The sequence below is a fragment of the Eupeodes corollae genome, chromosome 2 (assembly GCF_945859685.1).
Source record: "Eupeodes corollae chromosome 2, idEupCoro1.1, whole genome shotgun sequence".
Lineage (NCBI taxonomy): Eukaryota > Metazoa > Arthropoda > Insecta > Diptera > Syrphidae > Eupeodes > Eupeodes corollae.
The window spans coordinates 97,926,072-98,043,082 of NC_079148.1; the positions used below are offsets into that span (position 1 = coordinate 97,926,072).

Here is a 117,011-nt window from a genome sequence, read left to right on the forward strand (position 1 = left end):
GTCTTGGTGGAAAAGAACTTTTTTCTTGGCCAAATGAGGTTGGTTTTTTTTCAAATCACTGAGCCATGTGAGATTTTTACGGCTTCCACAATCTCTCGCACTTTTAATCTTCGGTCGGCCAATACCATATCGTGAATTGTTTCGATTGTTTCGGGTGTAGAGACCTCAATTGGTCGTCCAGGACGTTTGGCATCTAGAGTGCTTGTACGGCCACAACGAAATTCAGTAAACCACTTTTTTACCATTGTAATCGATGGTGCAGAGTCCACATGGTATTTATCAAGCTTATCCTTGGTCTCGGTAATGGTTTTTTTCTCAAGAAATAATGCTTAATAAGCACACGAAATTCACTTTTTACATTTTCTCCTCAAATAGATGTCAAACACAAACTAACTCACGCAGCAAGTTTAAGTGTTGCTGTTTCAGTTAAGAGGTCAGAAATTCAAAAAGTCACGGACTTATTGAAACACCCTCATACACCTAGTATGTCCCAAGCAGAGTTTGATCAGAGCTATCCGAATTATTTATAAAATACACTGAAGAAATAAAATGTCACTAGCTTAAAGCCTAGTACATACTTCCACGTGAAGTGAACGTTCGCCAGTGGAGAAAGTGAACTTTTGACATTGCTCACTGGTACACACTTGTGAGTACACGTTGTGAACATGCGGAAACCAAAAAACTCTCCACTTTGTTCTCCACTCAGCTTCACGAGCAAGTTCACGGGTGAACCAAAAACTGAAATTTGTATGGGTTCACGAGATGGTTCACAAGTATGTACTAGGCTTAACAATTTTCCATCTCTATCTTTCATACCACATGAAACAAACACGAAGATAGCCACTCTCAGCCTTTTACTCCAATTGCTCGTTCATTTTATTCATAGATCATAGAGCGTGCTCCAATTTAGCTTTGATTGAAAAAAGAAACAGAGATAGAGCGGTCTGATTTGCTTATTTGTTTATTTCAGTAACCAATCTACGAATTTACATTTAAAGCCTAGTACATACTTGTGAAACATCTCGTGAACCCATACAAATTTCAGTTTTTGGTTCACCCGTGAACTTGCTCGTGAAGCTGAGTGGAGAACAAAGTGGAGAGTTTTCGTTCACGGGCAATTCACGTGCAAAATGTACGGGAACTGTTGGTGAAGCTTTGACATTTGGTTTCCGCATGTTCACAACGTGTACTCACAAGTGTGTACCAGTGAGCAATGTCAAAAGTTCACTTTCTCCACTGGCGAACGTTCACTTCACGTGGAAGTATGTACTAGGCTTAAAAGATTTCAAATTAAGTACTTATAGCATACAATTTAATTTATAAATACATATAAAGCCTAGTACATACTTGTGAACCATCTCGTGAACCCATACAAATTTCAGTTTTTGGTTCACTCGTGAACTTGCTTGTGAAGCTGAGTGGAGAACAAAGTGGAGAGTTTTCGTTCACGGGCAATTCACGTGCAAAATGTACGGGAACTGTTGGTGAAGCTTTGACATTTGGTTTGTTCATGTTCACAACGTGTACTCACAAGTGTGTACCAGTGAGCAATATCAAAAGTTCACTTTCTCCACTGGCGAACGTTCACTTCACGAGGAAGTATGTACTAGGCTTAATATATAAAATTAAAAATTGAAAAAAATAATTAATTAAAGTGAATAATCGACTTTTTCAAGCTCTGAGCTTAAAAAGAAAACCGACTTTTATTAAACACGCATGTTCTCTGGATAGATAACCGAACGCCGTAAATGTTGCCGACTCACTCTATGTTTATACCTTTTCTTCGACCAATTAATCACAGCTGTTTTTGACAAGCTTCTCCGAGAAGCGTTCTTGTTCTTGTTTTTGTTAATTCTGTTCTTTTCTTATCACTTTTGTGTAGTGTAACTAATAATGCAACTTTTATAATTCCTACATTATTTTGTATTTCGCAAAAACATAATCAAAATAATAATTGTATTTTAATAGCATGATTCCAAGGAACAGTAATATTCTAGAATCATGAAAATCTATAAACTCTACACTCATCAGAAGTCATTCAACAGTGAGTACAATTAAATGAAAATGAAAACATAAAATATAAAAAAAAATATTTTTTTAAGAAACATAAATAAATCAAAAAATTTTGTGTTTATACAGCTGCCGATTTAGTGTTGAATCCGAAGGAACATCCCGATGCCAAACTAGGAGATGTGGTTGAAATATTTCATTCGGAAGATGAAGACTGCAAATTGCTTCTTCAGATTACCGAATTTAATGACCTCAAAGGACGAGACGTAATAAGTATCGAATCGAGCATTGCCTCGACATTCAATTTGAAAGCATACTCTGTTGTTGTTATGCGATTGGTAAATGCTGCTGATGTGGCCTTGGATTCAATTGAAATAACATTCAAAGACCAGTACATGGGTCGGTCGGAAATGTGGCGTTTAAAGACATATTTGGTGAGTTCTACAAAAAAACAATTGTTGATAAGAAACATTTACTGATTCTAATAGAAATTAGTAATTGAATGTCGTAACTATCTATGAAAAAATGTTATGTTGGAGAAGGTAAAGGTAAAACAACAGCCTATATCTCTATATCCGCCGGGATATACAGTGGCTCGCATATCGAACAATAGTTTCATTTATATAAAATGGGCTGTAACTTAAATTATATATATATTTTTTTGGTCTTATTTAAAGTAGTTCATTTACTTATCTGTTACATATTGACCATTTATTTACCTTCTTTATTTATTAAATTATTAAATTCTCAAAAGACTACGACAACAACGACAACGACGATGACGACCGACGATATAAACAAAAAAAAAATGATCGTAATTCTTGACTTGTCAAACTGACATAAATGACATCAAGGGTTACGATATTAGGAGTCGGTAATGCAGGTCAGATTTAGAGCTAAGGATAGGTTCAGAGAGTGAGAACGGGGACAATGAAATCAATGAGAAATCTCAGTGAGATATCTGAGTGATAAATATTCTTTTGGGAGAATGGGGGATGATAGGGCATCAAATGTATCCAGAGAACTGGTTGGCTGAATGGTATTTGCTAATTTAGCACAAAATGTTGACGGTTAAAGTGTCGGCCGAAAGAAAAAGAAAATTTCAAATCTCTTTCTTTTGAAATCGACCAGCCACAAAACAAGGCCTTTTGCTTTGAAATAAGCTGTTGATACGGGTGTCTATCGACCAATTTTAAATTTTTTTACCACACAAAAAAAAAAATAAAAAAAAAAAGGAAACTACATAACTTAGAAAAGCAATTCCACTGTAGAGACAAAAGAGGTAAAGAAAACAAAGAATATATATACGAACAATTTTTCAATTTACTTATGTATACAAATATATATATTATGTGTGTACATAGATATAGATAATTAAAAATTTTTTTTTTGTCGCAAAAAATCTAGGAGCTTGAGTTTGAGGAGTTCATAGACAGGAGGATTGATTTAAGTTCCCTGTCTGGAAAAAAAAAATCCAGTTAAGATAAAAACCAAAAAAAGAAACTAGCCGCATATCCAAGAGCGTTGCAGAAAGCGGAATTGGAGCGAACCGGTAGCCGTGGGTGATAAGGCTCCGGTAAACTTAACAGTTTGAAAAATCGAGTTCGGTTCAAATCGAGTTAGATATGCAAAAATTTTTTTTTATTTCATTTTTCGTTTTTTTTTGTTTTTACAATCTATAATTAATTAATTCAATAATTCAAATTTTTCTCGAAGTGGTCATAGTAAAAATTCAAATTCAAAAATCTAATCAAAAATTTTAATTGCGCGAACCGTGTGTTAGTTTTCAATCCGCGATTAACTTATTTGTACTTATATATATATATATCGTGTGTATAACAAAGGCACAGAAAAACGTGCACAAAAAAAAAAGAAGAAAAAAGTGATACCTCCTTATTCTCCTGCAGCAGTGGCCACTACGAACAGAAGGACAAGGGTGAGTTTATTTTTAATTTTTATAATTGTATGCACAAATATACCTACAGATATATATACGCACAAAATTTCTTTCGCGAGGGCGGTACAAGTGGGGATTAAAGTTTTATTCTTGATTGTGACAAAAGAGGATTGTATATCCCAAATTTGCGAATAAATCGAAGACGGGTTAAGATTTTTTTTGATTAAACTTCGAATTGAAAACCGGCCATTAGAGATTTCAAATTTTTTTTATTATTGTACTTCTAAATGTAAATTCAATTATAATAAATCTGAGATTTTAATAACCTGAGTAAATGAAGAAATACAACTTAAATGTATATTTAATTCATGTTTGAAATAAAGTTGAAATGATAATGGTGAACTAATTTTTTTTTGTAAGAGGATGAGAAGATGAAGCAAGAATGATAAAGAGATGAAGACATGAAGAAGCCTAGTCAAGGGGTTGTCCTGGCGAGGGAGGCAACCGTGGTAGGGTGGGTAGAGGCGACATACTCGCGCGTAAATCGACAACTTTAACGCTCAGGCCGGAAGTTAAATTTTTTTTTGTAATCGTCTTAGGTTCAAGAACCCATGGCAGAGCTAGCTAATGGGGCATATTTCCGGCAAGCTGAACCAAACGGCAAATTAGACGGCAACAAAATGGCGCCCGCAACGTGGAGCCCTCTATCTGTTTAGATAGAGTGGCTAATTGATATCATTTTTTGAGCCAATTCATTTTTTCTTTTTTCAATTAATAGACTTTTTTTTACAATTATTTCAACTTAATTTTATTATTTTAATTTTCAACATTTTACAACTTTTTTTTCCATTTTTCAATTTCATTTTAAAGTAATTTCAGTAGTGGTGGCATTTTTTTTGCGAGTCCCGATGACTGGGAAGTTAATTCCTCGGTAACGCGTTGCCGCAAGAAAGATGCAGCCACCACATGACGCAAAATAATTTTTTTGTGAAAGATTGTCTGAGTCTTTGGGTATCTTCACTAAAGGTATCCAGGAGTCCAGACAGTCTTGCACAATGTAAATAATGCTGAAAGAGACCCGTAGATGTAAAGGCGTCTTCGGTGGTCCTTTCAGCAAGTCACTAAAAATTCTCCAAGGGTTCCAGATGTCTTCAAGGGTGAAGGATTCGTCCTTTGAAGTCCTGAAACCTGAGGAGAATAACATTTTTTTTAAAAAGTCCTTTACAGTTTCTAGTTTGTTTAAAATTTTTTTTTCTCGGCTCGCAGAACTTCGGCTTCTTCATCATCTTCGTCATCTTTGGTTATCATTCTTCTTGTGTCAGAATTCTCATCCTCTTTTTTAAATTTTATGAATAAATTTTACATATTTTTTTTTGAGAAAATAAATCATTTTGTTTTTTTTACAAAATCATTTTTTTATCTTTTCAAAGTAACTTTTATAGAAATCATTAAAAGAACATAAACACAAAAATACAATCTTTTAGTTTCCGTAAAGTTTTATTATTATTTTTGTTATACAATTTAAAATTTTCTAACCTTATTAAGCTCCAACTGGATTCTTCGATACCTGCATCTGCAATTTTTTTGGATTACCTGCGAAGCTCAGTTTAGTTTTGAAAATTGGTTTTTTCAAAAATTATAGTACAAACTTTTAAGTTGCTTAAAATTTTTGAGTTTGACATTTTTATTTTTTTAATATTTTCTTTTCAATTTAAATAATTTTAATTTTTTTTATTACTTTAAAAATAACATTTAATACTTGAATTTATAATTTTTTTATCACTTTTTCTACTTAAACATTTTTGAATTATTTGTTTTTGAATTGAATTGAATTGAATATTCAAAAACTTATTTTTTTTTATTTTTTATTGATCTCTGGTGAATTTGAATTCCATTCTTTAGTTTTTTTATTTTTCGGCGAGTTCTTAAGTGTTTTAACTATTCTGCCCTTATCCAAAAAAAAAAAAAAAAACTTATTTTTGGATAACTCACCTTAATAGATTTTTTTTGTAAGTGCGTTTGCTGAGGCATGAGCACTAACAGACGAACTTCACTACACGATAGTTTAGACACTATTTACGCTCGTTCTGAGGCACGATTTGAAGCCTTCTTTCAAAGGTTCAGAAACAGAATTGATCGATTCGATCTTAATAATTCTTTCAGTTATTCTGAAAACTTGAACTCTGTAGTTTCCGAACTGACAGACAGCATGCCAAATGAATTGGATAGGTCGACCAATGAGGTCGAAAATGAAAATGTAGATGTTCCACCATCTACTGGTGTAGCTAATGCTTCACCAATTGACCAAACCGCTGAATTAGCAGCGCGGATAGAGAGAACCATGATGACGAACCAAATAAAGTTGTTCGAAACATTCGACGTCTTCATGGGGAACGTTATCCAGAAGCTTGAGTCGCTAGGGATACAACAACAATCCCAACCTGGTGGATCGAATAGAAATCCGTTCAATAACGGTACCCATCAACGACAGGGTGAGGTACATCAGTCAACACCAGATGTTAGGCTTTCTACAGCCCCTTCATTGGCTTCCAGCAGTTCCACCGTCTGCCGATTAGATCGCTGGGACATTTCATACAATGGCAACGAAAATGTAAGCGATTTTCTCTTTAAGGTCGATCGGAAGAGAGCATCCTCGCCTTATACGGATGAACAAATTGTAGACAATTTTCATGTTTTGTTAAAGGATAGGCCGTGCAAATGGTATTGGGCCTTTTTACGTAAGAATCCTAATGTTTCGTTTTCGGATCTTAAAACTGCCATGAAGAAAGAATTTGGCAGGTTAGAGAGCGATGTAGAGATTTACATGAGGGTACTCACTAGAAAGCAAGGTGTCAAGGAGTCGTTCGACGACTATTATAATGCTATCGCGAGCATGAACGATCGACTGAAAGAGCCTTTCGAAGATCGTAAGATGATTGATATCATCCGAAATAACGCCAAGGACAAAATAGGTGAAATTTTGTTAGCGGCTGACTTAAAGAGCCTCGAACAAGCTCGAAATAAGGCTCGAGAAGCCGAACGATTTTTGGCTAAGCGCACTTCTGCTCCAAAAACTGTCCATGAGATCGCAGCCGGTGAAGATCAAAGTGCGATTTTCCCGGATGGAGAAGAAGTTTCCGCTTTAGCCTACAATCGAAAACCGACTTCTACGGCCAATTATGTCTGCTGGAATTGTGGCCAAAAAGGTCATGCTTACCATTTTTGTCCGTCCAATATACGGACATTATTTTGTTTCCTTTGCGGGGAAAAAGGGGTCAACACTGTTGAATGTGGCAAGCACTCGGGAAACCAACCAGGGAACGAACGGAAGAGTGGCGAAATTCGTTCCACCAGGGATGCTCTGAACCACTCCCAAAAGTAAGCGACGATTCCAATATCTCCACCAAAACTACTGACGCGGATGTTCCAACCAAGATTTTGGAACGAACCACCCATGTGAGTCCGGTAGATGTTGAGGCTCATCCTGCTGAAACTCATTCACTGAAATCGCTTCACGAAAGGAAAGTTCGTTACTACAAAACTCGTCAACGAATTTTCGGAACTAGCCATACGAACAATGTAGCCAGCTTGCATATCCAGAAGTGTCGAAGTCGTTTTCGAAAACGAAGAAAATTTCGAAAACAAATTTTAGAATCCATCATTTCTTCAAATACAGATGGAAGAATGTACGCTTGCGTCCAATTAAATGGTGAATCTGTTTTTGGGTTGCTAGATAGTGGAGCTTCGATATCGGTATTAGGCAACGACTGTTGGGAATTGGTCAGGAAGATTGGTTCGGAAGTAAGGCCATATAAAAATGTTGTGCGAACAGCTGATGGCAAATCGCACAATATAGTCGGCTACTGCGAAATTGAAATTTCATATAATGGTCTTACCAAACAACTTTCTTTCTACCTAATTCCCAATCTTACCCAGAAGCTTTATTTGGGAATGAATTTTTGGAGAGAATTCCGACTTATGCCTCAAATATCGGAAATTCAAACTGATCTCACATTTGATGAAGATGAGGTGAACATTAAAGACGAGGCTGAGCTGATAGATCTCTCTCCAGAACAAAATCTAGAACTAGAAAGAGTCAAAAACTTATTTCCTAACTTCGTAGTGCTAGGATTAGGAAAAACGAACCTTGGATGTCATGTTGTTGACACCGAGAATGCCGCTCCTATAAAGTCTCGACACTACCCGTTGTCTCCAGTTCGTCAAGAGGAAGTTTATAAAGAATTAGACCGCATGCTGGAGCTTGATGTTATCGAAGTTAGTAATTCCCCATGGAGTAGTCCGGTGGTATTAGTGAGGAAGCCAGGCAAGGTTCGTTTATGCTTGGATTTTCGTAAAGTCAATGCAGTTACCGTTAAGGATGCGTATCCATTACCACATGTGGAGGGGTTACTCAGCCGGATCAAAGACACAAGATTTATAACTGGTATAGATCTGAAAGATGCTTACTGGCAAATTCCTCTCGATGAGAAATCTCGCGAGAAAACCGCATTCACAGTTCCGGGTAGGCCTCTTTATCACTTCAAAGTGATGCCTTTTGGGTTGAGCAATGCGGGCCAAACGATGTGTCGGGTGATTGATCAAGTAATACCTGGTTCTCTTCGCGAAAATGTTTTCGTCTATCTGGACGATCTTCTGATTTGCACTTCCGATTTTGAGTCCCACATGCGCATCCTAAGCGAAGTAGCTGCTTGTCTACGTCGAGCGAATCTCACTATCAACCTCGATAAAAGCAAGTTCTGCATGCGAGAAATTAAATTTTTAGGATTCATAGTTGGTCAGGGTACATTGCAAACGAATCCTGACAAAATCGAAGCGATGATTAATTTTCCAGTACCTACTAGTGTCCGACAAGTTAGAAGATTTTTGGGAATGACCGGATGGTACAGGCGGTTCATAAGAAATTATGCCGACTTGGCAGCACCACTAACAGACTGCTTAAAAAAGAAAACGAAATTTGAATTGACACCTGAAGCCTTAGAGGCATTTCACAAGTTGAAAACAGCACTTTCATCTGCACCAGTGTTAGCGCAACCCGATTTCAATAAACCATTTACTATTCAGTGTGATGCTTCTTCAGAGGGCGTGGGTGGTGTTCTCTTTCAATTGGATGAGGACGACAACGAAAAACCGATAGCTTACATGTCAAAGAAGCTAAACAAATCACAGAAAAATTATACGGTCACTGAGCAAGAATGTCTTGCAGCCGTCCTGAGCATACGCAAATTTAGGCCCTACGTTGACGGATTACCTTTCACCGTAATAACAGACCATTCTAGTCTAAAATGGCTAATGTCAATGAAAGAACTCAGCGGCAGACTAGCCAGATGGAGCTTGGAACTTCAAGGTTACAATTTTAAAATTGAACACCGAAAGGGATCCCTCAATATAGTGCCTGACTCGCTGTCCAGGATGGATATGGAAGAGATTGCTGCAAAAGTAACCGCAGAAGATGAAACCTTGATGTGTGGTGAAATTGACCTTAATTCGGTTGAGTTTGATTCGACACAATATTCCCTGCTGAGAGAGAACATCAACTCTAATCAGTCTGAACTTCCTGATCTAGTAGTATCAGGAAAATTTATTTATAAAAGGGTTAGGTTTAGGACAGGTGAAGTAGACGAGGAGGACTCGTTATGGCGACTTTGGGTACCCGAATCACTAACGCAACAATGCATGGAACTGGCACACGATACTAAGTTGAGTTGCCATAGCGGTTTTGCAAAAACCTATGCTCGCATCAAATCTAAATTCTATTGGCCTAAAATGCTCAAAGATGTGAAAACTTTTGTGAAAGAGTGCGATATTTGCAAAATGGTGAAAGCCCCAAACAGAACTCTTCGCCCACCTATCACGACACAAACAATTACTGAAAGACCCATGCAACGCTTATATATAGATTTTTTAGGTCCATATCCTCGTACGAAACGAGGTAATGTTTATGTCTTTATTGTTGTAGATCATTTCACGAAATTTACTTTTCTAAAGGCGATGTCAAAAGCAACATCTTCTAGAATCATCCAATTTTTAGAAGTTGATATATTTCATACTTTCGGCACCCCTGAAAAGATTCACTCTGACAACGGACGTCAGTTCGTATCCAAAGAATTCAAAAAATTCTTGGCGAACTACGGCATACAACATGTGCGAACGGCTTTGTATTCTCCGCAGGCTAACATTTCCGAGCGGGTCAACCGCAGTGTACTAAGCAAGCTCAGAGTCCTGATATCGAAAGAGCAAAACGACTGGGACACACATCTATCCAGTATAGCTTGTGCTCTCAGATCCGATATCCATGATTCCTTAGGTTGCCAGCCATACTTCGCCCTTTTTGGTCAGACTATGGTGAATCACGGCTCATCCTACCAAATTTTGCGCGAATTGAAAGCTTTAGGAGACCCAGAGATGTTAGTCCTGCCGAATGCACTGAAAACCGCGCTTGCCAGACAGACGATGTCAGAGAATCTTTTCAAGGCACACGTTAAGTCCAAAAATACTTATAACTCTAGAGCAAAGCATGTAACTTACCGCGAAGGACAAGAAGTTTTTCACAGGAATTTTGCTCAAAGCAAGTTTTCATCAGGAATCAATGCCAAACTTCTTCCCAAATTTGTAAAATGCCGAGTCCGGAAAGTTGTTGGCAACTGCATGTACGAGTTGGAAAGTAGAACGGGAAAAGCTATCGGTATCTTCCATGCGAAAGACATTCGCCAGTAAAATCCTAGAATTAAAATAAAACATACCACAAAGTATCTTGTCGTGTCATATATTGTTTAAAAAGTACTTATCTGACTAATTCGCATGTTTTTGGGCCCGGCTAGATGATCCTTAAGTGGGTTCGCGTCCCACGTTGGTTTAATGTTGACGAAGACAAAGATCAATTTTCTAACTATGTTTACATTCTTAGAATATACATTTTTCACTAAACGCATATCATATTCACAAACACATAATTTGACTTATTTGCTATTTATTTATTTCAACACTTAACGATTTTATACTGACACAACACCATTATGCTAACAAATGACTACATATTTAATTATTTATTTATTTACTATAATTGACGATAGACTCAATTGAATCAATTTTTTTATTTTTTTTATTTTAATGACTAATTCATCGGAAAATGTGTCTTCTTAATGCTTGCAATAACTTTATTTGACCGTTTTGAATTTTAACATTTTTTTATTTAATATCCCGTGTAATACATTACTTTAATTTATTTATTTACTTTATCTTGCCCTTTCCATTCTTATTCGTGCAATAATAAACCGAGAAGTAAGCAATATTACACAAAACGATTTTTTTATAACACTCGACTTGCAATGACAATATCCCGACGGCAAAACGCATTTTTTTTATTTTTTTTGATTTTAAGGTTATTGAACTCTGTAAATTTCACGATTTGTAAACAGAAGATCGAACGGATTTTTTATTATTATATTCCTGTTGTATGGCTATTATGTAGGTCAAATTAACGGAGCAACCATATGATTGTCTCCCTCACACTTCCGTTATCCCGTTTTGATGTACTATAATTGCTTTGTTTACATTTGGAATTGAATTTTTTTTGTCACATTTTGTTGCAATTAATTGCAAAATAATTAAATAATTTCGAAGATAGTTTCACACATATCAAACTTTAACTCGTATAAAATGATGAACGACACACAATCCGATTTAATATAGACAATCTACTCGGTGATTCGCATCTATATAGCACAACGACGCGCCGCGCAGCTCCGCCGCCGCCGGAAAGACTTAGCCAAATCACGACTGTAGGTACGTACGTGGGTTCGTTTGCATATTTCTGGCAATATCCTCGCCAGAAAAAAGCAAAGCCCTGTTACATATTGACCATTTATTTACCTTCTTTATTTATTAAATTATTAAATTCTCAAAAGACTACGACAACAACGACAACGACGATGACGACCGACGATATAAACAAAAAAAAAATGATCGTAATTCTTGACTTGTCAAACTGACATAAATGACATCAAGGGTTACGATATTAGGAGTCGGTAATGCAGGTCAGATTTAGAGCTAAGGATAGGTTCAGAGAGTGAGAACGGGGACAATGAAATCAATGAGAAATCTCAGTGAGATATCTGAGTGATAAATATTCTTTTGGGAGAATGGGGGATGATAGGGCATCAAATGTATCCAGAGAACTGGTTGGCTGAATGGTATTTGCTAATTTAGCACAAAATGTTGACGGTTAAAGTGTCGGCCGAAAGAAAAAGAAAATTTCAAATCTCTTTCTTTTGAAATCGACCAGCCACAAAACAAGGCCTTTTGCTTTGAAATAAGCTGTTGATACGGGTGTCTATCGACCAATTTTAAATTTTTTTACCACACAAAAAAAAAAATAAAAAAAAAAAAAGGAAACTACATAACTTAGAAAAGCAATTCCACTGTAGAGACAAAAGAGGTAAAGAAAACAAAGAATATATATACGAACAATTTTTCAATTTACTTATGTATACAAATATATATATTATGTGTGTACATAGATATAGATAATTAAAAATTTTTTTTTTGTCGCAAAAAATCTAGGAGCTTGAGTTTGAGGAGTTCATAGACAGGAGGATTGATTTAAGTTCCCTGTCTGGAAAAAAAAAAATCCAGTTAAGATAAAAACCAAAAAAGAAACTAGCCGCATATCCAAGAGCGTTGCAGAAAGCGGAATTGGAGCGAACCGGTAGCCGTGGGTGATAAGGCTCCGGTAAACTTAACAGTTTGAAAAATCGAGTTCGGTTCAAATCGAGTTAGATATGCAAAAATTTTTTTTTATTTCATTTTTCGTTTTTTTTTTTGTTTTTACAATCTATAATTAATTAATTCAATAATTCAAATTTTTCTCGAAGTGGTCATAGTAAAAATTCAAATTCAAAAATCTAATCAAAAATTTTAATTGCGCGAACCGTGTGTTAGTTTTCAATCCGCGATTAACTTATTTGTACTTATATATATATATATCGTGTGTATAACAAAGGCACAGAAAAACGTGCACAAAAAAAAAAGAAGAAAAAAGTGATACCTCCTTATTCTCCTGCAGCAGTGGCCACTACGAACAGAAGGACAAGGGTGAGTTTATTTTTAATTTTTATAATTGTATGCACAAATATACCTACAGATATATATACGCACAAAATTTCTTTCGCGAGGGCGGTACAAGTGGGGATTAAAGTTTTATTCTTGATTGTGACAAAAGAGGATTGTATATCCCAAATTTGCGAATAAATCGAAGACGGGTTAAGATTTTTTTTGATTAAACTTCGAATTGAAAACCGGCCATTAGAGATTTCAAATTTTTTTTATTATTGTACTTCTAAATGTAAATTCAATTATAATAAATCTGAGATTTTAATAACCTGAGTAAATGAAGAAATACAACTTAAATGTATATTTAATTCATGTTTGAAATAAAGTTGAAATGATAATGGTGAACTAATTTTTTTTTGTAAGAGGATGAGAAGATGAAGCAAGAATGATAAAGAGATGAAGACATGAAGAAGCCTAGTCAAGGGGTTGTCCTGGCGAGGGAGGCAACCGTGGTAGGGTGGGTAGAGGCGACATACTCGCGCGTAAATCGACAACTTTAACGCTCAGGCCGGAAGTTAAATTTTTTTTTGTAATCGTCTTAGGTTCAAGAACCCATGGCAGAGCTAGCTAATGGGGCATATTTCCGGCAAGCTGAACCAAACGGCAAATTAGACGGTAACATATCGAAAAACAACAACAAAACAAAACATTTTCAAATTTTAACGGTAAAATCAAAGAAAAAACAAAATAAAACCAGTTTTTTAAACTTCAACAAATAATCGGAAAAAGTAATGATCTTCTTTAAAACAGTAAAAATCTATTAATTAGTATTTGGTTGCAAAGCCTTTACTATCTAGAACGGCTTGAAGGCGATTTGGCATGGTTTAACCAAATTTTGGCACACCTCAGACTCAATAGAGTTCCAAGCTTCCATAAAAGCCTCCTTAAGCTGATTTAGGGAGCTACATTTTTGTTTGTATACTCTCCTGGCCAATTCCTCCCACAGATGTTCAATCACATTGAGGTCTGGGCTCTGTGCTGGTGTGTCAATGAGTTTGGAGCAATTATGGATTAACCACATCTTTGCAACACCGGATGTGTGCTTGGGATCATTGTCCTGATAGAATGCAAATTTATTCGCGATTCCCAATTTTTCCGCACTCTGCTTCACATTTTGCTTCAAAATGTTGAGGTAGGCAAATTTGTCCATTTTATCTTCTATAAAATGCAAATTGCCTACCCCAGCACTTGACATGCAGCCCCAAACTATGACAGAGCCCCCTCCGTGTTTTATTGTGGCTTTGTTGCTGGAACTCAGTATTTGGCTTACGCCACACATACATCTTTTCATCCGAGCCATGCAAATCAAATTTGCTCTCATCAGTGAACAAGACCTTAAAGCATCGAAAACTGCAAATTATAATATATTTTTTTTTTTAGAAATATGAACACATTACCGTATTCCAAAAATCTTGTTTCAATAAATATTCTTTTGCAAAATTTAACCTTTTATTTTTGTTTTTTAGGCTAATAAATGGTTTTTTTCTGGCAACTCTTCCATAGTATTCGTATCTATGGAGTGTATTACGGACAGTGTTGAGGCAAACTTCCTTTCCAACACGATTTTTTAGGGAAACTTGAAGATCTTTTGCTGTTTTGAAAGGATTTTTTTTTATTTATTTTAATATTTACCGCTCTTCTCTTTCACTTAAAAGTTTGCCTTGACCTTCTCGGCTTTTGTTGGCCAATCTAAATTCATCTCTATACCTCTTGATGATATCTTGGACTGTAGATTTGCCTCGTCCAACCAACTCAGCAATTTCTCTTACCGTTTTGCCTTCGAAATTTAATTTTATAATTAATTGCCTTGCTTCGACACTTGTTTGTTTTCCACTTGGAGCCATTTTTGCACTACTTGGTTGAAGATTTATTGAAAGATTGATCAGAACGAAAAAAAAGCTGCTTGGAGTGAACATTTTTAAGTAACGGTATTTTTCATTTACTCTCTTTGCTTTGTCCGATTATTTGTTGAACTTTAAAAACTGTTTTTTTTTTTTTTGTTTTACTCTGAATTAACCGTTAATATTTGAAAGGTTTACTTTTTAGGATAAGTAAGAGTACAACTTTAAACAAGAGCGAAACAAATATACAAATAGTGGTTTTTTCTAAGTTTATTGCACATTTTATAGAAATGAAACCACTGTCCGATTATACGTTGGAGCAACTGTAATTAATCAAGAAAAAATAAATTTGATAAAGTTTATTTTGTAGAATTAAGCTGTTTTTACAATCTTTATAGGTACCTGTTTATATTTTATAAATAAAATGCCTATTTTTTTAAATATGTAATATTTATTTCAGTTTTAAAATGTTTTGAGGTTCATTCAAAAATTGTGCTCTTTTATAAAATAATTTGTTTTGATTTTTTAAATTTCTAAAACAATGCACATTTAAGTAATAATTTGTTCTTATTTTATAAAGTTATGCACTGTCTCTAATTGAAAAAAAAAATTATTCAGGTATCTAGGTAATATTCCGTTTTAATTTTAAATATACAAAATACAAAATATTAGAATTGAACCAATATTAAAAGTAAAAACAAATAGTACCATGTATATTATTATTATTAAATTAATAATTCGATGTTAGTTGCAAAAATAACTTCGTTATAAGAATAATCCTACCTACCTTAAATATGATCTATGAATTGTAACAAACTTGAACAAAATACTTACCTACTATAATTCTATTCTCTCTGTCTCTGTAACTCAAGGCATATATTGTATATGCTTTTTGTGGTCTTATTTCGCTTAAAGCTTAAAAAAGTATTATTATTATTATTTTAACAAACATTTTTAACAAAAGAAAAAAAACAAACAAATTTATTTAACTTCTGATTATAAGACTAACGAGTATATCTAACCGATTAAGAGATGCGATCTGATGTTTTTTAAAGCTTCTAGAGTTTAAAGTTAAATTAGAAATGCACGTCAGTTTAATCTGAGCTTTATTTTGAACGTACCTGCTATCAAGTGTAGAGATTCTTTTTTTAACCGCACATCGCGAATGTGGAATGCTTTACTTGACTCTGTTTTTTCCTATCATTTTGATATTCAAAACTTTAAGACCAATGTTCATCGGTATTGAACGATTTGCTATTTTACAAATCGTGGAATAGAAAAATTTGATTTAATTTTCAGGAACTATTTCTTTAAAACGAATTATATTTTTGTAACCAACTTTTTTAATTATAAATGCAAGAACGAAGGATGGTAGAAATTACTTTTAGATAGAACGTGACTTGATATCAATAATCATCTTTATTGATTTTACTTTAAATGTAACATCTGTTTTTCGTTCAATATGATGACATTAAAAATATGGCGAACCTTGGTATTAAGGCGGTATATTTAAAATATAATTTTTTGAAAAGGCTAGAAGCTTATTCATTACAACTAATATTAGGTATTTTAATCCATTTTATTGTTAAGTTTTTATTATTAAATGTGTTGGGCTTCAACATTCCCCGCACTTTGAAAGAACCCCTTTCCAACAGGAAGCAGAGCAAGCTTTCGAATTGGACGACGTATTATGCCTTTTGTCGTCTTTACATCTGCTACTCGAACGCATCCATCTTTTCCAGGTATGACCTTGATGACTCTTCCTAGCAACCACTGTTGGGATGGTGTGTTGTCTTCATGTACAACAACCATGGCTCCAATGTTGAGATTAGGCTGATCTTTCGCCCACTTAGAGCGAGACTGGAACTCGGTTAAATACTCCAACGCCACCAAAAGTGTGAATTTACTGCCTGAATGCGACGCCATCTTTGAAGGTAGGATATATCTTCGACTTCAATTATACGTTCTCGAATGGAATTCAATGATGAACCAATTAAAAAGTGAACAGGCGTCAGGGCTTTTAAATCGCTTGGATCTGATGACATTGGTGTTAGGTTAGGTTAGGTTAGGTTATAGTGGCTGTCCAAGATGGAAACAGACACACTTAGGCCAGTTTAATGGCCCATTGTGATACCAAATGAATCTTGAGGCTTCCTCCTAAGCTCAATGGAACCTGCTAGACTCCCTTACGAAACGTGAGAGGCTGATTATACTGATATGATTTAGGTCGTTTAGATCGTTAAAGAAGAATTCTCCTACGTAATTCTTGCGTTTTCGAGCCAGAGCAGGGCATGTTCAGAGAAGATGAAGAACCGTTTCTTAATCTTCCTCGTCCATACAGCTTCTGCAAAAGTCATTTGAGAATACGCCTAGTCTCGTGGCGTGCTTTCCTATTAGACAGTGTCTGGTTATGACACATATTATCGAGCTTATATGCGATCTGCTTAGAGAGAGCAAGCACCTTGAACGTTTTAAATCCAGTGTTGGCCAGATGTTTTTTGTGGCTTGACACGTGGAGATGTTGGTCCACCTGGTGCCTGCCCTCCTCACAGCGTCTTGCATTAGTAGCAGTTTACAAGTAGCGATTGGTATGCCAGTACTTGCCAAACGTGGTAGCATGGGCTGTACTGTACCGTTCCTGGGGAGTTCATCTGCCTTACAGTTACCTGGAATGTCTCTATGGCCCGGCACCCAGCAAAGGTGAATTTTAAACTGTTGCGCCATCTCCATTAGAGATGATCGACAGTTATGGACTGTTATAGAGTTTGTAGAGACTGAGTCCAGAGATTTGATAGCGGCCTGGCTGTCGGAGAAAATACGGATATCAGATGTTGATATCACGTTTTCTTTGAGTCAAGACAAGACTTCCTTAATCGCCAAAAGTTCCGCCTGGAACACGCTACAATGATTGGGAAGGCGGAATGAGAGACTTAATTTCAATCGTTCAGAGTACACACCTCCACCAACCCCTTCTTTGGTTTTTGAACCATCTGTGTAAAAATGGATTGACTCGTCTTCCAGGAATGCCCTATCTTCCCAAAAGATCTGGTAGGTATAGAAAGTTTCTGTCGAATTGTAGTTGGGGGATGGTGTAGTCTGTGTGCTTTGGAATTGATTCTAAGTACCTTAGAATTATGGAGTGGCCAATGTTGTTGTTAGTCCACTGCGACGAAGCATTGAGGCGGATAGCAGAGCTTGCAGCTATTTGTTTACTAAATATGTCAAGAGGTGTAAGGTAGAGCAAGGTGTCCAGTGCCGCAGACGGGGTCGTGCGAAGCGATCCGCTTATACATAGGCAGGCTGAACGTTGAACTTTATTTAACTTATCCCTGTTTATACCTTTCTCTAAAGCAGTCCACCATACTGCTACACCGTACGTTAAAATCGGTCTGATTACCGATGTGTATAGCCAATGCGTGATTCTGGGTTGTAAACCCCATTTATTACCAATAGCTTTTTTGCAAGAAAAGAGAGCTACAGTAGCTTTTTTGACTCTTTCCTGTACGTTGCGTTTCCAATTTAGTTTTTTGTCTAAGACAAGACCTAGGTATTTGGCCTCGTCTGAGAATTATAATTGGATTCCTTTAATGTAAGGAGGGTTGACAAATGGAATTTTGTATCTCCTCGAAAATAAGACCAGATCGGTTTTGTGTGGGTTAACACCCAGTCCACACCGATCAGCCCAGAGTATTAGTCTGTCCAAGGCATTTTGTAAGAGTTCTTTTAGGATATTAAGATGCTTTCCTGAAACTGCTATAGCAACGTCGTCCGCATAGGTGATCACTCTGAAACCCTCCGCATCCAGACTAGTTAGGATTTCATTCACCACTAGGTTCCAGAGGAGAGGGGATAGAACACCACCTTGCGGTGTCCCTCTACTAACGAATCGTCTGCTAGAAGAGTTGCCCAGTTTTGAATTAATTATTCTGCTAGTAAGCATTAAATGAATTAACTCCCGAAGCGAACTCTCTACATTTAGAGATGTCAGTGCAGAAGTGATTGCAGATGTGTCCACGTTGTTAAAGGCACATTCGATGTCAAGGAAAGCAACCATAGTAAACTCTTTATGATGGAGGGAATATTCGATGGTGCGTACTAAAGTGTGTAACGCTGTTTCCACCGATTTACCCTTACAGTAGGCATGTTGAGACGAAGACTGAAGTCTTGTATCGATACGTGCCCTTAAATGGATATCAATCAATCTTTCCAGGGTCTTAAGAAGGAATAATGATAGACTTATAGGTCGTAAATCTTTAGGATTAACTTGGGAGCATTTACCTGCTTTAGGTATAAAGACAACTTTAACTTCTCTCCATGCCGAGGGAACATGGACCAGGTAAACACAGCTGGTAAAAATTGCCTCAAGGATTGGTGCAATTATATCAGAGGCTTTTTGTAATTCTGCTGGTATTATTCCATCTGGTCCTGCAGCTTTAAATGGTTTGAAGCTGTTGAGAGCCCATTGTAACTTATCCTTTGTGATCAGACCTTGTGGATATGTTGTATTTGAACTTGAACGTGCAAAGCTGTTGCAAGTTTCGGTAAGAGAACTACCAGGAAAGTGAGTGTCCAATAGTAAGTTCAGCGATTCATTACTTGAATTAGTCCAGGAGCCGTCTGCATTTTTCAAGCAGCTTGGCATAGCTGGATTAGTTGAAAGAATTTTCCGTAACCTAGAGGCTTCAGAAGTTTCTTCTATCATGCCACAGAAGGATCGCCAAGAAGATCGCTTGGATTTCCTTAGTGCCTTCTTGTAGATTCTTAGGGATTCTTTGTAGGAGTCCCAATGAGAGGCTAGTCTTGCAGCTTTGGCCCGGTTGAAAAGTTTCCTGCATTCCTTCCTGAGCGAGTCAAGCTCTGAGGCCCACCATTGTGGTTTCCTCTTTCCTCTTATGTGTATAAGTGGACAAGAAATTTCTAGCGATCTGTTCATAGCTGAGGTACGGTCATTGACTTTGTTGTCAAGTTCGTTAGCGTTAGAGGAAGGACTAGATAGTCCAGGTTCTAATAAACTCTGTAATAAGTTCCTGTATAAAGCCCAGTCAGTTTACCGATAGTTTCGAAAAGTCAATGGACTCGGGTTATCATCCACATTTATATTGAACTGGATATATCTATGATCAGAGAACGAGTGTTCTTTGGATACTTTCCAGTCCAAGATCATATGGTGTATACTATCTGAGACAAGAGTTATGTCTAAGACTTCTTGTCGAGTTTTAGTTATGAAGGTTGGTTCATTACCAACATTACTTACTAAGAGGTTAGTACCAAGAATATAATCAAAAAGAGACTCACCTCTGTCGTTGATATTCGTACTGCCCCATACAGTATGATGAGCGTTAGCATCGCTCCCAATAATTAGGCGGATCCTTTGCCTTTCCGCTTCAGCGACGACTTTCTCCAGGGTTTTTCCAGGGAGAGGGCCAAGGTGGTCATGCCCAAGATACGCTGATACCAGCCAGAAACTTCCTTTGGTTGTTTCTAGCCTAGCTACGGTGGTATCTTTGTCACTGAAACGATGGAGTAAAAATACATTAATGCTACGTTTCACTAGTATGCAAGATCTAGGTTCACCTTTATCTGTCACACAAAGTGTGTAGTATCCAGGAGTCCTGAGTCCTCGAACAATGAATCCTGCAACCCATGGCTCTTGGATCAGGACAATATCTTCCCCGTTAGTCGCCAGACGGAGAAGTAGTGAGGCCGAGGCCTTTATGGAGTGTTGGAGATTAATCTGTACTAACTGCAGCATTTTGGCTACAATTAGGCAGATCAACCTCCACCACGGTTTTGTTTTGATCCTCTGTGTCTGAGGATGAACCCAAGAGTTCGTCCTCGCTCAGAAGGATCATGTTAAGGTCGTCCTCAGTCTCCATTAAGGATGGACTGTCCACGACTTTTGTAGAGGGTGCATTCGCGATTGGAGAGGACAAGGGTGCATCGTCACCCTCTGTTAGGAGAGAAGACGACGTCCCAGGTTCACCAACCGCTAGTTCATCTTCGGTAGTTTTTGGAGGCCCGCTTTCCGCCTCATCTCTTTATATATTCGAATTTTAATGGTTTCGAAACCATAGTTTATGGAGCCCTCGTTTAGGGCTAGAGGAGCCAAAACGGTATCGAAAATAATATTTTCTGTGAAATAAAAAAGTTTGAAGACAATATTTTTAATTTTTGAAAAGCTATTTCAGTCGGAAGTACATTTTTACAAGTTTAAATATTGTTTTATAATTAGGTTTTTATTTTTTGTAAAAAAAAAACTTTTACTCAATGTTGACAACAATATTTTAAAAAAAAAACTGTCAAATAATACTTCTTATAAGTGAAAATTAGTTGGAAGCCTTAATCTCAATTTTTTGAAAAGATATTTGAGTCGTAAATCAATTTTTACCAGCTTTGAGTAATGTTTTTTCTAGGTTTTTATTTTTTATAAAAAAAACTGTCAATTTGACTTTTTTCAAAATTTTAAAAACGTTATTTTTCGTTGCACAAAATTTTTTTGGAAATGAAATCATTTTTTATTCGTAAAAATTTTGAGGTCACAAATTTTGTTCAGTTATTTTGAGTTATAAAAAAAACCGTTTATTGGAATTTTTTCCAAAAATATACTTGTTTGACATCACGTTACAATTATAATATAAAATTTAATTCAAGTCTCTAGCATCATAGGTTCGTGAGATATTTAGGGTTAACCAAAATATTATCTCTTTTTTTAAACTGCTATGAGAAAAAAAACTGCCACTCAATTTTCTTGAGAGCCCTTTATGTATCTTTCAGCATTATTATCTGTAAAACAAAATTTATTTGAAGTCCATATCCGAACGTCCGTACAACTTCCGCACAAACATCTTTCTAAAAATCTTTAATTTCGACCTTGAAACGTCGAGAAATGTCTATCTCTCATAACTCTTAAATGATTAAATTAAACCCTTAAACCCTTAAACCCCTAAGACCGTCTACAGACGGTCTTCATATAAATCCAATTCTCTTCTTACTGAATCAATTTTTCGCTCTCACCTCCATAGAAGTTTTGTGCACTTTGACTTTACCTCTACAACAGTACCGGTTTGCAGCCTATGAGTAGAATAGTTCTATAGATATAATCATTTCTAATAAGAATTTGATGCAAACAGGTTGAAAAATTAATTGTGAATTTTGTACAAATTAAATTATAAAAAAAAATACTTTCCAATAAACAAATCAACACGGGAATTTTCAGCCTAAAATCATGTAAGAACCAAAATTCTTTTAAGAAAATATCTTATATTTTGATGTCAGTGGTTTAAGGGTTAACGTACAATTCTTCTTCAGTTGTGAGCACTGTTAGCACGATTATTCCAGTTAATTCAATAAGCGAATCAATATGCAAATAACCGATCCTATTATTATTGCCCATTCTTATTATTGGTATGCCAAATGAGTAAAATAATGTAAATTTCTGCAAAATGGTGACCCTTAAACTCAATTGTTGATACATGCAGGGGGCTCAACAGTTCTACAAAACTGTAACGATATCAACCTCCATCTGTTGCATTGACGCGAGAAAAGTCTGGGTCATGCAGCAATATCGTTGTTTTTGTATGTACAAATTTCATTTCGCATACAAATGTTACGTAGTAGGAACGACATTGAACTCAAAAAATTGAGCTGGGGTCCAAAAAATAGGATTGCTCACAAATGTTAAAAAGTTAAGTTACATCTTTTTCAAACAACCCTAAATTTAACATTCTACAACAGCTACTTATCAATGTTTTTTTTATAATAATGAGATTCAACCGAAAAAATGTTATTTATTCTATACTCAGTCAACGACTAACCTCCAAGCTTTGCTTATTAATGTGCATCTAGCTTGTTTTCGTGTGTACTTATCCCGCTATCTCAATAGCAATGTTTTCTTTTCTCTCTTATAATTTTCTCTTTCTTCTCCGTTAAGAAGAAAAAAAATTCGATTAATGATAAGAACTGTGCTGAACCTACAACTAAAAAAAAAGAAAACCTAATTATACAAATATAGACTTAAATCCCTCAATCCCAACTTATTCAACATATCAAATCAAATGGGGTGGCGCAACAGTCCGTTGTGAACCAGGGCCTAGTGACTTACAACTCTCAACCATTCCTGTGTACGAGTACTGTTGTCAGGAATGGAAGGGACCTACAATTTTTAGGCCGAATCCGAACGGCTAGTATGAGAAAGCACTTTTTCATGACAAGAATTACTCTTGAAGGATTTGTCAGTTCCTCGCAAGAGGCAGTACCCGCGAAAATTATTTTTTTTTTTTTAAATTAAGGTGACTCAGGCAGGGATTGAACCCAAGACCCCTTGCATGATAGTCCAACGCACTTACTATCATGCCACGGGTACTACTTATTCAACATATGCCAACCCTAAATTTATAGTGGTCTCCCCAACAAATAATGAAAAACCACTGTTCCCCTTTAGTGTGTTCTTACTTAAAAAAGCAATAGATGGTATCAGCACATGTTATGAATACATAACCCAACTTCGCGATGGCAATTTGTTAATCTTGGTCAAATCACAAAAAGTAGCTGACATTTTCCTTTCAAACAAATCCTTATCAAACCTCTAATCACAATGACTCCAAGGGTAATGTCTACGTGCCTTATCTTATAAATGTGTCAGAGGAAGAAATTGTTAAAGAAATGAAAACGCAAGGAGTTACAGAAGTTTACAAATTAAAAAAAAACATTGATGGCAACTAAACTCCAACTGGTCTTATTCTTTTCACTTTCGACCTATTCCGGCCACCCAGTACTGTAAATATTGTATGGTACTCGTACAACTGCAAAGTTGTAGAATATTTCCCCAATCACATGCGTTGCCAAAAATGTCAACTGCTGCGCTATACAGCCAAGAGGTGTAAAAATGCTCCTTCCTGCGTAAAATGCGACCTCCCACCAACAGATCCCCACACATGCACACGCACCTTCTGTGCAAACTGTTCCGAAAAACATTCTGCCTCCTCAAAACCTTGTAAAAATTTCTTAAAAGCCAAAGAAATTCTTAAAATCAAAACAACTAGAAGTGTAACTTGATTGAAGCTAAACAAATTTACTAGCTTCTCGCCACATCCCCCAAAACAATATACAGCGTACTTCCACAACTTAACAACAAACACCTCAGCAAAACAAGGCACTGGGATACTGATTCACAGTTCCCTCTCTCATGACCGTTTATCTATCAACTCCAACATATCGATCATTGCAATAGAAATTCATTTTAACACCAAAATTACTGTTATTTCGTGAGTAATGAATTCGAAAGATTTCTTTCAACCACCAACCTTGCCACTTTAAATAACGGTAGTCCAACGCACTTTTCGACCCATAAAGCCTGGACCCACGTAGATGTTACAGCTATATCTCCGCAGTTATTACCCAATGCTTCATGGGAAATCTCCGATGATCTACACGGTAGTGACCATCTGCCGATACTGATACATATAAATCTTGGATGTAAGCCAACTCCCAAAAAAACACCCTCTAAATTTAAAATTGATTGCGCTAACTGGAATTCATTTCAAAAAGAAATACTAGAATTTGTTAATAATAAACCACAATCCTCAAATATAAAAACAAATTAGTTTTCTCGAACTAGAAATCTGTCTTAACTCCCTTAAAGGTAAAACCCCAGCTTATGATCACATCTCATACCCTATGCTAAAAAAATCCGCATTCCTCCTTAAACAAAGAATTTCGGAACTGTACAATAGCATTCTGGATCAAGGTATATTACCACAGACGTGGAAAGTCGCCAGTGTTATAACGATCTCCAAACCCACAAAAAAATTGACAGACACTTTGGGGTACAGACCAATCTCGTTGCTGCCATGCTCTAGCAAACTGTTAAAAAAAATTATATTCAATCGACTGCTTTGGTACATAGAAAAAAATAACTTCATTAGCGCAAACCAAGTAGCCTTTAATCATCGTAGTGCCACCGACTCCCTACTTCACTTAGACGAATACATTAACGCAGCGCTTTCATGCAAAAATCATGTATTAGTCTTATCACTTGATTTTGTCAAGGCATTTTACAGAATAGGCAAACATATATGTAATTCTAAATAAGCTAACTCAGTGCAAGATTGGCCCCAAAATTTTCTCATTTATGAAATCATTTTTGTGAAACAGACAATTCAGAATCAAAACAAATAATTTCTATTCAACTATATATATATTAAAAAACCGGATACCTCAAGGCGCAACCCTCTCAGTGACCTTATTCATCATAGCATATAACAATATAAGCGAGATTATATTGAAATATAAAAACTTAAATCACGGCCTTTACGCGGACGACTTAATTTTACTGTCTAAATGTAACGCTAAAAGCCGTACCAAGGAAATATTCGAAAACGCGTTACAGATTTAAACGAATGGTGCTCCCACTCAGGGTCCATCAGCTCACCTGACAAAAGTAAAGATTTACATATTTGTGAAAAAGAAATTGTAATACATTCAACATTAATCTATCTACTTATAAAATACCAAATGTAAACATCTTAAATATTTCCGGCGATAAAAATTTTAGTTTTAAGGATCAAAAAAAAAAGTTAGCTACCAGGCTAAATATAATCAAGTATTTATCCTCAAAAAATAGCAATGTCCACCCCAACACACTTATGAATGTTACTAAAAATATAATAATATCAAAGATTGATTATGGATTGGCTATCTACGGAAAATGCTAAAAAACAACACTACAAATTATCAAACCCTCCTATCACTCCGCAGTCAGAAGCAGTTTGAAAGCCTTTGCTACCACACCAATAAAAAACATTCTCACGGCAGCTGGCCTTCCATCCATTGAACACCGCAGAGACCTCCTACCAAAAATTTGCCAGTGTTACAAGTCCCCAATAATTGAAGAGGGCAACATTTTACTGCGTATAAAAACTCCAAAATACCCATCCACCATGTACATTGCACTTAAATCTTCTGCAAACATTGACATCACTCCAACAATCAACATACTGACGCCCGGAAACACCCCTCCATGGAAAATTCCAACAAACTCGTTGAAAACGATCTTTGTAAATCACTTTCAAATAAAAAATTAATTGACTCCTTATCAACACCCTCTATAGAAAACATAAACAAATGTATATAAAATCCTAACAATGCTTCAAAATTGAAAATTTTATCTAACGAAAATACCTACTTTAGTATGGGTGGGGCTGTCGGAGATCTGTGATCTTACTTAGCTATCCCGAACCTCCGACAGCCCCATACATACTTATGTTTTACTATATTATATTGTGTAGAACATATTTTGTAAATACTAGCCGCAAGTCCTGGTAGCTAACGCTTTAAAAAAAATTGTATTATAATATAAATTCATTTATATTGTAATAAATAATAATAGTAATAATATTTTATAATATAAATGTTATATTACTATTATTTAATAGCTACCTAACCTTCGTCAAGTGCAGTCGCATTTTCTTTTCGCTCCTCAGTTGCCCTTTGCCACCTTTTTACCGACCCCAATTAATCAATTACAAATCAAAAAAAAAAAAAAATATATATATCAATATACTCGCAGCGCGTGTGATAATTCTTACCCGACCTACTTTACTGCCCATCGCCGTTTCCCATTACACCAGCATTTATTTTCTTCTTGTGTACTAACAAGCATAGAAAAAAATTAAAAGCAACTAAACAATAACTTTAACAAAAAAACATATTATTTCTTTTTTCATTAATTATGTCGTGCGCCAATAAAATGTGTGTCATCGTTGACTCAAACGCGGAACTATTAAAGTGCAGTGGCCTTTGTGGGAAATACTTGCACCCCTCTTGTGCTGGCTTGGCCAGAAAGGCGAGTGTATACCTAAAAGACTATCTACGCAATTTCGCGTTTTATTGCGATGAATGCAATAAAATATCTGTGTCGGATACTATGATTGCAATTCAATGTTTAAAAGAATCCCTATCTAACGAACATTCGGTTTGCCAAGATCAAATTTCTAATCTCTCCAAGAAATTTGATCATGTTTGTAACAGTGTTGAGGACTCAAACATCCAATGTCAACAATCGTCTACGCAGTGCCTTTCCACGATACGTTCTTTGGAAAAACAATATTGTGACGTCATAGGTGGGTTGAATTCTCTTCGTGTAGACATTGACGATAAGTTAAAGGTGCTAACTTGGTCGGCAAACGATCTGAAAAAAAACTTGTCTGACCAGTTAAACCTACTAAAATCTGATATTGATTGCTGTTTGCAAAGTTCGTCATCACGGCTCTCCCCCTCCTCCATTCAAATGAGTGAAGTTACAAACCTCAGACTCGTTAACGAATTCGAAAACATTAATTGTATGCTTACTCGGGTTTCAACGGCATTCATATCTATTGCTTACGATATAAGCAATCAAGAACAGAAATATACGAGTGTGTACCGTGAGCTTGAAAGCCTTAATGTTAAATCTCAAAAAATTGAATCGCTTCTCTACGACATCATTAAACAACCCGGCATACCGTCATGTGATATCGCGAACGTATCCATTCGTGATGAAATTCTTGCGGCAAACCCGGCTGCTGACTCTCTGCAACAAACCACCTCAGCGAATACTATTGCAGAGGACGAAATAATTAACAAATGTGGCCATTCCTGGAAGCTATCGGACTGGAATTTGAGACTAAGCAGGCTTGAATCTGCTAATAATACATGGTTCGTGCTTAATAATTGTCCCGGATATGCTGATGCTACATGGGTTCGCTCCTATTTCAAAAGAGAATACTGTGTCAATATCTGCGAATGTCTTCAATTGTCTGGAAGAAGATTCAAGTTCCTGATTCCCTCCAAATATAACTGGATGTTTCATCACCAAAAAGGATACTTACAAATTGGGCAAATGCGGCTTTCCAGTATAAGTAGCAATAATAATCTAATTAAGTCTAACAAATCCAAACCTAATTCCAAACCTATTCCCAAACCTAATCCCAAACCTAATCCCAAACCTAATCCCAAACCTAATCCCAAACCTAATCCCAAACCTAATCTTAAACCTAGTCCTAAACCTAATCCCCAACCTAATCACCAACCTAATATCAAACCTTATCCCAAAAAAAATATTGAAACTAACTGGACCCTTAAAACACAAATCTTTCCAAACTTTTCTCTCTCCAACCAACTTTCGTCCCTTAAACGAAAAACTTCTCCCACATCTGTAAAGCCTCCACCCAAACGAGTTTCTTTTAAAACCTCTCATCCGGGTCTTGGTTTTTGCTCTCCGATGGTTGATGCTCCTGCTAAAATACCCGCTTATACAAATTTCATTCATTCTCACACCATTAACCCTACTTCTTCTTCATCAGTTTCCCAAGAACCTCAAGGATTCCTTAACCCAATGATCCCTCTAAATGTTAAATTAACTAAACATTTATCTGAGGCCAATATTAATGATCGGTATGTTATGTCCCGTCTTAGAGACCACAAAATCTACAATAATGTTCGTCTTTACCTAGCTTTCCTGCACGACAAACCAGATTCTGTTTGCTTTGAAGGTAAAACAAATACAAACATTAAGGTTTTAATCTCCCAAGAAGGCCTCCCTACCAAACGTGATGCACTTATGGAAATTTTCTTGAAATTTCATGATGGCCTTGAAATTTCTCCTCAAAAAGTGAGAGAAGACCTTACCTCTTTTGCGTCTTTTATCTCTTCAAAACGACTATCTCATATCCAAAAATCCCGTGCAGATATGTGCAGATATGAAGAAATACTATCGCTCCTAACCTAAAGACCACTAAACCTAAATGTCTTAGCCTTTACTATCAAAATGTAAGAGGGTTAAGGTCTAAAACTTCTGCCGTCTTTAACAACTCCCAAAACCTTCCTTATGACATCTTTGCCCTTACCGAAACCAACCTCACACCTGATATCCTTAGTACTGAACTCTTCACTAACGACTTTTCCATCTATCGAATGGATGTCGTGGAATGTGCGAGTAATACACACGGTCGTGGTGTGCTTTTAGCTATCGCTAATAATTTTGAAAGTTCATTACTCTGTATTCCCACTTCAATCGAATTTGAAGGTGTATCAGCTAAGGTTACACTCCCTAAGTTTTGTCTTTTTGTCCTTTGTTGTAACATTCGGCCAGCCCAACAAATTAAAGCATACCAAGCCGCTGTTAATGCCATTGATTATCTGCTTGAACTAGTGCAACCTAATGATTTAATCATCGTTCTAGGTGACTTTAATCTTCCCCATCTCAATTGGTCCACCTCAGATGATCAGACATCCTTCTTTCCAACTAACATCTCTTCTGAATCTGAATCGCTGTTCATTGATCGTCTGTCTGATTGTGGTCTTTTTCAACTAAATGGAGTAGGAAACTTTATGGGGAGACACCTCGATCTCATATTCTCATCTGATTGCGATAACTGTGTTGTCTCCCCGAGCCCTCATCTTCTCTCAACCTTGGATCGCTATCATCCACCCCTTAATCTCTCCTTCCCCATTGAATTTGAAGACAACTTTTTTGAAATGGAAAATTACTGTTATGATTTTCGTAGGGCTGATTTCTCCAAACTTAACAATCTTCTTAGCTCAGCCGATTTTGAATTAAGATCCCTCCAATTAACAGTTGAGTCCCTTACAAATTGGTTTTATTTGATTCTTTCGTACTGTATTGAAGAATCAGTACCGTTCTCTCGTAGAAAAGATTTCACCTCTGCTCCCCCTTGGTACAACAGAGAGCTCCGTAGCCTAAGAAATACCCGTAACAAGCTTTGGAAGATCTTTTTACAGTCCAAATCTGATACTGATCACAACAACTATCTTCTCGCCTATAATTCTTTCTCTGAATTAAGGGAATCCCTTTATAACCAATATCTTAACCAAATGGAAAATAACCTTCTTTCTGATGCAAGGAAATTTTTCATGTTTATAAATGTCAAACGAAAATCTGATGGGTTTCCACCTTCAATGAGTTTCTCCAACATAATCTCCTCTGATCCAACAACCATATCAAATCTATTTGCTAATTACTTTAGCAAATCGTATACTGAACATCTGCAAGATCCTGATCCACACTACTTTAGTTATTTAGATGGCTGCACTCAAACCTCCCTTTCATCGTTTACAATAACTGAAGAAATGGTACTTGCCAAAATCGTAAGCCTCAAAGACAACTTTAGCCCTGGTCCTGATGGCGTCCCATCAGTTGTTCTAAAAAAATGTATGCATTCTCTGTCAAAGCCTCTAACTGCACTCTTTGAACTCTCTCTTTCCCAAGGTGTGTTTCCTCATATATGGAAAGATTCATTTATATTTCCCATTCATAAACAAGGCAATAAAACTGAAATTAACAATTATAGACCTATTGCTAAACTTTCATGCATTCCAAAACTTTTTGAAAGCTTAGTTTATGATTCCGTTTATTTCCATTGCAAGCCTTTATTCTCCTCCGCTCAACATGGTTTTCTTAAAGGTAGATCCACTACGACTAACTTAATTGAATTTATATCCAAAGTTTTGTCAGCCCTTGAGAATGGCAAAGAAGTTGATGTCGTATACACTGATTACAGCAAAGCCTTTGATAAAATATCCCATAACATAATTTATCTCAAACTAAGAGCTCTAGGCTTTCCATCTATATTTATAAACTGGATAAGCTCCTATCTTGCGAATAGAACTTATAGAGTCCTTTTCCGTAACTCAGTCTCCAGTCCTATACATGCAACTTCTGGAGTCCCACAAGGTAGTCACCTTGGCCCCCTTCTCTTCGTCTTATCTGTTAACGATGTCTGTCTTAAATTAAAAAACTCAGATATCCTAATGTTTGCGGATGATAAGAAAATTTTTAAGATTATCTCTACTCCATCTGATTCCTTACTTTTACAAAATGATCTTAATATCTTTTTTGTTTGGTGCATGCATAATTTCCTAGAGTTAAATGTAGGTAAATGTAAACAAATGACCTTTTCGCGCAAACAAATTCCATCTCATAGAGTATACTACTTCCTTAATGACGCCGTCAACGTAGTCGATTCTATTAGAGATCTTGGTATTATGTGTGACAAACACCTGAATTTCCATTCCCATTTTGACCAAATTATTAATAAAGCTAATAGATCTCTCGGTTTTATTAAGAGATGGTCAAAAGAATTTTCCAACCCCTATGTTACTAAAGCGCTTTACATTTCCCTAGTCCGTCCTCATCTTGAATATGCATGCCAAGTATGGTCTCCCTTTTATGAAAACCATTCACTCAGAATTGAAAATGTTCAAAGACGTTTCGTTCGATTTGCCTTACGTGGCCTCCCCTGGGATGATACATCCAACTTGCCTCCTTATGCTGATCGACTAAAACTGATAGGTTGCAGCCGTTATATATTAGACGCAAAAACGCTGATATATTGTTTGCTCACCAATTGTTAATGGGCAATATAGATTCCCCGGCACTCCTGAGTGATATTCATCTTAACACTAACCCTCGAAATCTGCGATCTGTTTCCCTTTTCTATATCCCTCATCACCGCACTAATTACGGGCACTTTGAACCAATGTCCAGAATTCTTCGTCACTGCAACGCTGCTATGGTAGTTTTCGATTTCAACATTTCCAAATCCCATCTGAAAGATACCCTTTACTTTTTCCCTTTTTGAGTCCGAATCCCCTGTCCCCTGTTAATTTAAGTTAAGTAAAATCAAAATTGTTAGTTCTTGTACATTAAAGAGCTTTGATGTGGGCCTTAGGGCCCACATGAATTAATGTTGAAAACTGATAACAAGAACTGCAAAAAAAAAAAAAAAATGTTAAGCTAGTTTTAAGTTAAGTTAAGTTATGATAGCTTGTATTAAGCTAAATAAATAAATAAATAAATATATTTATACTATAGTTTTAGTCATTCCCTTAAAAATAGGTGTTTCTAACTTATCTTTAATTTTCCTTTCCAGACAAACACATGTGTTTACATTAACAAAAAAATTGACTACTTTGATAAATCAATTCGATGTCAAGTATATGAAATGTGGTCCCAAGGGGATCGAGTATCCTGCGGAGTGATAACTGAAGATACAAAAATAGTTTTTCGCAGCAGTACCTCGATGGTATATTTGTTCCTCCAAATGTCCTCGGAAATGTGGGATTTCGATATTCATGGTGATTTATATTTTGAAAAAGCCGTCAATGGATTTCTAACAGAGTTATTTACAAAATGGAACAAATTGGGCTGTAATCACGAGGTTACAATTGTTTTATTTTCAAGAACTTTTTATGCTGCTAAAAGTTTAGACGAATTTCCTGTTCACATGCGTGATTGTTTACAAATGGATTACAAAGGTCGATTCTATGAGGATTTCTATCGAGTAGCCATACAAAATGAACGCAACGATGATTGGTGTTCCATATTGATGCAATTAAGAAAGCTCTTTACGTCATATCAGTCGACTGTGTTGCGTTATCATGAACGAGAAAATGTTCGAATTCCAACGGCAACAAATAGTACTGCCGCACAGGGAAATTTCCTTGAAGTTCTGAATATATCATTGAATACATTTGAAAAACATTATTTGGATAGGAGTTTCGATCGAACGGGTCAACTTTCAGTGGTTGTAACGCCTGGGGTTGGGGTATTCGAAGTTGATCGTGAGCTAACTAATATAACTAAACAGAGGGTAGGTTGGAAGATTGATTAGAATTTCATTATGTTGGTTTATATTATTTATTGTTATTTTTCAGATAATTGACAATGGCGTGGGTAGTGATTTGGTTTGTGTTGGCGAACAGCCGTTACATGCAGTTCCTTTGCTAAAGTTTCATAATAAGGACACATCGTTGACATCAGCTGATGACTATTCACTGCCACATTGGATAAATTTAAGTTTCTATTCCACAAACAAAAAAGTAGCCTATTCCACATTTATACCTAGAATCAAATTGACACCTTTGGTTGCAGCAACAGTCGCTGGAAATGAAAATAAGAAGGTAAGTTTTACGCTGTGATGACACTTTACCAAATTGTATTTGTTTTTAAAATAGAGATAATCATTTAAATAAAAAAACATACTTGTATTTTTTAAAGGAAAACACAAGAACATTCCTCAGCTGCAATCAATCAGAATATATTCACAATTCATTATTCGACTATGATGCTTATGATGCACAAATCTTTCAATTACCTCCAGCTCAAGGAACATGGTAGAGTGACCTATAAAATATATACTTTTTTTTTAGATATACAATTAATTAATTATTTGAGCAGTTCCCTCCAACGTGTTGTCAGAGCAAAGAAAACATCTGTTCCAAGTTTAGAGACCTATACTAATAATAATTACTGTGATGTAGAAAGCTTCACTCCGTTAAGAGCTTCAAACAGGAGACGTAAAATGTCAGATCCAGATATTCATCACGGAACATCTGGTGTACTTTCAACATTGGTAAAAATAAATTGTATATATATTAAAACAAAATTTAATATTTTCCTTTTTCTTAATTTCCATTGAAGACGGGATCGCCAAATTTATCAGAGTCAATAGTTTCAGAGAAAAACGCACGTCGTTCAATTGTATCAATTGCGCCAATTGTAAGGCCTGGAAGAGCATTAATAAACCCATTTGATCCATCGCATGTGACTATAAAGCTCACTTCAAATCGTCGACGTTGGACACATATTTTTCCTAAAGTAGAGTTGAAGCAAACTATAATCTAAATGTAATTTACTTAATATGAATTTTTTTCCACCGTAATAGGGACCAGAAGGAGTACTTATACAACAGCATCATTACCAAGCAGTTCCAACAAAACAACTTTCTAACAGCAACCATATTGTGAATGGAGTCAACTGCAACGATAATAACAACACTGAAAATTATTCATCGGGATTCAATTCCAGCGAATATGACCACACTTCAAATTGTTCATCTCTAAGTAGATCATTTACTTCCAGCAATGGAGATGATTTTAACTTGGAACGTATGTATTCAAGTATATTTATAATTTGAAACAAAAAATTAATAAATACAATTTTTATATTCAGATTTAAAAAAACGTAATTCACATATTAGCACATCAGCAACTCCAACAAGTAGAGCTGCGCCAGCAAAGAGTTTAACTTTTCTATGGGGTGCAACAGGTGAACAAGAATGGACTCCTGCATTGACAACAGGTAAAACATACTCATTTCGAATAAAAATCTTCAAGACAACAGAAAAAAACGAATTTATTAATTAAAACACTTTTCAGATTGAAATGAACATTTAACTATATTTTAAAGTTATACAACAAAATATTTTTTTCAGGAAGATCAACTATGGGTAGATTTAATGTTTCCAAATATTTTTTTTAATTCATATTGATATAAAGTATAACTTTAAATGCAAATCAACTATGGTTAATAAGATAGTAGTTTGTTACGTATAAATGAAAAAAAGGATGCTGGTTAATAACAAAATAGGAAATTCCATTGATTCTCTGTCTGATGGAGAGTTATCAAAAATTAAAATATTTAAATAATTACCTACATCAATCATATGAAAACTGCATAACTGGTCTTGATTATTATTATATACATATAGTTTCATAATAGATAGATTTGTCTTTTGTAGATGACATGAAACAAAACTAACAGTTTGTTGTAGTAAATGTCGTGGAAATGTATTTAACACAGGAAAGTTTAGTATTTTTTTTAAAGAATCAATGACATTGACTGTTGTTTATTAACCCGAAAAATTTCATAAAGCTATGAAAACATTTGAACCAGCTTTTGAAAAATTAAATTTATATTGATTTTAAATTACTTTCGATAGAATTTAAGTTTATACAAAAATTTGGTTCTATGTGACCTAAAAACGTAGGTTAATCGGTCTATGTTTTGTTTTTTCTCAATTTTTCTTAACAACACTAAGAGTAATTCGAAAACATAAGTTGTTCAGTTCTCGAAAAAACACCCAACAACTGCCATTTGTGTTGATAGCAGTTTATTTTTTACCTGAAATACACCCTAGCAAAACACCACAAAGCTTGTTTAGGGTGAGTTCAGGGTGGCCATAGGTTTAAAAAAATAGACATTTTTCTCGTTCGGTTAAGTTGAAATTTAGAAAAAAAATAACGCTTTGAGGCGTCCTCAGGGTGACTTGGGATATAATTTGTTTGCTTAATGGATATGACCCCCATTATATTTTGAATTATTTATTTTTTGCATATGAAAACAACATTTATATTTTTCTTCCTTAAACTTTGTTGTTAAAAGTAATACTTTTGACTGAAGATTGGACCAAGAGCATAATATGAATCGGATATTCAGCCCTATTGCAAAAATTTATCAACTTTTGCACAATTGACGACCCAGGGAGGGGGGGTCATATGAGCCAAAAAGCTTATACAGTTAACTTGTATAAGTAAAGGTTTCAGCTAAAGATTGATTTGGTTCAAGCATGTGATATTTCTAAAACTTTCTCTAAATTGTGTGTTCTTAATTTGGCTTCTTTCTACAAGAAAAACATATTTTCGTATTGCTCCAGAAGGATACCCCTCAAAAACCTTTATTTTGTTTTTAAGTTTTCTCAAGAACTAATGGACCGATTTAAAAATTCTTCTTTTTCTGTGCAAGCTCTTGTCAATGATCAAATTAATTTTTTTTTTTTTTTGATAGGAGGAAATCTTCAAAAGATACTTGGCAGTATTCGACACCAAGTAGTGTGGGACTCTTAACCACTAAAACCACCTCTTCATCAGGACCAATCTTGAAGGATCGACTTCCGATTTTTCTTTCTTAATTTTGTACAATCACTTTGGGGGAAGTTTAAACTTTTAATACTTTCCCATGTTTTTTTAGACCATAAGCTCATGAGGCTTGGTTCTTCTTAATCTGCGAACATGGTTTCTTGTATTCAAGACGGACTCCATTTCAGAATTAGTATGACTTTGCAGTCTCTGGTTGTGCGATACAGCGTATTTTTTAACAACTTCTGTAACCATTTCTATTTGTATGTCACGATGTAGATCGGTATTTCTTATGTACCAAGGTGCATTAATTATTCTTCTAAGGACTTTGTTTTGGAATTTTTGGATGTTTTCGGTATTTGTTTTTTTTGTACAGCCCCATAATTGGATTCCATAGGTCCAAACAGGCTTTAGTACTTGATTATACAGAATTATTTTGTTTTGGATTGATAAATCAGAGTTGTTACCAAGCAATCAATACATTTTTCTATATTTCAAGTTTAGTTCTTCTCTTTTCTTTTTGATGTGCTCTTTCCACTTAAGCTTTGCATCCAAAGTCATTCCAAGGTATTTGGCCGTATTGGCGTAAGGTACAGCTTGATTATTAATGATTATTGGAATATTGCTTATCTTTTTATTTGTAAAGTTTATATGTGAAGATTTTGTTTCATTGAGTTTGATACTCCATTTTTCTGTCCAAGCTCTCACTGTGTCGACGGCATTTTGTAGTTTTACTGCTGCCTTAGAGACACATTTGTCGGGTACCAAAATTGCGGTATCATCTGCAAAAGTAGGCATTATGGTGTGATTACCAACTGGAATATCCCTTGTGTATAGTAAATACAGGGTAGGACCTAGGACACTTCCTTGTGGTACACCGGCTTCTATTTTCTTCAATTCCGAGTATTCTTACTCGGTCTGAGATGTACGATTTTAATATTTCAAAGTACTGCCTGGGAAGATCCCTTTGCAGTTTGTACTCAAGTCCCTAATGGCAAACCTCGTAAAAAGCTTGAGCAACATCTGAGAAAATAGCTGAACATACTTGTTTTTCTTCTAATGCTTTTTCTATTACATCCGATATTCTATGGACTTGGTCTATCGTGGAATGTTTATTTCTAAAGCCAAACTGATGGTTTGGGATTAACCTTCTTTCTTCTATGATTTTGCTAAGTCTCTTCAGAAGCAGTTTTTCAAAAACTTTTGCCATAATTGGAATAAGCGATATTGGTCTGTAAGCCGTCACTTCTGTATGTGGTTTACCTTACTTTGGTATGACAATTATTTCATCAATTTTCCAGTGGTGCGGGACATACCGGTGCTTAAGGCATGCATTTTTTTTATTTTTTAATAAAATACTAATTTTGTTTACAAAACTCGATATTTCAGAAAGGAGACAGCATTTTTTGTCGAAATTTAAATGTAAAATGTTCAAATATTTATAAGCTCGTTATTTAGTGCTTACACAAAAATATTTTTAAGACAAAATTTAAAATGATTTTCGAAAAAAATGGGTTAATCTAGATTTTTTGACAAATAAAATGGCATTTAAATTTTTGAGAAAAACTTATTTTGCAGGTACATTTACATTATATTTGTGAACAGACTTTTTGGAAGAAATTATTAAGTCCTAGCGACCCAGTCGTGCATTTCCTTTCTTTCAAAATTGGGTTTCTGTTGAAAACAAAAGATCTTAAAAAATTTAATAAATCTACTTTTGAAGTAAATTTGCTTTGGATGCTCTAGAACTGAGATTGATACACGAATTTTAATAATAGAAATGTCCCAAAAAAATCAAGTGACACTAATGAAAATCTAACTGAAAATCATAATAAACGTTGCAATTCTTTTGCTATAAAAGCTTTGAAACGTGTAATTTGTGAGTACTACAACTTATTTGTTTACTTACCTTACTTTGTTTTAATTTAATTTTATTTTAGAGAAATTATGTACTTCAATGCAACTATTTCCTTAAATTCAAGATCCAAACCTTTTTGTCTCTTCAATTTTTAAGTTTTGTTGACGCCTTTATAAGATCAAAATACGAGTAAGCTGATTGATAACGATAGTAATAAGAGACTCCAGGAAATTGAGTTCGAAAAAAGATCCTCTCTCATTTTCAAGAGAAATGAAAACAAGAAAAGCTTATTTTGTTTTTGGAAAAAAAGCAACGTTTAAAAAAAAATTCCTACATTTCTGCGAGAAATGCACCAAAACCACCATCTAAACTATTGTATTTTAGTTCTTAAATATGGTATATTAAGAAAACTGTTTGAATCTTGGAATGCTTTCATATGAGTCATCAAAATTAAATAGTTAGACCATACCTTCCTGGACAACAGTGTTTTAAATAATTTGATAACTAAAGTTGTCATTTTAGCAATTATTAAATTTTGTCAGCCTCCTTTACAAAACATTAAAGAATATTTTTAAGCAGTGAGTAAAAACTCATCTAAGTGTATGATACACCCCCCCCCCCCCCTGATGAAAAGTCTGGATCCGCCCTTGAAATGGCTTTTATCAAATTAAATTTATGGTTAAATAAACCTGATGTCAATGTTATTCGGTTAAATTACCGATGAAAGGTCTTGTAATGCAGATCAGGTTTCTTATTTGGATTTTCTGTAAAATTAGCTCAAATCCAAATGACCAACTTTAGGTTGACTGGAAATTCAATTGAAAAAATAGTTCACACTGGGTTTTAAAAATTCATTAATTCATGTAGTTTGAAAAATAAACTTAATTTCTTTATACATTTAAAAAAGCCCTTTGGGTTATTTTATAGTAATATAATCACAAAAGAATAATAATAATTTATTTAGAAATACTCATTTAAATGTTTTGTTGTTTACTTCCATATTTTATATAATTTTAACCTCATCTCGTAATTATAATAATGGAAATAATTCGAAAAAAAACACACACACATTTTGTGGGATAATAATTTAAAAAAAAATGCTTGTTTACATTTAAACAACATTGGAATAAATTTTGAATGGTCGTGTACTTGATGTTACCAAATTGGACGCAACAGGGAGAACAAGAATAATCATAGGTTTGATTAATTGCAAAAAGCAATATTTTTTCTTAAATAGTTACACACAAAAAAGCGCTACATAATTTGTTTCTTTTTTTTAAATTTTAATTATTTTTGTTCCGTTATATTTCACATTACCTAAAACAAAAAAAAAACACTTAATTATATTTAAGTATGTAATTAATATTTAGTTTATTTACATAATTTGGTTTGGTGAGACTTTCTGTATACTCTTTTTTTTTTTGAATACACCTACAATTTGTTGCTTATAAATTCGCAGTGCTACTTATGTATATAACAAGTGTCTCAACTTGCCCAAAACGTTGGTTACAAATTGGCAGTTTTGAAAGTATTGAAATGAAAAGACACGTTTATTATTTTTAGCTTTTTTTTAATTTAAGAAGTAAATTGTAAAGTTATCTTAGCTTAGTTTATTGTAATTTTTTAGATTTTGTTTAAATATTTGATTGAATTTCTTTAAAAAGACTGTTTCATATTGTTAAAAATATGATTATGTTATACGTGGAACAGTGATACAATATCAAGTATATTGTAATTTAATGTTTGATTTATTCAGTCTTGCTTTTGATGGTTTTAAAATTGTATATATTTTTTTTAAATTTTGGACTTAGTTTAGATAGTTTATTATATAGTTGCGTTTGCTATCACATAATTTGATTGTTTTTTAAAATATGTTGGGTGGGTTAGGTTAAGTTGGAGTGGCTGTCCAGATGTCATTGACACACGTAGACCTCAAGGGTCCATTGTGATACCACTAATGAGGTTACTCATGGGAGAGTAATGAATTTAAAGAAACCATTTTGTACTTTTAATAAAGTTAGAGAGACGTTTTGTGTCAATCGTTGCTAGTTCACTGGTGTTATCGAAGAAGGGATTACCGAGAAAGTAATTCCTTCTAATCGAGAGTGCTGGACATGTACATAGAAGGTGTTGGACTGTTTCCTCTTCCTCCTCGTCCATGCAGCTTTTACAGAAGTCATTTGTGTAGACCCCTAGTCTCAGAGCATGTCTTCCTATGAGGCAGTGTCCCGTTATTACTCCAATTGTAGAGCTTATACTTTGTCTGCTCAGTGATATCAAGCTTTTTGACCGTTTTAAGTCAATACTTCGCCATATTTGCATGGTTGCTAGGCAGGTGGTACTTTGTGACCATCTAGTATTTGTTGTTTCTAGAGCATATTACTTGAGAAGATATTTGCATGTAGCAAGTGGTGTTCCTATGTTATGTTTTTTTTTGTCTAACATTAGGCAGAAGTGTTCCGTTTTTGGCGAGCTCATCGGCTTTGCAATTTCCCGGAATGTCTCTTTTTCCCGGCATCCAAATGAGGTGAATGTTAAACTGTTCCGTCATCTCATTCAGAGATGATCGACAATCGTGGACTGTTTGAGTGTTTGTGGAGACAGACGCGAGAGATTTAAGAGCGGCTTGGCTGTCTGAGAAGATTCGTATATCCTTACAAGATATAACGTTTTATTTGAGCCAGGATAGTGCTTCTTTAGTCGCCATTACTTCTGCCTGGAATACACTACATTGATTGGGAAGTCTATAGGATAGACTGAGATTCAGTTGTTCTGAAAAGATACCACTTCCAACTCCGTGATCGGTCTTTGAACCGTCAGTATAGAAGTGTACCGCATCGTCTTCCAGGGGTCTCTCTTCTTCCCAGGAGGATCTTGAAGGGATGGACACATGGAATCTTTTACCAAATACCATTTTTGGGGTGGTATAGTCTAAGCGATCTGGGATAGATCTGAAATTGTCTAGAATAGTAGTATGTCCAGTATTGTTACTGGTCCATTGAGAGGTGGCTCTAAGCCTTACACATGAGTTGGCAGCCACCTTTTTAGAGAAGATGTCAAGTGGTGTTAGGTTTAAAAGCACTTCCAGTGCTGCGGTTGGTGTTGTGCGAAGTGCTCTTGTGATGCACATACCTGCTGACCGCTGGACTTTAATGAGCTTATTTACGACGGCTCCATAAATGAGTATCGGCCTGATTACCGAAGTGTATAGCTAGTGGGTTATTTTTGGGGAGAAGCCCCATTTTGATCCTATGGCCTTTTTACAAGTAAAAAGCGCTACAGTAGCCTTTTTGACTCTTTCATCAATATTTGCCTTCCAAATTAGTTTTTTTGTCTAAAATGAGGCCCAAATATTTAGCTTGATCGGAAAAGCTTAATGGTATTCCTCTAATCTTGGGTGGGCTAATCTGAGGAATTTTATATCTTCTCGAAAAGATTATTAATTCTGTTTTGTGTGGGTTGACGTCCAATCCACATTGCTAAGCCCATTTAGTTAACCTGTTTAGGGCATTTTGTAGGAGTTCCGAGAGAACTTGGGGGTGCTTCCCAGATACGGATATCGCAACGTCGTCAGCGTAGGCAATCACCTTGAAACCCTCTGTTCCCAATGCTGTAAGTAAGTCGTTTACTACCATGTTCCATAAAAGAGGCGAAAGGACTCCACCTTGGGGAGTGCCGCGATTCACCGATCTGGTGGTAGTAAAACTTTTCATGTTAGAAATTATTGTCCTGCTTTTGAGCATGAGACTTATAACATCTATGAGTGACTTCTCTAATTTCAGCTTATCCATTGCTGTTGTGATCGCCTGGTAACTGACGTTGTTGAAAGCTCCTTCAATATCTAGGAACGCTACCAGGTTATATTCTTTGTATTTGAGGGAATGTTCAATAGTACGTACCAGCGAGTGAAGTGCTGATTCTACTGATTTTCCCTTAGAGTAAGCATGTTGAGCTGTGGAAATGAGACATGGTATTAAGTTATGTCTGATATAAATTTCAATCAATCTTTGCAAGGTTTTAAGAAGGCAGGATGATAGGCTGATTGGTCGAAGATCTTTAAGGTTAACGTGTGAGGGTTTCCCTGCTTTGGGAATGAAGACTACTTTTGCCATTCTCCAGGTGGGTCAAAAAGTTCGCAGAACGAAATGGAAGGGAAGTGAAATTCAGCACATTTTTATTTTTCCTTTTCTCCCTTAAGCCTAATGCACTTTTCACATCAGCTGAAAGTTTATTAATGCCTTCGAAAAAATATGATTTGTCAACTCCTTCAAAATAGGCAGAAAACGACGACTTCACCTGTTCATCATCTGTTAATCTTTTTCCACGGGGTTCTATCTTAAGATTTGGAAATACAAAATAATCAAAATAGGCCAAACCTAAGCTATAACGGGTGTGCTCCAATAAATTGAACCCACATTTTTTCAAGCAGTCGTGACTCTTATGAACTATTACATTGTTTTGCAAAAGCAGAACGCCTTTTGTCCATTTTTTTCTCCTTTTTTCTATGATGGCTTCTTTTAAATTATGTAGGATATTTGCGCAGTATCCGCCGATTATATTGACACCCTTTTCCTTGTAATCAATAAGCGAAATGGCATCCGTATCCCAAAAGATTGTAGCCATGATTTTTGCAGCCGATTGAGAGACCTTGAACTTCTTAGGGGGTTCTTCGCATCTTTTCTACGCTACTGCATCTACTCCTGTTTTGACTAAGGCTCAAAATAATGAACCAATGATGAACCCCATTCAAAATTTGAGCAATAAATTTCCAACAACTAAAAACATTCTCTACACCCTCCTTGCACTAATCTTAGATATGCTAAGATGGCCATGCAAAATACTTAAAATGGTTGTAGGTGATACTCCAACCATTTTTGCAAGTTTTTTCTTCTTTAGTCGAGAATCTTCCAGAACAAGTTTCTTGACTTTTTTTATAAATAGTATTCGTCTTTGGAATAGTCTTCCACGCGATATTAGGAGTATTGAAGATCCGCGAAGGATGAAGATAGAAATTAGAAATCATCTATCGTCTTTAAATGTTTGAGCATTAATTATGATTAGAATTAATGTAATTAGTTTTCTTCTTATTTTTCTTTGTTTGTCTTTGTTATAGAATAAATTAAAACTACTTTGAATTATCTTTGATACTACTTATAAAAATACTTATTTGTAATAATAGCTTTTCACTAGCTTATAAGATATTGTATCTTACTGTGTTAAGCAAACGATAATAAATTGTTAAATTGTTAAATTGTTGTTCCGACCATGTTTGAGAAAATTGCGTCAATCGGTCGGCCCAAGCCTATGGACTCTCTATCTTTTTTAAAAAGACTATGCCACTTGTAAACCATTTTTTCCCAGGGCAAGAGTCCCCGTAAAAAGTTTACATCTCTTCCAAATTGATCTGAGGCGATTTGCCTTGCTTAGTCAAGAACTTTATCACTGCCCGAAACTCAATTTTGTCCACTATTAATTTTTTCCCTCGGATTGACTTTCTAACTCAGCAAAAGTTCAAACACCAATCACCTGCTTCCTAATAAATGTCCAAACAATATGAAGTATACAAATTTCCCCCAGGGCTGCTCTAACTACTCAATTCCCGCAACTTTTTGACCCACCCTCGTATGTCAAAATCTGGATATGAAATAATAGTTTATATAAGACCGGGCTCTGTGAAAAAGAGATACGAATATTTTTTGCTAAGTTATTTGGGCAAAAAAAAAACGTTTTGTATGAATTTTTTGGACCCTTGGGCTTTTTAAAAAGTGAATTTTCCATCTGTGACATGAAAAAAATATTTATTTATTTAAGTTCTCCTTTCCTTTTGTTGTATGACTCCGCAATAATCTATTGTTTTTCTTTATTTTATGTAATAGTCAGTTAAATTAAGATATTAATAAGAATACGCAAGGCCGTATGTCGCTTCCATTCCTGGCATTACTCGCACACAGGAATAGCTGAAAGATCCAAGTTCTAGGCGACAATCTGCATTGCCAACAAATGTATTTACTGTTCCTTAAATGAAAACGTTTTAGATGTCCAAAGTTCGACACATCCTTCTTCTACTCATCGTTGCACAATTTGGATTTGCACAAGATACAAATATGATACTTAATTGTTTTCAAAAGTGCAATTACTCTATTAAAAAAAAATTAAACGGCACTTTTTTCAAATCACAAAGTGCTATATGGCTTCAAAGAAAATGTAGTAAACTAGAAATTCATGACTTTTGATGTCTTATAATTTTATTTTCGCCAGACAAATAATTACCAATTTAGTTTTTGGCCTTAAAGTAGAACTTATAGATATAAATTAAGCATAAGTAAGTAGCACTGTTTTATTTTTATAAATAAAACTTCATTTATTTTTTTTAGCGCTATAGTAAATAACAATTTGTCAATAAGTTTTCATTTACATATTTTCAAGCACCACTAACGCATGAATACTGAAAATAACCGACATCTTCATATAAACATTAGTTAAAAAATAAAAAAGTAGTAGCTCTGTTAAACATAGAACCATTAACGAAAAACCAGAGATCTTATAGAAAGCATCTACAAAATTCTATCATATAATTTATTCTGTCTTCATTTTAGTTTACTTGCACGAATCTTACATTTATTTTTGTATAATTCTGTATTTTTTTTCATGTACCTTTACTCTGCACAAACGTATCTACACATGTTATTTTTCAAAATACTATGAGCATACGTTCCTAGAATTTGAATTTAGCTACATTTATTATATAGAGAACTTTCAGCACTTTGGTTTACCGACTTTAATTTAATTTTCGATTTAAATGGCGATGGCTTCTCAAAACAGACATTTTTACTTAGCATTGTATGAATGATGGTTTTAAACAAAAATTAAAATTATATTTCTTTTTTTACCAGGCGTCGATTGGAAATCATTAACAATTCCAGCATGTCTTCCAATAACAACGGACTATTTTCCTGATAAACGTTCTCTACATAACGATTATGTGATATCGGATTATACTTTGCTCCCGGATGATGTTAATTCTGATTATGCTAACAGTCGAGCTATTTATCGCAAACCTCTTACTACGCAAGAGGTGTTTAAGGAAATTGTATCACAACGCTTAGCCCAAGGATTTCAATTGATTGTGTTGGAAGATAAGAATCAGGGTCCATCGCAGGCTCCGTGTTGTGGTGGGTTGAAGCAGAAACAACAAAGTCATCAATCTTCGGTGTTGAAAATGAAACCTCCATCAGAGATAACAAAAGAATATTTGCTCTCAATTGGAAGAATATTTCATAAGATATCTTTGCGGGACTCGGTTATAACAGTTACGGGCTACAAACCAAGGTGAGAATTTGCACCAGATCGCAGTTTTTTTCAATATCCAAATGCCACTTATTAAGTTATGGATTATTTTACTTATTAAAAATTTGGAAGTTAAACTTATGCTACAGTTTGGGATGGGGCCGAGGTTTCAAATTGGTTTCAAAGGACTGCAGGTGTTCCCCAAGGATGTATCCTCAGCCCAATCTTGTTTGCCCTCTACATTGATGATATTTCAGATAATTTACCCGGTGAAGTTTGTTTTTCTGCTATTTGTATAAAAGTGCTTCTTTACGCGGATGACTTGGTTATGCTAGCGGATAACCCATTTTCTCTCCAGCTACAAATCAATAGGGTCCAAACGTGCTGCAATATCTGGGACTTTACGATAAACTCAGAGATAACAAAGATAATGGTATTTGAGGCACGGAGTTGTAGAAGGTTGAGAGAAGAAAGATGGTTTCTTAACAACCAACCTATTGAAATAGTACAGGAATTCAAATATCTAAGAGTGTTGACGTCTGCTAACGGTAGCTTCAATAAACATGTTCAGCGTAAGTGTAAAGAAGCTAAAGTAGCTCTTAACATAATGTGGCCAATTTTTTCTCAAACAAAAGCATAGACTTAGGATCTAAATACCAAATTTCCAAGCAACCATTAACGCTTGGTTGTCTTACGGTATTTAAGTTGTTGGTCACACCTATTTTGATGAATTTGAGTTGATACAACGACTCTTTTTCAAAAGATTATTTCGGTTACCTTACTCGACTGCAACCCGTGGCATGATGGTCAGTGCTTTGGACTGTCATTACAGAGGCCTTGGGTTCGATCCCTGCCTATGCCATCTAAAGTCTTCACGGTTACTGCCTCTTGCAAGGAATTGACAAATTCTCCAAAAGTAATCCTTGTCATGAAACAGTGCTTTCTCAAATTAGCCGTTCGGATTCGGCATATAAACTGTAGGTTCTCTCCATTCCTGCAACATTACTCGCACACAGGAATGGTTGAGAGTTGTAAGTCACTAGGCAATAGTTCTCAACGGACTGTAACTGGCAAGCTATCTTTTCAAATGTTATCGCAAAAGTTGATGAAAATATATATCTTCAACATTTAAATAGAGCATCATCATCGTCATCAGGAGAAATATTTAGAAATCTAAGCCACTCTTTGAATATTAATGCGACAAATTGTTTCAATAATAGACTTTCTGCGAAAGCTATACGTATAATTTTCAGAGCAAGAGTTGAAATATTGATCTTGAATTATATTCCGGATCGGTCAGATCTACCTCTCCTTTACAATTATTGTAACAGAAATGAGCGTGACGATATTTACCATTTCATAGCTATTTGTCCGATACTACAGGAAATTCGAAGGCTCTATTTTCAACATAGTGTCCTCTCTAGAGAACAAATGTTTGGTGTAATGAACGGATCCGTTGGGTGGACAAATTTCTTCATGTTCTGTGACCATGCTTTAAATTATCGAAAAAGCTTTTCAACCTTTTAATTTTTTTTTATGCCGTTTTCCTACAAATATTAACTTACAAATTTCTAAAACAATCTATAATATGAATTTATTCAAACGTAAACTAAAACGCAAAAATCAAAAGATCATTTACTTTTTTTTGTTTGAGCGAATGTAAAACAACAAATTATATTTTTTTTGTATAACAAGAAATCTAATGAAAACCTACCAACTATTTATTTTATTATTTAATTAAAGCAAATGTTATTTTCTGGTAGACGGCAATCTTGCCATGCTCATATATTATTTTGATTTTAAAATTGTAAAAAAATATTTTAATGAAATAAAGGAATTATTAATACTGTGCGAACTCGGTCCTCTCCCCAAATTTATCTATCTGTTTTCAGTTGCGCACTCCGAGTTGGATTAGGTCACTTTTAACTTCTGTGCGAAACCTGAAACGCGGCCTTCCTCTACAGCTTTGTCCTGTGAGGTGTATTTTAACTTTTAAGTAGCCTTATAGCCTTTTCACACCAAAACCGAAAACCTGGTTTTCAGCAAAATTTGTGAGTAAGAAGTTTTGTTCTTCTCATATTATTTGTGAAAATCAAATTAATTCTGACCAATTCAAATTGATTTTAACGTAAAATAACTCGTCTCGAAGAAAAGTTTCAATTGAAGTTCTAGGGACGGGTGGAATGTGCTTACGACATGAACGAACAAGAACTACAAGCTCGCTTGGCTGCAGCTATCCTCTTTGTTTACTTTAACTGGTCCGAACAATTCACTAAGGAAAAGCTAATTATTTAAAAATATATCATAGAATCAACAACAAACAAAACTGTTATAATAAAAATTAATTTTATTTAAAACATTTTCTTCTTCTTTCACAACAAATTCAATCCAAAATACTGAGCTTATGACTATTGCTTCTGCTGGCCAAATGCCCCTTCAGAATCGTCATATATTGAGGCCGTCCGAGCAACTTATATGCGGGGTTGAGAAGATTCTGAACGATTTCGTGTGGGTCATTATGGCCGGAGCAGAAAAGGTCAATTTCTAGTTCCAAATATGTACCAAAATCACACTCATCCAGAGCGATCACTGAAGCTGTTTCTCCATGACTATCTCTTTGGTTTCTTCCTTTGAGGACTCGCCTGGCTTGTCCAAAAGGACTGAGGATTATCTTGATGTTGGCATCGCTGTCCATCAAGGGGTGATAACCCACTGTTGTGGTTTTATTTACTGGAACAACGATTCCCACATTGCCTCCATCAGAGATTACTTATTCTCCTCCACAAATGAACTTATCGCCTTTCTCATATCTCCCAAACACTTGTAATTGAACGGAGTTACCGAAAAGTCTTTCTCAAGGTAGTATAATCGAAAGCGTCGAACATATGGTTGGCGACGAAAACGTAATTACGAACTATGAGCAAGTCTTCCTGGTCCTTGTAGTCGTCACGGAAGTAGCCATAGTTAATTTCGGTTCCTCGCTTAACATAGAGCGTTTGAAACTCTGGAGGATCAAAAAGGACCCCCAGTGCCGCAAATAATCACCGGGCTCTTATTATCGACGTTTTTTTGTTGCCACGCAGCTCCCCCAAAGTTTCCTTTTTTTTCCATATTCTATAAATACAAAAAAAAACAATAATTCTTATTTTATAAGGAAATTGTATATAATAATATAAATAAATAATATTCTTACCACGACCAAATTTATTTCAAAATAAAATATTTGTTTTGATAGCAGCCATCAGCTGTTTTGTTTACATTAATTTGAGCGCTGAATGTTTCCAATGGTTTATTTGTTTAGTTCAACTTTGAATTGCTACTAGTTTTTGGGAGGTTTTATATAAAACTTGTGGTTTACCAAAAATGTATGGGAAAACTTGAGTTTTCGATATAGGTTTTCGGCCAAAACCGATAATTTTGCAAAAACCGGGTTTTGGACTTAGTACGACCAGCCTATTACAGCCCGTACAGCTCGTCATTTCATCTTCTCCACTTCGCTCTCTGTACCAGATCGTAGATCACTTAAAGAACTTGAGTGTCCAAAAAAAAGCAGGATGATTAATTTACTGACAAAATATTGGATGTATTTAAACCGGACAAAATATTTTCAATAATATTTATATTTTTCCTAAAAAATATATTACAGGCATCCATATCCACCCATAAACGTGGATTATCGTTATCGCTTTCATGCTCCGCAGCATGACACCTATGAGATTTCAGGCGTTAATTTTACAACAGAAAAACTCGAACACTTCAACTGGAACTACATGGACCACTATATATGCACTCGTGGCGATACCGATTATCTTTTACTTGATGTAAGTAGTTCACCCACAAGATATGTCTTTCAATTTACTATGGTGCTGTTTTTACTTTCTTATAGAGTTTAAAATATTGGCGATATCGAATGTATCTATTGCCCAAGGATATCGTTGCAATGAACAAAATTCTAGAGCACGGTTGCTCGAAATGTGACATCTACAGTGAACCAAGTCCAGAAATTGCCAAACAACAAATCGACGATTTCCTTAAGCTTGTCGAAGTTCATTTGAATAAAATAAAACGTCTGCAAAATCGCAAACCAAGGGTAAGACAAATCATTTCTGGCATTACGTTAGTTTTCCAACTAACTAAAGTTTAAAATTAAAACAACTGTCATTCCTTTGATATCTCTAAAACATGTTTGATTTTCCAGCTTTCTCGCCAATTTTGCGAAATCTCTAAAAACATTTTTTACTTTCTTTTATTTCAAACCCATACCTTAATTATTGTAGCTTTCATCTCATCACAACATGTACAATCGTCCTTGGATATAGATATACATGTCATGTGTGCGTAGATTGAAAGCGTACCTGAAAAATATATACATATTAAGCTAATTGTATTTAATATTAATATGTTTTTTTTTTGTTTAATTAATTTAAATTTAATTTAACAGTGTTTAATGTATATTGGTTTTAATTTTGTTTTATTTTTTTTTTGATATATCGATATTGCATTTTTGAAAAGCAACCTCTATTATTGAATGCTTTCCGCTTTATGTTTGAAGTTAATCATTTTCAGGACAGCCCAACAGCGCCAAGTCACCTAACTCGACGACGCCATAGCACGAGCATTATCTCGAGGGCTCCTCCCAATCAGGTTTCTGAACTTTATTACATAATAAATTAATTTTGTCTGTTACTGTCGATTGATCGAATTGAATGTGCTCGGATTTAATTTCAATTTAATTTTGAGTTCATCTAATTTATTTTTTAGCATCATTTATTAACTGAAAATCAAATCAAATCAAATGGTTTTGATATAACATTTGTTGGTTTTATGTTTTTGTTTTTTTAAAAATTTTCTTAAAATCTAGCATTGATGAGAATATTTAAAGACTTACTATATTGTATATACCAATTTTTAGGGACTTGGAAATTCTCCGTTTCGAGAGCGTGTTGGCAGTAATCGTTTACCAGATAAAAGACCCAGGTTGTTATTGAAAGTGTTAAAAGCTTTCTGCTGCTAATGAGTGTGCAATGATATAAATTTTTAACATTTTGTTTAATTAGTTTTAATATTTTTTTCAAAGTAATTTGTAAATATGTATGTATATCTATTTTATATATTTTGTATTGCTTATATATTTTTATTATTTTTTATATTCTATTTTGCTTTGGCTTTCTTGAAGCGGTTTTGGAGTGTTTTAAGCTTAATTAGGTGTTGGTTCATAAGCTTTTAATATTGCGATACACACGTTCACTGGTCCGTTCATTTTTGGAATTTCATTTTTTTATCACATTTTTCACTTTTTTAGAAAATTTATTAGTAAATTGTATCAAAAGCTTATACCGGTCAGTGTTTGTGTTATTTGCTACGGGATGTGTTAAAGCAAAATTAAATTTGACTGCGTATATTTTAAAAAAAGTATCCACATTTACGTAAACTGATATTAGATTAAAAAGCAACTTCTTATTGCTCCTAATTTTGAACTTTGTAAGTTGATTGGTATCGAATCCAAATGGTGTTATCGTATTTTTTGAATTGAAGCCATTTAGGTTGCTTATGGTCTTTTGAATGAAAGAAACGTTTTTGATACCTACCTTTCCGAAGGTGCTTAAAATGTTTAATTTATGTTGACAGAAAAGTCCAGCTAGTTTAACATAGCAAATCTGGATGTATGAAAAGTTTGAAATTGTTCTTTCATTCAGGTGGCCATAATATATAATCGTTAAAATTTGATTTTGAATATTGCAGAATTTTGAAACATTTATGATCATATATACAACAAAATAATAGCAGCGCTACTTTTTTCTCATTTCTTTTTATTATATCTTCTTTGTTATTGCTTTTTTCTCTCTAAAAGCCTTATTCTAAGCTTTCATTATCACCATCAATGAGCCTACTCGAATATCAGACGTTAACGACCCTTGACTTGTTTCTCACTTCTGATCCTGATAAGTACACAATCAGTGTATTGACGCCTCTAGGCACATCGGGTCATAGTGTTATATCTGCTAATTTCTCGTGTCAAACAAATCCAGTTAAAGAAAGAGCTCCAAAGAGAACCGTTTGGCAGTACGAGATAGCCAACTGGGACGGTCTCAATAATTTTTTCAGGATCTTTAACTGGTCGCTATGCTTCCTCGATAGCGACGTAGACTCCAGTGCAGATATGGTATCTAGTATGATTCATTTGGGAATGGAAACGTTTATCCCGAATAGGGTTAAAAGTATTAAACCCAACGATAAATCATGGTTCGATTCGAGCTGCAAAGAGGTTATCAAGGAGAAAGAGGTGAGCTTCCGGTGTTTTAAAGCCAACCCAACTGAGGAAAACCGGAAAAAGGCAGTAAGAATTGTTGGTCATTTGTATAAAAAACATGAGGAATTCTTCCTCTTCCTCGGTTCCTATGCTTGTTGTCAATGACACTCCTTTAGTAAGCTCTATTGATAAAGCTAACTTATTTGCAAGGCAGTTCGCCGAAAATTCCACCTTACCAGATAGTGTCATGACTCCTCCAGTTCTTGAACGCGTAAATGATTCTATGGGACCAATCTTTTTTCGTACTCGAACTGTGGCGAGAGTTCTTAAAGATCTCAACATTCATAAATCCGCTGGCCCAGATGGTATCCCCGCTATTATTCTGAAGAGGTGTTCTTCCACGTAAGCAAAACCACTGCGTAAGCTTTTTCATCTATCCTATTCTTCTGGGCTCGTTCCGAGTAGTTGGAAAACTGCATTTGTTCAGCCAATTCCAAAAAAGGCGAATCTTCTTCTTCCACAAATTACCGACCGATAGCACTAACGTCCCTTCTTTCTAAGGTCATGGAAACGCTGATTAATTATCAGCTTAAGAAATATCTTGAGGAACGGAAGCTTCTTAATGACCGGCAATACGGCTTTCGTAGCAATAGGTCCACTGGTGATCTCATGGTTCATCTCACCGAACAGTGGAACAGATCTTTACATCGTTTTGGAGAAAGTAAGATTATTGCACTTGATATTTCAAAGGCATTTGATAAAGTTTGGCATCTTGCTCTCTTATCGAAAATGCGTTCTTTCGAACCGTTCAATACAAGTTGTTTTGGACGGATTCAAGTCTGAAACTCATAAAATCTCCTGTCTGCTACTCCTAATCCAATACATTGTTTCGCTGACGATAGCACTCTTAGCTTTTCATATTCGTTTCCAGACTCACAACCCTCCTCTTCAGATGTGGAACTGCAACGGCAAAATATGATTAGCTCATTAAATTCCGACCTACACAGCATTGTACAATGGGGAATAAAAAATCGTGTGGAATTTAATGCTTCGAAAACGCAATGCTGTCTTGCTTCGTTAAAGCGAGATAAACCGTCTTTGCCACTATCTATGAGTTGCATCAACGAAACAGAAAATCTTGACATCCTCGGAATGTGCATCAGCAACCACCTTTTGTGGAGCGATCACATACGCGATGTTGCCAAAAATGCCGCAAGATGTCTAGGTTTTCTGAGACGTTGCAAGAAATTTTTTTCTCCGTCTGATCTGGCTACAATCTACAAAACCTATATACGTCCGAAACTTGAATATAACTCTCATCTCTGGGCTAGTGCTCCAGTAACTTATTTAAGCCTCTTGGACAGTATTCAAAAAAGAGCTTTTAAAATGATTGGTGACATAAACATCATCAACTCGTTTACATCACTCGAACATCGACGCAAGGTTTCTTGCCTCACCCTTTTTACCGTTATTTTAACGGACTATGCTCTAGTGAAATAGCCAGTTGCATTCCTCCCCTTAAACAATTCAACCGTAATAGCCGCGCTTCTAGAAATGCCCATCAGTTTACCCTTGAGCCCAACTTCGGACGTACTATGAAGTACAGAGATTCTTTTTTTAGCCGTACTACGCGAATGTGGAACGCCTTGCCACGCTCTATCTTTCCCTGTCATTGCAATGTTCAGAAATTTAAAACCAATGTACACCGACACCTCCTATCCAACCCTTCCCTCTTTTCCTAATGCTCACACTGTGTCTTTGGCATATTAAAGGTATAAAAAACCCTTTTAGTGTTTGCTAATTATAAAAAAAAAAAAAAAAAATCATATCTGTGTGCATTATATCAATAAAATAACGGCACTTTGTTTAAAAAATTGCAAATTTTGGACACACAAAATAATAGCAGCAGTTTTATGAATATTCAATAATTTATTCAATAATATCATTAAAATTTTATAATTAATATAATTTATTTAACACATTAATATTTTGTACAATAAACCTTCACTTTCATAACATCACCACATCTCCTTGGCATTGAATCCACCTGTTTATTGCACCGCTCTATGGGTATTCCCCTCCACACACTTTGTACAGCCGTCCACAATTAACACGTTTAACATCCCCCCTACAAATGCACAATGGGATTCAGATCGGGAGATTGCGCTGGCCAATCTAAGAGCTGTATATCCTTACGTGAGAACCACTCTTTCGCACTATGGCTTGTGTGATTTGGGTCATTGTCTTGCTGGAAGACCCATCTGAGAGGCATGTCTTCTTCAGCGTAAGGCAGCATCACTTCTTCCAAAATTTGGACATACGCATGTTGATCCATAATGCCATCAATTCATTTTATGGGCCCAACTCCATTGTACGAGAAACAGCCCCAAACCATTATTTTGCTGCCTCCATGCTTGACTGTTTTCATGGTGTATTTTGGCTTTAACTCTGTGTTCGGTGGACGCCAAACAAAATTTCTAGACCCAGTGCCACCAAAATGAACGATTTTGCTTTCGTCTGAAAACAAGACGTTCCGCCACAGGCATGCCTTCAAATGTGCGAAGAGTGCGACGCACTGCCTTATCGCTCACATTGAGCTCGAGCTCTTTGTTTATCTCCACAGCTGATTTAAAGGGGTCTTTCTTTAACATTTTGACTATTTGCCTATGGTCCCCGTTCTGCAATTTGCGTTTTCGACCTCTGGTTTCCACTTTTTCCACAAAATTGATGGCATTTTGGATCAGCTTTGCAGAAACGTTCAAATTTTTTGGATTTGCCTGTAAGATTGACCGGCTCATTAGGCGTATGATTTGGCGTAGCTCTTGACTGCAATGTTTTCCTCGTCCCACTGTTTAATAAATTAAACAAAAAAAAAAATGCAAAATAACAAAAAATTAAAATTGCAGAAAATACTAACTGTTTGTTATCTATTTTAGTTGAATTATACTTTATTTTATTGATTTTAACTATTTTTTGCATTAACGCTGCTATTATTTTGTGTGTCCAAAATTTTTAATTTTTTAAACAAAGTGCCGTTATTTTATTGATATAATGCATATTGATATGATTGATGGTGATAATGAAAACTTAGAATAAGAGTTTCAGAAAGAAAAGTAGCGCTGCTATTATTTTGTTGACAGCTGTATGTAAATATATTCATAGATTTTGATGTTGAGATAGAAAAATTATTTCCAATTTGATATAGGATGTCCAGTAAATAACTTTTAACTTTGTAACTGTCCTTAAACCATTTTCATCCATGTATTCATTCCTTTTCTTTTTATACTTCCTAACATCCGTGTATTCACTATCTGTGTCCATCTATCCTTCTCTTTTGTCATGCATTCATTTTATATCTTTTATAATCAACTCAATCTCAATGTGTAACTCGTCATGATCGCACGGTTGCAATTTCCTTATAAAATTAAAAATATCTTAAATTAACTTTCCTGTTGAGACATTTTTTTTTATTCGGAAATAGTCTGTCCAAGGACACCATTCTGAAAAAAATGTCTTAAAGTTTTGTATGGTTATGATTTTTTTAAAAATTCCTTTTTTTTATATTAACCGATCTTGTGAACCAAAAGGCACATGAACCTATATTATAGTGACCAGACATTTTTTTAAGACAATGCGGGACACTATTTTTTTAATTGATGAAAGTATTTTCTTTTCTTTTTAAGTACTACAATAAATAAATAATAAAAAATACATCCACATGTACAACATATTTCATTGGTTGGTTCGTTAATCATTCTTTAAGATACAAAAAATCACAGAACTTAAACAAATGTCTTCTTTATAAAATAAAATAAAAATATAAACATAAAAATACTTAATATTCTGTCAAAAAAAAATATTTTTTGCCCAGGTTGATAGTTATAAAGGGTGTCCCAAAATTAAAGCAAGATTTGAATTAAATAGAAAACGCCGTTTTTAGTCTTTTGATAGTTATATTTTTATTGACTCGTAACTAGTACATAGGATAGGGTTATGTATGGAATAACACAGCGGACAAATGGCCTCCACGGCTTTGCATGCACATGCGCACTCTTTTGTTTTGTTTTCACTTTTTTACTTTTAATATACCTTCGTCAAGTGCAGTCGCATTTTCTTTTCGCTCCTCAGTTGCCCTTTTCCACTTTTTTACCGACCCCAAATAATCAATTACAAATCAAAAAAAAAAAAACTATCAATATACTCGCAGCGCGTGTGTTAATTCTTACCCGACCTACTTTACTGCTCATCGCCGTTTCTCATTACACCAGCATTTTTTTCTTCTTGTGTACTAACTTTAACAAAAAAAAAACCATTTTATTTCTTTTTTGATTAATTATGTCGTGCGCCAATAAAATGTGTGTCATCGTTGACTCAAACGCGGAACTATTAAAGTGCAGTGGCCTTTGTGGGAAATACTTACACCCCTCTTGTGCTGGCTTGGCCAGAAAGGCGAGTGTATACCTAAAAGACTATCTACGCAATTTCGCGTTTTATTGCGATGAATGCAATAAAATATCTGTGTCGGATATTATGATTGCAATTCAATGTTTAAAAGAATCCCTATCTAACGAACATTCGGTTTGCCAAGATCAAATTTCTAATCTCTCCAAGAAATTTGATCATGTTTGTAACAGTGTTGAGGACTCAAACATCCAATGTCAACAATCGTCTACGCAGTGCCTTTCCACGATACGTTCTTTGGAAAAACAATATTGTGACGTCATAGGTGGGTTGAATTCTCTTCGTGTAGACATTGACGATAAGTTAAAGGTGCTAACTTGGTCGGCAAACGATCTGAAAAAAAACTTGTCTGACCAGTTAAACCTACTAAAATCTGATATTGATTGCTGTTTGCAAAGTTCGTCATCACGGCTCTCCCCCTCCTCCAATCAAATGAGTGAAGTTACACACGTCAGACTCGTTAACGAATTTGAAAACATTAATTGTATGCTTACTCGGGTTTCAACGGCACTCATATCTATTGCTTACGATATAAGCAATCAAGAACAGAAATATACGAGTGTGTACCGCGAGCTTGAAAGCCTAAATGTTAAATCTCAAAAAATTGAATCGCTTTTTGTCCTTTGTTGTTATATTCGACCAGCCCAACAAATTAAAGCATACCAAGCCGCTGTTAATGCCATTGATTATCTGCTTGAACTAGTGCAACCTAATGATTTAATCATCGTTCTAGGTGACTTTAATCTTCCCCATCTCAATTGGTCCACCTCAGATGATCAGACATCCTTCTTTCCAACTAACATCTCTTCTGAATCTGAATCGCTGTTCATTGATCGTCTGTCTGATTGTGGTCTTTTTCAACTAAATGGAGTAGGTAACTTTATGGGGAGACACCTCGATCTCATATTCTCATCTGATTGCGATAACTGTGTTGTCTCCCCGAGCCCTCATCTTCTCTCAACCTTGGATCGCTATCATCCACCCCTTAATCTCTCCTTCCCCATTGAATTTGAAAACAACTTTTTACTGTTATGATTTTCGTAGGGCTGATTTCTCCAAACTTAACAATCTTCTTAGCTCAGCCGATTTTGAATTAAGATCCCTCCAATTAACAGTTGAGTCCCTTACAAATTGGTTTTATTTGATTTTTTCGTACTGTATTGAAGAATCAGTACCGTTCTCTCGTAGAAAAGATTTCATCTCTGCTCCCCCTTGTTACAACAGAGAGCTCCGTAGCCTAAGAAATACCCGTAACAAGCTTTGGAAGATGTTTTTACAGTCCAAATCTGATACTGATCACAACAACTATCTTTTCGCCTATAATTCTTTCTCTGATTTTAGGGAATCCATTTATAACCAATACCTTAACCAAATGGAAAATAACCTTCTTTCTGATGCAAGGAAATTTTTCAAGTTTATAAATGTCAAACGAAAATCTGATGGGTTTCCACCTTCAATGAGTTTCTCCAACATAATCTCCTCTGATCCAACAACCATATCAAATCTATTTGCTAATTACTTTAGCAAATCGTATACTGAACATCTGCATGATCCTGATCCACACTACTTTAGTTATTTAGATGGTTGCACTCAAACCTCCCTTTCATCGTTTACAATAACTGAAGAAATGGTACTTGCCAAAATCGTAAGCCTCAAAGAAAACTTTAGCCCTGGTCCTGATGGCGTCCCATCAGTTGTTCTAAAAAAATGTATGCATTCTCTGTCAAAGCCTCTAACTGCACTCTTTGAACTCTCTCTTTCCCAAGGTGTGTTTCCTCATATATGGAAAGATTCATTTATATTTCCCATTCATAAACAAGGCAATAAAACTGAAATTAACAATTATAGACCTATTGCTAAACTTTCATGCATTCCAAAACTTTTTGAAAGCTTAGTTTATGATTCCGTTTATTTCCATTGCAAGCCTTTATTCTCCTCCGCTCAACATGGTTTTCTTAAAGGTAGATCCACTACGACTAACTTAATTGAATTTATATCCAAAGTTTTGTCAGCCCTTGAGAATGGCAAAGAAGTTGATGTCGTATACACTGATTACAGCAAAGCCTTTGATAAAATATCCCATAACATAATTTATCTCAAACTAAGAGCTCTAGGCTTTCCATCTATATTTATAAACTGGATAACCTCCTATCTTGCGAATAGAACTTATAGGTAGTCACCTTGGCCCCCTTCTCTTCGTCTTATCTGTTAACGATGTCTGTCTTAAATTAAAAAACTCAGATATCCTAATGTTTGCGGATGATAAGAAAATTTTTAAGATTATCTCTACTCCATCTGATTCCTTACTTTTACAAAATGATCTTAATATCTTTTTTGTTTGCATGTGCATGCATAATTTCCTAGAGTTAAATGTAAGTAAATGTAAACAAATGACCTTTCTACTTCTTCCTTAATGACGCCGTCAACGTATTCGATTCTATAAGAGATCTTGGTATTATGTGTGACAAACACCTGAATTTCCATTCCCATTTTGACCAAATTATTAATGAAGCTAATAGATATCTCGGTTTTATTAAGAGATGGTCAAAAGAATTTTAAAACCCCTATGTAACTAAAGCACTTTACATTTCCCTAGTCCGCCCTCATCTTGAATATGCATGCCAAGTATGGTCTCCCTTTTATGAAAACCATTCACTCAGAATTAAAAATGTTCAAAGACGTTTCGTTCGATTTGCCTTACGTGGCCTCCCATGGGATGATACATCCAACTTGCCTCCTTATGCCGAACGACTAAAACTGATAGGTTTGCAGCCCTTATATATTAGACGCAAAAACGCTGATATATTATTTGCTCACCAATTGTTAATGGGCAATATAGATTCCCCGGCACTCCTGAGTGATATTCATCTTAACACTAACCCTCGAAATCTGCGATCTGTTTCCCTTTTCTATATCCCTCATCACCGCACTAATTACGGGCACTTTGAACCAATGTCCAGAATTCTTCGTCACTGCAACGCTGCTATGGTAGTTTTCGATTTCAACATTTCCAAATCCCATCTGAAAGATACCCTTTACTTTTTCTCTTTTTGAGTCCGAATTCCCCGTCCCCTGTAATTTTAAGTTAAGTAAAATCAAAATTGTTAGTTCTTGTACATTAAAGAGCTTTGATGTGGGCCTTAGGGCCCACATGAATTAATGTTGAAAACTGATAACAAGAACTGCAAAAAAAAAAAAAAAAAAAAATGTTAATGTTAATGTTAAGCTAGTTTTAAGTTAAGTTAAGTTATGATAGCTTGTATTAAGCTAAATAAATAAATAAATAAATGTTCCATGACCATTCTGCATAAATGTGGCTGAATTTCGTTGATGCAGCGTTAAATCTCCTCCTTTAATGCAGGGGTGGTTGTGGGCTTGTTGACATAGACTTGTGATTTCAAATAACCCCATAAAAAGAAGTCTAATGGTGTTAAATCACACGATCTAAGAGGCCAATTTTGATCACCGAAACTGGAAATGTCTCATGCAGTAATTGAATTGTTTGACGGGCTGTATGACATGTGGCACCGTCTTGTTGATACCACATATTGGACACATCAATATCATCCAATTTTGCAGAAAGAACTGTGTAATCATGTCGCGATATCGAGCACCAGTAACAGTCACTGCTTGACCAGCATCATTTTCAAAAAAATATGGCCCAATTATGCCTCCAGCCCAAAATCCACACCATAAAGTCACGCATTGTGGATGCATTTGTTTTTCGACAATCACATGTGGGTTCTCCGAACCCCAAATGCAGCAATTTTGGCGATTGACAAAGCCATCAAGATGAAAATGTGCTTCATCGCTTAGGATGATTTGGCTCCAAAAATCAGGGTCCATTTGTTGATGTTCAATAATCCATTCAACGAACTCTCTTCTCTGTCCATGGTCATTAGGCTTCAATTGTTGTGTTAGTTGAATTTTGTAAGCATGAAGACACAGATCTTTGGTGAGTATACGAGGTTCTTGAAATTTGCAATTCTTGTCCACGACGTCGAATTGAGGTTCCTGGATTGTCAGCAACACTCTCACGCACTGCTTCGACATTCACATTTGAATGGCTTGTTTTTGGACGACCAGTGTGTTTGGCGTCTCCAATGGATCCAGTCTTCATGAATTTTTCAATTAATCTCTTCACAGTTGACGAAGTTAAAACACTATTCCGACCATATTTTGTATGAAATTTTCGAACTGCAGCCGCCAAGCTTTCACTATTTTTGAAATATTCTTTAATAATGAAGACACGTTGTTCTATCGTGTAACGCTCCATTTTTAATAACCCTATACTGTTAGCTGTCAAGTTGCTTTTTTTCAGGGTTGCCAACACTTCACTGCACAAATGGCGGCAAATTCAAACCTTGCGTTAATTTTAGGACACCCTTTATTTTTCACTGGTGTGAACTTTTTCTAAAACTTCACCATTATTCTTTATAAAGTCATAAAAAAACTAGTAATTTTCGTAAAATAATTCAAGCAAAACAATAGATTTAACTGTTTCAAATTTCATTCGGGTTTTTTCTTGCGTCCACAAATGATTTATTATCCAAAATATTCGTTCAGTGGAAGCATTTGTTCCATCAAGACTCAAAATATATTCGATAACCATTAACAGATTTTTGTGAGGTACGCTACTTTTGCCGAAATATTTAAATATCTCCACCCACCTTAAATCAATTGAGCAAGCATAGTCGTTCCATTGTTCAATTTTTTGCGGACTAACATATTTTTTCCATTCCTGACAACATTACTCGCACACAGGAATGGTTGAGAGTTGTAAGTCACTAGGCCCTAGTTCTCAACGGACTGTTAGGTTAGGTTAGGTTAGGTTAGGTTAGGTTAGGTTATAGTGGCTGTCCAAGATGGAAACGGACACACTTAAGCCAGTTTAATGGCCCATTGTGATACCACATGAAACTAAGGCTTCCTCCTAAGCTGAATGGAACCAGCGTGAGTCCCTTACGTAACGTGAGAGGGTGATTATACCGATATGATTTAGATCGTTTAGATCGTTAAAGAAGAATTCTCCTAGGTAATTCTTGCGTTTTTGAGCTAGAGCAGGGCATGTTCAGAGAAGATGAAGAACCGTTTCTTCCTCTTCCTCGTCCACACATCTTCTGCAAAAGTCATTTGAGAATACGCCTAGTCTCGTGGCGTGCTTTCCTATTAGACAGTGTCCGGTTATTACACCTATTATCGAACTTATATGCGGTCTGCTTAGAGAGAGCAAGCACCTTGAACGTTTTAAATCCAGTCTTGGCCAGAAGTTTTTTCTGGCTTGACACGTGGAGATGTTGTTCCACCTGGTGCCTGCTCTCCTCGCAGCGTCTTGCATTAGCAACAGTTTACAAGTAGCGATTGGTATGCCAGTACTTGCCAAACGTGGTAGGATGGGCTGTACTGTACCGTTCCTGGCGAGTTCATCTGCCTTACAGTTACCTGGAATGTCTCTATGGCCCGGCACCCAGCAAAGGTGAATATTAAACTGTTGCGCCATCTCCATTAGAGATGATCGACAGTTATGGACTGTTATAGAGTTTGTAGAGACAGAGTCCAGAGATTTGATAGCGGCCTGGCTATTAGAGAAAATACGGATATCAGATGTTGATATCACGTTTCAACGGACTGTTGCGCCACCCAATTTATTTTATTTTTTAACATATTTTTTTAAATAATAAATTTCGCCAAACAAGTCGTTCTCAGCAATTGAATCGTTTGCATTTTCTAGTATGAACGACAGTCCTTTTTGAACTTCCTGACACTCAATTGATTTTTGGAGACATAGGTACCCATTGAAAATATTCGGCGTACTTAAATTGAGAAGTTCACTTCTCGAGGTATTGCAAGCCGTTTTCGTAAATGTTTTTAATATGAAAAGTTGACCATGTTCTTTTAATAGCACCACATTCTTCGAAATTATTTAAATTTTGACTCATTGTGATTGAAATGAACTGTTCCTCCATTCTTTCTTTGAATTTGAGCTTTAGGGTCCTAATTTGGTTGTGGATTTCTGTGATAGTTTTTTGATCGCCTTCTACCTGCAAAATTGCATTATAAAACAAAGAGGACTGGTTCGCAAGAACAATGTTTGGACATTTGTCAAGGGATACAAAATATGCCTTTAACGCTTCGTATATGTTTAACACATTAACACGTTCAATGGCAGGTAACAAGGCTAGCCATCTTGTTTTGCAAAAACCAAGTAGTTTACTATATTCGACCTGGACATCACAGCAAATTATTTCAATTTTTCAACCCTAACAGTAAATATGTAAAAATGAGAATATATTTTCGCAATAATATTTTCTAAATCAACAGGAAGCAAATCAGTGGCAGTTTGGATTGTATTATGTGTGGTGAACAACCAACACCAATTATGGATTGTTTTAGTTCTGTATTTAAATTGGCAAAAACATTATTGGTTCCACTTCTAGACAATCCACCAAAGTTGGTGTTCGCGTTATGTGCGCAAAACCCTACCACCTTATCTAACAAATAAGTGCGTCTTAAAATTTGCAAGATAGATTCACTTATCATTATTGAATTTTCTCTTGGTAATTAAACTAAACCCAATAAGCGAATTTTCACGCCTTTTTTGCAGTTAAAATACCGGACCAGAGTTTGAAACAGTTTTATATCTTTTTTGTTCGAGGTATCCGAATATACCGTGGCTCCCAGCCAAAATGATGCACTCACTTTCTTTACTGAAAAAATTTAAATAAATAGGGAACCACTTCGAAATGAAAAGAAAACCATGCGTTATGTTATTTATTAAATTTATTCAATTGATGGTTTTAACAAAAAATAAAGAGTTTATACATTGTTAATAGCTTCACCAGTTATATTTTATTTTTTTTTTGTTTAGAAACAATGTCTCAGCTAAAATGATGCAATGTGTTAAGTTTCATAAAAAAGCTGTTTTAACTGTGGAAAAAAGTCGCAAAATTTTCTTAGTATTTCGTCGGATACCATTTTTGCTTAAACACTGACTCCAGTCTCTTTGACATTGATTTAACAAGCTTTGAGGTGCATTCCGAGGATATTGTGCCCCATTCTTCCAAAAATGCCTTTTAAAATCTTCCTTGGATGAAATCGCATGTTTTCGAATATCGCGCTCCAGCTTTGACCATACATTTTTGATGGAATTTAGGTCTGGCGACTGGGCAGGCGCACAGTGGGGCAGAAGTACCTTACGAACGGCGATAATTGTAAATGTTTTTTGTAGATTAAGCTAAAATATATTTTTCGAAAAGTTTTTGATGTGTTTAATTCAAATTAGAGTTAAAAATTAATTTAAAACATTTTTACATAATATTTGGGTCAAAGTTATATAAAGTTGAAGTTTTGAGAGCACTTGTACAGCATCATTTTGATTTAAGATAAAGCAGATTTTAATATCTAAAAAAGATAAGTTAAAAAAAAAAATATTTTGCATGAATTGTTGCATATATGTGCATATGTATGTATATAAATATATATATGTGTATGTATATATATACATATATACATACATATATATACATATATGTATATATATGTACATATACACATAAAAACAAATCGATTACCTTTGTTTGGGGTTTTAAATAAATTTTGTGTGTATTTATGATTATTCTGAGTCCATGTTGAGACCTTAAATACGATTGAACTGAGTTAAGAGAACCATACTTATAAACACACACAAATTTTAAAAAAATATTTTAGGCAAACATTTTTTACTTTTAAATTCAGTACCAAAAAAAAAAAAGATTAAACTAAGAAAAACACTTTAAATTTTTTTTAATGTTTGCCTAATAAAAAATGACCGTTATTTAAAAAATAAAACGACTTTCTATTGTTCATTTTACATTTTCTTTTTAATTTTATTTGATAATCGAGTAAAAACTAATGTTATTCAAAGAACATACCTGGTTTAACAAAATCTTTGCAAACAAATTTTATACACAATTAATTTTCACTTTAATAATAAATGCAACTTATTTTGATGAATTTAGCACAGATCACTATTTAAGCTAAACTTTCAACTTTGATGCCGAGCAGTACAGTGATAGAACAGCTAATTGAACAAAAAAATCCTATATCATGTAAGGCATATTATCAGTTAATATAACAGTTATTTTTATTGAAGTTTGTCACACATAAGAAACATGACTTCCCGCCGCTCTCGCCAATGCAACAGCCCCACAGTGAGGCGGTTGCATGACATGAGGGCAACTCCAGATTAACCAATAATGCACAATTTCAGACTTGTGTTTAGGTCATTATCTTCATATAGTCGAAAACTGTCCTTGATGTTGGGTTTTTCATTACTATCTAGATGCATGTTTTTGTGTATATTATCTTTCATAAAAATCAGGTTTCCTACGGCAGCAGAAGACATACAGCCCAACACCATTACATGCCCTCCACCGTGTTTCACTGTCCCACGTAAATTCTTCGGCTGGAGCTCCGTATTTGGCTGCATTCAAACGTACCCCTAAACATCCGATCCATAATGATTAAATTTACTTTTATCAGTAAATATTACGGTGTTCCAGAAAAAATTCGTCCATATTAAGATGCTCACGAGAAAATTTGATTCTTTCTATTTTGTTTTTACTGCTGATAAAGGGCTTTTTTCGGGCACTCCTCCCATTAAAATCGGCATATCTTAAGATCCGGCGTATTGTCTCAGCGCCGAATTTTTATGGAAATATTTTGTTTGCTTCTTCCTTCACTTTTCTTACAATCCATCGGCAATCACTATCGGAAAATATTTTATTTGGAGCTTCTTTTGCCTTATGGCTGAAACACATACACGCTTTAGCTTCGGCTTCGCCTGACGTTTACGAGTTCAGCCATAGGAATTCAATGCATGCTATCACAATGAAGCTTCGACCTCACGTTTCGTTTGACAATCGTAAGGAAAAGAACGTAATGTAACGTAATGTGACTCCAAACGGAAGCTCTAGTTCAATTATCTGAACATTTGCTTTGGCTGACAGCTCATCAGCTGTAAAAAAATGTCAACAAACAAAATACTTGCTCTTTGGAGGGATGAAATAATATAAATGTCATTCAAAGCAACCTCGAAGCAGGCCTAACGTAACGCAGACGAAGCCGAAGCTGAAGCGTGTATGTGTTTCAGCCATTACTGACCACTTGATTTTTACGGATATAACGTTCAATTATATGTTGCACTGTTGAAGAACTAATTTTTACTATTTCTGCAATTTTTCGTTGGCTTTTCCATTTTTAAATTGTTTAATTATTCGTTCGCTGGTTTCAATACTCGTATGGCGTCCCATTTTGAAAACACAAATTCAAAACTTTTAATTATGCGATTGAAACACGAATGAAATTGAAAAGGAGCTGCTACTTCAATTTCGTTGTACAACAAAGTCATACTGTATTGACATTTTACCGTTAAAACTGATTGCATCATTTTAGCTGAGACGTTGTTTTTAAACAAAATAATTATTATGACTGGTTAAGCTATTAAAAAATAAATAAATTCTTCATTTTTCGTTAAAACCATCATTGGAATAAACTTAATAAATAATATAACGTATGGTTTTCTTTTCATTTTCACACAAGTGGGTGCATCATTTTGGCTGGGGGCCACTGTATATATACGAAACTAACCTTGCTCAACTCTTCTTTTTGTTCTTTTGCTGCAAATGCGCACAAGACATTCGTTATGATGTTCGGGCACAAGCAAATTTGGAGTTGATCGTGCAATCCATTGACCTAAAACTTAGGTTGTAGCAAATCATGTGAAAGGCCATGACGGCTTCGGAAATGGCTAATTTTTTTTTTCGTTCTCACCAAATGCAACTTTTTTGAAAAAATGAATCAAGCTTAGTCGTGTCGATGGATGCTGCTACCTTTTGCTAGTGTTTGTCTGATTTTATGTGACGGACAATATCGTTTTTTCCACATGAACAAATGGAAAATTCGCTTCCGGAAATATTGCATCGTAATAAGGAACTTATGTTTGACATTCTCATGTACGTATATTCTTTTTGCAACTCGGCATTAAACTTACATTCTCTTTTTGTATTTTAAATTGCTTCGATGTTGAACTTGTTTCCGGCATCCTAAATATATAATTAATTACTTGCACAGTTCCAAACCAACCACTTCAAATTCAATTTCAGAGAGATTTAAGAAAATTCCAGACAAAAATGACATTTGACATTTCTAATTTTTAACGCAGAGTTGAGATGTGCAGATTTGTATATGAGCAACTTTTTCATTAGATATTCTTGAATATTTTGGTTTTGGGGGACAAACTATTCAATGTCCCGCACAATCCGGGACGTATGGTCACTATTACCTAGATTCAAGCAGGTAGTTAAATTCAGATCTGATCGGTTTAGACAAAAGTCATACAATATTTTGAAGTAATACTTTTGTAAGCCAAATTAATAATATTTTCCTTTAACTTGATATTTACATTTGAATTAAATCTTCTTTTATGTATTTATATCACACCTTGAGCATAGTTATGTAAAAAATCTTTTGTGCTTAAGACCTTGGAGTGCATTCTTGATTACCATATTAGAGAAATCCTAGTTGGACGACCTCTCGAAAGCTCTCAGCATGCTTATCTTAAGGGCAAATCTACGGAGACTGCCTTCCATGAGGTAGTGCGTAATGTAGAACAAACAATCCATTATAAACAATTTAGTCTTGCCACCTTCCTAGACATAGAAGGTGCTTTAAACAACGTCCTTACCGAATCCATAGAAGAATCGCTCGGTAAGTTCGGTGCAGAAGACTTCATTCGAGAATGGGTTATTTCCATGCTCAGTGGTATGAAGATTCGAGCCACTCTAGGCAATACAATCGCAACAAAACACGTGAGTAGGGGAACGCCACAGGGTGGTGTCCTTTCGCCTCTTCTATGGCTTCTGGTCATGGATACAATTCTCGTTAAATTAGAGAGATGTGGAGTGAAGGCGGTAGCCTATGCGGATGATTTGGTGCTAGTGAAATCACGGAGTCAGCTTTGAAGATAGTGAGCAACTGGGCCACGAGTTGTGGACTAGGAGTTAACCAAAGTAAAACTGAACTGTTGCTCTTTACCACCAAAACTAAAGTACCGCCCTTCACGCTACCTCGACTCAACGGTCAAATCCTTCTACGCCTGCAGCAAAACTTTCGGTAAAAAGTGGGGACTTCAGTTGAAGATAGTCTTAGTCTTTGGTGTCTTAACACTGGGCAAATGCTTAAAAAATGCAAGCAGTCTTCTTTTGCTTTCATGTTGCATAGGGTACAGAATTTCTGGAAATTTAGGAGCTCACATCTGGATTTGAATATTAACATTATTTCTTTATAGCTGAATGTGTTTTCAAAATAATTATTGCTTAAAAGGTTATGATTAAGATGTAAGTAAATTATTCTGCTCTCAGACTGCTCAGTCTCTGCTTTGAGTTATCTTGTAAAGCTGTTCCTTCAGTTGAGCCAAGTTATTCAAATCGAATTGGATAACTTCTCCATAGATATCGCCAATATTTTGCCATTTTGCAACCCACCAATCCTTATTCCGCATTTCATAAAGGAGCATTTTCTTTGTCAAACGAGCATCCGAATGTGAAGTACCTTTATAGATGTAATAGGCCTGCATCTTAAGGGTGTTGGTAAACAGTTTTGCAACCCCCGTTTCTAAATAAGTTGCTTAGTAAGGTGTTCCATTTGGCAAATTAAAAAGTATTTTTTATGAAATTTCTTTGGAGCTTTTCTACTGCTTCAAATTCATCCGTTCCCCAAACTTGTGCCGATATTTTAACAACACACTAAAATGGTACTGGTACTGTCACGGCTGCCGTAAGCTGTCTGTATCTCAACTAGCTTTTAAAATGTCTTCTTTTAAGGCTGACATATTAAAACTTTCTAAAGATTTTGAAGTGCTACTGAATTCATTTAATACTGCAGTTTGCAAATTAAATGCATATTCTGCAACCAACATTAGGTTAATAGTTCCACACCAATCAGGTACTGGTGTTAATAACGCAGAAAGTGTACCTGATAAACGAAAAAAAAAGTCTAAAAAAAGAAGCCGAGAAAACTCTGTGCCTGCTCGAAATTCTACCCCTTCTTCAAAACGAACTAATGTTAACACACCCCAATACTTTCAGATCCTACTGGGACTCCTCATATAACTCCAATTCTTGACTTAAATTCAGCTTCCAGTAGCGACTCTGTTACTGGAACAGTAATAAACAATTCCATCTCTATCAAAGCTAGACCCACTAAAAACGCCGAAAGATATAACTTCTCACTTAGTTTCTACCAAGAGCATGGCTTCCAGCTCATCCATCAGGTGTACTAAGATCAGTAAACCAAAAAGCTTTACTACCAAAACGTAATGGGACTTCGTAGTAAGACTGCTGACATTTTTCTCAACTCCCAATCATTTCCACATGACGTATTCGTTTTGACAGAAACTTGGCTTAATTCAAGCTTTTTACGACACAGAACTTTTCAGCCAAGAGTTCGAAGTTTACAGAAATGATCGTCACGTTGGTAATGCAAAGGATTTAGGTGGAGGTGTTCTCATAGCGTTTAAAAAATACATATTACTCTTCTTCTGTATATTTTCCATTTGAATTATCAATTGAACTGGTATGTGTAAAAATAATGGTACAGACCAAGACTATTTTCATTTTAAACGTTTACATTCCTCCAAAAAGTTTGGAATCTGTTTATAACGATCTCTCCTTGGCATTAGAAGGTAGTAACCTCTTACTAGTCATCGATTCTCCAGAGAAGTTTTTAATTGTCTCATTCTTAAATTGATTGACTGCATCAAGGGCTTGGAAGCCTTTTTGGCTTCTACTACTTCCTCGGGAGAGCACGAGGAATGAAGACCTCTGGCTACTACTTTTATTGACCTTGTAGCTTTGTTCTCATATGAGTACCATTGTATTTGGTGTTTGCTCAGTTCTTCAGTGACAGATCTATACTCGTCAGCTTCTTCGACTGTGACTTTCCAGTTGTCTTTGTTGTACGATGTGTATTTTCAAGCTTTTTTAGTACATTTTTCTATTATTTTCTTAAGATCTCCAAAACATGCAAATCCTGAGATCATAATTGGTGGTGGTGTAATTTTTTTGCTGCCTTTAGCGTGAGATATTGATTTAGTAACAGCTACCACATTATTCGCTTCTTTAGTTTAGAGCTTTTCTGATTTTTTGAACGAGTCTCGGAACTACGTTTACGTTTCTTTGTGGTATGCTTATTTATCTTTTTCTCAGTTTCAAACAAGATCTCTTTTTCATCAGTTTGATATTCATGTTCAATATATTGTGGACTTAACTGAAGCGTTATCTCTGAATCTTTCTTGTCAAGCAAGGAAACTTTCTCTTCGAGTTTTTTCACTTGCAGCTGAAGACTTTGAACTATAACTTCAAGTTATTTTCTTGCCACTATTTCAATTTGCCATTCTTCAAAGTAGTTCTTTGATTTTGATTGGTCTTTCTCTTTGACTTATTTGGAAGTCTGTAGATCTGTGATGTCGATCTCTTCATTGATCTTGGTTCCTTTTGCGTTGATGTTTTTAACATCTATAGTATTGTTCAAAGTATAGGCTGAAGTAAATTTGTTTGGGGGAGTTCTTTGCATCTTTGAACTCCGTCTCTCAATATTTTTTAAGCATTAATTGGTCCTCCCCAGAATCCACAGGGTACAGACGCTGACCAGGGAGCCGCACAATATGTGTCAGACGCTCTTGGATTTAATCGTGAGCTGGTGCATTCAGGGCGATATTTCTGTCCTTCTGCTCCTAGTTCCTGAAAAGATGACTCAGGTGACTCAGCTCATGGATCCAATGGATCCAACGCTCGTCCTTAGTCGGGTATCCAGAGGGTGATTTTGCCACTTGCCAGACTTAAGATTTTTCTTGAACATTTTCAAATTCAGCTTTTTATTGTGCGGCACAATTGCTTGTATTTGGAGTTTGATTCAATGTAGTAGTAGTATAGTATTTATTAATCATGATTAGCTAATATTGTAAGCACATAAATTCTTATTTATAATTGTAGAAGCTCTCATATGCGGCCGTTCACGTTGCTGGTTAACTTTCAAGTGTCCTTCTTTACCTTTGTTTCTTTCTTCCTTTTATTATTTAATATTCCTTTTCTTTATTAGGTCGGTATTGCCAGGGTCACCAATTTAATCTTAAAATGCTGCCAGAGTTTACAAAAAGCTGGCTTTCAGATGTCGCACAACAAAAACGCGGGACCAAAACTTGAGCGGAAAAATTTGAGTTTAGGAATCTTATCTCATTATAAAGGTATTCAGGTTGTCGGGTTTGAAGAATGTCAGAGAAAAAAGTTATAGTTCGATATTTGAGAAAATTTTTATCAAAACGTCTAAGTCCATAAAAGTAACGAATAGCACAGTTAAAGACGACACTAAGTTTTCTTTTGCTTTCGAAGTCATGTTTGCAGAAAATTTCGCAACCGTAAGTTAATAAAGGCAGAAACAACGTTTTTATTAAAAGAACTCTGATTTTTATTGGAATTAAATATTGAGATGGCCAAAGCATACGAAGGACACTATAACACAGTTCTATTGATATTTTCCTCCCAGGTCAGGGTCTTATTGAACAAAACACTGAGGTTTATAGGTTTGTCGACATACATGATGGCATTTTCTTTGAGAAAAACATGACACATCAATCTTATTCCTAGCTATGACGATGCATTTCGATTTTATCGGGTTAAGCATCAAGCAATTTTTTATTAACCATTGATCAATTCTTCTTAAATCTTCATTAATACATGCTACGTAGTGTTCAATCATCCCTAAGGGACAACTTAGGTACAGCTGAGTGTCTTCAGCATACATGCGAATGGAACAATTTTGTACAATACTAGGCAACTCGTTCACATACATTGAAAAGAACAAGGGGCCTAGTATTGACTCTTGTGGAACATCGTTCGCTACAGGTAAGAAGATCGATCTTTGTTGATTATGTTCAACCGCCTGTTCACGTTCTGTTAAATAAGAAAACAATAAATCGACTGCAGAGGAGGACAAATTGAAATAATTTGAGAGCTTAAGGCAAAGAATGTTGTAATTACCATATCGAAGGCCTTAGAGAAATCGAGAAGAATTAGAAAAGTAACGTTGTCCATACCAACTGCTTTTCTGATATCCTCAGAAACACTTAAAAAGGCAGTCAAGCAGCTTTTTTTCTTTCGAAAGCCGGATTGTCTTGTGGTCAATAAGTCAAACCGTGTTAGAAACTTGTTTGTTTGCTTTTGAAGTATTCTCTCAAAAAATTTTGACAAGAAAGTCAAAATAATTCTAAACTCATCTCCTTTGGAATTTTTGGGTATAGGAATAACCTTTGCTTTTTTCCATAGAGAAGGAAATTCACGTGTTCTTAGGTAGGGAAAACAATTTTTGAGAACTTAGGGTGCATCATATCGAGTCCTACAGCGTTAGATTTTATCGATAGAAGGGCCTCAACTACATCCTCCGGGGTAATGGGAGAGAAGTCGTAAAGGGGTGTATTTGGCCTAGCATTTGATAAATTATTCTCCGATTAATTAACCCGGTCTGGAAAATGCGAGGTGCCTGTCGTGTTTGAGACGAAAGATAAGTTTAGAGCATTTATGTCAAGCAAATCTATAGATTTGTTATCGAATTTACCAATTCCTATGTTTTTCAGATTCTTCCAAATCTCTTTGCTTCCCAATGCGGCATTGAAACGTGTTGAATATGTTTGAGCTTTGGCCTTGCGTATCTCCCGCATAAATTTGTTTCGCAGTTTGGAATAATTTACATAAATCTCTTTTTTACTATTTGGATTGAAAGTTTTAGTTCTTAGGGGCACATGACTATAATAAAGTTCATTAATTTTTTCAGTAAAAAATTCTACCTGCATAGGGAGCGAAGATATATCTAACAATGAGTTCCAACTAAAAGTATTACACGGCACAATTGCTTGTACTTGGAGTTTGATTCAATGTACCATTTTCTCAGTTCCTCGGTATTACAGTTTCGTAGTGCTTGTAAAAGGGCAAATGATTTTTTTTCGGCCTTTCATACATTCTTTATCAAAACACTTTTTTTTTTTTAATTTTTTAATATAAGTAGAAGGTTGAGCTGGTGAAGAATTTCTTATGCACGATATAATTTCCTTTGAAAACAACTCGATAGATCCATTGACAGAAGAAGTCTCTGAAATATGCAGATTATTTTGCTATTGAACTATTTAGTCGTGATCAATGATCATGGTTAGACCCTGAGATAAGTTGTATTTTTTAGGATATTTTGAAAAGATGTATAACCAAAGGAACCATTTTTCTATGATTAATGTTGAAGGTAGCTTGAGTTGAGTTATTTACTGGACAACCTACATAAAATACCTAAGTGTGATAATTTCGAATTTGCTACTATAACCTATTCCAAATATAAGTTTAATTATATTTTGACCAAATGCATTTTGTATTATTTATTATTTAGCGTATTTAACTATCAACATTTAATTTAGCACTTTTCAGAATCTTAGACATTTTTAAAGAAAAGACAAATTTTGATTTTGTCTTTCATTTGAAATCACTTTCTTTTTTATTTTATCATCTGTTTTTTATTTCTCCATTCTCCATGACTTTGAAACTATTTTTCTTTTTTCATTTTTCTTTAATTAATCTTATAACATAATTAATCACACTTTCAGTAATAAAAAAAGCACTTTTACATACTTAGGCATTACATTTTGTTCTGTTTTCTTTTTTTTTGGTTTTGGCTTTCAGCATGCAACGAATAGAATAATTGAAAAGCAATTTTTTAATACAGCAAGGTTAGTTTTGATTTTTTAATTTTTTATTTAAAGTAATTTTAAATTTAAAAATAATGCAAAGAGATCGCACGCCTTAACGAAAGAATTACTAATCGAATGCAATATTATTTTGAAAAAAAAAACTTCATTACAGCTTCATTTCTAGAGCTGGAACAAAACCGCTCGAACGTGGACGTATTTCACCTGCTGCTGATGCTGCAGTGATTGCCTTAAATTCTGAAATAAATGTCAACGAGGATCGAGACGATGCGTAAATTAAATTACATAAACCAATCAAAATATTATTGTTACAATGTTTAGGTTTTTTTTTTTTTTGTATATTTTAGTTTTCTTGGTGAGATCAAATTACGTCCAAATGCAACTCTTATGGAAATATTCGAAGCTATGAAACATCCTGTTACGGGAGTAGGATTCTTTGCACCAACGCAAGGTTTACCTTCGTGTACTTTTGTTTGTTTTGATGCGTTGATGTGGTTGAAGGCACGTCTTGATGAGTCAAAAAATCCACTCGATGTTTTAGAATCAATGCGCAAGTAAGTTCAATTTTTAAATAAAAACACACAGATTATAAATCACTAGGAAGCATTGGAAATGTATAATTAACATCGTTTTTATGATATAGGAATGTTGGTGTGCTTTTTAAAGTTCTTAAACCTCAACAATTTTTAGTAATTTTTTAATTTTAGTAGTGCATACAAAATTGCATAAAATTATGGTACCCGTGGCATGGTGGTTAGTGCGTTGGACTGTCAGTCGTTCTTTGACTTCCAGAGAGATAGCAAGTGTTTACAAGTGATTGATAGTTAATTTTAAATTAAAAATAAAACAAGTCCAATTTGTTAGTTAAATCTAATGGCAAGTTGCCACAGTGGAGGTGGCGTCTGCAGACGAATCCAGAAGTCGTGGGTTTGAATCCCGTGCGGAAAAATATTGCTTTTTTCACAATCGAGAAATTGTTGATTTCATCGATTGCAAAGAGAAGCAAATGGTAAAGGGGAAGAAAGCGAGGGTATCGAAAGATATTTCTGCCAACACATCAGGCGATGTTACGACCAGGCGACAACAACTAATCAAAAGAGGAGGCTATGGAAGCATAGCCCAAATAAAGTGAAGATGACCAACTCCGCTAACCGGCGCGATATGTAAAAAGACATGGACAGTGGTAAGGGAGGAATTACCACTGAGAGTGAGTTCTCCGAATACGCTGAGTCTGAGAAAACAGAGTACATGTCCGAAGGTGGATAGAGGCTATTCAGGTCTACAAATAGGAATTTAATCCTAGCGGAGCCAGAGCCAGTCCCGCAGACAAGCACGGCCTTGGAAGTAGCGGCGGACCTCCAAGATGAAAGAGAACTGGTGCAGCCCCAGCAAGCCAAACAGGCAGCCATCAGCCGGTTCGAGCAAAGCCTCAATAAGCTCAAGGAGGAAATTGAGCCGAAAGCATGAGGTAGCCTAAATACAATAGCAGCAAAAACAACAGCAGCAACGACAACCGCAGTAGCAAAAACAGGCACAATCCAACACAGGAGCGGGGCAAAATAAAAAGAGGCAATCAGTAATGACAGACCCAATGTCCGAGGGCCCATCGACTTCGGCTAAGGCCAAACAACAGCTACAACGAAGGGAGCAGGAGCAGTAGAAAGAGCAACAACAGCAACAGCAACAGAAGCAGCACAAACAGCAGTAGCAACACCAGAAACAACCACAGGCCAAGAAAGAAAAAATACCACCAATAAGGACCCATAGAGTTGACCTGGACGACATAAAACTGTCACTAAGGGCAAATTTGCCATTAAACTCTTAAACGAAAAAGAAAAGAATTATTCGGTCCAGTGTTTCTTACTGGCCGAATACAACTTAGTAAAAGGGTTACTAAAAGAGGCCACAGCTGAGTTCTTCAGCTACGCGCCTAAAAGCGAGAAATTTAAGACAGTCCTTCTGGAGGGCATAAGTTCCTGTACGGAACCAGAAGCGCTCTGAGCTCCCTGAAAAAGCCACTTACGATCTCGATTCTCGATCGGGGTCGAGCCTTTCACTACGGTGAAGTCCAGGCGAAGGCTGCCAATGTTTGAGATTTGACCCTGCTCAAGTGTGTCCTTTGTGGAAACCAAGGGCACCCGGCTAACTATAGGAGTTGCCCTAAGGTCCAACAAATAAAGCAAAAACAGGCCAGTCAAAAAGCCAAAGGAAGTTCGACAGGCTCCAACACAAAAATTCTTGGATCCCAAATTCTCTTACGCTCAAATGGTGTCAGGGAGTGGAAACACGAGACAGGCTCCACCAACGGTTGCCCCAAAGGCCCCTGTGCCTAAGGCACCAGAGGTGCAGCCTGACATTGTAGCCTTGTTGTTGAGCATTCAAGGTCAACTAACAGGACTGCAAAGTCAGATAAAAGAGCAAGGCAAAAGGGTAGATCATCTCTACTCTTTGTTGCCTGGCCTGGCGCTATTTAGACCATAATGGGTGCTCTGCCGGAGACGCGCCTAAAAGTCCTAGCTGTGAATGTAAATTCGCTGATTAGGATTGAACGAAGAGCCAATATGTTCCAATTGTTGAAAGACTACAGTCCCGATGTTTTTATGCCTAGCGAAACTAAGCTAAACCACAAACACAAATTGACTCATACAAATTACAATATCGTAGGAAGAGACCGGCCTGACTCCACTCGACGGGGTGGTGTCGCTCTCTTTATACGAAAAGGCATTAATTATAAAGTCGTATACAACAATGAATTGCGAAAGCTCAAGACGCTAAAAGTTTGCGTTGTATGCATCTCTCTCACTCAAGGGAAGCGGATGTATATGATTGAATATGGCGTCGACCTGCTGGCTACCGAAAAGCCATCGTATCCAATCATTTGCTGCACGACACTAGACTGGCAGTAAAGGACAAAGTAGGTAATCACCCTCGAAACTGCTTACAGACAGTCGGGTACGACAGTGATCACTGCGGACTGGCTGCTGTAATGCAGATTCCGAACGAACGCATGGAGTTGGAGGAATACGTTGCAACGCACTCTTACAAATACAGTAAGATGCGTTGGCCTCGTTTCACCAATGCCCTAGCGAGAGAACTTCGTTCGAGTGACATAGCCCCACCAAACAACAGAAGCCTGACAAATACAGAAATTGACCAACATTTACAAAAGATGGACGAAACAATAAAACGAACGATGGAACGGACAATTCCAAAGAACAAAGAACGGGACCAAATGGACGCTTACAGAAACGCGACAATTGACGCACTACGTAGGCACGAAAGTGGCTTACTGACAAGACTCAAAAACTTGTACAGACGACTTACAGACCCACACAACTTGGAGGTTAGGACACTGAAGTCGTCAATAAAAAATGTCAATCTGTTAATCAAGGAGAAACACAGGTTATCAATTAACAAGTACTGGGACCGCAAGATCCGGTCAGTTAATTCGAGTGACCCTAGTATGTTCCCCAAAATCAACAAGATATTCAGAAAAAAAAAACGATAATGACCTTCCGTGTCTTAAACTCCAAAGAACTGAAGAGAACAGAGACGTACTCAGGACAGCGCAAATAGATCCAGAGAAAGCCATCTTTGACGATGACTTTTACATAATTGAAGATCCGAAGGAAAAAGTGGAGGCGGTGGGAGCTGCTTTCCAGCAAGTGTACAACGTGAATGTTAGCATTCGCCCCAACCCTACTTAATCACTTTTACCTTCGAAATGATATGACACAATGGCGATCTGAGAACCGCGGTTTCATGCGGTTCAATGACGATTCCTTAGCAAATGCCATAATCGCCGAGCAAACGGGACCAAGTCCTTTGTTAGTGACGAAGGTTGAGCTTCAACTCATCTTCAATTCAATACAAAATAAAGAGTCAGCAGGTGTCGATGGTATATCCAACGTTGTACTAAGACATTTACCGACGGAAGCAATTGACATTTACACCACACTCTTCAACTGCACTGAATAATGCATATTATCCAATGCATTATAAGACCGCTGTGGTTCATCCTCTCCCGAAAAAGGGAAACGACAACTTCCACCCGTAAAATCTTCGGTCGATAAGTCTTTTTCCGAGCATCAGCAAATTTTCGAAAAGATCATTAATAGGGCTCTGACTAAGTGGGCTGCGGACAACAAAATAATTCCGGATACACAGTTCGGGTTCAAGGCGGGTCATGACACAATTCATGCTGCGTCTAAACTCGTTTCTGATATCGAATGGAATAAATCAAAACAACAATGCACAGTTGCTGTTCTGGTTGATTTGGAAAAGGCCTTTGACACCGTATGGTTAGAGGGTCTTTACCTAAAACTGAGCAGGCTTGGCATAAGCAAGCCATTGTTGTATATACTTTATGATATGCTTAACGGTAGAAAGTTTGTTGTCAAAAGTGGCAATGTAACTTCTACCACAGCATTCACAATTAAAAATGGTCTTCAACAGGGAGCGGTGAATTCGCCGATTCTCTTCAGCATTTACACCAGCGATCTGATAGGTAGTCTTACAAAGGCAATTGCGTACGCCGACGATCTAATTGCGTACAGAACGGCCCGAAAGGTTGAGGTTATTAGAATTCTCTTGCAGCGTGATTTCGACAAGATTCAGTGATATTGCAACGAGTGGAAACTTGTCTTCAGAAATCGGAGACAATTCTGTTCTGGACTCCGTTGGCTAGGGCCACGAGGGATACGTGCAAGAATTGGCGCAAGATGGTCATCGTTGATCTTCATGGGCAGCCATTAGCGAGCAAAAGTGTTGTGAAGTACCTCGGTATCTGGTTAGATCAGTATTTATATTTCGACAGACATATAAATGCTGCTCTGACCAGGGCCAGAGGAGCCTTCGCTCTGACGAAACGGCTGTTTTTTAGCAGTCGGCTTGACCCCAGAGTGAAGGTAATTTGCTACATGGCCCTCATACGGCCAATGATCGTGTATGGTTGTCCTGTGTGGTTCAACGTTGCCCCTTCCCAGATGGAGAAGTTTCGGGTATTCGAGCGGCAGTGTTTACGACGCTGTACCAGCTTATATCGAACAGCCGAATTTTCTTATGTGCATTACTATTCCAACGAGGTCCTATACAACGGGGCTCGAATCAACAGAATTGACAATTTCGTGATAAAACTCGTTCGAGGTCACATTGCAAGAGACACAGCTCTTCGACCAACAATTTAATTTTCGGGGCGTTCTATCCGAACGACGAGTACTATGAGCTTGAGTGGCTTCATTCCTCCAGGGACATTCCTCTTTTTAGATAGATGCGGTCTGATACAGGATAGATTGGCAGTTCCGCTAATCTACCACTTCAGACGACGAACCGTGGATAGGCGACTCCTGTACAATCGAGACGTCATGGCACAAAGCGGAGCAGAGCTCCTTAGGTTCACTAGGGCTGTGTCCGAACGGGACCTAACTGATAGGTTGAAGCAGGAGAACCTGTTTTGGTGGCTTCAATCGGCACTTGATAGTGGGTAGTCGGGATGGGGTTTTAAGCCTTGGCCGGCTTACATACTTGGTTTATAGTGTAAGGGTTTAGTTTTTAGTAGAATAGGCATGGTGGCACAAAAAAAAAAAATTTAAAAACAAAATAATAATAATTATACAAAAAAAACCAGGAATAAGAAAAAAAAAGTTAGATAGTTAGATTTGCTGCTGTGACTTTTCTAGTTTTAAGTAGTTAAGAATAGGTAGTTAAAGTTAGTTTTAAGTTTTATTCAAGGACCTAATTTTAAGTAGTTTTTTAAGTAAAAATAAAAAAAGGATATTGATATTTTTTTTTTAATTTTCTAGTGAATACAAAATTTAAAAAAATTAATTGAAATTAAAAAGATCTTAGGTAGGCATAAGCATTAAGTATTATTGTTTAACTTAGAGTGTCCGTATGGGACCAGTAAGTTAGCTTTAAGTTATGGATAATTAGCATAGTTTTATGAATTTTTGTCTAGCTTCAAGATTGTTTTAAGAAAGAATGAATAAAAATGAATTTAAAAAAAGTGCGTTGAACTATCATGCCAGAGGTCTTGGGATCGATTCCTGCCTTTGTCATCTAAAGTTATTTTACGGGTACTGCCTCTTTCAAGGAATTGACAAATTCTCCCAGAGCAATTCTTGTCATTAAAAGTGCTTTCTTAAATTAGCCAATTCGATTCGGCTTAAAACTGGATTCGGCTTAAAACTCCATCCCTGACAACAGTACTCCCACACGGGAATGTTTGAGAGTTGTAAGTCACTAGGCCCTTGTTCTCAACGGACTGTTGCTTCACCCAATTTATTCGTTATATAAATGTCTTTTAAACTGATCCTTACTATTACGGCTATAGCTTCAGTTTGGACATAGGTTTTGTCTTATAATATGGTTGTTAGGCATTATCAGTATTTTTTTTTGAGTTAATGCAAAAATACATTTTTAGGATTTGTTTTGCCATTCCGTCGAAGAAGCTCTTTGTCATTTGTTCCAAATGCAATTAATTTTATAATGCCCCAGATTATAAAAATTCTAATTTTCATGTACATATTTGTTGTTTGTCTTCCTTAGAGAACGAATGATTTGTCATGCATCCGGAGATTGGAATAAACCAGTTGTACCTGGGTTTTACTTATACTATATTGGCATACAAGACAAAAAAGGTTATTTTCTAAATAATTGTTATTATTGAAGATCTATTGATCAACATTTATCTACTACATTTTAAACTATAGATTTTATTCCGCCTTTAAATGATTTGTGTGCATTTGAAAACGAATGGGTTGAAGTCGAAATACAAGGTTACAAGTCTTCATTGTCATCAAACGAATTAGCAGCTCAAGAAGTACAAAATAAAATTCCCAATTTTCTTCGTAACACACCTCCTCCACAGACATGGTGCAATATTCAACGACAACGTAATTTTCATATTTTTATATTTGTTCTACAATAAATTATTAATTTGTATTATTTTTTTTCAGGAAATATTTACAAACATTCACATTTAGAAATTGATGTTAATAACAAAAGTGATCGTATGGAATGGGGACATGTAAAATATCATAGTGTTATGCAACCTGGCCATGCATTTGAAATGGTAGTTGAGTGGGTGACAGCTTCTGGACCAATTGTATATGATTTAGTAAGTCTTCAGTTCTTAATTATAGGTATATTGATGACAAAGAAATATGAAACTTAGCTCAGAAAAGTAATTAGAACATAAAACCCGAGATTTGTTTGCATTGTATTCATCATATACTTTTATTATGAAACGAATTTACTTCTAGATCTATGGATGGCAAAGAAAAGCTCAACAGTGTGGTTTTCAACTCATGCCAGTACCGGCCGATCCACTTGCAGAACCATTTACTGAAAAGTCTGATCCACTAAGAGGACCTATGTTTATTCCGCTCAATACTTGTTTCCTTGGAAATGATGAAGCATTGTTTGAAGGTTAATTATATAAATGGATATAAGTTCAATTTTAATTACAACGGTTTTTTTTAATAGAATTTTCTGAAGAAACTCGTGGTGATAGAATGCTTCTGTTTCAAGAAGCCATACTAACTAGATATGGATTCATGCCTTGTGTAGTGAAAAACAATGTTTCTTTGCACAAAGACGTAAGTTAACCCTTTGGGTCTAAGAATCTAAATATTATAACAAAAATCTATTTTAGCTGCCAAAGGAATACCAATATGTTCACTGTTCAGGGAATATGTTTGTGTTAATCAGGTAAGATCGTTTTTAAAGAAAAATAAAAATAATCGAAAATAATTAAATTTTTATGTCATTCAGGTGCTCGAAGGGTAACCAACAGATTGAATCTCCGAGTCGACAGGAAGGTAATGTAACTCGACTTGTTTATGGCCATACAAGTCATACCAATGTCCCAAAAAAGGTAAATGGTTTTCTTATCAAAAAATAGTTTATAATTTTTTTCTGTTTTTTGTTTATTAGGTTGGCTTCCTTTGGTCTTGGAATCATATGATTGCCAATAAAAAGTGGAAATCATTAATAATCAATTGTTCACCAGATGGAGAGCTTTTCCAATTAAAGATGTTAAAAGATTTCCGAGAATTTTGTTCAAATCAAGATCAACGGCTTAAGAAGTTTTGGGATTCGTGTTATGAATTAAAAAACTCTTATTCTGAAAATGGTAGCGATAAATGTTTAAGGACATAGATTACAAAAATGTGTGATCAACATAATATTAAGCTTAAATAATTTCTTCCATATAAACGTATAACAAAGTATATTTCCTATAAATGTTCTTTTTTAATAAAATATAACAATCGACTGAAATAGGCGACGCGACGTAGCATAGTGGCGTAGATTCTAGAATGGGTTAAATTTTTTTAAATATATGCAAATAACTAATATCGTGTAAAAAATATTTAAAATAAAATCATTTTTTAAAAAAGTGTTTATTATTATTTAACTTTTTTGGCGTAATTTGTAAATTACAATACGAAACCGAGACTTAAAAGCTTGCAGTATATTTTATACTGACAAAAGTAGTAATGGATATTATCGCTTTTAAATCATAAGGAAAATGTAACTTGGAAGATATAATTGACGTTTTACTCAGGCAATAGTTATAGCTTTCATTCAAATTGTAGGTCCCTTCCATTTCTGACAACAGTACTGTCACACAGGAATGGTTGAGAGTTGTAAGTCACTAGGCCCTGTTTCCAACGGACTGTTGCGCCACCCAATTTATTTATTTATTTATAAAAGGATTTACGGACGGATTTACTTTTGACAACCTATGCAAACGAATTAAGGACAACGAACTTCGGATATGCACGTGGAATGTTAGGTCCCTTAACAGACCACGTGCGGCCGAAGAATTAGAGGAGTCCCTAGACTGCTATAAAGCAGACATCACCGCCATCCAGGAAATACGATGGGATGGGCCAGGCAAGAAGAGGATGAAAAATTGCGATAATTACTATGGTGACTGCTACCACGAAAACCAACAGCGCTTTTTTGGATGCGGCTTCATCATTGGAGCCAGACTTAGGCAAGAAGTCTTGAGTTATAGGTGCATCAATGAGCAACATTAGCCTGATATGCGCGCACGTCCCAGCAGAAGAGAAAGACGACAACACCAAAGATATGTTCTTCGAGCTCCTTTTAATGCCAAGCTAGGAAAGGAAGACATCTTTGGTGTAATAATCGGGAAAAACAGACTGCACGACAACGGATTCAGGCTCATAGATTTTTCTGCGGGACGAGACGTTCTGGTAGCTAGTACGCAGTTCAAACATCTCAATATCTACAGGGGGACATGGAAATCTCCTGATCAATCACCACATTGCGATCGACGCACGACACTTTTCCAGTATACAGGATATCATTCCGAAGGGCCAACATTGACTCGGATCACGACCAACAGGCATAAAAAACGCGCTGCACAGGAGGACCAGAGCTGCTCGCGAGCTCTACGAGCAGAAGAGGAGAGGGGAACACCGACTTCTTAGATGGAAAAAAAAGAGCATGAGAAGCGCGCGATCGAGAAGATGGAGGGATGTCACAGGAATGAGGTCCCAAGCGTACCAGCCAACCAGGGGAACATCGTAGTAGAACCGCAGTCGATGTTGAGAATACGGAAAGACCACTTCTCCAAATTATATAACGGCGATGACGAATTGAGTTCCGCAGTAAGGGAGATTGAACCACTAAACCTAGGCAACGCAGATCAACAATTCCGCCTATCCGACCTCGACGAAGTGAAGATAGCTATATCTAAACTGAAGTCAAACAATGCTGCTGGGGCTGACGGCATCGTTGCCAAACTATTTAAAGCAGCAAGCGATGACTTGGTACGGAGCATGCACCAACTCATCTGCAAAATATGGTCGGAAGAAAGCATGCCCGATGAGTGGAATCTCAGCATAGTGTGCCCGATACATAAGAAAGGACACCCTCTAAACTGCGCCAACTACAGAGGCATCAGTCTCCTTAACATTGCGTATAAGATCCTCTCTGCCGTATTATGTGAACGTCTGAAGCCATTCGTCAACAACCTGATTGGTCCTTATCAGTGTGGCTTCAGACCAGAAAAGTCCACTATCGACCAAATATTCACACTACGGCAGATCTTGGAAAAAACCCAGGAGCTTAAAATCGATACCCACCATCTCTTTATCGATTTTAAAGCCGCGTATGACAGCATCTATAGGGAAGAGCTCTACCGAGCAATGTCTAGTTTTGGCATCCCTGTCAAACTTATCCGTTTGTGCAGAATGACGATGGAGAATGCACACTGCTTTATCAAGGTCGGAAAAGATCTTACCGGTGCATTTGATGTCAGAAAAGGTTTTAGACAAGCGATGCACTGTCATGCGACTTCTTCAACATCGTTGTGGAAAGAATTGGCAATACTCAAACGTCGACACTAGAGGCACAATCTTCCAAAGGTCCATCCAATTACTCAGATACGCAGATGATATTGACATAATTGGAAGATCAGGCGTGATGTCAGTGGAACGTTTTTGAGCATTGCGACGGAAGCGAAGAAGATGGGTTAAGTGGTCAATGAGGGAAAGACCAAGTATATGCTGTACCGGTATTAACACAGATAACGACACCAGCGCTGAAATCAAATGTAGTGATCCACTAAAGAAGAATAACTCTTGCAAATCGCTGCTTCTTTCGACTTAGAAAGCAATTGAGAAGTAAAGTCCTCTCTCGAGCATGTAAAATCACCATCTATAAGACACTTATCATTCCGGTTCTCATTTATGACGCAGAGGCCTAGACCCTGTCCAAGAAAGATGAGAGCGTCTTTGGATGCTTCGAGAGAAAAATTCTTCATGTGATTTTCGGTCAGTACGCATCATAGATGGAGAATAGAGGAGAAGATATAACGATGAACTGTACGGGTTGTACAGCGACACTGAATTAGTTAGCAGAATTAAACTCCAACGGCTAAGATGGCTAGGTCATGTAGAGCGAATGGACATCAACGCTCCAGCCCGAAAGGTCTTCGAATCCAGAGGAAGACAGCGACTCAGGTGGCGCACTTATGTGGGTGAAGACCCCAACCAACTTGTCGTGCTAAACTGGAGGCAGCTAGGGACCGAGCTGGCTGGAGACGCATGTTGGTTGAAGGCCAGCTCCGCCCTGGACTGTATCACCACCTTAAGTTTTTTTTTTTTTTTTATAATAAGCGCACACTCAAGGGGATATATTACCCTTATTATGTAGACACAGTGTGAGCACTAGGAGAGAGAGGGAGAGAGGGGTTTTAAGGAGATGTCGGTGCACATTGGTTTTGAATTCCTGAATATTGCAATAGCTGGGAAAGACAGAGTGTGGTAAGGCATTCCACATTCAAATAGTACGGCTAAAGAACGAATCTCTGTACTTGACAGTACGACTAAAGATGGGCTCGAGGGTATATTGATGAGCATTCCTAGAAGCGCGAGTATTACGGTTGAACTGTTTAAGGGGAGGAATGCAGCTGGCTATTTCTCTAGAGCATTAACCATTAAAATAACGGTAAAAGAGGGTGAGACAAGAAACATTTAGACGATGTTCAAGTGACGTAAATGATCTTATGATGGTAATATCCCCAATCAATCTAAATGCTCTACGTTCAATACTATCCAAGAGGCTTAAGTAAGTTGCAGGAGCACCAGCCCAGATATGGGAGTTATACTCAAGCTTTGGACGTATATAAGACTTGTAAATAACAGCCAGATCAGAGGGGGAGAAAAACTTCTTGCATCGCCTTAGAAAAGCCAAACATCGTGCGGCATTTTTACGACATCGCGTATGTGATCGTTCCACAAAAGGTGGTTGGTGATACACCAAGAATATCCAGATGTTCAGTTTCCTCGATGCAAGTCCCATTTATGGATAATGGCAGGAGGGGTATATTTCGCTTTAACGATACAAGACAGCATTGCGTTTTCGAAGCATTAAATTCCACGCGGTTTCTTATTCCCCATTGTACAATGCTGTTTAGGTCGGAATTTAATGAGCTTATCATATTTTGTCGTTGCAGTTTCACATCCGAAGAAGAGGGGTGTGAAACAATGTATTGGATTAGATGTTGCAGAGAGGAGATCATTAATAAAAATGAGAAAGAGTGTTGGAGATAGAACAGAGCCCTGGGGCACACCAGCATTTATTTTGTGGTTTTCAGACTTGAATCAATCCAATACAACTTGTATTGAACGATTCGAAAGGTAATTACAAATCCAATGAAGGAGGGATTCATGCAAACCGAAAGCACGTATTTTCAATAAGAGAGCCTGATGCCAAACCTTATCAAATGCTTTTGAAATATCTAGTGCAATAATCTTACTTTCTCCAAAACTATGAAACATTGCAGTATTTTTTGCCGTAATTGTTGGTCATGTAAAAATTTGGTCCGTCGAATATGGGCGTTGCAGGCCTTCCTGGCTTACTTGAACTTATTCCGGTTTTCCTCAGTTGGATTGGCTTTAAAACAACGGAAACTTACCTTCTTAACCCTAATAACCTCTTTACAGCTCGCATCGAACCATGCGTTTTCCTTAGGTCTGATGCTTTTAACCCTATTCGGGATAAAAGTTCTCATTCCCAGGAGAATCAAACTTGTTATCATATCAGCGCTGGGGTCAACGTCACTATCGAGGAAGCATAGTGGCCAGTTAAAGATCCTGAAGTAATTGTTGAGACCGTCCCAGTTGGCTTTCTTTAACTGGAGAGTTCTTACACGATAAGTTTGCTGATATGACACAATGGTCAGATGTGCCTAGAGGAGATAGAACACTAATAGTGTACTTACCAGGGTCAGAGGTAAGAAACAAGTCAAGAGTGTTTTCTGCTCAACCTACCACGTCCGATATTCGAGTGGGCTCGTTGACCAGCTGAGTTAGGTGGTTTAACTCAGCGAAGATCTCAGCACACACTCCTTCTGGTGTTGACTGGCCCGAATGTTGAAGCCATGAAGAATTGTTTACATTGAAATCGCCCGTAACAACGATTTCAGTGCGAGGATAGGACGAAACAATTCTTTGGATGGAATCAGACAAAGCATCAAATTCACGAGAAGTTGATACTCTGTCTAGATTTGGGCTTCGATAAAGGAAGCAATAGTGATAAACCACATAAAATTGAAAAAAGAATTGGTGCAGAGACCATATTGTGGCAAAAACTGATAAGCAACATCATTCCTAATGTATATGGCGAGACCATGGTTGGAAAAGAATAATGGCACCAAGTTATACCCTTGAATAAAGAATTCAGTGGGATCGGAATCCTCACCTACTTGGGTTTCACTTAGTGCCAATACAGCTGGCCTGTTTAAAGCAGTATGGGAGTACACAGAAAGAAAATTCGCTCTAAGCCCACGAACATTACAATAATCTACCCTGAAATTTCCAGCCATTGCAAATAAAAGAAACACAAAAACCAAAACAGACGAAGACTATAAGAAAAATATTACTGAGTTGAACCACAGAATGCTATTCGATACACGCCACAACTAGTGTCATGCCTTAGTAGTGACAAGAATCGAATCCGGCCCTGTTAATGCAAAACAGCTAAATTTTTGTTGTCAACAATCTGCTATCAACGATGACGTAGCTGTGTATCAATTGCATTAGTTATTAAAGTGCCCCATACACATTTCAACTCGATTGTAAACTGAGTTGGCAACTAGGTTTGTTTTCGAGCACACACTGTATAGACCGAGTTGGAACGCATTGCTTCTACTGTCAAAAAATCAATTCGTGTTGTAGAAACGGTATTATTTTTGTGATGGGGTTTCTGGTTTGGAGCAATTTTAAAGTGAAGAGCAATGGAAAAAAGAAAATTATTAGCATTAATGATCATTACAGAGTGTATTAAAAATGAAGAAGAAGAAAGTGTTAAAAAACGTAGAATTTGGACAAAGAATTGGTTAAAAAATAAAAAAGAATTTTCAAATGAAAGACTAGTAAGATTTATGAAAATAAGTGCACCAATTGACATTGCAAATTTTTCGAGAATGAATACGAAAGCTTTTGATGAACTCTTACTTCAAATAAATAACTCCGTTGATCGAAAGAGAAGACACTTTTATGAGGGACGCAATATCGCCAGAAACGCGATATCATAACCCTCAGATACCTTGCAAAAGGTAACGATTTCGAAGATATAAAGTTTTTTATGCAGTTTTGCCACAAGCAATAGGAAAAATTGTTATTGAAACATGTGAATCCATAATATATGTGTTAAGGGAATACATAAAGGTACGTTTTTTCTTGTTTACGCTTAGATATTATAAATCCCTAGCCCTATATTTGTGTTTCTTTTAGCTACCCCAAACAGCTGGGGGTTGGAAAATAGAATCCGAATAATTGTTTAATGTGAGTGGATTTCCACATTGTCTTGGGGCAATTGATGGAAATGGGGCACGTCGAAATACGGAAGCCACCGAATTCAGGATCCTTTTACTTCAATTACAAGAAGACTTTTTGCATCGTTTTAATGGCAATTGTTAATGCTAAAAGTGAATTTTTGATGGTGGATGTTGGAAAAAATGGCCGAAACTCCGATGCTGGAGTTTTTGGGCACACAACATTTTCAAAAATGTTAGAAAGCGGTTCGCTCCATTTGCCAGATGCTGAAGAACTTGTTACGGTTGAAGAAAAGTTGGCGTATGTATTCGTGGCAGACGATGCTTTCCCATTAAAAGAACATATAATGAAGCCGTATTCAGGTACACAATTATCTCCGCAAGAGCTGAATTTCAACAAATGCCTTAGCTCATCAAGAGTTCGTGTAGAAAATGCTTTTGGTATTCTTGCTCACCGTTTCCAAGTTTTGGTAAAGCCCATTAACTTGCGACCCGAAAAAGTGACAAAGATAGTCTTGGCTTGTTGTTTTCTCCACAACTTTTTAAAACGAAAGAATGGAACAGTTTATGAAGCTTTATCGTCCAACGAAGACGTTCTAATAGGTCTGGAACTTACCACATCAAGAAATGCTACGACTATCGCCAAAAACATCCGCAACAAATTATGCGCGTATATAAACTCAAATATATCAAACATTTAATTCAATTTATTCATTTCTTATTAATAAAAAAAAAAAAAAAGTGTAGATAACAAAAAAGTCATTAACAAAATTCTCTGTCTTCAAAAAGTTCCGATATGCTGGAATATTCGCCTTCTTTGTTTTGGGTTAATGAATCCTGAATATTGTTTTCTATTCGTTCTTGAGTTCTCAAGGAGTTTTGATCGAAAATCAAAAATTTTCTGGGAGCAACTTTTTGAATTCCTTGTTGGGTCAAATGGACATATTTTTTGTGGTAATGAACTGCATGTAGGTGATGATGTGGAAACTGATGGTTGGATTAACGTTGATTGATGGTATTGTATTGGTGATGAACTGGACATATGGAAATGGGTGGCGATGGTGAAAAATGTTTGTAGCTATTTGTAGTTCTTGATGACGATGGCATTGATGGTGATACAATAGAATGCAATGTTAGTTGTTTAAGTTCACCAAGAATGAGAATTTCTTCAATGCTTTTTTTTGCATAAAGCTCAGGGTCAAGTTTCCAGAAGGAACATGCCCAGGACTTTGCATGGATAATTGCATCATCTTCATCGTCATTTTTTTCATCGACTCAAGTTGGGCGCAGGCTTGTTGCAGAAAATCTTGTTTCGGATTGTTCTTGCTGCGTTTAGGCCTAATTTCCTAAAACAAATTTAAATTTGAAAAAAATTCTTATCTTACAAATATTTACCTTTAACGCTTCAACATCGAAATCTAATGTTGAGACGCTTTCGGAAGCCTCTTCTTGGTCTCGAAGAAAATCCAACTCGTAAAAACACCATAACGAAGGAATATAAACATCTTCTCCCCCAGCTCCAGATTTTAGGGAATCGGCTACTTTTTTCAGATCCCGACGGTAGCACGTTCTGATGTTAGTTATTTTGTTTTTAATTGTGGCCATGGTACCGTCAGGGTCAATTTCTTTATACTTCTCTAAAATTAAATCCCATGCCTGGTTTTTCTTCATTTTATTTCTATATTCGGTGCTTTTTATTTTCCAAATAGCTGGATGATTTTGAATTATTTGGAAAATTTCTTTCCAAATATTCGTGTTCGCGTTGAGAGTCATTTTTAGCAATAGATCAACTTGCTTTAAGTTTAAATTCAAAAATTCGACTGACGCTATTTTGACAGCAAATCAACCAACTCGTCCACATACAGTTCAATTCAGTTGAAGGACTTTACATTCAACTTCAAAAAAATTAAAATCTTTTGATTTTTCTTCAACCAACCATTCAACTGTCAAATCGATGAAATGACAACGCCGCACACAGATTGATTTACAGTTGATTTGATTCAGTTGACAATTGAGTTGAACTGTGTATGGTGCGCTTAAGTAAGTAAGAAACTCCTCAGGGAGTATACAAAAATGTAAAATTCTTTGATGATGACCTTAAATGTGTACCTTTTTTTATGTTACTATTTTTAATTATTTCTTTTCTCCCTTGAATATTAAATTAATAACTACAGATTTGTTTCAAAACAAAAAATATATTTATTTATTTGATTTGTTTAAAGTTTATATATTTTAAAATTCAATACTTAAAATATTCAATTGACGAACAGAAGACATCAATGAATTATAAAATAAAAACCAAAAGTAAAAGAACAAATTTACATGTTTTTTACATGCCTAACGTATATTTAATTAATATACACTTCCACCAATAAATACAATTTCGTGATTAATGTAATCAGTATAATAATTTGTTGAAATTAAATTGTACATGTGCAACATGTTTTATTTTGATATATATGAATATATTATTTATTTATTTTGCTTGGTTTATTTGTATTTGTTTAGCGAATATATATTTATATAGTTTTGAATTTTTGCTGTTTGTTTTTTGTTTTTGTTTTGATGTTGTGTTAATTATTTTTTTCTTTGTGTTGTTTGTCTTGAAGGAGGTATAGATAAATTAGAAATTATTATTAACTTTTGTTTATTAAGTATATTGTTCTAGTTTGACTCATGCGATTTGATCAAAAGACTTTGAACTGTTTTATAAGTAAATAAAATTAAAATAGCCATAATATTTTTATATGTATACGATTTTTTTAATACATAATTTGCTATTTTTCCTATAAACTTTATCTGAATTTTAGTTTTTTTTGTTTTGTTTAAAATTTTATTTAGTATTCAAATAGACACCAATTGTTCTAAAAATAAGTTTGACTTTGTTAATAATTTTTGTTTTGTTTTGTTTTAACACACAGACATTTAACAATAAAAATAATTATGAATCGAAATTGAAAAACAATTATCTGTCTATATCTTTAAGATCGCCAAGAAATACGTTATTTTTGTTTTATTCATACTCGTACTATTTATGTTTTTGTTTAATTAATTTATTTATTTTTATTTAGTTTTTGCTTTTAAGTTACACATAGTATTGCAATGCATCTAAACATTCATATAAATAAATATATTTTATATAAATAGGTATATAAATATTTTATTTGTTTATATATATATATAATATACTATTCAGTGGGATTATTTTCTTACTTATTTATTTAAATTGTTTTTTTTCTTTTTGTTTTTGTTTTTATTTATTAGTTTTTGTTCTAAAACAAAAAAATTAAATTAAATAAAATACGAATGTTTTGCTCAACTAATAGTACCTATAATCATTTATAATTTATAATATATTGTTGTTAATTGTGTTTTGTATCTGTTTTGAAGCTTGTCAAAAGCTTGATTTGGACAAAAACATTTGCATTTTAACAGTCGAATCGAATTCAGTTTATTTATAGTTTTATAATAATTGTGTTTTGTTTTATTATTAATAAAATGTTTGTCTGAAAATCGGGATTCATTGATTGTCTTGTGTATTTGTGTGAGTTTTGTTTAGATGTTCATGTTTATTGTTTGTTTGTTTTTTATTAATTTTTTTTTTTTATTTTTATAATATTTCGTATTTATTTTATATTCAAAATTGATATAGGTATGTATTTTTTTTAATGCAAAAGCAGTTGAATACGTCATTTTATCTGAAATTTTAAGTTTATATTTATTAAGTTGATTTTTTTTTCTACACATTTATAAGGAACTGTTTTATTTTATGTACCTACATAGTGCATAATATAATAATGATATATTTTTTTAAAATTGGGGAATAATATTAAATACCGACTTGTTTTGGATAAATTGGTTGAAAATTGAAAAAAAAAATCGGTTAACTATTAATTGAGCGGAAAGGGGTAAATGATAATACTAAAACATTAAACTAGAAAATAAAATTAAAATTAAATTTTTGGGAAAAATGTTTGGGAAGAACATTGGTCATTGAAATTGACCAAAAATATATATATATAAAATACAAAATTTAAATTATAAACAATATATCGAAGATTGAATTTTGTATTATGAATTTGTTAATGAAAAATGTGTAATAAAAGTTAAAAACTTAAATCTTCCTATTTGATACTGAAGACGCATGTAAATGAAAAGTATCAGTTATTTATGAAATTACGAATACCATCGTCTCAGTTTTTGCAAGGTCTTAAGTCTTTTTTTGATAGCTTTGAAAAGATCAAAGTTATACCTCGATAAAAGATATTCTAGTAAAAGAATTAAATAAGTGTACAAATATTGACACACTGCATCACATGGTGGATCCACGGGGGGAGGGGGGGTAGTTTACTTCCTTAAACTTCAAAACAGGAAATATCAAACTATCGCCCGATTTGCAAACTGTCAGCAATTCCTAAACTATTTGAAAAAATAGTGTACGACAAATTGTCATTTCTGTTGAAGGAAATCATTTCACCTCACTAACATGGTTTTGTTGCAGGAAGGTCTTCTTCTACTAATCTTGCTTTATTTTCTAACTTTGTCCTTAATAAGCTTGAAGAAGGTTATCAAACAGATGTAATTTATACTGATTTTGCTAAAGCTTTCGATAGAGTTAATCACTCGATTATTCTTTTTAAACTAAAAAACTTAGGCTTTCGCTCTAGCTTATTACTTTGGGTTACCTCCTACCTAACAAATCGTTCTCAAAAGGTGCGCATAGATAATGTTAACTCTGTTTCAATTTCAGTTTCTTCAGGTGTACCACAAGGTAGCCATCTTGGCCCGCTGTTATTTTTAATTTTCATTAATGATATGCCTATTAAAGGGTGATTTTTTTGAGGTTAGGATTTTCATGCATTAGTATTTGACAGATCACGCGGGATTTCAGACATGGTGTCAAAGAGAAAGATGCTCAGTATGCTTTGACATTTCATCATGAATAGACTTACTAACGAGCAACGCTTGCAAATCATTGAATTTTATTACCAAAATCAGTGTTCGGTTCGAAATGTGTTTCGCGCTTTACGTCCGATTTATGGTCTACATAATCGACCAAGTGAGCAAACAATTAATGCGATTGTGACCAAGTTTCGCACTCAGTTTACTTTATTGGACATTAAACCACCCACACGAATGCGTACAGTGCGTACAGAAGAGAATATTGCGTCTGTTTCTGAGAATGTTGCTGAAGACCGTGAAATGTCGATTCGTCGCCGTTCGCAGCAATTGGGTTTGTGTTATTCGACCACATGGAAGATTTTACGCAAAGATCTTGGTGTAAAACCGTATAAAATACAGCTCGTGCAAGAACTGAAGCCGAACGATCTGCCACAACGTCGAATTTTCAGTGAATGGGCCCTAGAAAAGTTGGCAGAAAATCCGCTTTTTTTTAAATAAGCAAAATTGCCGCTTTTGGAGTGAAGAGCAACCAGAAGCCGTTCAAGAACTGCCCATGCATCCCGAAAAATGCACTGTTTGGTGTGGTTTGTACGCTGGTGGAATCATTGGACCGTATTTTTTCAAAGATGCTGTTGGACGCAACGTTACGGTGAATGGCGATCGCTATCGTTCAATGCTAACAAACTTTTTGTTGCCAAAAATGGAAGAACTGAACTTGGTTGACATGTGGTTTCAACAAGATGGCGCTACATGCCACACAGCTCGCGATTTTATGGCCATTTTGAGGGAAAACTTCGGAGAACAATTCATCTCAAGGAATGGACCGGTAAGTTGGCCACCAAGATCATGCGATTTGACGCCTTTAGACTATTTTTTGTGGAGCTACGTCAAGTCTAAAGTCTACACAAATAAGCCAGCAACTATTCCAGCTTTGGAAGACAACATTTCCGAAGAAATTCGGGCTATTCCGGCCGAAATGCTCGAAAAAGTTACCCAAAATTGGACTTTCCGAATGGACCACCTAAGACGCAGCCGCGGTCAACATTTAAATGAAATTATCTTCAAAAAGTAAATGTCATGGACCAATCTAACGTTTCAAATAAAGAATCGATGAGATTTTGCAAATTGTATCCGTTTTTTTTTTTAAAGTTCTCCAGCTCTTAAAAAATCACCGTTTATATATTAGATCCTCGATAAATTTCTTAACTTTAGAAGTTTTGCATTAATAGAAATGAAAACAAGAAAAGTGTATTGTATTTTTGAAAAAAAAGCAACGTTTCAAAACAATTTCCTACGAAATGCACCAAAAGCTCTCTAAACTATTGTGGCATATTTAGAAAACTGTTATAATCTTGGAATGCTTTCATTAAATTAAATAGTTAGACCATACCTTGCTGGACAACAGTGTTCTTAAATAATTTGATAACTAAAGTTGTCATTTTAGCAATTATTACACTTCTAAAGTTTTGTTAGCCTCCTTTACAAAGCATTAAAGAACATTTTTAAGCGGTGAGTAAAAACTCATATATGAGTGTGACCACCCCCCCGCCCCTGATGAAAAGCCAGGATCCGCCCTTGACTTCATCTATAGTACTTCAATGGTACATACATAAATATTGATTTTATTTCAGATCAATGGGCAGGTTCAAAAGACATAAGGGACTTGAAAGTTAGGGAAATTTCTATCATCTGATTGGCCAGCGGCCAAAAAATTACCTTCCAATTAAGGCAACTTTAATGGAAAGCTGACTGGAAAGTTAGTCAAGAAAAATCTCCCTAACTATCAAGGCAAGTCTTCTTCAATCAAAATGACAGTTGATAATGTTTGGAAAGTATGGGCTTTAAACACAAAACCATTAATTCAAGTTATAAAAATGTAATTTTAAGGTCTATCTGATTACACATAATTATTTTGTATAATTTTTTAGGAGAGAATAACTAGTGTGAGAGCTGTTCGACTGAAACTATGAGAAATATTGGTACCAGAAACCATTAAATACAATCCTGGTAATACATGTATGTGTATTTGAATGCAGATTTAAGTATTAAAATGTGGGGAATCTGATCCAAGCTTCTCAAGAAAATGACTGTTAACAGTCGAATTGTTTTTTTCCTGAACACGGTTTAATTTAATAAATATGATTTAAAATCATGAAAATTAATATAAAAATAAACCAGCCATGGTGTCATATATGCATTTCGCCCCGACGTAATGGTTGGGCTCATCAGAAGATAACCACTACACCTTGTCTTGACGCATATTTTCTCGAATAAATCGAGATTCCATATTATATGACCTACATAGAGCTACTGTGAATTATATGAAATTCTCAAGAAAAGTTAACTACGGCTTAAGTAGTCTGAAATATGGGAGAGAGCCCTTGTCGGAGAAATTTTAACCCAGTGATTTTATGAGATATTCGGGCAAATTTTGACTTAAAATCGTTAATACCACTGGTCGACAAAATTACGATTTATTTTCAGACCCACGAACAAAAAAATACTTTTTTAAATGATTAAGATGTCCTTTAATTCGAATCCGGACTTTACATTTTTCTATCACATCATTTTTAAAAAAATCTAAAAACAATCAAAAACGGCCTTTTTAAGAATAAGCTACGTTAAACTAAAAATACTTTTTCAATATTATTTTTATATTTTTTAATATATTTCGAAATCTTAATGCAATGGAATTATTTGGACAATAAATTCGTTACAAGAACAAAACTTACTTTAAAACCGTTTTCCTATTTCTGTTGGAAACCGTTTTCTCATTAATGGTTTAGCGTTTCTTCATCATATCATATGGAAATATAAACATTTCAACTGAATATTTACGAAAGGATTATAGATTTGGAAAACCATCACGGATTTCTTTGAAAATAAGCTAGTTCATAAATTAAGATAGCCTCAATAAGCCAAATTTTGAAAACCTGACTTTATGCATTTATTTTGAAGTTGGATTTGAATTAATGCCATCAAAACAGATTGGAAAAGTGTAATTTTATTGACAGGAAAAAAATCTTGCAGACCAGTAATATTTGTTTTTTTTTTAGGCTAATAGAAATCATTAAAAATTTCTGCCTTTGGAAAAATTTCCTGATTGGAATCCATAGAAAAATTTTGAGGCGCCCGCCAATTATAGCTATCATTGAAATCGATTCGGAAATTTTTCGGATGTTTGAATCGATATTTGGCGGTGTTTTCCTTTGATTAGAAATGAAAATTATATACTGATCGATCGGAAATCGCACAAAAAATTTTGATTGAGAAAAAAAAGTGTAATTATAATTACGCAAAAACCAATGATAGCTTTAACTGGCGCCTTACTGACAGATATATGTCATTGTAGTTGTGTGAATTTGGAAAACAAATCAGTGCAACGATTCGATTCTCTTTTGAACCTAAAAGTATTAGCTGCTCAGGAAAATTAGTTTGCGTCCGGAAAATAGAAAAATACATTTTTAGCAAAAAATTCTTTATGTCATTTCCAAACGATCAAATCTAATCAAAGGAAAACATCGTCAAATATCGATTCAAAAATGTTTCCCGATCGTTTTCAATGACAGCTATAACTGACCCCTTTAATTTGAAAATGTGTTTCAAAGCTGTTTGCTTGAATTAATTTTTGGGGAATTGTTCTTTCTTTTATAAAAAAGCTTTCATACATTTTTGATTATGTTTCAGTTTTTTTTTTATTGAAAATTGTTAAAAATATAAGAGTTATCATAAATATCCCGGACCATTGAAACTTTTCCATCTGAAATCAAAAAACCAAATCAATTAAGTTTTTGTATTGGATTTGATAAATCATCAGTATTTGAAAGAATGGCCTGCAATTTCGATCGAATCAATTAATTTTCCTAATATAAAAATGTATTTAAAACAAAATTGTAAATCAAGGCCTGATATAAGAAAATGATCAGATGATAAATATCAGTTCACTCGTTTTTAACATATAGTGCTTGCTGATTTAGAAAAGACAAGTTTAAAGCATCTTGCACATGAAAGTATTCGCATATTTTGACTTTTCTTTCACATGAGCTTGATTTCTATTCGCAGACAGTGACGAATAGTCAATTTATAATCACCCTTTTCAACAAATAAAACAAGAGTGGTAAGAGTTTGACAGTTCGTAGCAACCACACTCTAATTCGTTACTACCAAATTGTTTTTACAAAATTTTTTTATACTAACATAAGTGTCAATTGGTTTCTTATAATTTAAATGTATTTTTGTTTAAAATTGACTTTTTGAAATGTGTAAAATCACGTTTGTTGGTTCATTCTCTTTTTCGTTGTTGGCTTTCATGTGCAGGGCCCTTAAAGTTTCAAGCTTGCCATATACAGTCAATAGACCGTTAACAATAAAAGTTTTAGCGAGTGGTTTAATTTTTTTGAAATAGCATACTTAGAAAAACTTTCGAGAACGAAAAAGGTTTTTTTTTTTAATTGAAGGCTAGACGTAACCCCTTACACGGGAATTTTATTGAAATGTGCCCAGCCAGAAATGTCATATATGTACATATATAAATTACATACAAATATATGTACATATTTTTATTAGCCTTTGAATCAGTCTTTGTACAAATTTAATTTGAAAATTCACGTTAATAGCCAACATTTTTTGGAAAAAGAGATGTTGCTCTATTTGAACGTCAAATTTCGCCCATCTTAATTTGACGACATATTTGATTTCTCAAACGTTCGCCTTGATTCGTTTCGCTGTTCATAGTAGAATTCATAAAAAAGGTTATAAACGACTGTATTCTAAACTTTTCATTTCTTTTGATTCACATATGGATGTATGTATGGTCTTTTCTTTGCAACTTCAAGATCAGCTTGGAAATTTAACAACTGCAGAAATTTGATGTTTCAAAAACTAAATAAAATTTCATAAAAGAAGAATACATGCCAATATCAAAGGGCGTCACTTGCATCGAATAAGCATCACATTCCCTTTTTTAAGAAATTTGTACTTTCAAAAAGGCTTAACTATTAGTTTGCCTTCGAACCAAATATTAGATGTAGTCAAGTGCAGTATATTCGTAGGCCTCAAAACACGAATATAAGGAATGCCTACGAGTATGTGTTCTTTCGCTCTTGTTAAACCTTACATTTTTAACTCCATGTCCAACGTTTTAAATTTGTTCTGATAAGTTATTGCATTTTGGTTCAATGGTTCAATTTATTTTGATTCAAATCTGATTTCCACTTTTTAATTTTCTATTGGAGAAAACAACATTTTAAATTTGTTCTAAAACCATTTTTTGGAATCTACACCATTACAATTTATTGGTGTCTGTCAGTTTGAAGTTTCCAAGCCAAACAACATTTAGCTTCGAGCTAAAACTAATTTTAGCGAAAATTAAAAAAAGAGTAATTTCCTATTGGCCAAGATATTTTATCGAATTCACCAATGGAAACCTTTTTCTGTTTTTCTAATGCTTATTCACTGTAGTCAAAATAAATCAAAACTAATTAAGTGAATACTAAATATAAAATTTAAGCAAAGAATAACTAACTTAATTTTTCATTTTAGCCTCAAAGACATCCTGGAAAGAAACAAAAAAGTTGTTATTCGTAACTCGTTGTACACTTTTTTTTAATAAATTATTATTACGGGTTATCTATTTTTCGGTTTCAAAAGCATAGGGCTGGAATTCGACACCTGTCAAAGTAAGTTGTTAAACCCATTATTTCAGTTGATAGTCTGACATTTAAGAAAATGGATCGCTTAACTCAATGGCGGATCCAGAGCTGGGTTGGTAGGGGTCATGACCGCCCTGGGAGGTAATTTGTTTGTTTTTTTTTTGTAGGAATTCCATTCAATTCTTCAATTCAAATCTAATCGTATTAAGTCAATGGATGTGACCCCTATTATATTTTGAATTATTTTTTTTTGTACATGAAAACAAAGTTTGTATTGTATTTTCTAAATTTTATTGCAAAAAGTTGCACTTTTAACTGAGGGTTAGACCAAGAACATAATATGAATCTGACATTCAGCCCTATTCCAAAAACTTATCACAAATTCATCAAATTTTGACCAACTGACGATCCCAGCGGGGGGGGGGGGGTCATATGAGCCATAAATCTATGCAGTTAAGTTGTGTAAGTAAAGATTTGTTAGTAATTTAACGACATTCACCAAAAAGTGGTTTGTTGTCAAAAACATTTAACATTTTTATAACTTCAGTAATGCTCTAAATTATTCTCATAATATTTGTTTCCAAGAAAAAGAGCAAAAATTCTGGTTTTTAAGAAGAAACCTTGATTAAGAGATCTTCAATTTTATATTAAGTTCCCTTTAAATTCCTGAAACAAGCCTTCATTTCCATCTTATTTTTTGTATGCACATAAAAAAAATAGAACATTGAAGTGATTGTTACTTGCGACACATAGGAACTATGTATATGGCAAGTATTGCATTCGTAAAAAAATTCGAATCAAACATGACATTACGATGTTAAAAAAGTCAAAAAAAGTGGGTCCCCCATTCTATCCGTCTGTCCTGGCCCCTAAAGCATAAGCCACTGTGCGGATTGAAACTATGCCGATTAGCTTAAGGAGTTTTTTTCATGTTTTAATACTAAATATTACAGCAGTCCCCATAAAAAGTTTTTGGTGTAAATTCGAAATTTCTATTTGGTTTTTCAGAAATAAACCGATTGATTTTTTAGAACTTTCTCTAATTTTTTCGTTATTCGGCCTCTTTTTACAAGAAAAACATATTTTGGTATTGCTCCAGAAGAGTACCCCTCATAAAGCCGTTGTTTTTTTTAAATTTTCTCAAGAACTTAATCAGATTTCAATAACCTTGTCTTTTAATGGAACCTCTTGTCGATGGTCAAATATTCAAACTGATGATGATTTTTGATTTGAAAATGTCATTATTCGTTTAATGACATTGCGGGCGGGCAATATATTTATTTTAAAATAGATTTTCTGTTGAACAAAGTTTTTAAGGTCTTAGCAAATTAAAGAAATCTACATTTTGAAGGGAATTTGCTTTAGATGTTCTAGAAATGAGATTTAAACACGAATTTCAATAATATAAATGTCCCAAAAACATCAAAAGTTACACTTTTCTTAAACTAATGGTTAGTTGAAAAATACAATGCACGTTTCATATCTATTAATATAAAAGCTTTGAGTCTCTTGAGAACTGAAGTGAACAAAATTCTGAAACGTGAAATTTGTGACTGCTACACAAAAGTTTCAAGAAATTCAAGAACCAACAATTTTTCTCTCTACAATTTTATAGTTTGGTTGACTCCTTCAAGATGAAGGATCAGTTCGAATCTACGAGTAAGCAGACTGGTAGCGATAGTAATACTAGACTCCCAAAAACTGAGTCCGAAAAAACTACGTAAAAAAAAACGAAAATTCTTGATATCAGATTTCTTTCTCATTTTCTGGGTTTTTGGAATTTCAACAAAAAAGAATATATTTTTTTTTTTTGAAAAGAAAGCAAAATTTCAAAACAATTTTCTACATTTCTCCATGAAAGCAATAAAAACCCTCTAAACTATTGTTTTTTTTTTGTTTTGCTCTTAAATATGACATATTTAGAAAACTGTTAGAATCTTGGAATGCTTTCATATGAAGAAAGTCTACTAAATTAAATAGTTAGACTATACCTTGCTGGACAATAGCGTTCTAAAATAATTTAATAACTAAAGTTGTCACTTAGCCCTTGAAATGTGTACATTTAAGGTTAAGATGCACACTGTGTGATTTAAATTTTGTTAGCCTTCTTTAAAGAGCATTTTTAAGCGGTAAGTAAAAACGTGTCTATATGTTAAGTGCGTGAAGAACAACCCCCCCCCCCCTGATTAATCTAGATCCACCCTTAACCTTAACTTTTAACAAATTGTTAAAACTAAAAAATGGTAATTCTACCACAGCAGACATAAGCGTCCAACTACGCAAGAAATTCGAGGAGACTGGATTGGTTACAGATATTGTAAGGCCTTTACGCTCTTTGATCCGGAGGTGTGATTGGTCCTTACTTCTTCGAAAACGACGACGACGACACGTCAGTCACCGTCAATTCGGAGCGTTATGGTCATATGATAACCAACCTCTTCTTTGCTTTGAAGAATACGACTTGGAGGATACGTGGTTTCAACAAGACGGTGCCACATGCCACACAACACGAGCGAATATGGTTTGATTGCAAGAGGCATTGGGCAGGTTCAGGCAACATAAGGGACTTCATTTGCAGTCAACTGCATTCCTTGTTAGTTAGTCCAGTGTCATAAATTTCAGACTCGGAACTTTACTTCACCAACCTCTACTTTCAGTTGATAGTGCAAAAACTACCAAAAACATATATGGCTTCAAAAACTCCTCAGGCAAGCTACAAGTCCATATCGACTTGTATTTTGTATTTAAAATAAATATGAGTTACCTATTTCTTTTCCAAATTGACAAGGAACCTTTTTACAGTAAGTTTTAAATGAAGTTGTGCAGAAAATAAATAAATCATAGAGTAATAAAGTTCAGCTCTCAGTTGAATAAAAAACATGATTAACTGTCATTTTGATAAATGTAGACTTGACTTAATAGTTAGGGAGATTTTTCTTGACTAACTTTCCAGTCAACTTTCCATTAAAGTTGCCTTAATTGGAAAGTAATTTTTTGGCAGCTGGCCAATCAGAAGCCTAGAAAAGATGGCTCGTATATTTTATTAGCTTTGGGAGACGCAAACTGCAGGTTAATTTACGTGGATATAGGAAGCAATGGAGGAACTAATGACGCTGGAGTTTTGCTACAAAGCTCATATTGGATGATGCACCTAATAAGTTTCTACACGACAGGATTTTGGAAGAGTACTTCCATTCGTCATTGTTAGGGATGATGCCTTTCTTTTTATTGCATCCATTGATATATTTGGATCAAAAGGCTTCAGTGCATTTAATAAACTTTTAAAAGCGTCTGCCTTTTTGACCCTGTTTCTTATATATTCCGGGTGGCAAGGATTATAGAGAATGAGGTGCATTTCGGAATTTAAAATGAGCTCGGACTTATTTAAATACCTCAGCCATTTTTAGTTGTGTCATTCATTAACATTCAAAATGTAAATAAAACAAATCCAAAAAAGGGAGAAAGAGTAGAAAGAGAAATGTCAAAAACACACAAGGAAATTTCTACCCGTGCTTGTTCAGATAGATTTATTTCTGTTTCATCTTTTCGTTCTTTCTTTCTCTTTTGCACTTCATTCACGCGAGGCTAAACACGCGCCGTGTAATATCGGACATAATAGAAACTTGCCTAAATTTTAAGTCCCATATGTCGTCTGAACCTGCCCATTTCCTTGCCGTGTAATTTCTCAACATGGTGATATTAACTGTCCTCCAAAATCATGCGATTTGACACCGCTGGCCTTTATTGTGTTGCTACGCGAAAGACCGTGTTTATGCAGATAACTCTTGAGAACATGAAAACCAACATTCGTCAATTTATAGCTGAGTTACAGCCCACTATGTGTTTGTCGAAAATTACCTCAAGAAAATCGATGCTTGCAACAACTCGCGTGTGGGCATTTAAATGATGTAGCGTTTCTTGGAAAAAAACCCAGGAGCTTCAAATCGATACCCACCATCTCTTTATCGATTTTAAAGCCGCGTATGACAGCATCTATAGGGAAGAGCTCTTACGAGCAATGTCTAGTTTTGGCATCCCTGTCAAACTTATCCGTTTGTGCAGAATAACGATGGAGAATGCACGCTGCTCCATCAAGGTCAGAAAAGATCTTACAGGTGCATTTGATGTCAAAAAAGGTTTTAGACAAGGCGATGCACTGTCATGCGACTTCTTCAACATCGTTCTGGAAAGAATTGGCAAAACTCAACCGTCAACACTAGAGCCACAATCTTTCAAAAGTCCATCCAATTACTCGGATACGCAGATGATATTGACATAATTGGAAGATCAAAGCGTGATGTCAGTGGAGCGTTTTTAAGCATTGCGACGGAAGCGGAGAAGATGGGTTTAGTGGTCAATGAGGGCAAGACCAGGTATATGCTGTCATCAAAAAAGGACACTGAACGACGACGTCTTGAACAAAACGTCAACATGGACAGCTATAACTTTGAGGTAGTTAAGGACTTTGTCTACCTAGGCACCGCTATTAACACAGACAACGACACCAGCGCTGAAATCATACGAAGAATAACTCTTGCAAATCGCTGCTTCTTTGGACTTAGAAGGCAATTGAGAAGTAAAGTCCTTTCTCGAGCATGTAAAATCACCATCTATAAGACACTCATCATCCCGGTTCTCATTTATGGCGCTGAGGCCTGGACCCTGTCAAAGAAAGATGAGAGCGTCTTAGGATGCTTTGAGAGAAAGATGATGAGATCGTCTTAGGGTGATTCGAGAGAAAAATTCTTCTTGTGATTTTTGGTCCCGTACGCATAGATGGAGAATGGAGGAGAAGATATAACGACGAACTTTACGGGCTGTACAGCGACACTGACCTAGTTAGCAGAATTAAAGTCCAACGGCTTAGATGGCTAGATCATGTAGAGCGGATGGACATCAACGCTCCAGCCCGGAAGGTCTTCGAACCCAATCCCGAGGGACGGCGCAGTAGAGGAAGACCGCGACTCAGGTGGCGCACCCAGGTGGGAGAGGACCTCAACCAACTTGGCGTGCGAAACTGGAGACAGCTAGCTAGGGACCGAGCTAGATGGAGACGCATGTTGGTTGAGGCCCAGGTCCGCCCCGGACTGTAGCGCCACCCTAAGTAAGCAAGTAAGTAAGGGTTTCACACATAATGTTAACGTTCAAACTTTATAATAAAAAGAAATATCACGAAAAAAAAATTGTACGTTTACTTTTAAAAAATCGCAAAATGGATAACTCTGTATTTGTGTTTTGATTGATTCTAAACCACAATAAAACATCCGCTACTTGGAACATCAACAAAGCAACCTTCTAAGCCCAACTTCACTTCAATAAACTGATATTTTTTAAGGAAACAAATGTACACGGAAAAATAAACTTATAATGGATGATTTTCTTTTGGTCTATAATAAATAATAATTATTTAGTAAAAAACAAATTCTTATTGAATGAAAAAATAAAATAATAGAAAATTGGGAAAAAAATAAGGAAGATCAAGATGTTAATAGTAACAAATTATAATTTGCTTATTAAAAAATTAATAAATCATTCATGTTTTTAAATTAGTTAATATAATTTAAAAAAATAAATAAATTAATACAAAATCTATTTCAATACATTCAGATTAAACTTATATGTTTTTTTGTTTTCTTTTTTGAAATTAAACATTTACTAATCAATTTTTTTTTTTAATAGATATACTTTCTTTTTTGTTAAATATTTTTGTTTTTGAAGCAACTATTTATATTACCATTGGAATATTTAGTTAAAAAAGGGATAACAATTAGGTAAATAAAACACAATATATGAAATGTCCATATATCGGTTTGCTCTTACAATTTGTATGTTATTTTCTTTTTAATTTAATATTTTTTATTTAACAAACACACATTTATTTTTCATTTAAATATATAATATATATTTTATGTAGTCACGTACATGGTTTGGTTTTGTATATATTTCATTTTTTTCTTTTTGTATTTATGATACTTTAATTACCATTTGCTTTATTTTATTTTAATTTATATATAATTACTGTTTAAATAACATTTATATGATTTACACAAATTATGTAATACATAATATATTTTTTTTTTAATTTGATAATGTTTATGGGTATAGCTAAAAGTTATATGTGAATTGCATGCACATACAATGGTTTTTGTAATAATATAATTATTATATTAATGTTTTTTTTTTATTTCAATCCCCATGGAACTGGGAATGGTTAATGTTAACTCTAAATTTCACATCACAAGTTGAAAGATTAAAATTATTATTAATTTTATTTTTTTCCTTTTTTTCTGATAAATCAATGAATTTTTTTTCTGTAGATAGTTGAATTAAGTTTGATAAGCGAATTATTGTAAAATAGTTAATTTATTAAATCGAAAGCAAAACACTGAGACGTGTTGGGGTAATTTATTTAACTGGGATGTTACAGAATGAACTCGGATTAAAAATAGTTTCTGAAGTTTTTTAAAGCTCTAAAAGTTACTAAACAAATTACTAAAAGGGTAAATAAGTATGTTTGAAAGTTTTTCTTTTTATTATTAAAATAAATCAATTTAATTTTGTTTTTTTGGCAAAATAAATTGATTTTTTTTTGAATCAAAATCAAATTTTCAGATGCAAATATTTCGGGAGATAACGGAAACTTTCTTTATATATTTTTTAAATAAACGTTTTTCAATTATGGTATTTATTATAAATTAATTGTGAAGACCATTTTCCTCTTATTATGTGTGAATCAAATGAAGATTAATTTAAATGTCAATTTTGACAGCCATAATAAATAATAAAATAATGACAAAAATGTATACTTGCAACTATTTGAATTTTTTTTAGTGAAATCCGAATTTACCAAATCAATTTGGATTTTTCCGGCTTAAAAAGTTTCGACAGTGATAAGTTTGACAATGCATGTAATAAGAACACAAACAGTGGACGAAATAGGATGACAAAAATAGAAACATCTTCATCTTGGGACAAGAAAAATCACAGATCTAAATCGATATACTGAAGATGTAATAAAATATCGATTCATAACTAGTCTAAGGAATTGAAATTCTAGTTTAGGTACAGGATTTGAAGGTGACAATGAGCTGGCTCAGGCGATATAGAGACCTTGGAGGTAAGGCAAATTTATTGTGTCGGATTAACCCACTGCCAAAAATGTGCCTTCCAATTAAGAAAACTTCATTGGAAAGTTAGCTACAAAAAACTCCCTTAAGCCTAGTACATACTTGTGAACCATCTCGTGAACCCATACAAATTTCAGTTTTTGGTTCACCCGTAAACTTGCTCGTGAAGCTGAGTGGAGAACAAAGTGGAGAGTTTTCGTTCACGAGCAATTCACGTGCAAAATGTACGGGAACTGTTGGTGAAGCTTTGACATTTGGTTTCCGCATTTTAAAGTTTGTGGCTGCTTGCGCGTTGTTCCAAAAAAAAATTAAAATGGTGTCATATGAAATAGAATACCTATTTGAAGATTCAACTGATGAAGTTGACGATGTTCACAACGTGTAATCACATGTGTGTACCAGTGAGCAATGTCAAAAGTTCACTTTCTCCACTGGAGAACGTTCATTTCACGAGGAAGTATGTACTAGGCTTTACTAACAAGTGAAGTCTACTTATGTCAAATGTCAGTTGTTTTTTCCATTCAACGAAAAGCTGAACTTTATAACTCGATTAACCGCATAGCTTTATTTAAAATTAGTTGTACAAGGGTTCTTTGAATTATTGGAAAAGAAGTAAGGACTTTTTTCTTACAATACAAAACAGCTTATCTTGGACTTGTAGCTTTTATATTGACAGTTTTTTAGATAATGTTGTTGGCAATTCCTTCACCTTAAAAATAGATAAATAAATTTATAGGTTTGCCTTGGTTTAATTTTACGCTTAAATAATATAAATAGGGGCATTCACAAAATCAAGGCATTGGGCAGGTTCGGACAACATAACTTCATTTGCAGTCAACTGCATTCTTTGAATGTACATTTTGACTAAGGCAGTTAGTTAGATTTTCAAATGTCACAAATTTCAAACTTTGAACAACGTACAAAAACTATTAAAAACACTATTGTCTACAAACCCCTCCTCAGGCAAGCTACAAGTCCATCTCAGTTTGCATTTTGTATTGTTAAGAAATATTACTTTTTTTCCCAATTTGACAAAAAACTTTTATACATAAAACATTAAATAGAATTGTGCAGAAAATAAATAAATCATAGAGAAATAAAGTTCAGCTTTCAGTTTAATGAAAAAAAAAAATGATCAATTGTCATTGTGACTTAAGCTGACTTGACTTGATAGTTAGGGAGATTTTTCTTAACTAACTTTCCAGCCAACCCTCCAACAAAGTTGTCTTAAAGGGAAGTCAATTTTTTGGCAGCTCGCCAATCAGATACTAAAAACTTGCTTCACTTTCAAGTCCCTTATTTTGCCTGAACCTGTCCATTTTTCTTGACTTGCTTTCCAGTGAACTTTTCAATAAAGTTGCCTTAATTTTTTGACAGTTGGGGAATCAGATACTAAAAACTTGCATTACTTTCAAGTCCCTGATGTAATCTGAATCTGCCCATTCTGATTGGCTAAATGCAACTACAAAATGAGTTGAAATTAACCCTCCAACGCAGTGTAAAAATTTCGGCTACAAAATTATTGGACACTGATTTTAAAGGTTTCACAATCAGCTGCTCGATGAGACCATTAAATTCGAAGTGAATGTAAGCTTTTAGTATTTAAATATTGATTTTATTGAATTTTAAAACAAAAACGATTTTTTAAAGTTCTCAAAACACAAATGGACAGGTATAGAAGATATAAGGTACTTGAAAGTTAGGCAAGTTTCGAGTATCTCATTGGCTAGATGCCAAAACATTACCTTCGAATTAAAACAACTTTAATGGAAAGCTGTCTGGAAAGTAAGTCAAGCAAAATCTCCCTAACTATCAAGTCAAATTTACTTTTATGAAAATGACAGTTGATTCTGCTTTTTCATTCCACTGAAAGCTGAACTTTATTACTTCTGTAAAAAGGTTCTTTGTCAATTTGGAAAAGAAATAACTAATATTTCTTTACAATACAAAATATGAATCATAGTGGACTTGTAGCTTGCCTGAAGAGTGTTTTTAAGACAGTTATTTTGTTGGTACTTTTTGTACTATGAACTTAAAGTAGAGATTTGTGAAGTAAAGTTCTGAATTTGAAATTCATGACGATTGAAAAACTAACTACTTGCCTTGGTCAAAAAAGACTACAAATAAAGTCCATTTGTTGTCCAATTTTGCATTCACAAATCTAGTTATTTTTAGTCTCTTTTATGGTTCTTATTTATAGATAATCCAATATTTGACTCAAAGTAATCATTTAAAAAAAGAAATTACAAATGACAGTATCAGTATCTAAAAGCTATTGTACTGTCATTTTGGGGGCAGCCCCTACCTAGTGGCTACGGTGACACTAGCTAAACAGCTCTATTATAAAACTAAATATTCTAAATACAAAGATGACATTTTTGTTTTCCCAAACGTTAACTTTGAGTCTAATGTTCGATTTTTATGTATGATTCCATTTTGTTCTTCAACTACCAGTGTCCTAAGAATACAAGTGCATCATACTAAAAATTATAGTCCGGTGCTCAGTCAATTATCTGTGCACGATAAGCAATTACGTCACAAAGTTAATTTTTCATCAGCGAAAAAGTCCATTTCTTAGGTCATGTCATTAAGACATAAATATTGACTAAATTGGATTAGAACAAGAAAAAGTTGAGATTTACAAAACTATTTCAAAAAATATTTAAGTAAATCAATCGAAAAATTCAGAACTGCCAATTAAAATCCGTTACTTGCTCCCAAAGGAATTCGAGAAAGGTGGTAATTCAGGCTTCAACGGATTGAAAAATAAAATAAATTAAAAAAAACACTACGGAAATCGTTTGGATGAAAGGCTTGTGATTTATAATTGAAAACATTTCGTCATCAGCCAAGTAAAATTTTCATCATGAAATAATTAACTCCTTTTAAAAATTGGATTCCGTTTACTTAGTACAGCTTCATACCAAATGAAAAAATTGTAAAGGATCAATTTTTTGTAGGCTTTTCAAATAAAGTTAGGTTAGGTCAAGGCCAGTTTGATGGCCGATTGTGATACCACATGAATCTTAAGGCTTCCTCCTAAGCTCAATGCAAAAAGTTTGAGTCCCTTACGAAACGTGAGAGGCTGATTATGCTGATATGAATTAGATCGTTTAGATCGTTAAAGAAGAATTCTACTAGGTAATTCTTGCGTTTTTGAGCCAGAGCATTGCATGTACAGAGAAGGTGAAGAACTGTTTCTTCCTCTTCCTCGTCAATACATCTTCTGCAAAAGAAGTCATTTGAGAATACGCCTAGCCGCGTGGCCTATTAGACAGTGCCCGTTTTCCAAAAAGAGGAAAATAAGTTTTTTTTTAAAAAGAGATCAATTGATGTTTATTTCGATTTTCAATGGAAAATAATATCACCCAAATGGCCGTCATGGCCTTCATGGTTACAATTGGAACACCATATCTTTTTCATGGAATTTTCCATGACCATTTGCTCCTGTGTGTCGATGTCTATATACATATTTTGTTTTGTCAATTGCCAGTAAGGTAAACAATTAAAAGTGAAATAAAAAGACTGGGAAAATTCCAAGCAAGAATAAATTAGTAATTAACTGATTTTAAGTTTTCCCCCACCAGTGGTAAGAAACTTAGAAACAAGCCAATAATTAAAAAAAAGTATTGTCATGACTAAAATACTGACAAGCGTAAACGTGGCTTAACAACGTTAGTGAAAAAACTGTGATGTGAAAATATATAAATTCAGAAATCTCCGAAAAAATTCGGAGCATAATTAAAAAGAAATTGGAAGTGATCAACGAGTTGTGAGTCAAGGCACAGCTAGGTCAACCTGGCGACCGAAACAAAAACACCTCCAACGAAAAAACTTCAAAAGTTCTTTAAAATAAGAAGCATGGGAACCAACAGAGCAAAAATAATAGAAGCCCAAATGTAGATTTCAGATAAGGTCCATCAAGCATACTGCAACTTATCGGACGTATCGATGAGGAAGGCTAAATTCGAGGAGCTCTTAAAAAAGTTTAAAAAACTTCAAAAGGAATTCGATAACAATCACAAAAAGCTCGCAGACTACAATAATGAAGAAGTGGAAGAACTATATTACGGAATGTTTGATGAGTATTTTGAAGAACTTCCCAAGTTAATGAATGGCTCGAAAAATAAAGACAAAGACAACGCACCATACCAATTTGGAATTGGAAAAAATTAAGAGAACTGCTAGACACCACAAATGAGTGCCTTAACGCTATAAAACCGATATCGCCCAAAACTTCCGGAACAGTTAATGGGAGACCTACCTGCTGAACGTATAACTTCAGCATCACGTCTATTTCAGAACTGCGGTGTTAATTTTTGTGGACCTTTCTTCACATATTTAAAAATTCGTGGGAAAACACCTTATAATACCACATATAGCAGTATTTGTGTGTTTTTCTTCGAAAGCAGTTCATTTTGAAGCTGTGTTAGATTTACCCTCTGAAGCATTTTTAGCAGCTTTAAAAAGATTAATTGGCCGTCGTGGTCTTCCACAGAAAATATTTTGTGATAATGCCACAAATTTTGTAGGAACGAGGTCCAAGTTAAACGATCTACAACAATTTTTGTTTTCAAATAATACAAAGAGCCATATTGAAAATTTTGTACTAATCAAAATGTATCTTTTAATTTTATTCCACCTAAGGCTCCTCACTTTGGCGGTCTGTGGGAGTCAGTCGTAAAAATTGCAAAAGGCCACGTTGCAATACCGTACTTTGGAGAACTCAAAACTCACGTTCGAGGAGCTCTCAACGGCACTGGTGGAAACCGAAGCGGTGATGAATTCACGTCCTATAACACCAATGGATGCGGAGGGTTTCAGAGTGATAGCCTATGCGGCCGACGTTGCTATAGCAGTTTCAGGAATGGATCTTAATATCCTAAAAGAACTCTTACAAAATGCCTTAGACAGACTTATACTTTGGGCTGATCAGTGTGGACTGGGTGTTAACCCACATAAAACCGATCTGGTCTTATTTTCGAGGAGATACAAAATTCCATTTGTCAACCCTCCTTACATTAAAGGAATCCAAGGCTAAATACCTAGGTCTTGTCTTAGACAAAAAACTAAATTGGAAACGTAACGTACAGGAAAGAGTCAAAAAAGCTACTGTAGCTCTCTTTTCTTGCAAAAAAGCTATTGGTAATAAATGGGGTTTACAGCCCAGAATCACGCATTGGCTATACACATCGGTAATCAGACCGATTTTAACGTACGGTGTGGCAGTATGGTGAACAGCTTTAGAGAAAGGTATAAACAGGGATAAGTTAAATAAACGACCCCGTCTGCAGCACTGGACACCTTGCTCTACCTTACACCTCTTGACATATTTAGCAAATAGCTGCAAGCTCTGCTATTCGCCTCGATGCTTCGTGGAAGTGGACTAACAACAGCATTGGCCACTCCGTAATTCTAAGGTACTTAGATTCAATTCCAAAGCACACAGACTACACCATCCCCCAACTGCAATTCAACATAAACTTTCAGATTTCTATACCTTCCAGATCTTTCTGGGAGGATAGGACATTCTTGGAGGATGAGTCAATCCATTTTTACACAGATGGCTCAAAAACCAAAGAAGGGGTTTGTGGAGGTGTGTACTCTGAACGACTGAAATTAAGTCTCTCATTCCGCCTTCCCAATCATTGTAGCGTGTTCCAGGCGGAACTTTTGGCGATTAAGGAAGTCTTGTCTTGGCTCAAAGAAAACGTGATATCAACATCTGATATCCGTATTTTCTCCGACAGCCAGGCCGCTATCAAATCTCTGGACTCAGTCTCTACAAACTCTATAACAGTCCATAACTGTCGATCATCTCTAATGGAGATGGCGCAACAGTTTAATATTCACCTTTGCTGGGTGCCGGGCCATAGAGACATTCCAGGTAACTGTAAGGCAGATGAACTCGCCAGGAACGGTACAGTACAGCCCATCCTACCACGTTCGGCAAGTACTGGCATACCAATCGCTACTGGTAAACTGTTGCTAATGCAAGACGCTGCGAGGAGGGCAGGCACCAGGTGGAACAAAATTTCCACGTGTCAAGCCACAAAAAACTTCTGGCCTACATTGGATATAAAACGTTCAAGGTGCTTGCTCTTTCTAAGCAGATCGCATATAAGCTCGATAATAGGTGTCATAACCGGACACTGTCTAATAGGAAAGCACGCTACGAGACTAGGCGTATTCTCAAATGACTTTTGCAGAAGCTGTATGGACGAAGAAGATTAAGAAACGGTTCTTCATCTTCTCTGAACATGCCCTGCTCTGGCTCGAAAAAGCAAGAATTACGTAGGAGAATTCTTCTTTAACGATCTAAATAATATCAGCATAATCAGCCTCTCACGTTTCGTAAGGGACTCAAGCTGGTTCCATTGAGCTTAGGAGGAAGCCTCAAGATTCATGTGGTATCACAATGGGCCATTAAACTGGCCTAAGTGTGTCTGTTTCCATCTTGGACGCCTGGGCACTTTTTAATTGGTTCATCATTGAAGGCCATTCCAGAACCTATAATTAAAGTCGAAGATATGTCCTACCTTCAAAGATGGCGTCGCATTCAGGCAGTTAAGTCACACTTTTGGCGGCGTTCGACATCTGAGTATTTTAACCGAGTTCCAATCTCGCTCTAAGTGTTCGAAAGTTCAGCCTAATCTCAACATTGGAGCCATGGTTGTTGTACATGAAGACAACACACCACCCCAACAGTAGTTGCTAGGAAGAGTCATCAAGGTCATACCTGGAAAAGATGGATGTGTTTGAATAGCAGATGTAAAGATGACAAAAGGCATTATACGTCGTCAAATTCGAAAGCTTGTTCTGTTTCCTGTTTGAAAGGGGTTCTTTCAAAGTGCGGGGAATGTTGAAGCCCAACACATTCAATAATAAAAACTTAACAATGAAATGGATTAAAATAAATAATATTAGTTGTAACGAATAAGCTACTTGCCTTTTCAAAAATTTATATTTTAAATATACCGCCTTAATACCAAGGTTCGCCATATTTTTAATGTCAACATATTGAACGAAAAACAGATGTTACATTTAAAGTAAAATCAATAAAGAAGATTATTGACTTCAAGTCACGTTACACAAACAGGTCGTTTTCATTCTATCTGAAAGTAATTGTTACCATCCTTCGTTCTTGCATTTATAATTAAAAAAGTTGGTTACAAAAATATAATTCGTTTTAAAGAAATAGAAATAGTTCCTGAAAATTAAATCAAATTTTTCTATTTCACGATTTGTAAAATAGCAAATCGTTCAATACCGATGAACATTGTTCTTAAAGTTTTGAATATCAAAATGATAGGAAAGAACAGAGTTGAGTAAAGCATTCGACATTCTCGATGTGCGGTTAAAAAAAGAAACTCTATACTTGACAGTAGGTCAGAAATTGAGGTCAAGGTTAAACTAATGTGCATTTCTAAATTAAATTTTAAACTCTAGAAGCTTTAAAAAACATCAGATCGCATCTCTTAATCAGTTAGGTATACTCGTAAGTCTTATAATCAGAAGTTAAATAAATTTGTTTGTTTTTATAATTCGTTAAAAATGTTTGTTAAAATAATAATAATACTTTTTTAAGCTTTAAGCGAAATAAGACCACAAAAAGCATATACAATATATGCCTTGAGTTACAGAGACAGAGAGAATAGAATTATAGTAGGTAAGTATTTTGTTCAAGTTTGTTACAATTCATAGATCATATTTTTTAGGTAGGTAGGATTATTCTTATAACGAAGTTATTTTTGCAACTAACATCGAATTATTAATTTAATAATAATAATATACATGGTACTATTTTTGTTTTTACTTTTAATATTGGTTCAATTCTAATATTTTGTATTTTGTTCTATTTAAATTGCTTTAATTTTTAGTAGATTTTTGTTCACACTTAGAATTGTCTTAAACTTACTATAGACTAAATATTCATTTACTTGCGGCTTTGCCCTTGTGTCCATAATATTAGTCATAGTTTAATAATTATGTTAGATTTGTTTGCTTTTTTTTTAAGGAAAAATGCAAATTAAAAATATTTTGTTTAAATATCTATATCAATATGTATAGAATGTATGTATTGTATATGTATATAATATATATATATATAGCTAGTTTACAAGTATATATGAAAAAAGTTTTAGGTGGTTCGAGTGTGTCTTATCTTTTTCCTCTGTTTTGCTTGTTTTTTTTTTTAAATGTTTTATTCCGTCTTAATTGTGTTTTGTATCGTTTTTTTTTTTAATATTATTCAAAATATTTAACCTTGAAAACAATAACATAGAGAACATGAAGGCATTTGGAAAGTGGCATTTAATGTGTGTTTTATTTAAGATTATATTTATTTAAGTTTTAGTTTTTATTTAAAAAGGAAAGTATATAGGCGCATATGCTTTTTTATTTAAATATATTAATTTTAGAATTTTTGTTTATGATGAATGTTTTTTGTATGTTCAGTATGTTTTCAAAATTAGAAGAAAAATAAAAAACAAATAATAAACTAAACTTAAGACAAAAAAAAACATTAATGTACCTATATTTTTTTGCAGTGATGTTAAAATAAAGAAGTAGAAAAAATATATCAATAAAATATTAGAATAATATTCAAAAATGTATTTTATATAAGAAAGACAAATGTTATTAAGAAATATTTTGTGTAACTTAACACTTTGCAAAAATGACTTTCTTTAAACTAATTCCGAAGTCTTTGGAACCCTTAGACGAATTTTGATGATTGTATTGGTGGCGTAACAGTCCGTTGAAACCTAGGGCCTAGTGGCTTACAACTCTCAACTATTCCTGTGTGCGAGTAATTGCAGGGATGGAAGGGACCTACAATTTATATGTCGAATTCGAACGACTACTCTTGGCGAATTTGATTTGTCGATTAATCCCAAGAGCCAGTACCCGTAAATAAACACTTTGGATGGCACAGGCAGGGATCGCACCCAAGACCTCTGGCATGACAGACCAACGCACTAACCATCATGCCACGGGCAACGGAACTTTGTTATAGTTTAACTTAAAATCGAATACTGATCATGTTGGTTGGTATATAAATTTAGTAAGGGAATCTATGATGATGATATGTGCAGGATGACCATGGAAAATTCACGCTGCTCCATAAAGGTTGGAAACAACTTAACAGACCCTTTCGATGTCAAAAAAGGTTAGACAAGGTGATGTACTGTCATGTGATTTTTTTAACATCGTGCTTGAAAGAATAGTGCAGAGCTCACACGTCAACACTAGTGGCACTATCTTTCAAAAGTCTGTCCAATTACTGGCATATGCTGATGAAATTGACATAATCGGAAGAACTGAGCGTGATGTCAATGGGGCTTTTGTGAGTATTGAGGCAGAGACGGCAAAAATTTTTTTAACGGTTTCATTAACCAAAACAAAGTGCATTCTGTCGTCAAGGACAGAAAGGACATAAAGCACTGACGTCTTGGTCAAAACGTCACCATCGACAGACGTAACTTTGAGGTAGTCAAGGACTTCGTCTACCTAGGCTCCGCTGTAAACGCAGAATACAACACCAGCACTGAGATCAAACGCAGAATAACTCTTGCTAACCTCTGTTTCTTTGGACTAAGAAAGCAATTGAGTGGTAAAGTCCTCTCTCGAGGGACCAAAGTGTTCCTATATAAGACCCTTATCATCCCCGTCCTGGTATACGGAGCAAAAGCATGGGCCATGACAAAAGCGGATGAAAGCACCTTGGGTCTCTTGGAGAGAAAAGTTCTTCGTGTGATCAACGGTCCTGTATGCAACGAAGGGGAGTGGAGGAGAAGATGGAACGATGAGCTGTACGGGCTGTACAGCGACGTAGACTTAGCCAGAAGGGTAAAAGTCCAACGACTAAGATGGCTGGGTCATGTAGAACACATGGAAACCAATGCTCCGGCCCGGAAAGTCTTCGAATCCACACCCACAGGACAGCGCAGTAGAGGAAGACCGCGGATCAGGTGGAAGGTGACCTCACCCAACTTGGAGCGCCAAACTGGAGACATCTAGCTAGCGACCGAGCTAGATGGAGAAGTTTGTTGGGTGAGGCCCTAGTTCACACAGGACAGTAGCGCCACCTTAAGTAAGTAAGTAAGGGAATCTATGTTGTTAGAATTCAAATGTAGAGATTTAAGTTGGCTAAGTCTGAGGGTAGTAAATCGTATGTGATGATTTCCCCCAAATTCCTCCTCTAAGGAAGTACAATAAATGTTGGTCCATTTCTTCACATTATTCTTAGACTGGCGAATATATGGGTCATCATAATCTTAATGTACGTACTATGAATCCGGCGGCGGCAGGCAGCGGTAGTCCTTTGGACCCCTCGTGTATATTATTTATTTTGTATGTAAATTTTATTAATTTGCTAACGATCTAAAAACGATTATGGAAATACAATCCATTTAAAATTGTACATATTCCAGAAGTCTAGTGTCAGGAAAATGATCTGCAGCTTAATGTAAAAAATGGGATATAATGATATCCCATCAATCTTAAAAAGCTACACAATGAATTTAATCCAACTCAGTGAAAAGAGAAATAAATAACACAAAGGGGGCCAATTTCTGATTCGAAATTTTGTTTTGATCAGCAAAGGAATTTCAAAAATTCCAAGGATTTTAAGGATATCCATACAATAAAAATTTTGTATTGATCCCATATTGGTTTCATATTAGGAAATGGTTCCAAAGAAAATGTTACGTTTTTCAATATTAACGATTTTTCTGTTAACATTTAAATGACTTTTAATTATAATAAGAGACGGCAGACATTAGATAGTTGAAATATCTGAGGCAAAAAGGACTCAGCATCATATTTGTAAGCGACATTCTATGCTCAACAACTGATTTTTCATATCTACGAAGCAAAACAGTGGATTATATGTTCACAAAAGCTTATACGAGAACGTCAATTTGTTTATGAAATTCCTCATGTTACCTTGTTTAGGAAAAGATGCTCCATTACCTTTAATTCGTTTTAAAGCCCCGTGGAACCACATGTTCTCTCTACACTCGTTGTGTAGACAGAAGAAAGTAACTCACTATGAAAACGAAGCGAAAAGCTTAGCATTATGTAAAAGTACGAGAGATTTTTGGCAAAAAGCTCAAACAATAAACGGAAAGGTACATGTCATCAATAGACACCTGAGTTGTGAGACGTTAAGAGTACATTTTAATGAACTGCTCAATCATTTGCCTACCACTGATGATATTGTGCAATTTGCTCAACCAGCCTTTAGCAATGAAATATTGGAATCAGCAATCGAGAAGGATGAGGTTTGTACAGCCCTAAAAGGTCTCAAGGACGGCAAGGCAGCTGGGGCGAATACCTTCCGAATTCGATGTTGATAAACCGATTAACGGACATGTATAATATAATCATGGATACTGGAGTTATACCGAAAGAATTCAAGGAAGCACTTTTTTTTCCCATCCACAAAAAAGGCAATACACTAGACCCTGCAAATTATAGAGGGATTTCCTTCTTGAATGCATCCTACAAAATATTCACTTCAGTTTTGCATAGTAGACTTAGATTGTGGATTGATTCATACAAACTGGTGAAAGAATTTCAAGCAGGTTTCAGACAAGGGTATTCTACTGTTGACAACATTTTTGTACTTCGAAGTGTCGCTGACTTCTTTTTTTTGGACAGAAATAAGAAGCTATATGTCTTTTTTGTCTATTTCAAAGCAGCTTTCGATACGATTGACCGTAATGCACTGATGTACAAGATGTACAGATTGGGAATGACATACAAATTCAGACGTGTACTGCAGAACCTGTATCTAGAAACAAAAAAAGCAGTGTGGGATGGCGAACATATTTCTCAGTGGTTTGAATTTTATTGGCATTTTAAGTCCAAGTTTATTTGCACTTTTTATCGACGATATCACCGATTGTTTGCCGGGAGGAGTAGAATATGCTGGGACTCTCATCAAGGCTCTCCTTTTCGCAGATGATTTAGTGTTGTTTGCTAATACACCAGAGTCACTAAAGCATATGATAAATAAACTTGGTGTGTATTGCACAACTTGGAGACTAGTTGTTAATCTAGAGAAGTCGAAGGTGATGGTTTTTCGCAAAGGTGGAGGTAGAGCAAGCGGACAAGAACAGTGGTCATTCAACAATAAATGAATAGAAGTAGTCAAGGAATACAATTATTTAGGGATCACTATGACCAAGAATAACAGTATGGAAAAACATCTAACCGAGAAACTACGAGAAGCGTAGAGGAATCAACTTTAATGTATGCAGCCTAGGTTTGGGATAGTAAGAAGTATGAATCTGTTGAAAAACTGCTTTGTTTTTATATCAAAAGGATATTTCGACTACTATATATGTAATGTCCTTGAGATGTCAGATGAACGTCTCCCAAAAAAGTAGCACTTCCCACAATACGAAGTAAATCAGGTTGGTTTAGAGATTGGTTGGAGCTAGCTGAAGAAGCAAATATAAATTTAGCACCAGATGATAATCTAAGGTGGAAACCCGCTCTGTACCACTTGATTACACAAGTAGACGAAAAATGTACATTGGGATACGCATTACAGGCAGAAGAATCCATCTATAGAATGTCATATAGCAAGCTGAACTACAACCTCAATCAAAGGAACTACTTCCGAGATGATTTACTAACGGAGCATATATCTTTAATATTTAGACTAAGTGGAGAACTTCTCAATCTAAATTACATACCTCATCGCGAAGACCTGCCTTTACTGTGCGAAGTATGCAATATGGGTGAAAGAGAAAACATTTTTCATTTTATAGGTAGATGTCCTATTCTACGAGAAACAAG

General features: G+C 35.3%; 2 protein-coding genes across 9 annotated transcripts; both read left to right on the plus strand.

Moving 5' to 3' along the window:
• The first annotated feature begins 1,842 nt into the window (after positions 1-1,842).
• LOC129947869 (GATOR complex protein Iml1) lies at positions 1,843-80,440 on the plus strand. 8 transcript variants are annotated; one of them, XM_056058606.1, is made up of 25 exons: positions 1,843-2,044; positions 2,140-2,444; positions 31,806-32,525; positions 32,590-32,835; positions 32,933-33,048; positions 33,113-33,287; positions 33,356-33,532; positions 33,600-33,822; positions 33,887-34,015; positions 38,606-38,626; positions 44,323-44,758; positions 48,363-48,537; positions 48,603-48,806; positions 49,283-49,360; positions 49,629-49,693; positions 72,362-72,478; positions 72,555-72,761; positions 78,754-78,845; positions 78,918-79,100; positions 79,164-79,324; positions 79,470-79,635; positions 79,693-79,805; positions 79,862-79,917; positions 79,981-80,083; positions 80,143-80,440. In XM_056058606.1, exons 1-25 carry the CDS (start codon positions 2,002-2,004, stop codon positions 80,365-80,367), a joined length of 4,536 nt encoding a protein of 1,511 aa, XP_055914581.1. In that variant the 5' UTR covers positions 1,843-2,001; the 3' UTR covers positions 80,368-80,440. The 8 variants fall into 8 exon arrangements, with proteins under 8 accessions (XP_055914581.1, XP_055914582.1, XP_055914584.1 ...); XM_056058607.1 differs by having other exon boundaries at positions 72,374-72,478; XM_056058609.1 differs by lacking the exon at positions 49,283-49,360.
• Positions 80,441-86,571: 6,131 nt separating this feature from the next.
• LOC129945139 (uncharacterized) lies at positions 86,572-87,222 on the plus strand. Its single transcript, XM_056054798.1, has one exon. It carries the CDS (start codon positions 86,572-86,574, stop codon positions 87,220-87,222), a length of 651 nt encoding a protein of 216 aa, XP_055910773.1.
• Positions 87,223-117,011: the final 29,789 nt, after the last annotated feature.

What these genes read in the sequence shown, in the direction of transcription:
- LOC129947869 (XM_056058606.1), top strand. Translation starts at nt 2,002, where the DNA reads ATGAAAATCTATAAACTCTACACTCATCAGAAGTCATTCAACA. An exon ending in GGACACATATTTTTCCTAAA is followed by an intron (nt 33,533 to 33,599) that starts GTAGAGTTGAAG and finishes CCACCGTAATAG; the next exon opens with GGACCAGAAGGAGTACTTAT. An exon ending in CCGATTATCTTTTACTTGAT is followed by an intron (nt 48,538 to 48,602) that starts GTAAGTAGTTCA and finishes ACTTTCTTATAG; the next exon opens with AGTTTAAAATATTGGCGATA.
- LOC129945139 (XM_056054798.1), top strand. Translation starts at nt 86,572, where the DNA reads ATGGGGCACGTCGAAATACGGAAGCCACCGAATTCAGGATCCTTTTAC.